General features: G+C 43.2%; 1 protein-coding gene across 5 annotated transcripts; it reads right to left on the bottom strand.

Annotated features, from left to right (window-relative positions):
• Window positions 1–4,228: 4,228 nt before the first annotated feature.
• On the bottom strand, window positions 4,229–73,567 carry PTCH1 (patched 1). 5 transcript variants are annotated; one of them, XM_045839796.1, is made up of 24 exons: window positions 73,545–73,567; window positions 63,335–63,527; window positions 44,286–44,475; window positions 41,419–41,488; window positions 41,226–41,317; window positions 39,652–39,850; window positions 39,239–39,360; window positions 38,298–38,445; window positions 37,334–37,465; window positions 36,772–36,927; window positions 36,000–36,098; window positions 35,388–35,513; window positions 29,482–29,600; window positions 28,456–28,858; window positions 27,737–28,046; window positions 22,794–22,936; window positions 20,498–20,681; window positions 18,769–19,049; window positions 17,038–17,175; window positions 13,807–13,949; window positions 10,451–10,550; window positions 9,687–9,941; window positions 7,574–8,123; window positions 4,229–7,060 (listed from the first exon to the last, which is right to left on the bottom strand). In XM_045839796.1, exons 1-23 carry the CDS (start codon window positions 73,545–73,547, stop codon window positions 7,575–7,577), a joined length of 4,155 nt encoding a protein of 1,384 aa, XP_045695752.1. In that variant the 5' UTR covers window positions 73,548–73,567; the 3' UTR covers window positions 4,229–7,060; window position 7,574. The 5 variants fall into 5 exon arrangements, with proteins under 5 accessions (XP_045695752.1, XP_045695750.1, XP_045695753.1 ...); XM_045839794.1 differs by lacking the exon at window positions 73,545–73,567 and adding an exon at window positions 65,178–65,508; XM_045839797.1 differs by lacking the exon at window positions 73,545–73,567 and adding an exon at window positions 64,222–64,422.
• Window positions 73,568–121,896: the final 48,329 nt, after the last annotated feature.

Genomic DNA, 121,896 nt, shown 5'->3' with positions numbered 1-121,896 from the left:
CATTGGGTTTGTTTGGCAAGATCACCTATCTACGACCTGACACAAATTGTGTAAAAAATGGTATGGTTATTTTTTTGTTTTTTGTTTATTTTTTTTTTTTACCAGTACTGTGGCTACCCAAGGAAGGACCCAGAGTAGGGCTCCACCATTAGACTCTGTATTTTGGATAGACTTCTGTTGGCATTGGTGCTGAGAGAGTCCTCTCAGAGAGAACAGGTCTTGAAAGAATGACAATAGAAAGAAGGAAATTCAGGAGGGGTCAAAGTTGACAGGTCAGGACTTCTCGTGCATGTGGGCATGTTTGGGCAAGCCTGCATGTTTTGCAGTCCAAGGTGGATGCAGGCTACATCCTTGGCAGTGGAAGGATACTTCATAAATTCAGTCATTCTCCCTTATATTTTGAAAATCCCATCTTAACTGTGTGTGCTATATGATTACAGGCCATTAGAGACCATTAGTAAATGAACTATGAGATTTTGATCATGAAATGCAAACTCTCTTGTGAAATGCAAACGCAGCTTCACATATTAATTGCTTCTAATTAAGGAGAAACATTTTAGCCAATTAGCTTTTGGAATATAAGTGTAATCAGAAGGCTGATTCAGAGATTCACTAATTGCTTCCCCCATTGCAGCTAGTCACCTTTAGAGCAGACATATAGTCTGTGGACACTTCATGGCCGAGAAGCCCAGACGCTATTTTGGTATTTTGCTATGGTAGTTGACTGTAGACAGCAGTACCCCATAGCTTTGAAGTTGACATGCCAAACAAATGAGATGGAGAGAAGGAGGGCAATGAGAGAGAATAACAGCAGACTAGACTAGATCCAGGTTCTAAACTGATTTCACTATTGAAGGTGTTGGCTAATGTTAGGCATGTCATATCACTTCTATAGATTTCTTGGATAAAAGATAGCAAACTCATACAGCTTCCAGGATTCACAACAAACTCCAATGATTGGTACAACCTTCCAGGACTCCATGTGAAGTGAGAACTGTATAGGAAAAGAAAAAAAGCACTCATTGATAGAAGGCTCAGGTATGCTTCTTGACACTTCAGCAGTCACAGTATTCAAATATTATGGGGCTGGCAACTGCTCTGGCAGCTATGGATGTTTTGAAGGAGGAAGTCTTTGTCTCTTGGCACTTTGTTCCACTCTTATTTTTCTTCATACATTTTCATCATTTTAATGGTCTTTTCCAGTGTCAGCCTCACTTTCTGGACACTAGACCATGTCTCCTCTAATGAATGGCTCTTCTCTCAATCCACAGCAGAGAGCATCCTGCTTTGCTCTGTTCTTGCCTCATCTTGCTACTCTTGCTGCAAGAAGCTTTCAAAAGGAGTCTACCTACTGCTGCTGCTGCTTGAACTTGGTAATTACCAAGATCTTTCTTTTGGCACCTTGACTTGGGCTTAATGCTGCAATTCTCATTATTATATAATAACTCACCAGTCAGAACTTGCTCATCAAATTCTCCACCATCTACATGATTATTTTCTTTATAAAAATAAAAAAGGCTCTTATCCACCTCCGCCCACCCCTCACCATAAGACTATAAGCTGTTGTCATTGTGTACAAAGATGGTGCTGTTGACATGCATCTCCTGGACTTCCATTAGTGTGAAGTCTTATCTGACTATTTTTTGCCTTGGTAGCTTACACTTCACACTCCTGCACCCTCACCCTCCAGGCCTGCGGACAGGAAGCAAATGAAGAGAACTCTCTAGGAAAAAGGATTGTAAATGGGTCACTTGACTTTTTGTTTTCCTCTTTTGGGTGGTACTGCTGGCCCGGGTGTCTCATTGTCAAGGCAAATGCTCTCTATAAGCTCCATTCCCTTCTCTGCACCTCAGTCGAAAGTCCCCAGTCTTTGCTTCAACAGAGGGAATCCCTACGGAGGATGTGTGCAAACCCTGCCTTTGACATCCTTGTGCCAGCAGTTGTAATTTCCTGGCAGGGAGAGACGGTGTCCAACACGCCCTCCATCACAAACAGTGTGAACAATTAAACACATTCCCGTTTGAGGTGTGTTCTCACTAGGTGCAACCTTCATTAAAAGTATTTAAAACTTGGCAAATATTCTTTTTAGATGATTAATAGGTCATCTCCACTTTTCCTTTTGGGAGGTCAGTTGCCAGTTACCAAAAATGAAACACCTGCTTTTACATCAACGTGGCTGCTGCCCGAAATTGAGCAGCATACAGCATTCCTGAAGCTGTTAAATATGTCCATTGTGCCAAAAAAAATGGGGCCTTATGTTTACATAAGTCCTGAATAAATATGGCAGATTTTGGGACACAGTTCTGATGAAAAACTTCTCCCTAGGCCAACATGAAAACTAAGTTAGCTTACTTAGGTATATGTAATTTATAAAGAACATAAGACTCGATGACAATAAATGGTCATTTTGGTGGAATAAAAAAGGAAAGCATCTTTCAATTTGAATTCCAATTAACACAATTAAGACTTTCCATGTTTAATTTCAGGGAGTACATATTCCTCCATGACTTTGAATGAACCCAAGTGAGCATTATATGTGAAAGTCACTGCTGAAGGGCTTAGGAACAGATTGATGATTATATCAGGAAGAGGCAGGAAGATGAGGCTGTAAGACAGAAAACACTGCTTAATATTTTATTTTGTCCAGGTAAAATATCCATTAACGAGGACACTATTACACGAGAATTTTACTCTGCTAATGTAATGTTTCCTGAATGTCCCGAGGGGCTAGGGAAACCTCCTCATAGTAACTTGCATGTTGCTGTGCAAGTGTCCTTGTCACCTTAGAGGTGGGGAATTCTCTAAGAGGCTGAGTGACTGACTGACCCAGAACTCAGCGTGGGAGCCTCAGAGGTTGTTCTGATTCTCATTTGACTCTTAATGTCTCCTCTTGTCTGGACCTCATCACAGCCATCACTGATTTCAACCTTCAGAAGTCAGTGAGGAACACACATCATCTGTAGTGTATATACAGATGAGGACACAGAGGTCCAAGGTTTCACGTGACTTGCCCAAGTCAGAGTGGGTCAATTGGGACCCTCTCAGTGGGGCAGTCAGAAGAGCCTCGGACTTGGTGTGGACCTCCCTTTCATGACCGTTAGGTCAGGGGCCCATACCCTCCAGTGAGGTCCTGCCCCACAGTGGTGGCAGAGCATTTTAAAGGGAATTCCTTTCTCTGGACCCAAATGCAGAATTCATGGATCTCTTCTCTTTCCTGCAGACAAACGTGTTTTTGTGGAAAGACCATAGAGAGGAGTTTGGATCCCTATGTTGTTTCCAGATCTAGCCTGCTTGGCCATACAGCCTGAGTCAAATTATAGAATCATGGCCACAATCAGCTGGAAGGAATTTAGGGATAGCCTCTGGTGGTGAATCAGGACCACAAGGACAGCTCATTAAATAAAGATTTCTAAAATTCTGATTCAGTTGGTCTGGGGTGGCCCTGGACACCCAGCTTTTATATCAAGTTTCCAAGGCAGGCCAGTGCTGCACACCCATGGACTTCGCAGTACCTGAACTTCATTGGCCTATCACAACCTTGTCATAAGTGGGTTGGAAAACTCTTTTAAGAGCCAGTTAGTAAATCTTTTAGGCTTCACAGGCCATACAGTCTTGTTGCAACTACTCAACTCTACCCGTGTACTTCGAAAGCGGACATGGACATCTATATGTGAATGAGTCTTCTGATAAATTTTTACAAAAACAAGAGGAGGCTCACGGGCTATAGTTTGTCGACTTCTTGCCACATACTTGTAGCAGTTTAGGTCTTCCCCATCACTCCGTGCTTCCAGCTGTCCAGTAGGGATATTCCTGGCCTGATTTTTCCCCATGGCTCTACTGAAGATAAGGTATGATAAATCACGAACACTCAGAAAATAACCTTTTGTATCTGGTCCATCAGCCCCATATTGTCAGCTATATTTTAAGTTCATTTAGTTTATAAATCATCAAATTTGTCTTTATAAATAGTCTATTAGGCATCACATAAAAAATAAGAATGTTAAGGAGATGACAGAAGGGACCATGTTGAACAGTAATTCAGGAACTTTCTTGGTGTCAGAAAACAGACACATGGAACTATTTTTCTATCAACAATGCTTCCATGATGTGGAACAAAAATGAGTATTTAACAAGGTTGGCAAGACAAAACCACAAGTTCAGGATGGCTTGACACACTAACTGCCTTCATAACATATTTAACTTAAAAAACATTCTAAAAACAAAGATATACCAACAATTTATATTATTTTTTATTCATGTTAGAATTTCTATCAGTGTTTGAACATTAATATTTAGAGAGTTTGTACATTTTTGACTTCCAAGGTTTAAAATGAGAACCACACTAGGTCACAAATGGTAACTAATACACATTTCACAATTGCATGGATATCCACTCAATTTCATTCTCTTAACACTGTTAAACATCTTCTTTTCCTCGCTGTACTTTACAATGAAAAGTGTGCCCCACTCATGTCTCAGTGAAGTTCCAGACATTATGGATTCATCACATATAAATTCTTTAAAAATATACTTCTGTCAAAAGACTTGATGACTACTATGTACACTACAAAAATAAATTTTCATATAAATAAATTATATGGCATACTTTTATCTTTGTAACTGAAATGACACAAACCCAGTTCTACCAAAATTGACAGACAATGAGACCCAGTTTGAATATTTCCTTTAAATTCCTTACACTAGAACCTACCATGAGACCTTAATGAAAATGTTATATACTCTGAACTATTTAACATTAGTAAGCACTCTATACAAATAAAAATTCTGTTCAAAAGTAAAACAGCTGTAATAGTGTTTCCAATAGAAATAAAAATCCCTGCATTTTTTGTTATAAACTGGCATGACAAATACTGTAGGAAAACATTTTTATGATACAAAATTATAAATATCAGCAAAGATTTCTTTAAAAAATTAAAACATACAAATGAACAAATAACACAGACAAAATAAAACTATTTAAGAGAGGGAAATTCTAGTTGCCAGCCAGCCCCAAGTTCTCCCTTTGCCAATGTGACTATGGGAGAAGGTTCTCCACTGTGCAGAAAGCAGGGGCTGGGTGAGCTGTCATACACCACACAGGTGGGCTCAGGAAAGGGGCAAGGGCACACCACAAGCCAGAGGGAAGCAGACCTCAGAATTTCACATCACTCTCTCCTGAACGCAGGGCATGTAAATCTTCTGAGTAGAGCTGGCTATTAGGTAGACAGACAGTGTGGCTAACAGAGGCACCAAACAGTAAGAGTGGGGCTGTCGGGGCCCCTGACATATTGACACACACACCTGGCACCCACAGGTGGCTTCCAATTGGTGTCTTACAGCTTTGTTACGAGTTTAGGGTCTGAGGTCCCTGCACTGCTGGGACTACTGGGGGCCCGCTGCCTTTCGATTAAGGGTTTCCATGTTAAATAGGAGGGTGTAACGGGAGCTGCCATTCGTGCACTCCTGTAGTAGCTTAGTCTGGGTGCCAACTGCTTCCCAACATACTGGTCTCTGGCTAAGAGCTGAGGAAGTCCAAGCCTTTCAGAGCAAGACAACAGAATTGATACAGAAGCAAACCTTCAAAAGTGATGCCTGGTTGAGAGATTTGCCTCCATATCCACTCTACAGAGGACTGTATGCACTTAGCATCTCCCTGCTTGTCAATAAATGTCACACTGAAAGAACACTAATAATGATGAGAGGAAGGAAATGATTTATTTAGGAAGTGTGCACCCATAATGTTAATACAAACACACAGAGAAGGATCCTTCCAAAGCTCATATCCTACACCACTTCTGACCCCATCTCACCATTCTAGATGCTCTCTACTTATTTTGTAAAATGCAAACACATCCAGAAAGCCCCAACCACCTGTGCAATTTAGGAAGAAAGGGAATTTAAATAGTAGGGACTCAAAACATCAACTCTGGGTTTATTGTGGGCCAAGAAGGAATAGGTTTTTCTATCTGTAGCAGGGTCATCATCTCCAAAACATTTTTTAACCCACTCTTACATTGTGTGTGTGTGTGTATGAGAGAGATGAGAGGTACAATGAAGGCCAATATGCTCACGGCCCAGCTGAGGTCCTTCACTAGGCCTGATCTCTAATTCTTGAACAATAATGAAGATGAACAGATGTTAGCTCTATACCCTGAGGTTCCAACATCTACCACAAAGATCCACTGAAAGACGTTATCTCCTCTGAGACACAAGTGGGGTGTCTGGATGGCAGCCAAAGATCTTAGGAGATGCCCTGGACTTGACCTGAGCCTGGTCAAAGGATAAGGTGATGTCTGGGGCAGCTAGCCTCCACCAGCACTAGGCCGTAACAGCATCCTGACTCTTCTAGCCTGACCAGGGCGGAACCCACTAAAGGTTATGGACAGTTAAAGAAATAAAAAAAGAAAAAAATCACAGTACAGTACATTGGGAAATCATACATATGTCACATACACAGCCCAACAGGAGCATCACATCCAACTACACCTAGAAGCCACCAGGATTAACGTGCTTTCTTCATATCTGCTCATTAAACAATAACAAAATTACCACGCATAGCGTGTTTGAAAGTTAACAGTAACATTTCATACTACCACAGGGTTGTGATATGCAAATTTAAAATACTTTAAACAGAAACCTTTACAAAATAATCCTATTATATAAGCAATATTTGCATAGAATTATACAGGTAAATTATACAATATTTAAGCAGCAGCAACATATGCTGAAATTTAAGAGTAAGGTAAGCTTGGTCGTGGCACGGAGGCCAATGTACAAACAGGGAGGGGCCTGCTGCAGCGGCCCCACTGCGCGCTCTGGGCAGCAGGGGAGAAGCCCCAGATCACACTACTTTACATCCATTTCTTCGTATTTACATATGTGTACACATCTTAAATATTTATAGAAATATTTCACAAAATAATACAATCGGTTACAGTAATAATGGACTGCAGTTCTGGTGCAGTACATCCTTCTAACTCCGAGCAGTTCTCTTCAAGCAGTTCTGGTGGGTAGTGGGGGATTCCAATCTTTGGCCTCTTTGCTTCAGATTTTACTCACCCTTTAAAAGAAAAAAGAGGAAGTCAAACTAAGTAATGGGTATATGAGTCCATATTTATGAAGCACACTAACAGGCAGAACAAACCTATATATACATAAGAACTCAGGATGGTGGGGGCTGAGTGAGGGCAGGTGGGGTTTTCAGGGGCTGGTCATTTTCTTTCCTTCGTCTAGGGGCTGGTGACATGGATGTATTCACTTTATAACCATTCACTGAGCTGTGTGCTTAGAATACATGCCTGTAGGGCACTTTCACAAAGATTGAAAAGTGGGTGAAAGGTGCAGCTGTTAGCATCTTTGTTAAGTTGCACTAACCCTCAACAGGTTAACCGTGTAGGGAGAGAACCAACTTGGGACAAGACTGGTTCCCAAAGATGACAGAACTTAGATATGGCAGCAGCGCCTTGAGGATCAGAGGTCACCGGCATTCAGTTCGGGACATGGTAAAGCCAGGGGGCTCCAGGTCCCAGAAAACCCAAGGAGCTTTGTTCTGTGTCCCTCTGGCCTCACACACCTCAGTTGGAGCTGCTGCCCCGGGGCTGCTCCTCGCATTCCACGTCCTGCAGCTCTATGACCTCCACCTTGGAATCCCTCCTCTCGCATCGGACATTAAAAGGCACATGAGGGTCCTCGAACAGCCTGGGCTCCGTCTGGGGGTAGTCCTCATAGTCTGGGCACAGCCCCCCACGGGGGTTGTGCCCGGGCCCGGGGACAGGTGGAGGGTGCACAGCAACAGTCACGGATGCTGAGGCTGTCACGGTGGTGATGGGCTGGCAGTAGCTAGGCATGGAGCTGCCCATGGCAGTGAACACCGGGTGCCGAGAGTTGTGAGAACGGACTCCCCGGGGGCCCACTCGGTCCCTATTGCTAGGGCCTGAGTGTCCTTCAGTAGACATTTCGAAAGCATCCCTGCGTGGTCTGTAGGGGGGTGGCCGCAAGCCTTCTCTGGGAGCTTCCCTCTGGGGCTGCTGGCCCAGTCGTCTGGGTGGCAGGGACCCTGAGTCCAGGTGGGTCTGCTGTCGAGAGTTCAAGGGTGGGTGATGTCTCACTTCGGGATGGACCACCTGCAGAGGGTGAGGGCAGGTTAAAGCAAGCTGGGTGCTGACTCCAGGGTGGGCATCACCCTGCTACTCCCAGCCCTCCCTTATTGGCTCCAGTTCCTGCCTGGCCACCCACACAAAGGTCTTAACCAAGAACCCAGTCAACCCCACAATAGCTGGGAGAGGCTGAGGGGAGCCAACAAGGGCCTTCCACTCACAAAAGAAAAAACCCATTATCTTAGAACCTCCACGACATGGCAGAGGAGCACCTTATTTGGGACTTATGTCCAGGCTTTCACCAACACAGCTGCCTGGACACATATGGCTGCTGCCCATGCATGCAGGGTGATGGTCAGAGAGTATCCAAGTGGCCTCCCTCCCAGAGTCCACTACCCTATCCTGCTCAGAAGGGTCAGATCCCAACTCCTCTCTTAAAATGGCCAAGTACCTGGCTGTGGTTCACCCAAACACCAGACGCTGGCAGAACTGTCTTTACCTATGCTATTGAATATGGTAGCCATTAGGGACATATACCTATTTACATTTAAATTAACTAAAATTCAGAGCTCAGCTTCTCAGTCTTACTAGCCACATTTCAAGTGCTCAACAGCTACATGTGACTATAGACAACATTTACTTCATCGCAGAAAGTTCTGTGGAGCAGCGCTCTCTGTCTGGTTGTTAGGAATCTGGTTTCTGGGTCTCTATACAAAGTATGGAGCAACACAGTGACCACATCAATCAAAAGGACCGTGACCAACTTCAAAGTCATTCAGCTTGTACCTATTTTAGGCTCCCGCTGAACAAAACCAGATTCACACTGCAGCTCAGCAGGCTTCACCCCAGGGTATAAGAGGAGGAAAATTTAGGTTATTTGGTTGGCCCTTCTCTCTTTCAAGGAAGTCCCATTTTGGCCTGGGCCTGGAATACCCATTTCCTAGAGGGACAGCAGGAGGCCTTTGGTTGGATGAATATGAGTCTTAGAACCTTCCCTGGGCTTTGTGGGTTGTGCTCTAGGACTGGGGGACTGAGGACAATGTGGGGAGCACAGAACAGAGGAGTCCGGGGCTCCCAGGCTCATAGCTTCCCCCAATTACTGAAGGCTAGTCTTCTTAAGCACCCAGAATATGTACTTGAAGCCACAAAAGCTTGTGGTAAAATCCTAAGCAATAATAACGGGAATAATTTTGTACTAAGGACAATTAAAGGTAACAGAAGGGGGAGAAAAAAAATATCACTTTTGCTAGCAATAAAAATCCCACTCCACTTTTTAAAGCATCATGCTAAAACAATATGCAGCTTAGAAAAAAAGAAAGAGGCAAGGCCTGCTTTACCACTGGCCCTTCAGCTCAAACTGTACTTAGCCCGAACAAGATACAAGCCCCTGCTTCGTGTATTTACTGTTCCTGGCCTCTGCCCTTTTTGATCCATATGGGATCCAACTACATGAAACAGCCACTTTTACGGTTTAAGACGAGTCAAATACTAGTAATTTCAAATGATCCCACCTAATCTCTATTATTGTCTTTGTATCCTGTCAGATTTGCTGCCCAGAGCAGGGAGGGGTAGCCCCTGAGGGTGACTTACAGTGGAGCGGGCGAAGACAGGGTTTTCTGTGGCTTCCACAATCACCTGGTGGGCAGGGCCCCTGGTGCCCTGCTGCATCTCATACTGCCGAAGCTCCTCGCTGATGCCTGACACCGTTGTCTGAGAACTGTACTCTGAGTCAGAGGAATCTGACCCGTTGTTCGCATGACTGGGGGGCACAGTGAACCGGACCACACTGGGTGGAGGCTCAGGGGAAGGGGTGGGTAGCCGATTCAGACCATTGGCTGGAGATACCTATTTAAGAGGATTCCATATTAAAAGTGCCATCATCCATTTACCTGTTGGCTACACTCAAAGTTCAAAGAACAGTACTGTTTGGGGGCCTCTGCCCTCCCCCCACAACTAATTTGTATTCCCCCCCTGCCACTTGAGGAAAACTCGGAGATTGGACAGCAGCAGCAAAAGAAGTGCCCTCTGCTCTTGCACACTGGAAAGGCAGGCAGGGCCCTTACTCTTGTTCAAGCCTACATAGTCCACTTGAGTGGAAAAGGCTTCATTGACATAGACCTACAGGACATAGGCTGCCAATCATTTGGTTTTAAAAAACACAACAGAAAAACCAATACTGCAACCCCAAAACTATTACACTGAGGAGAAAAAAATGCCAGTTATTGAGATGTTTACTGAAAAAGTAAATTATCAGCAGTGCGATACACCTAAATATCTACATGAAGAGTGACACCAGGAAAAATAGCATTCAGGCAGCCAGTAGATTGCACACTGTGCCCGGTACAGTAACTGACCTCAGGATATGGTCCGAAGAAGGACAAAAGGACTGGAAGCAAAACCAGCCCATTGAGAACACCCAGGATTGTTAGGATTGCCAGGACAGCAAAGAAATACCTTGAAGATAAAAGGGGAACAAATATTTACTGTGGCAAAGATGAATTAAGCTATCATTCAAGTGCCCAAACATTACAGCACATCATAAGCCAAAAATTAGCAAGACCCACACAGGTGAAAAGGTTGTTACAAAATTATAGTTCAAATTCAGCAACAGATTTTTTTTTTATCTTAAGATTTTGAGGGCTATATTCCACAACCCAAAGTTGGGAGGGAGGAGAAAAAATTAGTTTGTTAATTTGCTGAAATCTCATGGCATGTAATGTAATTTATGAATGTGTTAAACAAACACAAAAATATGGAATGCAAACTGAATGGCTGAGCAGACCGAAAGCACAAATACAATGCAGAGGGGCCCTGTCCATGAAAACTCAGCAGAAGCAAACAAATGAAGTGAAGGGTGTAGAATTTAAACAATTTAGCACAGGAGGAAAAGCAGCCCACTTGTGCAACAGCTAATCCACTGTGAAATGCTTCTGCATCTAAGATCAGAATCTCCACGTCTCCAGTGTATCAGGTAAGGTTTTCCCTGTGCTTTCATTAATCATGGCTTTCTGTCTAGAATTCTGTGAGTTCCAGTTTAACCAAACAGCTCCAAATGCAACCGTTCTTAGAACAGGGGAACCAGCTTTCTGCAAAGAAAACACTGCCCATTCTGTGGTTGCTGGGGCATTGGTGGGGGGAGGGTGGTCCACAGTGATGGGGCTGCTCTGTGGCCAATCTTTTGTTGAACAATTTAGCATCTCTGAATACTCTTGATTTGCGTCAGCCAATTCAAACATAAAGGCTGCAGCACCATGAAGAAGAGGAGAGTGCACAAGTGGCCTTGCTTTCCCACCACTGGGGGCTAAGGTCTGGGATCGTTCATGAATACCAAGGTAAACCTGTCAGCCAGGGACAGCCACTGGCGGACACTCCACAAGGGGAGAGGGAGGGGGAGGGACAGATTCCACGCAAGTGTGTGTTTCTGTAACTAATGATTTCTAGGGCAATTTTGGTGGAAGTGGACTGGGGGAGGGGCAGAGCTCAGGATATTCTGGGAAGAGGGAAGGCAAGATATCTATCTGTTAATGGCCCTCTTGATCATAAAACAGAACAGGCTCAAAACTTTGCCATTTCTATATGTGTTTTGACATCAGATGAAAGGAGAGAGAATCCCTATAAAAATACAAATACCTCGCAGCTATTGTAAACACTAGAAACTTCTGAGCTGCATTAGTAAGAGCCAAGCAGCCAACAGTCTTGCTCTAATGTAAACTGCGGGAACTTTAGGCAGAGGCATATATCAGCAGCAGGCATTAAGACATTTGCATCCCATCCATCTAACTGTAGAATAAACAGACCAATTAGATTTCTGACGCTTAGTGTATACAATGTCTGCTCATCTAGTCGACCCCAGTGAGGGCTTTATCAGGTTAATCCATCCAGTTCTAGAAAATGGGAAGCCCTTTTAAGTGCTTGAAATAAGAACTCTGATATCTCTGGGACAGAACAAGAAGCCAGGGGTTGGATGAGAGAGCTGGGATTCTGCCCTCCATCCAGGTGCTAGCTGGTTGCTCAGGTTCAGGCTAAGTCTCCTCTGCATGGCTCCCTTGGCTCTGGGATCCCGTCACACCTTGCATTTCCCATGATTTTGAATGGCCTGTGAACTCCTCCCTTGTAAGTTACATGGAAGGGATGGGGCCCATATTACTTGCTGTTGTGTGAAATGCACTTATGAAGTGCTTTTCATATTGTGTTGAATGAGAAGTTATACAAAAGAAACTCTTTTGATGTAGGACTTTTTATACCATAAAGAAACAACTACTAATGCATGAATAAATAAATGTATGCAAAAGAAGTAAAGGAAAGTCAAATTAAGAGGTTAAAACCCAAATCAAAACCTTATTCTAGTTAAGGGATAGATCTATTTGGTAATGGCAGACAAGAAACACTAAGTGGATTGTTAACTGATCAACACTCTGTGTTGGCACCAGTGGTCTGGGTATCACCTGGGATCTGGCTAGAAATGCAGTCTTCTCCCCATACTCCCACCCGAAACGAGATCCGGTCTGCACTTCCAAAGAGCCGTGGATGAAGATAAGCACATTACAATTTGAGAAGTGTGGTCTACACTGGAATAGGCATCTCACCTCTTTACTCACCCTACACCAAAATGACAGTGAGCAAACTGGCTCTCATTCTAGGAATGCTAGAACTCCAAGATGCTGAACTATCCAATGGGTTATGCCAGCAGACTGATGTTTTTTTCATAACAAACTAGCTAAACCTGAAAACCCTCATTTTCATACTTGAAAATGAAAGGCCTATTAAGATAGAAACACACACATGTGCCAGGAAAGTCTTTTTGGACTCTCCCTCCAGATTACTGAACAGAGCAAACAATCCAGCCACGGCTCACATTGGGTTCTAACCCTGGACTACCGTTTCCACAGCGATGCTCCTGTTGCCCACTCCACAAACAGCAGTGCTCTCTCCAAGCGCAGCTGCTTCACAAAAGAGCAGAGGCCCTTCAGAGAAGCAAACTCTCGCCCTGCTGTTCTCAAATTCTTTTCAAAAGGAAAACTTGCTCTCTTTTTATACTTAACCAAGTCCTATTCTTCATTAAATCCACCAGAAACTCCTTGCCTTTAGATACAAAGAGAAATATCCAAAATAGGTTTGGATTTCCAGAATTTGACACCAAAGTCAAGTATTAAATGCATCCTAAATCTTACTGGGTACTCAAATCTGAAATCTGGGCACATTATCTTTAGTTCTTAAACGGAAAAAATCTAGGTAACAATTTAAGGTATTTGTATATTTTCCTTGATACAGTTTTGAAAAAGTGAAAGTCAAATTCAGTTAGTGGGAACTACCATCATCTCTTTCTGTAGATACTTCTAACCTGCAATACCAATAAATGGAGTGTTGGGTGACCTTTGGCCTGGAGCTGATATGTCTCTGCCGCTGGCCCTGAACCCTCTATCTTCTCTCTCCAAGATGGCCCTAGCAGAGAGCTATCTTCATACCTCTCAGCATATATCCGAGTTAACAAACTCAAAAGAAAGTGGCATCACAGATGGTGGTAATCAAAACATGTTGTACACCTTAAATATACATGATTTTTATTTGTCAATTATGTTATACCTCAGTGAAGATGGGGGGAGGTTGAGCCATAAGGAAGAAGAAATGGTTTCACCTATCACATACAGAAGGAAATAAGCAACAGAGATCACATGAGTAAGTAAGAATGATTTACCCTACTGCTGCTTACCTGACAATAAAATCAAACTCCGATCCTGCAAGCATGAGCACTCCCAGCAGAGTGGAAACAGCCCCGTCAAGGACAGGTGCAAACATGTGCTCCAGGGCAAGCACAGCCCTGCGGTTCTTGTCACCAATGGCCGTGAGAAAGGCCTGTGCAATGAGAAGAGTTGAGATGATCAGAGCCCTGGACTTGACTTTGTCTTCAATCCTGCAAACTGATTTAATCTGCCTCTACAGAACTTCTCGGACCTTCCTGCTTCATCAGGGTTACTCAACTGGCTCAATCTGGGCTTACATTAAAATGACCTGTTCATGATATTGGGTCGTATTTGGTATTGATGTAAATCATGAATAATAACAATAGAACAGGATGGAAAGCATACATACTTACCTGAAATTAAAAACCAAACCAAAAATTACACAAAAGTGAGCAAAATGTTTTCTTTCACTGCTACTCACTCTTGAGTTCTTTCACTCGAATTCTGTCACACCATTCACACAGGAGACCTCCAGTTGTAAAAGCGATGGCATTTTTGTCGAATTTTTAGATGGTCAAACTCTTACTTCTGAATAGGCTTAACTTGGTGTCAAGTACAACTAGGTGCTAGATGTTTATTTTCTTATGATTATGCTTCGGTTAGGATTTCTGTCACTGTGTTCAAATTAATGTGCTTGTGGTACATCTAAACACCACAGAGGTATTACAGAAAAACACAGACTACATGTGGACACATCCTGTCCCCTTCGTGTTCTCTAAAACTCTTCTAGGTTAAGAATACTGTTTTACTAAATGGCAACTTTACAAAGTCACAGTGTTATCAGGCTGTCAAGTTTCAGACTTTTAGCTTGAGAGAGTGACTGAGGACAGATTTAATGTGAGTCAGTCATGTTACACCCTGCCTGGTCCTGTAGCAGGAACCCAACTGGGAGGTCTGGGTCTGCATGCAACAAGTTCTCTCTGCTTGAAAGTTCAGGCTATTCTGAGATGTGCTGAGAAGAGAGGATTAGCAGCAGCTCCTTAAATACCCAGGGCCACAACACACTGCAGGGTGCATTCCCATCGCTTATGCACCCTGTGGAGGGACAGGAAGGTTCTTTTCCTTAACAGACCAAAGAAACAAAATAAACAAGGTATGCTATGAATCACAAACTTTTCTCTTAAGTGGGTTCTACATATGCATAGTTAGGAGACTTCAGGATCAATCTACATGCCTTTTTCTCTTGGGAGGAAAGCACCAAGACGTTTGAAACCATGTAACTTTGTGTTGTACTTGGGCCATGAGGCCAAAAGGTCAAGTTGCTTTATCCTTTCACATTCAATGTGCATTACCAAAACAGTGAGCTGAATGGAACCCTGATTGCTTGAAGACATTCATGGAAGACTGCATTTCACCACCAGCAGTAACCAACCACTTTAAATAGATGTTCATGCACAGGCCAGGGTAAAAACACTGTGTCCTGCGTGTGATAGTCTCCTGATGAAGATTTGGGCTTGAAGCACTGAACAGGGGCTGCTGGTCACTAAGCCAAGTTGGCTCCTGATAATCCTTTAAATTCTTTTTTTTTTAAGATTTTATTTATTTATTTTTAGAGAGGGAAGGGGGGAGAGAGAGAGAGAGAGAGAGAGAGAGAGAGAGAGAGAGAGAGAGAGAGAGAGAGAGAAACATCAATGTGCAGTTGCTGGGGGTCATGGCCTACAACCCAGGCATGTACCCTGACTGGGAATCGAACCTGCGACACTATAATCCTTAAATTCTTACAGTTCCCACTGTGAGAGTCTGTTCCGGGACAGACCTGCCAATGTTCACAATGTAAGCCACCAAAATTTCATTCGCATCACAATAAAAGGACTTGTGAATTCTTAATTCACACACAGTGTTTCCCCCTTTTTGAAAAAATGGTATTAGAATTATGTGTTTCTAAGTTCTAGGCCAGGGGCGTTAAACTCATTTTCACTGGGGGCCACATCAACTTCGCAGTTGCCTTCAAAGAGCCAAATGTCATTTTAGGACTGTATAAATGTAACCACTCCTTAACTAGGGGTAAGGAGTTCTACATTTGGCCCTTTGAAGGCAACTGTGAGGCTGATGAGGCCCCTGGTGAAAACAAGTTTGACACCCCTGTAAGCTGCTGGGCTTTTCTTCTCTCCCTCCTCCCAGTTCAATGGAGGAAAGTAATTTGGTCAGGCTCAAAATTTATAGAATGCTGTTTCTACATTATCAGCTTTTTTCATTATATACACTGGGATAAAAATGGGTCATCTTCAACAAATATTCCTGCTGAAACACGAAAGTGCACAAACTCTAAGTTGCACAAAAGTGGCCCCGAGCAATGTGTGTGGGCTACAGAGGGTACAAGGTAGAAGTACATGCATAGATGTGCACATGGAGTGTGTTGAGCCCAAAGAAATCAATGCTAGAGACTACAAACATAGTTAAATTCCCGTGCTCGGCTTCCTAGCTAGGCCATTCCAAACATCAGTATTTATTCCGTCATTAAAAATTCACTGAATGCCTACCAATAATCCACAACTTACATACTACTATGAGGCATTTGAATAATTCTCAGATAAATATAGATGATGGCCTTGTCACTTGGATTTAGGACTCTTTCTTAACTTTAGTTTCTTCTAACAAAGCATTCACAGGACTGTGCACAGGAAGTGAGAGGAAAAATCCTCCCGTGGAGAGCAAACCTAGTTCTCAAACTTGGAGGCCAGAAGGTGAATGAGCTGAGTGGGAGAGCGGCCCCTCCACACTGAGCACCCACACCTTTGCTCACCAGCCCCAGGGTGTCTCTGCGGCTGCCAACTTGTCTCACCTTCAATTATGCCATTCCCAATAAACCTTTGAGTGTGGTCTCATTTTACCCCTGCTTTATTACTGTGGTTTTTAACACTGTGTGTAGTTGTGTACACACACACTCACCACCTGTCTTGGGAACTTTAGGACCTGTGGTGATACTAATGACAGCACCAAACAAACAGGATCCTTCCTGGCTCAATACAAGTTCACCTTTGATGAACTTCTTAGATTCCCTAAGAGGGAAAGGAGTCTAGCCACATTCCAGCCACTCCTAGGAACACATGTGCCACTCAGAAGTCTGTTCACAGTGTGTGTATTGGGTGTATTCCTTAATGTTGAAGGAAAATGAAAAGGTTCCTAACTTGCAGACTATGAGAGATAGAGGAAATACATTGCTTTCTCATAGAGTTGTAAGTCGGCAACAGCTCCCATACCAGAGCAACGTGCACGGTGAATTCCACGCCTATGCCGACAGACGCGATCAGGATAACCACAGGCACAGCACTTAGCTTGATTCCGATGAGGCCCATCATGCCAAAGAGCTCGACTGTCATCAAAGCCAGGACTGTCACCTATAAGAAGGCACAGAAGTGAGTGGGTGGGCAAAAATACACTCTAGGTATGAAAAACAACAGAAGTATGAAAGTCCTGATGTGGCCTCAACTTCAGATCAAGAGCACTGACTTGCTGTAGCTTCTAACAACTGTTATCTAATTCAGCATCTCCCTGTTGGGAAGGGAGACTTTGAGACAAAATTTGTGGACAGCAGGAAAATTTTAGTGTGCTACTGCAAATTGTTTTTCCAATATACCTGCTCTAGAAAGCATAAAATTTTCCAAACTCCACCAGAGAATCTAGGAAGATTTATACAAATTGAGAATTTATCACTAGCTACAAATATAATTTAAAACAAGGTATTTCTTTCTGTTTTGATCTTAATCATCAGAGACCACCCATCGACTATGTAAATGAGCTGATATTTTAGAGTTTTTGGTTGCCTCACCCTCCATCCTAAAGACTGCTGATAGGGTGGGGTGAAAAAAAGTTCTTCCACCTAAAAGTAGCTTTGCTTTTGTTTGGAGCTCATGGACTAAGTGAGGATGACTCAGGAGCTAGTTAAGCAGGAGAAAGGAGACTTGTGGTCCGCTTATGCGGGTCAGATTACAATCCCCTTCACTTTGAAGAAATGTAGAGCAACTGGGGTGGACAAGACAAATGGTTATATCCAAGGAAAAGCTTCATTTGCATTTCATCTGCCTTATAAATGTTTGCGAGGGGATGGAAAGAAAATCTGTGAAGTAGATCGTGGAGTTTCTTGGGCCAAAAGGGAGAAAATACAAATAAAATAAACTTTACAATGTTTAGAAGAGGAAAGATCTTCCCTTCTTGGGGGAATGGCAGTGGGCAGTAGTGATAGGGCAAGGACGGTATAGTGAAAAACCCCTTTGCTTTCTTTCAATCAGCTAATGAAAGATGGACAACATCAATTGCTTAAGTACCATGAAAAGTCCTACAGACTAAACATTTACCTTTTAACAAAACTGCTGCGCAGACTTCTGGTGCAGAAATGAGACCTGGTCTCTGTTTTTATAATTTTGGCATTTTGAAGTCTATACCACAGTTCATGGAATTTAAACACTGCTGTGATTTTATTAAACTCTAAATAAAACTTTTTTCAAATGTGAGAGTATTATATGTGGAGAAAGGATGCCAAAAAAATAGGTGAGGAATACTAGTGCACCGTTTTCTCCCAATAATTAAAATACACTTAACACACACAAGCATTTTGTTCTAACTTCTCTGATTATATCCCTCTATTTAGCAGAACCTTATCTATATTAGGTCTGTGATTATCCCAAAACGATACGAATTAAACAAATTAGCAATGCTTTGAGTGCCTGTATTTCATAAATGCTAGGAGCTGTTATGGAAAATGTGCTTAAACAAAAAGTTTAAAGCTGTAGGGAAAGGGGGACACAGGATTAAGGCCATTAAAGGCTCTACCTAACCATGAACCTCACCACCTCCCGCAGAATAAATATAGTATGGATGATGCAATCTATACCCTCCTCCAGAGGCCCAGACATAAACAAAACTTCCCGGCTACAGAAAGAGCTATACTGAAAGGAATTTGACTTCCACAAAGACCCTTAGAATAAACTCACAATGATCCCGGCCGTCCAGGGGTTCAGGAGGAAGACGGCACAAACGAGAAACGTGCAGGCCAGCACCACGCTGATGGACAGTAGGAGCCAGTGGCGGAGGCCAATGTACTGCTCCCAGAAGAGGAAGGGGTAACCATTGGGGTAGCTGGAGAGGCCCAGGCTTGTGTAGTTGTTGCAGATGGTTCTGACTTTTTCGATTGCTTCCACGAAGTCTGAAGTGTCATGCAAGCCGTTGAGGTAGAAAGGAAACTGAGCATACTCGATGGGCTCTGCTGCTGGGACTGGACAGAGAGGGTGGAAGAGAGCAAGCCGTGGGTAAGGGGCTCCTGGCATACTGCGAAAGGCAAACAGATGTGTTCCAGGCATGGAAGAGATGTGACAAATTCTTACTGTTGACCATGCCAGATGTGTATCCCCAAATTCTCCATAATTACGACGAACAGAGAAAGAACTGTGTAAGAAAAGTTCTACTTACTGCACATCTTTCAACATCAAGAGCAAGCAATACCAATGATAGCCTTCAGCTCTATAGAATTTTAGTGTTCAGCTTAAAGTTTTTAAAGCAATAATCAACCTTTGACCGTTTTTTTTGGAGGGAGCCTGTGATCTGTATGTGTATTTACTTAACCTTTGATTTCAATGTTTTAGAAGCAGTCACTTTTGTAATGGGTCTAAACAACTTAAGAATTCAACTGTAGGGACGTTTTTTGTTCAACTGACACCAGTGAATATATTAAGTTCAAACTGTTTCTCTCAATCACTTAGGAGAAAAAAATAACTTGAAAGTCATGCTTTACAGAGAAAAACGCTTAACTTTCTGATCCTTTTAGTGATCTAAAACACTTAAACCCTCCATGTTTCTTTTCTAATGCAATGCTAAGTCTTCAGCAGTGGGGGAAGAAATCCTTACACAACAAGCATTTAGTTACTGCCGTTGTGTGTTCCAGACCCTTTGGGGTCAGTCAGTTGACTTGCTAAACATGATTTGCCCTATTATAATCTCAACTATAAATTTTCATTAAGACAAGCCTTGGCTGCTTGCCACAGGGCTCTGGGGTTTAGATGCAGGGACGTACAACCCACTCACTCCCCAGCCATGTCTGCCAAGGAACCTGTCTTCTTTCTCACGTCCTCCCTCAGCTTCATATCCAAGGTATACACTACTAAATATATCTCTAACACAAATGCAAATTAAATCCATACAGAACCACTTCCCAAAGACAGAGTGGAGAGGGGGAAGGAAGAGGATGCTGCTGTATACAGACTTTCCTGCTCTGGTTTAAACAGCTTTGACAGAGTACAGGTGCTTGGTGGCTTATAAGAATGACCCACCATGCCAAAAATCCCTCCACCACCAGAGTTGACAAAGTTAAGATAAACACATAATCCCTAGTGATAAAACCTTGCAATAGTAAAATAACACTCAACCTGGAGGCGTCCCCAACTTTCACAGGGAACAGCTGGTATTAAAGAGCTCTGCCTGGTAGATGTCTTCGAGTTAAAGCTACAAACAGAGATTAGAGACTTATTTCTCAATGTGAAAGAGCACGGGTTGTATTCTATTACGCATCCCCATCTGTCTTCTAGAGTTTTAAACTAAAAGCAATAGATTGTCCTGTTTACACTTTTGAACCCTGGGCAGCAGCAGAGGATGAAGGCTATGACTGAACTGAGAAGAACAAGCTAAGGCGGCTCCATAAGCTCGCAGGCCCTGGGTGAGGCTACTTACTTCTCAGCCTGGTTTCTGGCATGTAGTCAGCTTTATCGTGGACCCACTCTGGACGGTGAGGCCGGATGTTGGCCTGGGAGGCGGCGTAAGCCACTGGGTCGTTGCTGACCCAAGCGGTCAGGTAGATGTAGAAAGCGCTGGGATTAATGATGCCATCTGCATCCACCAGGCGCCGTTTAGTCAGCTGCAAAATGGGAAGAGCAGAGGCCTTTTAGGAGGGGGTTGGGGGTCAACACACTCCTGCCTAGTGCAAGAAGAGGCAGAGCCCTGCCCATAATTTGTAGCAAAGGCTGGAATACCCACTGTTTGCAAGTGTAAAAAAAAATCCCACCTGAACACCTTGGGTTTCTTTCAAAATGCACTGAACAGAGGATGCAAAAATTGGAGTGTTTATAACACACACACACACACACACACACACACACACACACACACACACAGTTCTGCAGATGGTTCAGGAATCAACTGAACCAATTAAATCTGAATGCTAAAAGACTGTCTGCAGCCAAGACGGAGAATGAACAATCTGGAGAAACATATTTATAGGAGGGGAAGGGGGGAAACCTGGCAAGAATCCCTATACACGTCTGTGTGCAGTTAACCTCTGCTGTTAACACTGAAGGAAATGCCACCCAGTAAATGGAGGAGAGCTATAAAAATAAAACAACATCTGTATAAATTTTGCTAACACTAGCCTCCTATGACCTGCGTATTCAAAAAATGCCCATCGCCAGAAAGTGGAGGGAACTGGCGCACAGCCACGGTCTCTCTGGGCAATCTTATTTCTGAGAGGTGGTCACAAGCAGGATGCCACATCCTATGCTGGACAAATACTATGCTCCCTCTAAGGTAGTCTTGTGGGCTTTGCTTAGGTGGAAATGCCATGAGAGAGATACGTACACACATACAAGTATATTTTTTCTTGTTTACTTTCGATTCAGGCCACGTTCCAATGCTTTTGGTCTTTTAGCAAAATAAAAACACCAGTGACAGCAGTTAACAGACAAAGAGTGAAGGAAGAAAGAGAGTGGAGAAGAATGAGAGAACTAAATTTCAGAGATCTGGATTCAATTAATCCACAGGATATGTAACAACTGTATGTCTTCAAGCCGTCTCTGGAATTACATAGTACAGCTCATGGCCTCCGTGCATGCAGCACCCTTTCTCCCTCCCAGGCAGAGGAAATGGTGTGTGTGTGTAGGGGGGAGGACAGCTGGCCCAATCACTTTTGTCCCACCAGTGTCCCTAGTCTCTAAAGCCCAGCCCAGCCACCAGCTATTCCTTCTCTCTCAGACAGGTTCCTATGCCCACATCCTTGTCAAACCTGACAGCACACGGCATGCGGCCATAAAGAACCGAGTTCACACTCCATAATAACTCTGAACAATGTACTTTGTAAATCTGTCACCTTTAATGCCAGCAAAAAAAGGGAGACAATAAACAGAGCTGCTGGGAAGATCATTAGCATGACGTTTTTCTGCCTGAAGGTGAAGCAAGTAAGCTACAAAGAGCAGAGGAAACAGGATCCAGGAAAGCCCATAGTGTTGGAGCCATTTGAAATCTGAAGGGTCTGAACACACTCCCCAACAAGCCTGAGGAATCAACAGGGATACACTGGAGTCAAAGTGTCGCAGTGAAGGTACAAACACAGTTGGAATACGATTACCAAACAGCAACAGCTCTTGTTACTAAGAGGCTGAATCCAATTATTTTCCAAGGGGTTGTATTTCTGTATGTCTTGCTCCTTACAGAGCAATCTGTCTGTCCTCCTCTATGCCTAGGGCCAGGGTGCCCCAAGGGAGTCAAATGCAACAAATCCTCCCATCCTTCTAGTAACCTTTCTGATCTCCTAACCCATTCCACCCTTCCTCCTAAATTCTGCCCATTCAAGTGACCACTATGCACCCATTTCATCTTTCCAAATTTGATGACAATCAAGACCAGTAAGGTAATAAACTAGAACTCAAAGCAAACAATGCAACACAGCATTTCTAACATGGAAGAGTGCCTGCACAGCCTCGACTGTACTTTGTTCTGTTGTTCTGACAGCTGCTCTGGAGGAGGTAAACACAGTGTCCCTGCTTGCAGAATGAGTCTCTCTGGCTTGCCTGTGGCCACACAATTAGCTGGTGGGATGAAGTGAATTAGAGCCAACTCAATGTTCTTCCAGCCCCTTATGCCTCAAGTCCCCAGAAATCACAGGCTGGGATCCCAGGCTATGAACCATAGCTGTCTCACCTGTGCCCTCCAACCCCCGACCCCTGACCCCCAGCTGGGTGTCAGGCAGTGAGAGTACCTGACTGACATCAATGGGTTTATCACGGCTGCCGGTCTGCACCAGGAGTTTATAGGCAAGGACCCCATCTTCTGATCCGTTTTTGTAATTGTTTGGCAGGATTTTCCCAGTTTCCCAATCACTGTCAAATGCATCCTGAAGTCCTAGAAAAGGCAAGTGCGAAATATGTTAGAACCCTTCAGCAAAAGGACCCTGGTCCTAATGGGGTGGCTGAGGACTAAGAGCAGGGTAGGGTGTTGTGGGACATCAGCAGCACATTCTTTGTTATACTTATATTTGTCTTCAAGTCAAATGACAACTAGATTTTTCCTGAGTGAACTTCAGGATGCTAATAATCACTGCTTTAAAGGTGGGAATAATTATTCCTAGGAAAGAAATAAATGTTTTACTTTTTTAAAAAGTAACTTCTTTTCCTCCATGACTATTCTAAAAGAAAGTGTGAGAGTGAGAGAGGGGAAAGGGAGAGAGAGAAGGGAGGGAAGGGGGGGTAGAGAGAGAGAGAAAGAGAGAGCGACAGAGAGAGAATGAGGTAGACACACCAGGCTTATTAACTGTTTCATGCCACTGTCTGTCTGGTGCTGAGCCATGGGTTCTTCAATACAACCAGAAATTCCACTAGGAGGGGAAAAACACATTCAAACGCCCAGCTTCAAACAGCAACTCAGCTGCTTCTAGCTCAGGGTGAGTGAACACGATTCTGTCAATTTGTTCCATCTGTTCAACTTGTGCAGCTAATACAAGCTGTGGGATCTGCTGCCAGGTTGTGTAAAGATCACAGCCAACACCTATTCACTCTTGACTGTTCTCTTCCTCTTTGCCACCCTTCCTTAGGAGAGGGGGTGTGGAGGAGAGAGTAGGCAGGGAGCCTGTGTGCGTGTGTATGTGCCGGGAAATACCTCACAGGGTAAATTTGGATCAGATTGAGAACAGGAAGCCACAGGCCAATACAAGGGGGCTCTGTGAGAACAGATGACAAACCGCAAGTCCAGGGAGGGGAAAGAAAGAGCACATTGGGTTTGGGGGATGGGCAAGCCCACCAGCCCACCACACACAGCTGCGCTTGGCCTCTGTAATCAAAACCATCATTACAGACCTGATGGTTTGGCTACAGCTGTAAAGAGATAAGCGTGTTGGAAGAGAAAACAGGGCCTTGGTGACCTGGCCTTGAGGTCTGAGCCATCCCAGTGTGCACACACTCTCCTCTGACACCCCCACCCCCTTTCCACTGCCCTGCTCCCCTCAAATCACCTCCCAAGTAGAGTTCTATGCCCAGCAGCTCAGGAAACCACATCTTGAACAAGCTGTACATGCATGGGTTAGACGTGGCCAGTGAGAAGGAGAAGGGTTTATTTCATTTCACGACATGCCTAGAGGGACTTCAAAGACACCCCCCAAAAAGTGGGTCCTGTTAGTGCTCAAAATGGTTAAAATCCTGGGATTCAAAATGGGGGGAGAGGGGAGCACAGGATCCTGCTTCTGTGTCTGTCTCTCTTTAAACTAAGCCTTCCTTCCGACATTGCTGTGGGCATTGTTTTTATATGAACAATTTGGGGATGAGGACTATGGGCTCAGTGGTGAAAGAAGGCCCTGTTAGGGGGAGTGTGGAGGAGCGGCAACAGTGAGACCACCGGGTCGGCGGGCTCCCAGCGCTCACAGAGGCTGGTTTTCATAGCAAGGCAGGCACACAACAGCCTGTATTAAACAGATGTCATTTTATTACCTAAAGCCGGTTTTTTTGGGGGGGGGTTTTGAAAAAAAATAAACAGGAGAGGAAAATCAACCCCGCCCTCCTAAAAAGAGAGGCCTGATCTGTTTTCCTCACAACAGAATTTTCATCACTTCAAGGCTTGTATGGTCCTTTAACCCTTTCCCTCTTGACCTGTTAATCCTAAGGAGCAGCTCATGCTTAGTGAGACCTGGGCTGTCTAGGCATTTCACGTGGATTAGCTCTAGTTTAATTCCTACAACAGCCTTGTGAGATGGCCTTGTGAGACTTGGAAAGGTAAAACTACATGAGGGAGGCACCCAGCAGGCATGTGTTGGAGCTAAGCTCTGGACCCAGGCAGCCTGACTCCACAGCTGGCTTGAGCCACTGATGCTCTAAATTACTCTGAACACAATAAAGTGCCCAGGAAGGATTTGCTGAAAATGCACGGAAGATTAGTAGAGCTAACACAGGCACCAATAACGTCTGGTGGCACACAGGGGGCATCCGAACTCTGATTATAGTTTAAAGGTAGTGAACATGCTAAAAATTTTGGCATGCCATAGAGTGAAACAAAGGAAGAAAGATCCGGTTTGGGGAGGCCCATCCTGCTGGCAATACGGTTCCACTCATCATCCATGCTGGTGGCCCCCACGTGGCATTTACTCTCCTTGGAATGAGAAACAGTCACTGACTTAATGGAAAAGTTAAGTCCTTATAATTAGTGTATTATTTTCTGACTAATCACCAAAAGCTCAAGTAACAATGGGCTGGCCTAAGTGCACGTACCACCCGTGACTCTGGGCAAGAAACAAGGGCAAGGATTTGCTTCTCCTGCCCCTTGGTCAACATTTTATATTCTAACATATGCACACTGCAGAAAACACTGTGACATTTTACTTATTTTACAGCAGCAAAATATGAAAAGTTTTAGGTAAAACTCTCATTTTATACTAATTATTTCCTGGTGAAAAGTTCTGAGCTAATTATCCCAACTGCCAATGGGACTTTGATATGGGACCCTGAAAAGAAAATATTAACTTAAATTTTATTTGCATAAGTCAGTGTGAAATATAAACAAATACCATTTGCATATATGACACACAATGTGGTTTTTATCCCCAACTTTATTTGCATGTGTGTTTAAGGATAACACATGGGATAATTTCTGTATTGCCATTTTGTATTTTTATGAGTTTAACCCTCACAACTATTGAAATATTGATCAAGACCAGGGCGATAATATGGTTTTCAATGATAAGTCCATTGACAACCCACAAGGGCTCCACCACTGAACAGCCACACAAACTGTTTTGAAGGAGAGATGATTCAAGGACAGCTGCTTCCTTGCAGGAAATGTTCAAAGACCAAATCAACCACTGGATGGGCCCAAAGTACCTCTAGGTGGCCAAGGGTCCTAGTATCTGGCCATTCTGTATCCAGTGCTCTGCCGACCTCCTGACAGTCAGATGAAGTTGGTTCTAAGGCTGACTGGGACCCTGACTTAGGAGCATTCAATGGATCTCACTTGGTCTAGGTGGGTATGGCTCACTTAGCAATCAAAACATGATTTAAATGCACTTTTATAAAGAAAGGATTCTCAAGTCCAACTGCTTTAGGTCTTTAAAGGTCTGAAGGCACAGATATAATTTACAATACACTATAAAAAGGTTAACCCTCTGTACTGCCTGGAGACAATACCACTCAGCCCCTTTCCCAGACTCCACCAAACATGCCATACTGAGCATCCACAGGAATGGCTAGAGACACTGAAATCAATTCTACAGCAACCCTTCTTTGCTCAAATCCTGGCAGTGCACTGCAGATCTCTTTGTCATGTGTGGCAAGTTATTTGCATGTCTTTGGCCCATGGAGGGAAAAAAATGAAAAGCAGGGAATCTCTCAACTGTCTGATCCTCTTTTGACTCATTATTCCAAAAATACTCCTTCTCAATAAGACTAGAAACAAATTCAAATTAATCGTATGAGCATGTTAAAAATATTTGTATCATGTAGTTTTCTTTGTTTTCCTCAAAAAAAGGGGTCAAATCTGACATAAATGTAATGAACAAGTCAAAGCCAGAAACTGTATTGAACAATTTTCAATCGATGTTTACCATTTCATGCAGGGAAACTGGCTGCTTAATCTTTACATGCAAATATATTGACTTAAGACCAAAAAACAGGCACTTAAATTTGTGTTTAAACAAGTCTAATTAAGTGGGAAATTAAGACAATCATTTGGATAACTTAAGCCAAAAAAATGTTGGGGGCCATAATTATTTGGGTATTTCAGTAATAGCATTTTTGCTTGAATTGTGTGGATAATTATCTTGATTCTCCACTTCACTTTCCATGTGTCAACACAGAATAAATGAACAGATGTTCTTGGAATCACTGAGTACATTCATATTCAGTCAGCAGTTAGGACCAAGTTTAGGTCTTTTTTTTTTTCTCCAGCTAACAACTATTCCCTAGAGATGTTTCCAAGAGCAAGGTAAGAAGCTATAAAAGGCATTTTCTTTAAATTTTAATTGAATTTATTAAGGTGACATTGGTTCACCAAGACCATGCAGGTTTAAAGTCTACAACTCAATGAAACATCTGCCCACTGCGTCAGGCACCCATTGCCCCAAGCGAAGTCTCTTTCCATCCCCTTTCTCCTCCATGTTGCTCTCCTCTACCTACCCCATTTTTATGAAATCCTGTGAAATGTGATTAAGAATTTTTAAGTTTACCTCATAGCATTTTATGCCAAATCAAAAGAGAGTCAAAATATGGAATGTTAAATTGTATTCACCGATGATGCAAAACCTACTGGTGTAGTAGTAGCTATAATTTGGCAGGGAGTCAGCCTAGAAATTCCATCAACACTCTGTTTTCACTTGGTCACCCAAACTAGCAATCATCCCCCCTCAAAAGAACTCTAGAAGTATCCAGCTCCATAGTTTATAATGTACGTTCCCATCTCCTAATGCACACTCATAAATTCTCACAGAAGTTCCCGAGTCAACCAGAGAACTGTTTGCATTGTTTTATAGGTAAAAGCCAGTTTTGGGAGGCTGCCCCAGAAACAGTCTATTTAAGAACTTCAAGCAACACTTAGAAGTCAATGAAATGTGTCAGTGTTACATTATAATCTAACCCTTTAAGGAAGGGAACAAAAGGAAGTAGTGGGACCTGAACACACCATAGACCAAGCACTGACAAAGGACGATGCCCTCCAGCAGCATCTTACCTTGAAGCCAGTCTCGGAAGTAGTGCAGCCACATTTTGGGAAGCTGTTTATTTTCTTCCAACATGACATACTTCACATTACTGAAACTCTCATGAAGGTCGTAGAGTAAGTGCTGGATATTTGGGTAGTCTGCTTTCTGTGTGACTATATACATGTTGTAGAAAGAAAAGTATTTAAATTGTGCTGCAATAAAGTCATATTCTCTGGTTTCCCGAGGCACAATGTCTGTGAGGTCCAGTCCATCGCGCACTCGGGTGGTCCCATAGAGGCTGACGCCCAGCAAGCCCAGGAAAAGAAAGATCACCACAACCTGCAACAAAGTACAGAGCCACAATGTCAGACCCTGAAGGATGTTGCTGACTCTCCCTGAACAAAGAAGCTGTTTGGTTTATGCCTCACTTTTGCCATCATGCTGGCCCAGCCCTGGCATGCAAATGTCATTCTCCCAGGGGGGAAAACATAAAATCATAAATCATCACATTTTTAAACAACCTCATGAAGAATTAAATGTTTAAAATGTTAAGGAGTTGACCTACATTCACAGAAACACTTACTACCTAGACAGTCACTCCTGCAGAAGATGAGCTCATTAAAATGGCTCTATGCCATCTCTGGACTGGTCCCTTAGGAGGGCTGAACTACCTTACATCCAGTGAATTCCCAAGGAACCTGTCTGTTGCTTCCTCAAGACAGGAAGAGACTTCTATTTGGGAGATTACCTTGGCTTTTGGTTTCAAGAGGAAAGGAGCATAGTGTTTCTCAGCAAAAGATGAGAGTGTCCACTTGGTACAAGGGGGCTCCAGGCAGTGGAGGCCAGAGTCAGAGAACTGGGAGAGCAAGTCCCTTGTGGAGCTTGTGCTTTCGGGGCTCTGGCAGCTGAGGGTGTCCTGCGTCACAGTGACAGGCTGCACAGAGATCTCGGAGAGTGGCTCGGCGGTTGTGTAGTACACATGCGTGTGGGGGTCGTACTCTGTGCGGAGCTGCACCGTGGACTGCATGGTGATCTGCGTCTCGTGGGCAAAGCTGTGGCTGCTGTATGGGGGCGGAGGGCTGGAGCGGGTGCCGTCATGAGTCTCTGTGTAGGCCTGAGGTTCAACCTGAATCACTCTGCTGACACAGGGGCTGAAAAGGGGGGAAATGTGTTGTAAAGGTCACTGAAACAAGGGAAATGCTTGCATTTCTGCCAATGACTAACAATATCCATGTCACACAGCTCTGATTAAGGAGAGAAACAGCAGACTGGTTAACTCCACAAACATCACCTGATTTCTCTATCTGGATGCAGACGCAAGCAAACCAAAGGAGGCCAAATGGATAGCTGATCCCGAATTTGGCTCATGAAATCAAGTTATATGCTGATGAACCCTTGAAGGCATAATTCCTTTAAAAAACAGCTAAAAGGCTCTATTTTTTCCAGATCGGTGGTTTTCAACCTTTGTTCTGCCCTGCTCCATAGAGACATAACACACTCCTAACAATGAGCAATATTAGTTTATGATAGAAGTAAGTAATTATGAGTATCACAACCTTGAGGCTATGAGAATGTTTGGTCTGAGGGGTAGAGAACCCCAGTGATTCTGCTATGCCCCCAAGGAAGGGTCCTCTGTCCATTATCTCTGCTGCCTCCATTGCACTGGTACAAGCCCTGTGAGGTGTGCTTCCTTCCAAGTCTACAGACTAAAGTGTTCTCTAAATGTTACCACTTTGTACCCAAGAAATGAGGCTGCTGCAGCTAGAAAATATACCTTGTGAAACAGCAGAAAATATCCAATCTCCTGTCCTCACGTCGATACAAATCCATGCTGAGAATTGCGGGAAAAATGAGTAGAACCATAGCAAAATTGAAGACCACCACTACAGCCGCCTGGGGGCAGAAAAAAAAATGTAGAGGTCACCAGTACATCTCCTCCCAGTCAGAGGACTGCTTTGAAAATAAAGGTGCTTTAAACATCCTTCTCTCACTTTCCTATTCAAGTGTTTAAACCTGAAATAGATGTTAAAAGTTTCTCATCACTTTGCTTTTCCTTCACCATTAAAAGATCATCTGAGTGGACTAGGCCCCATCATCCTGGTCCTTTCCATGGACCCAGATGATTCCATGAACCTGTAAGGTAAAATGCAGGAATGAAACTAGCATCTTGCTAGCAACTGAACTAGACCAAATCTGCAAAGGCAGAACAGAGAAGATATTTGACATGCTTTAATTTAAAATGAAAAGGAACATTTCCCTTTCACAATATTTCTGAGACTTCATGCAGCCCTGATTTTACACTTAGAAAGTTTATATATAAGATGGATTGAGTATATTAAAATGTCACCTTTAAAACATGAATAAAATTTCAAACACGTCCCCTGAGGTTTTTAATAGGCACATTCCAAATAGCCCCTGGAGCAGCCTGTGGGGCATGTGAGTGCAGTAACATAAAAGGTCAAGGAGAGTTAAGCAGAAAGAAATTCCTGTGTGTGATCATAGTATGCAGAATAAATAAGTACAGATTCAAAAGTCACTCTATAACCTAGAATAAACATGGGGCAGATTCTGTAGTGCTTTGGCAAATCTCCTGCTGACCTAGTAAAAATCACACAATTGGGCTGTTAATACAAGAAAGTCAGCAGAGGACAGTTGAAAGGCTCCCCAGTTCAGAAAGGCGCAGTGAGAAACAGCACAATGAAGAAATGCAACTGCAATGCTAAGCAACCAAGAAATCATCAGAAATTTTCTTTCTTTTTGACAATTTAACCTCTTGGAAGGTTTTTCAAAGAACTGCTTAGTTCTAAAACCTTCTCAAGACTGGGCACACATCTTGAGCTGAGAGAAGAAATCTGACACCCTACCAAAAATCCTAAGAACTTTGCAAAGAACTTTGAATGGTAAGTGAGAATTTATGCTCAAAGTGAAATTGCAAGCCCAAGTTCTAGAGATGCCTTTCAATAATCAGTTCCCTGTCAAGTGTACAAAACCAAAAAATAACCAGGAAGCTCCTACTAAAAATGACCTGACCCTTATCTTCTTAGACTGTGAGGATTCCTCATCAATTCAAAATATATGAACACACATAAGGTACTTTAAAGACCTGCAAGATAGGCTGATATTAACAAGCATATTACTATTTTGCCAAAAAGAGTCACCTAACAGATAAGTACTTTAAAAAGAAAAGCCAGGGCACTATGCTGGGTACTGGAGACCCAAAGATAAGTAAGACAAAATCCTGCTTTCAGGGACTTACATAGCCAGACCTATAAACAAATTACAATTTAGGCTGATTAATGTAGTTAAAGTACGTACAGGGTTCCACTGCAGCTCAGAAAAGGGAGGGAGCACGTGCAGGTGGGGGTGCATGTGGGGTGGGGTGGGTAGTCAAGGAAGATTTTTCAGGGAGATGCAGAAGGCAAAAGAGGACTCTGGCAAGACCCCGAGGGAGAAATGTGCAATGTAGAGGGAATCCGAAAGGTGAAGTCTAAGAGGGACACACCTGGCACAAGCTATTGAGCACTGGTGGGTTTAAAACTGCTAGGGAAAGAGAAAGGGGAAAGGAGAAGCCATGGCAGATTAGGTAGCTATACATGATGCATTAGATTCCTGCAGCAACCAGGAGGCAGACATTCACGTTGCTTCTGACGCTATTATCTAATAAAGACCTGCTGGTGCAGAGGAAGGTCACCTGCCTGAGGTTACCCAGTAAATCAGGTTCAAATGTGGGCTTGATGCCTGTGCACTCAGCCCAACCGAGAACTGGGATTTTTTGTTAGATCTGGTCACCCACGCAGGGGAGGGGGACGTGGGTTGGGGGAGGACTCCTGACCAATCAGACAATAGGATTCTGGGAAGAATGGGGGTGGAATCCTTTCAGCTTTTTTTACAGTCATTTTTGGAATTAAGGAATACAACATAGATAAGAAACTGGGTATCTCAGTTTGAACAGAGGATGAGGGCAGAGACTATGAAGACCAACCATGCAGACACACACACAGGGCCCAAGTGTGCGGCCCTGGCAGCCACGATGACACGAAGGCATTCCACGGGGCCCAGGAATGAACTGGATACCAGCCTCATGCATCGAAGAAATGTGATGAGCATCCTGCTCTGTCTCTTGGTGGACATGAAGCAATGAGAGAAGAAACCCAAAGCAGTATCCCATCTAAACTCACTTCTCAAATGTTATTTTCTCATTGTCTGAAGACAAATAATAAGTTCAGCATTCCGTAAAGTACACCAAAACAATAAAAACAAACAGCAAAGATTTCTCAGTAAAGAAAAAAGAAGTGTCCTCCTGGAGCAAAGGCAAGTTTAAGAAATTATACGTAATTCTAAAAAGATGACAGGGAAGATTGTACACTGTCAATCAATTCTAATTGTGCTTAAAATCAATGTCCCTGCAAGCATCTATAGTGGCCCTGCTGAGACACTTGCAGAGCACAGAGACAAAGTGGCTCTGCCTAGAGAGGCCCTCATCTAAACCCTCTGACCATCTGGAACAATAAGGCATTCTTTTCTGGGAGTTTCACTGAAGAACACATACCATTCAGTTACCAGCAGAGCCCCAGTACAAGGCACTGGTCCTCAAAAGAGTTACAGCTGTTGCCACTGCTTTCTAGTGCAGACATGGCATTTGGACATATGGATGAAGATTGACAAGAAGGTGTGAAATGGCTTTCTTGGGGGGAAAAATCTATATGTTTTGGAAAGGCCACAAAATTAGGAAAGTTCCATAGGGAAAATTCCTAAGTTAACATAGGTTTATTATTGGACAGAACCACTTTGGGTTTCTCCCCCTTTTGATGCTTAATATGTAGCACTCTAAAAATATAAATACAGATGAATGCCCACAGTCACAACTTAACACCGGGCACGAAAGGAAAGAAAATCTGCATGATGGTTCATTTCAAATGTCAATACATTTAAAAGGGAACCAGAATTACAGTTTCTGATGATCACTGCAAAACTCATGGTACAGTGTCTTGTTTTTTTTTTCTTATATTTTCTTCTTTTTTAAACATTTGTTTGTTTGACAGAGAATGAGCTGGTGTCACGAGAAGACACTCTTTAATATATGAGGACTCCTGGAAGCTGCTGATGCAATTTTCTAAAGTGATACTCCAACTGTCTTGGGATAGAAATACAAAACCCAGAGTACTCATTTTGCCTCAGTCAGGTGCTTACCTTGGAAGAACTTAGTGTACTGGATTTTCTAAAAGGCGTTAGGGAAACTCATGTAGCGTTTCAGACCACCACACCATAGGAAACCATGAAAGGAGAGTATGCCTTGATGAATCACCAGTGTATACTGAGAGAGAAGAGAAAATGAGAGAGAGAACAAGACGACAAGCAGGAGCATGAGGCAGAGCAGACAAAGAACAGCGAGGGAGAGGGCAAGCAGGAAGGAGAGGTGGGAGAGAGGGTCCCACTACTAAAGACTCTAGAACAATTTCTTGGTTCCAGAACCTGCTGCATTTGAAACAATAATGGGATGTCAAATGGAGTTGCTCAGATGCACATCTATGCAAAAAGGCATTCTAAAGCTTCAGTTGCACCAATAACTCAGAGGGCATCTTTTAGTCATCTTTACTGATCTTCCTTAATTACTAAGCAGTCAGATGTATTTTCTTTTCCCTGAGCTTTGGTCCCAATTTCAGATTTAACTTTACCCATTTATTCACCTACCATTTCTATTTTTATATATATTTATAACAAAAATAAACCTTTTCCTATTGGTTTAAATATTTTTCTTTTAGGAGCTGGTGGTCATAGTGATTGGTCCAACCAAACACTAAATATTAAACAAGTCTAGTGTTCCAAACACAGTAGGGTCTTTAGTTGCTTTATCAGTAATTGGAAAAATGAAATTCAAATATGATAACTACACAAGAGCTAATCATGTTGACAAAATTATAAGTGGAAACCTAATTTATGATTTGTCAATTTCTCTTCTTGGTCACACTCCTTAGCACCTTTGGTGATTAAAGAGATGAGAAGAGCATGAATGAGCTGGGTGTAGTAACAGCTTAAAAAGTAACATCAAAAGTGGTTTCCTTTAAACACCTGACCATCTTATGAATTACACATCACATTGTAAGGGAAAAGGAAATAAAGAAAGAAAAGGAAAGCTGTTGCTCTTTTCACCATTTTTGGAAAACAGTTGAAGGTTTAAAATTTAAATGTAGCCATGACCAGTGTGGCTCAGTTGGTTGGGCATTGTTTCACAAAGTGAAAGGTCATGGGTTTGATTCCCAGTCAGGGCATGTGCTTAGGTAGTGGGTTCAGTCCCAGGTCAGGGTGCATACAAAAGGCAACCAACTGATGTTTCTCCCCCTCTCTTTCTCCCTTCAGCTCTAAGAATAAATAAAATCTTTTTAAAAAGTTAAATGTAGTTCACAAACTTTAACAATACCAGTGAGATAGCAAAACCCTGAACCATTTCGGGCTTAGGAAGACCTAAGTGGTCAGCAGCAGTCTTTATCTGCTGTACCATGCACATCAAGACTCCTGGGAGTTCCCACAAATGCAGAGAAATGCCAGTACTTGAGGCTGAGCTTGGAGCCAACCACAGTTGCAGCCCTGTCAGTACAACACTCCACACTCACGATTCACATAAGCCGGCTCTTTGTTAAAAATCTCTCTCGCCCTGTCTGATCTAGCTCAGTGGATTGAGTACAGGCCTGTGAACCAAAGGGTTGCTGGTTCAATTCCTAGTCAGGGCACATGCCTGGGTTGCAGGCTAGGTTCCCAGTAGGCAGTAGGCAAGAGGCAACCATACATTGATGTTTTTCTCCCTCTCTTTCTCCTTTCTTTCTTCTCTCTCTAAAAATGAATAAACAAAATCTAAAAAAAAAAATCTCGATGGCCTCTGAGTATGAGAGGGCTGCTCTGGAAGGACAGAGCAGAAAAATGTGGAAGCCAAACTACTCTGCATAAAAAAGGAGAGGAATTTTGAGTTTTCTTTGGTAGCCTATGAGGGGAGTCAGGGACCAAAAGGAAAGAGTAAAGGGGACAGGACAGTTTGTGGAAGCTAACCAAGGAAAGGAGGTAGCAAGGGCCCATTAATGAACCCTCCTGCAGGCAGACAATGGTAACATATTCTCATATAGTGGCATCTAATAACTCAGTTTTAAGTTATCACCTAGCCTGGGCTACACTGCAACCTCCTCTTTATTGTCAACCTCCTATTTGTTGTAAGCTGCCTTGTGTTGGGCTGCTTTAGGGAAATCGGGGAGAGGGTGGCATGCATGGAGAGTGATTGTGGAAACTCAGAGGGGCCTTTAGAAGTGGGGATGGCTGAGAAGTAGGGCTGTACCACAGACAAATGCAGAGGACTCCTGCCTGTCTGAAGTAGGGTCTTACTGGCATCCCACATGGAGTGGCCCTGGTACCATTTTAGTTTAAGTATAAAAGAAAGGGACATTCCTAAGGCACCAGGCCTTGAAGATAACCTGGCTGCAGGCATCTGGGCCATAGGACTTAAAAGGAAGCAAAGAACCCTAGGACTCTTTTTATAGGGACTGTCAGATTCATTGCTGAAAGAAGTGTCTGCCCAGGAGAAAGGACCCCAGATGCCAGCATGCTACTTCATTCATGGCAATAGTACCGTCAGCACAGTGGTGGAGGTGCTCAGTATCAGTGTGGCACTCACAGGTTTAATCACTGGAAACTCACCTGGAGGGAGAAGGCCCGCAGAGCAGGGATGGGGATCAACGCGGCCATAAAGAAGGCTGTGACATTGCTGATGGATGTGAGGGCCACACTGGCTCCCGTGCGCTTGAGGCACTCCCCAGTCCTATCCTGAGGACGAGAAGCCACAGTGCTGAGAGCTGCACAGGGCAGGGTTTCCTCAGAGCACAGATTGTGTGAACAAGCCAAACACACAGCAAAATAAGACAGGTGGGAGCTTATAATGCTGACGTCAGGGAGTAAGAAAGGGGTATCCCCACTTCTGCCCCTAACATGTGCATTGGAAGCGTTTTCAGTGCTATCTACATAGTCATGTGCTTTTCCAAAACACAAAGCTGCTAAATAACATGAATTAAAAGATGGTGAGGACAAAGTGACCCCATGCCCCCGCCAAAAACCCTCAGAGAAACAAGTGTGCACTTGAAATACACTTGCTAAGATTCTTCTAACTTTACTTATTTACAGCCAGTAACATGTCATCTGACTTGAAACTCAATTATTTATTGGGACAGATTGTGGAAAATGAAAGGACAAATACTCAGGAACAGAGGGGGCTTTGGCTGTCCTCAAAGCTTTATTTTTTTGTGTTTCTATTACCTCAAAAGGGATTCTTTTATTCTGTCCTGTTTCACTAAATGCATGTGCCAGAAGGAAAACATCATCCACACCAACACCAAGAGCAAGAAATGGCAAAACCTACAGTGAAAACAGAGGACAGTGAATTAGATGTGTGAGCTTTGATTCTGCTCATTCTAGGGCTATTTAAAACATTACCACCAGCACCCCTAATAGCTAACCAAAGAACAGCTTACATTTTACTCATGGTAAAGCATTTGGTTTTATCTGATAGTTAAATCCCTAAAGTACAGCAGTTTTATTAGCTCCCAGTAGATCTCACATGCTTCTGTTTCTAAGTGCCATGTTCAATGATTATTTTTTAATAAATGAGAAGGAATGTAACTCATTTGAAGCAGTGGTTCTCAGAGCACAATCCCTGGACCAGCATCATCAGGAACTGGTCAGAAATGCAAATTCTCCAATCCTATCCCTCCAAAAATTGAACCAGAAACTCTGAAGTGGGGCCCAGCCATTGAGTTTTCACCAGCCCTCCAATGGGGCACAATGAAGTTTGAGAACCACTGCTCTAACAATTGATCTAAATGTCACTGATAAGGGAAGCATGCCTACTAATCATCAAGCCCATTCAGATCTGATGAGTGGGAGTGGTTCACTTAGAGATGGCACTCCCCTGAGAAACGTAGCTCCTAGCAGGAAAAGTTGAAGACCCTTTAAGTGACATGGACACATAGGAGGTCAGAGCCTGGGGAGGGGCATTGGTCAACAAAGCAATGGACGGCTCCTTTAGTACCTGAGTTGTTGCAGCATTAAAGGAAATCCCGATCAATGAGCACAGGCCCAATCCTGCAGCCACTGACAGTGCAACCAACAGGACGCCAGCCAGCCCCACGGCACCCTGGGACTTGGAGCAGTCCCAGCGCAGCATGGTTAAACAGGCATAGGCAAGCTGCAAGCAGAACCGTGGTGGGGGTGGGGGGGAGGGGCATGGAGGAATGAAGGGGAAAGGGAGGAAGAGAGAGGATGGAGGGGAGACACAAAACAAAAGCCAAACATTAGAATGTGTAAGGATTCTAATGTTTTCCCCCACCCATCACCCCAAATCAAAAGGTAAAACTTATGAAATACAACAACAAAAATTTACATCAAAGACATCACACGAAATGATACAAATCAGAGATGGGCAAACTGCTTTACACGACCACTTCTCTAACTGTTACGAAGCCCGAGCTCTCTTTCTTAAACGCATGTGTGTTAAAAGCAGTTAAAAGCAGGAGCCATCATGGAAAGGTAAAAACCAAAACCCAAAGAAACCCAAACACACATGGGTTTTGGGGGACTGAATTGATTGTTACCATCAGTAAGTAGCCACTGGCCACTCGGATGACGCTGACATCGGAGAAAGACTTGAGGATGTCGTCAAGGGTCGTTGTGGTAAAGGAAAGCACCTTCTGAGTGGAATTCTGGGCAACGCTTTGATGAACTACCTGTGGTCACAACAGAAGACTAAGTCCCAGATGAAATGAAAGCTTCAACAAGCTTCAATTGCACAGATGTCAGGGGCACATCATCTCAACCCACCCCTACTCTTTTCTTTATTTATGATAGAGTTCTACATAATTCAGGTTTGAACTTGGACTAACATTAAATGACCCTGGGCCTGGGACAGTGAGGGTGACCACTAATCGAGTGAGAATGTGGAACTATGGTGAGCTGGTGTCATTGAAGTTCACTCCCAGAGCTTTATTTACTCGACATGGAGGACTGCCATTCCCCTCTCCATAACTCTACAACTGATTTTCAGTCCCATCAGTTCCCCCTAATCCAAAACAACTCATTCTTATGGGCACTCCTCCCCCGTTCATTTGCTGGCCACCTTTAAAAGGTCACATGCAGTTTGGTAGAGGTCACTGCTTGGGAAACAAAGGCCAGCTCCTGTCACATGACCTAACCAAGGGAACTGCAGCTGTGAACAGATTCTATGCCTTGCTAATGTTTTCCAGACACCTTTTCTTGCTAACCAAGTACTTTTTTAAACACCATCATGCCTAAACTCTGGAGTTCACAACTAGTTATTCAAAATGTTTCAGTGCACCCTAATCAGCATTAGTGTCACCCAGATATTAAGATTTTCAGTATCGAGAAGAGGGAAAAAAGTTTTCCAAAGTTTTCACCCCAAAAGTTCCCAGAATTACAGTCTGTTTTGAAAATAAATTCTAATGAAAAAAAAAGTTTTAAAATGTCATTCAGATGAAGTATTTAGGAACTGAAGGGCTTAACTCAGATTCCAAGGTGCCTGTAGGAAGTCTGGCGATTTACCTCCACATAGGTCCTCTGCCAAGCCTCCAGGATGGCTGCTGCTTTGTCCTCATTCCAGTTGATGTGTGAGACATACTCATACCCCTTGAAGTGTTCATACATCTGCTTGGGAGTCATTAACTGAAACATGGTCTGCAAGGCGTGGGCACTGGGACGAGGTAGGGGAGAGGGCACAGGTCAGCACCCCCGGGAAGCAGCTCTCACTGCATAAACTCCCAAATGAGTGCCTCAGCTCACTCCCAGCCATTCTATCCTTCCACATGAGCACATGTTTCCATTAAAACTGGACCTGGATGGTTCCTTTATTTAATAGATTGATGTACCATATTAAAGGTGTAACCTTACAAACCTTTTACAGATAGACCCCAAAATTAAATTAATAGGCAATTTCCTTTCGCAGTTTCTACTCAATGAAACAGGAAAGGTAGAGGAGCAGACAGCTGATAGCTTGACCAGATATGCTGGGCTCACTACTCCTGCATGCTCGCTTGTGCAGAAATCCCAGATGACAACTTTCCCGAGGGACAAATCTCAGACGGAGTGCCTGACACTTGATGGAATGGAGTGCACAAGTGCGCAGAGGATAATTCTTGAGTAGCCATCATTTCTTGGTCTTTCTGTTTAATAGGCTACAATGGAGTTTAACTCCTACTCCTTGCAAACTTTGCTGTGACCAATGTTTGTTGCCTGCTTTTATTTATATATACAAAATGGACAGATCTAAAATCCTATAGTCAGTCACTAACTATAGTCTCAATGAAAATGACAAAAATGTTATAAAAAAATTCCCCACAATTTAGGCTGGTCTGGTATGCTATTATTTCCTAGCTAGGGTAAGTGTTAAGTATTAATAGAAATACACTTGCAGATGTCAGGAGGGAAGTGGTTTTCAGTACAGGACAAAAATGAGAAGTCTTGAATTTCCCCGTGTATTGGATTACCTGACGAGCTTCCCAGTGCTGTTCTTGACTGTGCCACCAACAATCAGCTCCTCTTGCCAGTGCATGTACTTCCTGGATAACCCATGACATCCGCCATTCAAAACAAGCGCCATATCAAGAGGCTAAAACAGAAAGACAGCCACATAATTGTGGGAATTAGCAGGCAGGTCACATGCCTTGTTAAAATCTAGTGCATTCAGGGCTTGTTTGTTTCAGAGAGAACATTAAAAACAAGGCTAATGAGAGGCGTATAGTAAATCTTACACAACATTTTGCTCTATGAACAAATTTAGTTCCACAAATAAAGTTATTGAGAATGAAATCTTAAAAATGAAAATAGTAAAATGAAAAATGAAGGAAAAAATCAATATTTTTTTCTTGCCCGTCCCAAGAAGAATCACTGATGTACTCACTTTGGTTGCATTTTTGTTAGGGGCAGTGGCAGGGCAATCTGGATCAGCTGGATTGAGGCAGGGCCGGTCCATGTAACCATGACCAACTTCCGCCTTATTCAGCATTTCCTCCCAGCTCTCCACTTGATAGTTTATTTTCTTTAACTCTTCTAGGAATTCCAAAGGGTCAAAGTTTGTCCACTGCAAAGGAGGCTTACCTCTGTGAAAGAAATTAGGAAGCAAGACAATGAAAAGAGGCTTCCAAACCCTTAGTAAAATAACAAGATTGCACACAGTGTATGTACTACTTGCAACTGCATGAGGCTTTTTTGGTAATGCTGCCATTCTGGGACCCCGCCATAAAAAAACCAATGCTCCTTTTGGGTCTATCTGTATGCAAACCTAAGTCAGGAAAATAATTCCTGAATGAAGGTGGCAAGCAGAGAGCTAATAAATGAGTGAAGGCACAAAGAATCTTTCATTGTCAATATATTGTATTTTAATACCTAAAAACAAAGTTAGCCAGTGGTGCTTCTAAACAAAAGACTGAGATTCAAAATTAAGAGGGGGAAAAAAGAGGGAATCACAAGATCAAATTAGCACTTGCTGGCCTAATAACTGCTTTGTAAATGTCATCAATCAAAATATTTGATCTCCATTACCTGTAATAATCCCATACTTATGAGCTCCCTCTGACAGCCTGGCAGTCAACCCTGTAACCCCACTGCTGCCTCTGCCATCACCACCATCAAGGCCACTTCCCCCCACACTCACTTTTGAATTTGTTCTGTTGACAGACCAGAAAGGCTTTTGGCTGCCTGTTATGTGGTTCAAACCACACTGTAGCTGCTTAACCAGGCTGAAGTCATTATTCAGAATCTCCCAACCAGAAAACACAAAACCCCTTATTTCCCATCTAAAACTGCACACTGAAGGTCAGGGTATGGCCACTGCAAATTGCTTCTGCAGATACGTGCAAGCTAGGACAGAAACAATAACCCAAGCACTAACTCTTACATAATTAACTGAAAATGCCAACATTGATTAATAATTATTCTTTAAATGATGCGGTATATATAATATCCAACTGGTAAACTGAAACATCCACTCCCAGGGCCTTGAAAGATAGCAGATTTCCCCCTTAAATGTTATTAATATGATCCAAAGAAAGGTTAGCCTTTTACTCCATGGGAAGATCTTGAACTTCAACTCAAAATATTTAGCTCGGACATGTGCCCACTAGTAAATTCCCTCTTTAAAGTTAAGCTTGAGCGTAGTCTGCAAAACTGCAAACATTTTAAAGAGTTAAAAATCACACATACTCTGGAATCATTTGCATTTTATTTGCATATAAATAGGCTGGTAAAAGTGAATGAAATTTAATGATGCCTACAGAACTTTTTTTGAAAAGAGGAAAAATATTCTGCTGAAGTCCCCTTTTCCCCTCAACTATTCACTCAAAAAATGCACAAAGAATTTCAATGTTTTTATTTCTTGTTCAAAACTGAAACAGAATAAACAATGATAAAGTAACATCAGAAACATTCTAGAGCTTAGAAATCAAAGACATCAGAAATCAAGACCGTAGCACTTACAGGAGGTATGCTGTCCCAGACTGCAGCTTAGCCCCTTCCCAGAAGCAGTCCAAAGGTGTGATGATTAAACAAGGGTAGAGATATTCTATTATCTGTCAAAGTTAAAAAAAGTAGACCATGCATTAGGCTAGTGCATACCACTGGAGTGTTTCTGGGGATTTTTTTTTTTTTGGTAAGCAGAGAGAAAATCTACCTGGTCCATATAACCTGTTTCTGTGATAAGTTCTCCGGATTTGTAACACAAATGTTCCAATTTCCACTGCCTAGTAAAGAGCAGAGACAAAAATTTCTCATTGTAATAAAGTAAGGAAATCAGTGCAAAATTAGAAACATAGAACATATAAAAACAACCACAATTTCAATCACTTTTAAGTATGTCAAAATGAGCAGAGCTTTTGGCAAGTAGAGTCCCAACAAGCTTCCTTTAATGAGTAGATAATACTCAACTGTAATTAACATGTGGGTGTTTATGCAAATGAATGCTACCAAAGTACTTGAGAAGTCTTGATTTTTTAAGCATTCTCCCAATAATCTTGTTTACACCATTAACCTGCTTTTCCACATACATTAAACAGCTTCAGGGCAAATAATTCAGAGTTGAATTATCACAAATTCCAAATAACTGGGGACTAAATCAGTAAGGCTTATACTAACATATATCCAGGTGAGAAAATATTACTGACTTTTTTAACGGGCAGATAACGGCCTTATTAACAGTGTTCAAAATGAACCTTCCCACTTTTAACCATGAGTCAATGCTGTAAACGACAATGCCAGGTAGGTCCATTTCCCACTGTACAGTCTTCCCTTCCTGCCTTACAGAAGTGATATTAAATATGCTGACCTACAGTTACCTTTTAGCTATCATGTAAGTATTATTATAGAGTTCTGGTATGCCCTGAAGAGGGCTATATAGGTCCATGCCTTTAGGGAGATAAGCCTAACTAGAAAAAAGAAAATTTGGAAATGGTAAAGGAGGGAAATCCAAGAGAAGATAAAACAGAAACAAAAAACTTCTCTATTTTACTGACCACCCCAAGGGGTCTGTCTCCTAGACTTGGCCTTTTTCCCCCGTGGAGCCTGCCTACACATTGCTCAGGACCCCACTAAAATGCCACCTTCCTGCTAAGCTTTCTTTGACCAGCACTAGTAAGAACGACCCCCTTTCTCTTGAGTATTGGCTGCTCAGATCTCCTGCACAACACCTGGAGCACCTGCTGGGGAGACTGCCTGTGTTTGACTTTGTACATGCTTATCTACACTAGTATCTTTCTTCTCCCTAGTGAAACTGCCAGCTGCTGAGAGCAGGGCCCAAGTTATCAATCCATTCATCCATCTCTCCATCCTCAACCACCCATCTACACAAATGTTTGTATTTTAATTCCACACAGCATCAAAACAGACTAGGACAAGTAGGTTCTCATTTAATATCACTTGACCAATTAACGCTTATTTATGCTCGCTCAAGAAGGATCTGGCTATGTTTAGAAAACACACTGGGCTTGGACACATAAGAAAGGGGATGAAATCTGGCTGTACTATTTGACAACTGTAGGAACCTGGACGCAAGATTTAATTGATCTAATTCCCAATTTTCTCACCTAAAAACGAGATGGGTTGAATTAGGTGTTCTTTAAAGTTAATGCATAAAAGTTCTCTGGTTCCATCAGCTTAAGAGTGTTATTTCATTGTACAGAGGCTTTCACCTTCTCCGCAAGTGAATGACAAACCCCTCTACCTCGCAAGGCAGGTTCTGGATACAAAGGTGTCCGGCACGCTCACAGTGGCCTGGGACACCACTTCTGCTTGTAAATGTTACAAAATTGCACTGGGTAGTTGCTTTCCCTACAAAGCTCCCAATGGATTGGGAGGGCTGTGCTGGTAAGAACCTGGATGCGCTCTCCACCCAAGTCTGCCCGACAAAGGTGCTAAATACATCCCCTTACGTTTCCCAAAACCCTTTCATGCACACATGTACCTGATCTTGTTCTGGGAACTGCCAGAGGATAATACAGCAAACGTGATCATAACTTAGTTTACAGATGAGGAAACAAGACTATGCTACAGATATGTGACATGTCCCAGGTCATATTGGGCCCCAGAACCCTGCCTCCAGCTAAATGGGTCTTAGAGCCATTCCAGTCAAGTCCATGCCGAGTTGAGGTGACAACAGAGACAAGTATAGATTTTCCCTTTGTTCTCCCTAGCCACTGAATATGTCTATGCTGTCACTTTCTCACCTCCTCTGTGAAAAATAAATCATACTTGCCAACCACTCAGTCAAGAGAGTTGAAAGCCTATGAGGACAGGATAGAGTTCTACCAGTGTCAACTCAGTGGTCCCATGGAAATGGGGTTTAGTGGCAGTCTTCTCAGCAGTTCAGGGACAAGATCCAGTTAAATTCTCCAAGTCATGTAAGCAGTCAATTGACAAATTCCAAGTGCCTACCCTGACCCAAATGCTGTACAAGAATGGACAAGATGTGAACCTTGCCTCAATATCTAAGTTTAGACAGATAAGAAAAGGTGCTATTAGTTTTATTCCAGAACTCTTTCTGTGCTTTCACTATACCCACAACATAATGTTAAGTTAGCTATGAAGCTAAAGGGTAATATTTTGTAAAGCTATGCCTGTGTCCACCTTACTCCATCAACCTGTCAGCAGAAATTCACCATAGTAGCTCGATTTCTTCCCTGCTTTGTGACACAAACCAACAACCGTCAGTATTTATTCTTATTCCTTGCAAGCTGACCAAAGGCAATTCAAAATCTGTTCTAGAAGTATCTTAAGTAATGAAACATCTTCAGAGCAGGTATATAGTTTACCCAGGGGCTGCTTGAAAGACCACATGCACTTGGGTATAGTGCCAAAATACTTACTGAAAATATATTATAAAGTCATGAATTTGATTGGTTACCAAACTCTAGAAACAAACCAAGATTTTAAAAAAATCATTTCATTAAAAAACTATTTGAACTAACACCCCACATGTATTTCCAGGGTAATCTTATTTACTAAAATGAAGGGGCCTAGGCCAGCAGTCTCTTCCCACCACCTTACCTGTTATACATATACACGTGGACCCGGCTGGCCTGGAGTGCTGAGTCCAGGTGTTGGCGGAGTGCTTCTGTGGTCAGGACATTAGCACCTTCTTCTTTCGGGGTCTGTATCATGAGTTGAGGATTAAACATAGCCTCTTCTCCAATCTTCTGGCGAGTATAATTTAATTCACGACTTACTCGGCCACCAACTGACAAACATATACAGGTTTCAATTAGAACAGCAAAATCTTGAAATTCACATTTTACCTGCTACCTCACAGAGCAGCAGAGGACACATGATAAATAAACAGTCATAAAATGTGTGGGTGACGTTTGAGGATAAAGTCCTGTTATTGTTACTAGCAATGTTTAATTTTACCAATAACAAACATTAAAAAATACTCACTGAAACCCTGAGGGACTGTCCTGTCACATGCAAACCTAATCTAATGCGTGTGGCATGCACACCTATGCCTGAGTGCCTTGTGTACCTTCTAATCAAGGTGCTGTATGTGCAAAAGGGGCAAGGGCCTGGAAAACTTGAGACACCTTTTCCTTGCAAACCAGACCAGATACTGCTGTTACCATTTCTTTCACTTGTATAAACAATGTGCCCTCACAGCACATTTCCAGATAAATGGCTTCAATTTACACTCTTCTCCTAAATAATCTGGCAAAGGTAACAAGGAAATGTTTCTCCTTGTAGAAAAAGAAACAAGGAAAGGTGACAAACCTGTATTCAGCAAAAACTTGCCAGGAGAAGATGAATAATGGGACCCATGTCAGACGCACTCAGGGAAATCCCACTGGAGAGGAACCAAATGTATCAGCCATAGCTGTCCCAGGAAGGCCCTGGAACCTGGTTTTATCAGCCTCACCTGGTCAGCATCCAGAAAACACAGGTGCCAGGTTGAGCTGCCTGTGTTCTGGGAGCTCCCCAGGTAATTCTGAGCCTACTGATGAAGCCAGATCCTATACCTCAACAACAACCCTACACCCCAGCAGGCCAGCCAAGCCAGGTGTGCGAGAGGCCAACACCACTGGACACAGTGATATTGCTGCAAATTACTTTTGTCTTCTTCCTCAGGTTCTAGATTGTATTTCAGTTATGGTTTTAAAACAAGCCAAGCTCAGCATGCTACACCTGGCTAGGAGGTATGGCGGTGAGTTTCATTGCTGAATGGGGCATATGTGTGGGGAGGGGAGTGGTGAGGTGAAGCTCTGATCCCAAGGGGCTGGTGAGGGAAGGGGCTGGGAGCAGCAGCAAACAGAGAATCCCAGAGCCCCCTCCACACACACACTCCAGGGCCCAGAAAGTGCCTAAAGGCACTGATAGTGAACCTTTGCCTAGCCACAGGCCTTCAGCTCTATTGTTCAGAAGGAGCCTTCAGTGATCACTGCAGCTTTCCCACAAGGAATCCTTTTTCTTTAGGTGTAGTATTGAAGGACATAAACATTTGGTTTGGGCAAGTAAATAAATAAGTACTGGGAAGTACGGGTTATTTAATTCTCTTGGCATCTTTTATATACAAGAGGGTAGGCTAAAAAGCAAATAATGCCCTCATTAGGAAAATGAGTGAGTACAGATTCACAGACCAGCAAGGTCATCTGGGCAGGTTCCTGCAGATGGCTCAGTTGGCACCTCCGGACTCTGTGAGGTGAGGTGGAGTGTGTCAGTCAGAGAGAGGGAGGGGGTGGGGAAGGGGAGATAGACGAAAGGGGAATTATCAATTGATTACCCAAAGTATTAAGACTCCTCCAGCAGATCTTTGACAAATGCCCTAGGGAATTAGGGAGGAGTGTGCAATCAATTTGAAGCTCAAGAAAGACTGAAAGAAAACGCAGGAAACAACTTGCAATGCAGGACAAATTTACATAAGGCCACGAAGGCCCTTTACAAGGAGCTTCTCTAAAGCTGCCTGTGGTATGGGCCTGGCTGGTTCAGGCCTGGCTGGTTCCTTGGGCAGAAATCACAATGCATTATTATAACCAATTAACTAGTGAGCTGAATTACACTCAATCCCACCTTCTCAAAAGACAGAAAAGTAGTTTGAGGCTAAAAAGTCAATTATTAGCCCAGAGGTCACTGCTGAAAAGCTACAGCACACCAAGGAGCTCCAAATAGCCTTTCTGAAGAAAAGCTCAGCCTCTTCCTTTTTTTCTGGCTCTGTGACATCAACGCCCCGCACCTATAAATCATTTATATTTGCACTGGCCTCCTCAAACATTGGCTAGCACAGGATTTCTTATTCTGCTTATAAAAGTTGCACTTCCTTTTACCTTTGATGAAGCTTAGAACTTTAGGTGACTTAAGACCTTGAGGTAAAAAACAAACAGAACAGGCCTGCAGGCCCCTCACCCAGACTTTAGCAGAGCCACAGCCTGAAACTATAACCAAGATGATGACCCCAGGGAAGAGTGAGTGCACATGAGAAAAATCAGATGCAAAGTTCCTGAAACTGAGAACTTGGACGACACTCTTTGAGACCAAATCTCATAATAGATCAATTACTTTATTACAGGGGTTTTCAGGAATGCTATTTCTGCAAGATATAAAATCTTGATGCTATTTCCTGAAAGATATAAAATGTACCTCAGGGGCTCATAATGTCACCTTTTTAGATGTTTCAAGATATATATTTTAATAAATGCATGCATTTTAATAAAGGTGTACATTTTCAGGTCTCTGGGATTGAAAATGTTTTTGCTCTTCCATCTCTTTGCTCATAATAAATATGAGTATTTTTGCTAATGTGACAACCAGTTTCAACCAAGATAAGACTACTATCTAGGTGGACTGAACAAGAGTTGAAAGACCCTGAAATCTAAAGCTTCCTCAACCACCTATGCTGTCTCTCACTTTAAATTCCATTTACTTTTACATATTATATAGCCATATTTTACTTAACATTTCACCTTATATTTAACCAAACAGGAATTATTTTTGCAAAACTAGTCAGTAATTTTTCAAACTCTAGTTGACATCCACTTTACTTGACAAATGGTTGTAACACCATTTGTTCACCTGTTGCACATTTGCGGTTGCATGCTGTGTGCTACGCCATGGGTGCTGTGGTGGGTGGGACCAGGGTGTTCTTCGCTCCAAATGCTCACTGGCCAGTGAGGCAGACAGGCCACAGACAAGCAAAGCAATGAAATACACTCATGGCATGACAAATGCCATGGAGGAAATGAAGATGGTGATGCCTTTTGAGTTACTGTGTGGTGGGGTAAGGGCAGGCCAGTTCCATTGAAGTAGCAAGGGAAGACTTAAAAGGAAGTTAACTTCCAGGAGCTGGGAGAAGAGTGTTTTGGGCAGAGGAACTGGCAACTGCAAGCCCTTAGGTTTGGCTTTTGCAGAGAAAGAATGGAGGCGAGTGTGCCTGGAGTTTTGGCAACACCGTGATAACGTCATTCACTTGGTTGCAATGGTAGGTTCGCTGAGCTCCTTCTCCGGTGTACCTGTGCATCAACTACACAGCATTCATGTGATGTCACATCAGTATTCACCCAAGGTGCTCTGGAACAAGCTACCAGAAATGGAAAACCCTCTGGACTGAGCAGTTTTATGGACTCACCTGACTTGCTATCCTAGCTCATGCCCCTATCCTAAATCACAGCTGAGTGACAACCAAAGCTGTTCCTTACCTCGCTGGCTTCTTTATCACGCACCAGCATGAAGGCTGGCTCTTAGAAAGCCCCACAAAACCCATTTCAAGTGAATGAAATTACAGGTGTGATCTGGGGAAAGTGATTTTCATCTCTTTTCATTTTCAAGATTGAAGTGCCCCTCTATTATTTTTTAAATAATTGAATGTGCATAAAATACTGCATAGTCACTTTTGACCACTGAGCAGAATGAACCACAAGATCTCGTATTTATGATACAGATGTAGGAATACTCATGGCTATGTGAACAGCCACGATTATGATTACTGTGTAGTGGTTTTTTATGTGTAATATTCACCCGCTTCCCATTTTAGAGTTTATCTCTATTTTTTAATTTTTCTGCAGTAAGCATGTATAATGAAAGATTTCTATGTGATAAGAGAGAAAGAAATATAAAGGCTACTTGGTCGGAATCTGAATGAAACATAAGCTCAATGCAAAAATAACATGCATCTCTATCATATTCTGAGTCCTCACATTCTTTTCCTTCTCTAAGAAAATAACAACCACCCTCTTTGAAAAAGGCTCAGAAAAAAAGTTATCTTAGGATCCTGGGACACAAAATAACCTTTATACACGTGTGGTGCTTCCGACTTGCAAAAAGCCCTTTCACATTCATTATGGATTTATTTGAAAATATTTTGCTCACAGCCACTCTCTCATCAAATTGGGAAAAACTGGACTAGACAGGTGATGAGAACCAGGATCAGAAGACCAGGGGGTTCTGAGTGTAGCCCTGCCACCTTTGGCACCGAGATTTGAGATGAGTCCATGATACAGTTAAGCCTCGACAATAATGTGAAATTTCCCAAATCTTTAACCAGTGAGCAAGCATCCATTCAGTTATTAATTTATCGCAGGGTATGTATCAGCATATTATAGAAGAGAAAGCGTAGCTGCAGAGTTTGGGGGAATTACAGAGTTGGCTACCCAGCTAAGAGGAGGCAGAACCAACATTTTAACCCTGAGTCCTTTGAGTCTTGTGGCTTCTGAGCACCAGCTGAGGATACAAGTCTAGGAGCACCAAATCCACATCCCAGCCTATAGCAGGCTCATAGAAAGAGCTCTTAGAATACATGAAATTGAAAGTATTACAGAGGGCAAAGTTGCACCCAGATTTTTCACCATCACTGAGGAAACAGTTTTGCCAGTAGGTCCCCATGGGTGGCAATGGACAGGCCCCATTTTTTTTCTGGTCCCAGATGGGCACAGACGAGGATGCTCAGAGAAGAAGTAGCGCTAAGCCTCTTTATCTGCAAATTCCAACCATCTTGTTCTCCAGAAATCTGAGGCTTAAACCAATTCTTTGAAAGAGGTTGGTTAAAGAGCATCACTTCTGCAAAGCTATTCTTGATCAAGCTCTGCTGACCCTTTCCTCCCAAAGCCAAACGTATGGTTTCCAGGTTGAAGACAGGCCAGCTCAGGTGAACAACCATTCCACTCTAGGGTCCACAGCTGGGCCCATGCCATTCCAACCCATGGTGGACCAGAGACGCCCTCTTCATAATGTTCTCGGCGACATTATTCCTTAGCACAGCCTTCTGCAGAGAGCTCAACATTGCCTGTGGCATTCATGCAAAAAAAGCTTTTTGCAAAAGCTCATTGTGATCCACAAAAAGATAATCTGGGCGACCAACCAAAGTATTTTTCCCAATAAATTCCAAGTCCTTTCAGGGAGGCACTGTCTGCTGCCCACTCACCTCGGTGCACCAGGCTCATGGGGTTGGGGAGGGTACACTTAATGTGTTGGGAGAATAACTGAATGAACAGCTTCAATACAGAACCTTGGGAACAGGCAGTCATCTGAATAAGATATTAATTCTCCCCAAAGCCTCAAAAAGTCAATCAGTCAAAACAAATGACTCTTTCAGCCTGAAAAGTACCCACTCAGAGTCCAATTAGGAAAATGGGGTCTGTGTATATGCAAGCGTAGCATTTGCATTTGATTAATCCCATGAATTATCTGACAGATGCTAGAGATTTTTTTCCCCCTTTAGTTACTTTGGGTCCCTCTTTCAATGTTGCGATTAGTTACTGTGAAGGTGAAAAAAGTACAAATCTCTAAAAGGGTGTAACTGCAAAATTATGAACACCAGCTCATTTTCAACCTTGAAAAAATGAAGATTCAGTAATTTGGGCAATTGGCTGAAACCTCCTAGACTGTGAGTTTTAGTCCCTCTTCCACCCATCTCTTATTCGTGACTAGCCAACTGCTGCTTAAGCTTCTGGGCTGTTTTTCTCCTTGTGAAATTGTGCCCTTGGGTGCTGCCATGGGAAAATGCTAGACTCAGATAGCCCCAAAGGAACCTGCCTCCACGAAGGGAGTCCAGTGAGATAAAAACAAGGAAAACAAGACAAGAGCAGGACACATCTCCCCTCCCCCTCAGGGGGAGGGAGAGTGCAGGGGAGTTGTGGGAGGACTGTTTAGAGCATGAGTCTGCTGCAAGCCCCCACAACAGCTGTTTGTGGTGCCATCTGTTACAGCACAGGCTGCTTCCTCTGAATGGCCTTCCCTGAAGCCAATCGCTCGCCCTGTCGGACACGATCAGGTCACCCCAGCATTCTGTCCGTACTGGACCTGCTGCCTGCAACAGTCCCCCTCACCTCCCAATATTTCTTACAGGGTCACCAGCTCCTGAGATGACACTGCATCTGTCAGGAGGCCCATTCTTCACTGGTGACTTGCTGTGCAAATGAGGGCTGTAGTGGACACCACCTAAGAGAGGCCCAATGAAGTCACAGCCTGCAGACCTGAGGATGTCCCTGGGTGCTGGCAGGACACAGGAAAGTAGAGCTCTGCTTCATCCCTAATTGCCTACCTGCCTAGCTGTGAACTGTCCCAGGTCCTACTATGATTTCACCTGAATGCTCAAGTGCTACAAACAAGCAGATGTAAACCCAAGCCTGTCTTTCTGCAGGAGCTGAGCATGCCCAAGAGGGTCCAACACATAGCATGTTCACTCAGGGGGAATGCTGAACCAGGATGCAACACCCAGGGACTAAAGACTGCATGCTATTATCGAGTTCTAAGTTTTTAGTTAAGGCCTACTAAAGTCTTCATTTAAAAAAACCAACAACAAACAAACAAACAAACAAACACAGAAAACAAGCCAATAACAACAAAATCCAAATGTTTGCAGGGAAATGGGCTCTCTACAGAGCATTCAGGCTATTGCATAACATTAACCCCAGTTCCCTCCTCCTAGCTTCTATGGGGCTGACATCACCTCTCCTCTCTGTTCTCAACAGTCTTCTTGCCATTGTCCTGCTTGGGCTCTTTCACTGGCCTCCTACTTAAGCACGCATGGGGGGAGGAGACAGTGCAAGTCCCCATCATCCCCACCTCTGAATGCGGACCCAGGTTCCTGCCCTTGTGAAAGCACCCAATTTATGTCCCACAACTGGTCTTTCCCTTTGCATCAGTGCAGGGAGATGCCTGTCATTGGGGGCCACTTCCATAATTTTGTTGCCATTGGGATTAGCTAGATTAGGGGCTGATGCATAAGGACCCCCTGGTGCAGTGAGGAATTTTCATCACCAGGTCAGCAGTGGTGTGAACTATATTCTGTCACCACCACTCCTTACAGCCATTGAGCAAAGGGTGGTGAAGAGTATTGATGGGGATGTGGAAGGAAAAAATGCTTCAAGTGCAAAAATGTACAAACTCACCATAGCAATAAGTTCCCCCATTATGCATTTCCAACGGTGTGCACCATTCAAGACTGTCCTCCTTTCAAACCAGAAACTTATGGGATTCTTTTCTCATCTAATGGGTCCAATGGTGGTAGGCAGAATGGTGAGCATGGCTGCCACAAAGCAGAGAGAAACTCTAGCCCTTTGCAAAAAAACAGTTAAGCAGTTTGGGAAGAGTCTCACAGTTGCAACCTTAAATTATGTTCAAGGTGAACCAATACCTCCTCCGATAGTTGTCCCCATTCTTCTAAAGGACAAATACTATCCCATCCAGTGGGGATCCCTCTCCCCTTCAATCTGAAGGAAAACAATGTGGGCAGGAGCAGTGAAGGGAATGGGGGAGGGAGGCAGGAGGATGGGGAAAAAAACAGAAGCACAACTCTCAAGTCGTGCTCCCAGGAAACCATTTGACCCATTCACCTACCCAAAGTCCCCATCCCATCAATGCTCCTGTGGGCCCTGCATGAAGTAAACACAATTTGTAGTTAAAGTAATGGGATTTCTGCAAGGGTGTGCGTGTGTGTGCGCGTGTGTTTTACAGAACAGGCCCTCTTGCACAGAACTGGGCTGTTCCATCAAAGCCGTATCTGTTATATTTCTGTCTTTCTCTTCTGTTTGGCGTATTCACCAACAAGAGAAAAGGAGGTAAGCTTTGGCGGCCCTGACCTGCAGCTGGAACACAATACTTTCGCACAGCCCTGCCGACCCCTGACATAAATTTTACACCGCAGCTGGCATTTACACACTCAGCATTACCATATGTATAGCTGCTCAGTGCTAATTATGCTAATCACCTGTCTAACTCGCTGCTGCGAAAAATGGTTGTATTTAGCAGTCCAGTGCCTACCAATGCAGCTTACTGTGTGGCTGAAATGTACATTCAGACGGCCCTGAATGGCAAGATTTTTCCACGTTGCTGGCTACATTCAGTCCTCAGAAAAATTTATTCAAGTCAACTGGTTTCGGTCCACAACAAAAAAGTTACGAGAAAAAAGTGAGTGTGTTCTTGCCCTAACATTCTGGATCTGCTTGCAAGCAAAATGATAAATCAATTGGTGTGGGAAACAAAAAGGGAGCGAGATTTCTTTTGGGAGCCATGTGAAACTGTAGCCTATTTTTTTTAAAAAAGGGGGGGAGGAAGGGTCATCCTATTCCCCAAATCTCTAGAAAGAACAGTTAATAGATATTTAGTCCTAATCCAAATTCTCTCAAGTTGTAAGCTCTGTTTGCAATTAAGCAAGGTATTAAATATGTGCAATTTTTTTTCTGGATCACGTGTAGACTGCAATGATGGTTCATATTTGTCATTTTTAAAACTCCTTACAACAATGTGTAAACCTCATGGGGAAAAATCAGGTAAGAGGAAAGAATTTCTTAGGCAGTTGGGAAAATTCTTTTGTTATTCTCTCTCTTAGAAAGCCTCTATTTCCAACTATGCTGTTTGATATCGACATCTATTTTGTGAAGTTTTCTGGTTTCCCCACTAAAGGAGCAAAGGAAATCAGGGAAATTGGGTGGGGAAGATGGGAGAATTCAAATAGGAAAACAAAGTGATGGCTGGGAAAAGAGAGACATTTTCCTTAATCTCAAAATTCCTATTTTTATCATTAGTGTTTTTTAAAGCAATTTTCTTGGATCACTCTACAGAATTGATTTCTTCAATCAGGATAATGTTGTTATAGATTGTTTCAATAATTTCCCAAATTCACACTGAAACTCCACTTCCTCCTAACTCACAAAATACTTTTATATTAACTTCTAAAAACTCTGAATTTAGTCTGTCTAAAAATTGCTTAGTATTAGATAATTTAGATGTACAGATAATGTCTAGTAACCCAATCTCCTTGAACTGGTTCTGCCAGAGGGGTGGTCTTAAGTGTCGTTACTTTCTCACCTCCAAATGGTCATTATTAGTAGATTCTTTACTTGAATTTAGAAACTGAAAGGCCATTTATTTAGCAACATACCTTGGGCAATGCCCCAGTGCTACAAAACAGCAGAGTAGCTATGTGATACATCTTGGGTTTACACGCAGAAGGTACACCAACCCAATAGGCTTTCTCAGACACAGGAGGTGGTTGTGAAGGAAGCTGGCCTCTCCTCCACTTGCTTTGCTCAACTCTCAATTTAATTCACAACAGATGAAAAGGGTGATGTTCATGGATGCTTCTATAAAGTCAATAGCTTTCTTACTATCAGAACCCCCACATTCTGTTCAACATTTGATATACTTATCTGACCCAATGAAAAAATGTTATCCAAGCCACATCTTGCTGTCTTTGACATCCCTATTCAAGCTGATTTTCTTTGCCAGTCCAAAGCACTAATTCATCTGTAGTTCCAGATCTTGACTATGCAGCCAAAAACACAAACAACAGGACCACTACTGTACCCACTGCAGAGCAGAGGGCATACCCCTCATCCCCTCCCAATCTCTCCCTCTTCTCAAATAGGAGATGGACCACCCTGCCTCATGCCACAGAGCAGTGTTTACATTGCAGCACTTGACTGTGTAATACATCTGGCATTTTTTGGGCAGGATTCCGGAGCTAGGGGCCAGAAGCCCTTAAGCAATGATTTAAGGGGAAAAAAATTATGCACACTGATTTAACAAAGCCCACTTCCAGCTCCTTTTGCTTACTTTTGTAACACGTTTCATCAGTAACTGAAAACTCTTGCTTGTTAATTTATCCTAACTAACAATAGCCAATGAAGCTTGTGCTGTGGCATGGAGACCTGCCCCTTACTAGCTCCACCATCACAGCCAGTTGGTGTTTTGGGACCCACACACAGTATGGACTATTTGGGCCACCTCACACCTGGGTTTCTGGATTAGAAATAAGGTCCTGACTCCACATTGTAGATCTCTCCAACAACAAACTTGTCATTCATTAGCAGATATCTGACTGCCCACCAGTGATGCAGTTTCCCTAAGACATGACCACCGTTTTTTCAACTATGCTCTAAATCCAAATATAACAAAGAAGTCTTAGTCTTTAAAAGTGACAGAGGACTGGATGCATCTCCACAATAGTTGAGCAGTTTCTTAATGGCAGCAGTCTACTGTTTTGGAAGGCTAATGAGCTCAGTGAAACTTAAGATACTTATAGAAAAACAGAGACTGCAGCGCAAAGAAAAAAACAACCCTAAATCCAATTTACGAGGAAAAAAAATCTAGTATTACCATAAAGTACCCAATTTCAGAGTTTGGAAGCAAAGAACCAGTAAATAAAGTATTTCTATTTTTTTAAGATTTTATTTATTTATTTTTAGAGAGGGAAGGGAAGGAGAGAGAGAGAGAGAGAGAGAGAGAGAGAGAGAGAGAGAGAGAGAGAGGGAGAGAGAGGGAGGGAGGGAGGGAGAGAAACATCAATGTGTGGTTGCTGGTGGCCATGGCCTGCAACCCAGGCATATACCCTGACTGGGAATTGAACCTGTGACACTTTGGTTCGCAGCCTGAGCTCAATCCACTGAGCTATGTCAGCCAGGGCGAGTATTTCTATTTTGATAACCCTAGTAATATCTGTGTACAGTCAAGGTAGGTTTTCAACAAGGGAAAAACAAAACAAAACAAAACAAAACAAAACAAAACACCAAGGAGCTTCCTCTTTCTGAGCTGCTTGCCAGAAGTACCTTCATGAGCAAACCCTCTGCCCTCTAGGACTTCACGTGGATGGACTATCTAATGCTGTGGAGTCAGCCAAAATTAGGATATGGAAATCTGTCCTCTTTCATCTCTGTCCATGCTCCAGGTTCCCTGTGGCTTTGGTGTCAGTGCCATCCAGGAAAGCCTGAAGTGGTCGACCTGGGTCAGAACGTTGTGTTTACATTTCAGTCACCATCTCAGAACTGCCACAGGGGGCCCAGTTCTTCCATGTTTCATAGGACATATAAACCACAGGGGACCAAGACTTATTTCACACTCCACTTGCCAGCAGATTCTAAATTTACTGCAAAATTTCATAAAAATGTTATGTCTCTCCAAAAGAGACATGTGCCCAATAGAGGAAGCACATATGCTTACAGGAGCCCATCAAAGACTATGGGGTTTTAGAACCAACCTTCACCAATGTAAGAACCACAAAGATGCAGATGGTAGCTCTGCATTGAGTAGGTTCAAAATAATACATCATTCCCTGTCAGTTTGTGATCTACCAGCTTTTCTACCATTTCAGATTTTACACTAGTCACTCCAGAAATCTACTGGGAGGAAATGAGTTGGGCAGTTTAAAAACAGGTGGGTAGAAGGGAGGAGAGAGGTGAAGATGCACAAAGGGATAGAGGGCGTGGAATAAGGAAGAAGGCAGGAAGCAGAGGGGGTTCTAGGAGCCAGTGAGGGGCAAAGGAGATGACATGATAGTAATAAAATCACATGGGCATGATGATTATTTAGGGATATCATACAGAGCTGGGACTTCTTCAACATTTTTTTTTCAAAATACTGTCAAAATAATGCTGAGTTAAAATACTTTATTTCTGAAAAGTGTCCTCTATTAAAATCTGGTCCTTTTAAAAATAATTTAAAGATATTTCCATACTTGCTTTAAAAGCCAAAAAACCTTTTGAAATCTCTCACACACACAAACCCACACACTCACCCTGCCTCTGAGCAGACAGCTGGCAGGGACAAAGTGGGGGTAGCCACAGAAGCAGCCCCTTCTGCTGGAGAACTGATAACCCCCACAACACAAGAAGAAGGGTGGACAAGTTACAGCTCAGCCTGAGTGGACAGAGCTCTGGGGTCATGGAGAGGTCAGCTTTGAAGGAGAAATCCCAATGAAATATAAACATGGCATTGTGGAAACCAGACAAATCTCCCATAGCTTGTCCAGCCAGCGTTAATCTCACCATCAGCTGTGGCACATAATCCAAACAAACGGATCCCGCAGTTCGTACATCTGGAAGCTGTCATCTTCTGGGGCCTCCCAGTGGTGCTGTGTGCATCTGAAACACCCCATCACCCAATGTGGCTTCTAAACTTGGAGGTTATGAATGGCGGGCAGCAGAGAGACAGGGAGCACTCACAGGGTCAGCTGCCTTGGGGCGAAGGCACCTGAAGCTATTTGATATTTTTAAAGCAATTACTGTTTTAATCATTTTTTCCCAAATACAAAAGAAATACCACAACTCCTTCTACCAGTACATGAGTGCATGCTATTGGAACTTGATCAATACCCATCAAAGGAACACATTCTTAATTTTTGAAAGTACAGAGGGAACCAAGGAAAAGAAAGGAGCTGCACTGCCTTGCCTTTTTGTTCCTTGTGTAATTCACCAAAACTGACAGCCCCAGAGAACAGAAACTGGGTATTAACCTTGGAAAGGGCAGTGAAACCAAAACCCATCCCACCTTTTCCTGACTGACATGCCTCAGTCCCTTTGGCTGTGCTGTGTAAGCTCACCTGGGGAAAAGTGGTTTGGGACAGGAGCATCTGGAGAGCTAGACCACCAAAGAGCTTTGTGGACTTCCAAAGGCGTTATTTCAATACGAACAAAGTCCAGTGGTGTCTTTTATTGTTTTTTTGCAAAGTCTCCTTTATGCTAAAAACCTTTAGCCTATTGTAACTAAAATGCAACAAAGTCTATCTGGTAAAATTAAATCACCTGAGGAAAAAGTAAAGTTTTTTTTCTTTCTTCCATGGCCTGCCCCCTCTCAATGTGCCATGATGTTTATTTGATTTTTAATGTAATTTTAAGAAAAACCAAAAATTTAAATTAGTAATATAAAAAATTAGTTACTGGGTCAGTGAATATGGGATTGAACGAATTACCTTAAAGAACAAAACTTTTGGCTCTGGCTGGTGTGGCTCAGTGGACTGAGCACAGGCCTTCGAACCAAAGAGTCACTGGTTCAATTCCCAGTCACAGCACATGCCTGGGTTGCAGGCCAGGTCCCCAGTAGGTGGTGGGCAAGAGGCAACCATACATTGATGTTTCTCTCCCTCTCTTTCTCCTTCCCTTCCCCTGTGTCTAAAAATAAGTATATAAATTAAAAAAAAAATAAAACTTTTGCATTCAAGGCAATGCATTTGCAGTCACAACTCTATCATAATAAAAGCCTTCCATCTGCACTGCATGGGGTCTTCCAATCGGAATCTATCTTCTAAACCGATGGTTCTAAATTGGAGCAATTTGTGAATTATCACCACTCCACACACACCCACATTTGGCAATGACTAGAAACAATTTTGGTTATCACAACTAAGAGGATGCTACTGGCATCTAGTGGGTGGGGGCCAGGGGTGCTGTTAAACATTCTGCAATGTGCAGGACAGCCCTATAAGAGAGAATTACACAGCCCAGAATATCAATAGTGAGAAAACTTGCTCTAAGCAGAAAATAGGGTGAAGGTCAGTTATCTCCTACCACTGCCAAGAACACTGAGGGCTTGAGAGACTCTTATAAACCTCAAGCGGGTATTTTTTAAAAATTCTATTTCACTTTTTAAAAAACATCAGAGTTGCTCCTTCCTTGACACCCTCCTCTCTTCATGCTGACCTCCAGAGATGCTAATAAACAAACACAAGGCAATATGGACTCATTTCAAGACGGTTTCCTTTTGCAGAAGGCCAGGGCTGGGCAAGCTTTGAGGAAAAAACAAAAAGCTCCAAGATATAAATGAACATTCTGTCACTGGGACAGTGTGACAACTTGTGTCTAAGAGAGGCTGGAGTGTGAGGGGGCTAGATATTAAGGGAGATAGGAAGATAAAATTGCTAAGCAAAAACGAAAGCCAACAGAGAAATGGGCAAGACCCAAAAGAAAGTATTTCTTTTCTGTGCCGGGAAAGATGAGGTCCAGGCAAAGCACTCTGGTACCAGGAGGGCACCAGAGGGCAGAAACGCTGGTGGTAAATCATGAGACAGGCATAGCTTGGCTTAAAAAAAAAAGAGAGAGAGAGAGCTGGCAGCCCCCCAACAAAGCCCTACACATTGGAGACCTGTCATGCGGCTGGGCCTTCAAGCCTTAATAAGTCAGGCTCTCACCTCAAACTTGATGTTCCCACCAAAAGCAAGCACTGGGAGTTCTCTTGGGGGTCACACCCCTGTCCTCTGAGGCTTTGCTCCTGATGTTCCTTCAGCCTACAATGCCCGTGACCCCCAACCCTCCAGTGCCTGTGCTTGGCTTAGCCATTCCACACCCCCCCGCCACTGCCCCAGCTTTCCTTGGGGCTGTCCTGTCATTGGTCTGTATGTCTGCTGGGTGGAGGCACCCTGAGGGCAGGGGTTGTGGTCTTTCACGGTCTCTCTGGAGCTTTGTGTGGTGCTTGGGACAGAGCAGGCACTGAGAATATGTGCTGAATGAATATTTTTACTTTGAAATAACAATTAGTCTGTCCCTGACCTTGCCAGTGCTGGTACATGTTTTGGTAACAGCAGATGTCCACGGCATCACTCTTTTACCAAACTTCAGGGCTCCAATTGCAAGTGAGCTACATTTGACATTTTTTACTTCACCTAAGACTCAAGATGACATCTAATGTATATTAGTCAATCACTGAACATTTTAACAATGGAATAAAAAAATTCTTATCATCAATGCCATAAAAAAATGAGACTATCCTCCTTATCAAGCTTATATTGGTCAGCATACTGTAGCATGTTAAAGCATTAAAGTTAAATCAAAGAATACCTTTAATTTGATGGTTATATTAAAAAGATAATATTTTGGCAGATAGGATGCATATAGTTAGTCTATGTATATACATAAACAACAGCAAGTGGAGATCTAGTTATCCACCTATCTGCCTGTCTGTCTGTCTATCTATCTATCTATCTATCTATTATCTATCTGTCTACAGCAGTGGGCAAAAGTAAGTGTGAATTCAACTACCTCAGGAAGCTAACTCAAGCAGGTCACTGAAATTCAGGTTTATTGATTTTTAAAGACTTACAAGAATGTGTAAATAATGAAGTCCAGCAACTTGAGCACTTATAAGATTTGTATAAAAGTGTACTGTGGCAGTGTGACATTCTTTTGAGTTAAGAAAGCTACTGTAATAATTATAACCTGCATGTCTTTTTCCATATGGATAACCTACTTTTGCCCACCCCTGTACATATACATGCATGTAGACATATACATATCTCCAGTTCCTTGTGGGTATGTATACATCTGTGTATGTATACACGGAATTTTAAGTACACAGAAAAATAGCATTTTCCAAACTCCCTCAGCATTCCTCTCCCTGTAAAATCTCTTATGCTTTCCTTTCTTCTGTTGCTTTTTAACTAGGGAAAACATGCTACCTCTACCACTTGGTTTATTTAGTGCAGTAGCAAGTACCCTGTTTGTACCTAGAACATTTACAGTCCCTATTAAGAAAAAACCATCTAATAAGACTACTTTGCTGATAGTGATAAGGAATTTAAGAGATTAAACTTCAAAATTAACCTAAATTCTGAGTTTGCTACTCATTTTACTCTAACACAGTATAAGACAGCAGAGAATTCTTATTCCTGAAAGCAAATGCTCAAGCTACTTACTGCCGACATGAATAGTATGCTCACTGCATCATAAACAAGACCTCTACTTTGAATTTAAATTAAAATTATAAAATGGTATGGTGGCCTCTCTGGTTGAGTTTACTTGCATTTATCAAACTGTTGCTTCTTCTATAGGGAAAAATCACAGCACACAGGGAATGAGTGACTGGACGACAAACTGAGGTCAAGGCAGCAGGAGACCAAGCTGACATAAATCAACGATTTTCAACCTGTGTGCCATAAGAATTTTTAAAACATGCAATTCTTGACTATTTAGTCAGGGGCACTGACCTCTTCTTCTCCCTTAGATTGTCAAATAAAAAAAAAAGACAACAGACAACACAGCAATAGCTGTTGGTGTGAATGGCCTGTCTTAAACCATAAATATATAGGTTATATAACAGTTGCATCTTATTGGTCATGTCGCATAATAAGATCACATCTGACTGGTTAGTTCTTGGTGCCAGAAATCCTTATATATTGTACTACAAGTATGGGCACATGATTTTTTAAAATGTCACTTTGGAGCAAAAAGAGTAGGTAATTACAATTATTATTTTTTTGTAAATCAAAATTATACCTATTTTTTGTCAGATTGGCAAAAGATATATTTTTTGGTGTGCTGCAGAATTTTCGTATGTGTACCATTAGATGAAAAAGGTTGAAAATCACTGACTTAAGTCATTAGTAGGCAAAGTGAACATGTTGACATGGAGGATCCACAGTTTCTCATATAAAGAAGACAATAATAGAGTTACTATATATAAAAATATTACACAAGCTATCATGTTACAAATATAAAGATAATAACAGTAGCTATTTTATTGAGTTGTAAGGCATATGATAATAATAAATGGTAAAGGTAGTTACTCAACAGGTGATAGTATTGAGTAGATAATATTTGGCTGAAAAACTAGTGAGCCACAAGAAATCAAAACAGAAAGGTAAGGGAAAACAGCTTAGAAGCCAAAAGTAGGTAAAATGAGTCTCATCTCAGATGTCAGCCCCTAACACTCTCTGACTAAGGTGGAACCTGGTGAGACCCTACTTAGCAGTTACTCCTCCTTGGAGGAACTAAAATGTATTGCTTAATGCAGAAACATAGTTGCTTCTAGAAATACACAATGTTAAAATAAAGTTACATTACTTCTCTTTAAACCTATTTAAAGGTCTACCTAAAAGTCTTCCTCAAAACAACAAAAAACAATCTTTTGTCACCAATGACCAACTCACTTTTTGGCTCACATGGTGGAAAGTGAACATGTGGACAGAGCTGGGGGTCCCTCTGCTCATTACATCCCTTGCTCTGTCCTAGAACATATGATAGGTCCCACAGTCTAGCCAATCCCACATTCAAACTACAGCCCTGCTGTCGAGGGCCCGCCTATTCCCCCTTCCCCAAAGGGGTCCCCACTGCCAACTGTCCGCTGAGTTTGGGCCTTTGCCTGACACTTTTCTGAGCTACTGCATCGAGTCTCTTCTTCCTCCTTTCTCTCTCCCCTCCCCCTGCCCCAATTTAACTTTCACCACCCTACTAAAACTACTACTTCGGTAGTTTTAAAGCCATGAATTTGTGCTCAGGAGTGTTTCACATGCTTCAGTGTCCCTGACAATGCCTAGCACAGTGCTATGGATATTACAGGTACTCAGTAAACTTGTTGCTAGAACATTATAGATGGTCAATAAAACCCTTCTTTTATCTACCAATGACAATGAAGTGTTGCACTGAGATAAATTACCCGATGGATTCAATCCAAATAACACTTTTGTATCAATTACCAAGCTACTTAAGGCAAGAATGTTTTCTGGTCTTAATTATTTGGACTATTATTTTAATTGTCACTTCTTAACTAAAGACTTCACCATACGCTTGCAAATCACTGAAGGCTGAATCTCTTTGCAAACAAGGCAAAATTAACAAAATATTCTCTAAAGGTTAGTTTTCCAACAGCATTATGAAAAGGAGCAATTATGCATTTAACTCAGGCTTCCAAATTTTGCTTTAGATAGATTTCACTAGGAATGCTCCACATATTCTGGTTTGAAATATCTACATAATTACCTCAATCCCTCCCTCCCATCCCATTGTGAGAGAGCCAAGGCTGTGTTTAGGGGTTAAAATGTTTCCAAATAGCAATTTTTGTCACTTTCTAAAAAGAACTAAAAAACAACCAACAGAAAACAAAAAATCTGTATCACCAAAAGAATGTAAAATGTTTTGATGGGGAAGAGAGGGAGTCTATTTTAAATTTACAACTGCTTAAAAAGGCTTCAAGCGCCCCCCCACCCCCAGCCCCCAACTGAGGAATGCAGTTAAAAGACTGGCAGAACCCCTTGGAGAGCTGCTGTGGCCCCCGCTCCAAACCCGAGTTCTTAGAACACATTTCTTTCAGCCTGTAAAACGCAGCCTTCCCCTTAGAATAATTCCATTTTAAAAGCTCCACCCCCGAGGAAACATTAATCTACTTCGCGAACATGCGTTCCACTCTGTGCTTTACAGGGGTTTTTTCCAACTCCTTCCCCCTACCTCCTCGATTTTTTTTTTTTTTTTTTTTTGTACCTTGAGACAAATGTTTTTTTCCCCCAGAGCTGAAAGCTGTCCAAAAACAGGACCACACACGCCGCCGCCTCCGCAGGCCCGCGCAGCTCCCGCCCCCCACCCTCCCCAGAGCGGCTGCTGCGGCCGCAGCCGCCGGGGGCGCGCACACTCCATCGAGCCGGAGGGGTGGCCTTTCTCGGTGCCCCCCCCTTTCTCTTTGGACTTGGTGGGTGGGGTGGTGGGGAGGACAGAAGCCAAGGACCAGAGCCAGGAGCGGAGAAGCCTGCCTCCTGATGCCTCGCGGGGCGCGGCGGAGGTGGGCAGCAGCAGCGACTGCAGGCCTCGCGGCCCCCGGCGGCGCAGTGGTCCGTCCCGCGGAGGGGCCCCCGCGCCCCCGCCGGCGCGCCCCCGCCGCGCTCTCCCACAACACCTAGCACTGCGCGGCGCCCCGAGTAGATTACAGCGCGGCCTTTGTCAGGCGGGCCTGGCTCCGGGTCTGGCAGGCCTGGCTCCCGGCCAGGCGCCCAAACAATAAACAATTCCCTGGAGCGGGCAAGGGGTTTCGCTCGCCACTGAAATGCTCTAGGTGTATGCTGGCAAATATCTTTATCAATTGGGAGGAAGGGAAGGGGTCCTGGGCGGGGGACAGGAGGGCGCGGGGCCGGGCGCTCGGTCTCTTACCTTCCACCCACAGCTCTTCCACGTTGGTCTCCAGATTAGCTGCCTTTAATCCCACAGCGAAGGCCCCAAATATGAGGAGGCCCACAACCAAGAATTTGCCGCAGTTTTTTTGAATGTAACAACCCAGTTTAAATAAGAGTCTCTGAAACTTCGCTCTCAGCCACAGCGGCGCTTTCCGGCCAGTAGCTTTCCCCTGAGGACGAAGCAGAAAGGAGGAGTGGTGAGCGCTGGGGAGTCGCGGCACGCGCGCCCACGCCCGCTTGCGCGCACCCGCCAGCGGATCCGGCGAAAGCCGTGGGGGATGTCGGCGAGGTTGGAACCCCCGCCCGCACGAGAGAACGCGAGCAGCGTGGGGGGGGGGAGGCGGGGAGTCGGGCATAAATCAAAGTCCGGCTGCCGCAAGGGAGTTAAACCACACTACAGCAGGGGCGCCCCCACACGTGGCCTGCGTAGCACCCCCGAGTGCGACGAGGGGTGTGCGGGGGTCGGGGAGGGGGGTGGCTACTAGGGGAAGGGAAGCTGAGGCAGAGACGAGAGAAATCACTCAACAGGCAACAGTCTCGCCGGACCTGGTAGGGGAGGGGCTGCGTAACCTCTGCGAAGGAGCCCAACATTTAAGAACCAGCACGGCTCGGTTCCCTTCCGCGCGAATCCTGCCCCGCCCTTCACCTTTCTTGGGGTTCTCCTACGAGGACGGGCTGCGGGGGGTTAGCGCTCTCGGGGAACAATGTCGTGCGGGATCCCTTATTCTGACCCCTGCCCGGCGTGGTAGTAAGGGGATCTACGTGGTGAGCGCGGCCCACGGACTCACTCGGGACGCCTTTTCAAAGCGTTGGGAGATGCTCTGTGAGCTGAACTAGGAAGCGGGACAGCCATCTGCAACTTACGACAATATCTGTGATCGGAAGAGGGCAGCCACATGGATTTTTTCCCTCCTCTCCCTTCCCTTCTGGTTAAACGTAAAAAGCTGCGGAGTGCACCGGGGAAGGGCCCAGGCCGGCGCGGGCGGGTGTCGCGACTGGGCGCTGGCTGCTCCCGGCGGCGGCGTTTTCCCGGCCCTGGCGCGTCCCCGTTAGGCCCCTGTCTGGGTGCTCGCCTTCTCCGGATTCCACACATTTCAGCGAGCCTCGTAAACACAATGAGCCCGGCCGCTCCGCAGACTCGGACCGCGGATTTAAGGTGGCAATTTGTTTACAACTTTCCCTTTCCCCCCAGGCTCTGAGAAGAGGTGGACCAAAAACTGGAAGAGAAGAGGGGAGATGCCCTCCTCCGAGGATAATTTTTAAGGGAGCAGAGATTTCATACTTAACAAAAGCAAAACCGGCTGCCAAAAAAGGAAACCACCTTTATTTCGGCTCCCTCCCCCCCCTTCTCTCCGCCTCTCAGTACTCCGCCTCCCCCTCGAAGAGGTGAAGAAATGTGGCAGCATTACAGGGGTTTGGGCTGAAAATAGGGGCAGGGGGCGGGAGGAGGGGGCTCCAAGGCAGGGGGCGCCCGGCAGTGCCTCGCTGAGGCTGCCCTGGAGGTGGTCCACTGTGGACCGCTCTCCAGTGCTCCGGAAAAGGCACGCCGGGAGGGCGCGTGTACACACACGCGCGCGCGCGCGCACATGCACAGACACACACACACACCCTCCACCCCCTGCAGACCTCAGACAGTCTTTTCCTCCCAGGACCGGAGGAGGGAGGGTTTGAAACTTTCAATTCCCTCTTGTCTGTTTCTTTTCCTGGAGGGGTGGGTGTGTGTGTGTGTGTGTGTGTGTGTGTGTGTGTGTGGCCCCCGCGATCCCCAAGAGGAAGAGGAGGGAAAACAGAGTGGGAGGGGAGAAGAGTCTGAAATGCACCTTGGAAATCTGCTCCAGAGCGAAGGCAGCGTCACAGTAGCTGGGCCGGTGCAGATAGTCCCGGTCCGGCGCGGCGTGGCGGCGCAGACCCCCGGTCCGTCTGCGCCTCCCGCCTCCCGCTGGCTGGCCGGAGGCTCCGCCGCAGCTGCCGCGGCCGCCACGATCCTGGGGCTCCGCGGTGTTACCAGCCGAGGCCATGTTGCCGCCGCCGCCGCCGCCGCGGGAACCAAGGCTTCCCGGGCCGCCCGGCGCGCTGCCGCCGCCGCCGCCGCTGCAGGCTCCTGGCTCGCCCCGGCGCTGGGCTCGCGAGGACGCTGCTCGCCACCGGCTGTTCGGGTTGGGGCTCTGGTTGACAGACCTGGTGCTTCTGCTGCCGCTGGTGCTGCTCACACGGCGGGCGCTGCTGCCGCTGCAGCCGCGGCCGCTGCCGGGGAGTCAGACCCTGCGCCTTCCATTGCCACATTGCGCGGGAGTCCCGAGGTCTCTACGGCCGCCGCTGCCCACATCCAGTTCTCGGGAGGGCGAGAGCCGGTTCGCGGAGCCAGCCTGTCCTTCGAGCGCTCGCGCGGCGCTTCTCGCGGTCCCCAACTCCCCCTACCTGCCCCCCGCCCCGCGCCGCGACCCCTTCACTGCAGAAAACGCCAGCAAATCCCCGCCGCTCCTGCCGGCCTCGCTGGCTCCTTAGGCACCTCCCGGGAAGCCCGAGCGGTCGCGGAGGGCAAACGCAAAGTCGCCGCCGCAGCGTCCCTGGGTGCCCGGCGTGTCTCAGCGCTGCCGGGCCGGGGCAGCCGCCGCCGCCGATGCTCCCGCAGCAGCTGCTGCTGGCGGTGGCGGCTCCTGAAGCTGCTGCTCGGGCTCTGGCTGCTGGGTTCGCGGTGGCTGCTCGATCCTGGACTCTGCTTTCTTGTGTTCCTCACCGACCCGCTGGACCATTCTGCCCCCGTGCAGCGCGCCTCTTTCGCTCCCGGGACCTGGGGACTCCGCTCTGTGTGTGTGCAGCGGGCAGCGGCCGCAGCAGCTCCTTGATTCAATAGATGAGATGGAAGAAGAAAAAAAAGAACTCTCTCCATTTGGAGAAAGAGGAGGAGGAGGGGAGGGGGTGGAGGGGGAGAGAGCGAGCGAAAGAGAAAAAGGCTGGAGCTCCCGCCCCTGGGGCTGTCAGATGGCTTGGGTTTCTGCGACGCGATTGGCTCACGGAGGGCAGAAATTACTCAGCAAACATGACTATTATTAGCTGCTTAGCAACAGCTCACCAAAGTAGAGAGACCACCCAGGTAGGCAACCCCAGTGTGTGCATCCCCGGCTTCGGGGGGAGCCTGCGAGAGCGCCAACCTTCTCGCATGCAATACTTCCATTAAGGAATGTTCCCCCCTCCCTTTCTTTTTTATTCCTTTTCTTTTCAACAGTATCTTCTTTTTGTAGGCGCCTTTTGAGCGCGCGCGCGCGCGCGCACACACACACACACACACACACACACACACAAACACCCACAAACATTTGCTTCGCGATAGACACGGGGGGAAATGTAATATTTTTTTAAGCGCTTAAACAATTTCTGAAATTCCTCAAAGAAAACCCTTTCAGAGGCACCTTGGCCTCAAGCTACAGCAAATACTGGGAGGTCCGGCTTGAATTCCCAGGCCTGCACCAATAATGACAGGGTGGTGGATAGTGCTCCAGTACGTGCCAGATTTTTTTTTCCCCTCCTCTTTTTTCTTTTATAACTAAAGGGAAGACTTAGGTTCTCGCAGTGAACAACGCCTAGCATTAAGATAAACAAAATGGAAAGTTAAAGAGGAAAGTAAGGCCGTTGGAAAAAGAAACCCTCTGTTAAAATCTATTCCTACCCCACACCCCCACAAAAAAAAAATCCACGGCAACAAAGTCCTGGTTTGAAGGAGGACGTGTATTATAAACGTGGAATCCAGACACCAAAGCATTCTCATGGAGGCAGAGGCATTTTATTTGAATCTTTAATGTGTCATATGTAACAGAGAAACAGCAGAATCCTTTTAACAACCCGGAGAAAAGGAACTGTTTCCTTAAGAAAAATTTTTCCTAACTATTTTGACTTTATTTGGACTTGGACGCCCTCTTTTTAAAAATTAACCAGATGTCCTTATTTATTTAAAGTCTGTTATATAAACTTTTCAAAAACTGGTATACATCCTGTTATATTTAATAATAGCGTGACGTAGGGGAGAATAAAGGGTTTGATGTTGGATTCATTCGAAACAAATTGTGGGCTGATTGCGAGGACTTGTCCGGACGCTGTGGCCGGTGTCACGGAGACGTCCCGGGGCTTCGCTTCCCGTTGAGAGAGAAAACACGCAACTCTTGGAGGTGGATCCTGGGGCCTGAGTCAAATTAAACTGTACACATAGCACCGCTTATTATTTAAAAATAATGTTTTGGAAAGTGGAATTTGTTTTTCTTACGTTTGCAAGTTAATTTCCTGCCAGAGATAGGGTTCAGACCCACAAACCCTCGATTCTGCCTCATTTTAGTATTTGCTCTTTCTTTTTAAGAACATTGTTGAACTGCAAAGGGATCCGTGACAGCAAGAAGCCGACTGTAGCCGTGAAATAGAGTCGTGTGGCTTTAAGATGCACACGGTGTATGTTCATTGAAAAAAAAAAAAGAAGAAGAAAGAAAGGAAAGAAAGAAACCCAGATGGAGAGAAAGGAGGAGGAGCAGGAGGGAGGGCGGAGTCCACCCGGCCACGTGACCCAGGGCCCGGCGGCGCGCGCCCGGCGGCCGGGAGGCCTATTGGAAGCGCGCGCGCCCGAGCTCCGGGCCCCCCTACGCCCGCGTGTCCCTGGTCAAACAGGTAGGGAAGTCAGCGCACTTTGCTCGCGCCCGGCGTGCTCCTCAACTCTAGAGCTGCCTCCCAAGAACCCGGGAGAGGCGCGCGCCCCGCGGGCGCGGACGGACGTGCCGGACGCGCCGTAGTACATTCCTGAAGGCGGTCCAGCCCCCTTACGTTGTCCAATGCCGGCGCGGTCTCCCCGCGGCCGGCCAATGGCTGAGCGCACGGGCCTTTCCCATTCACTCGCCCGGCGGCTCCGGCCGGGGCAGGAGAAGGGCTGCTGCGCTGCCGCCGGCCACAAGGTCGGCCCACGCGGCTCCCGTGGGGGGCCTGCCGGCCAGCCCTCCCCGCCCTCTTCCTTCCTTTTCCGCCGTCTCCCCTCCCCTCTGTCCCTCTCCCTTTCCTCTCTCTCCTTTTTCACCGCTTTCTCCTCTCCGGATCTCTGCTCCCTACCAAGCCTCGCCACATTCCCTCTAGCTTTTTCTGCTTCGCGATCTCGCCGGGAGACCCTGCCTCCTGAATCTGGTACCGGCGAAGTGTGTGCGGTACCCCGGGCGGGGTGGGGTGTCTTGTAGAATAAAGACACAAAGAGAGAAGCGTCTGGGGTGTTCACGAGATCAGGAGGAGGACTGGAGTACCCGGCCAGCGCGGAAATTTAAAACTCCGAGCTCCGAGAGAGCACGTGACTGTGTGCTGTTAAAATCCTAAAAGGCAAGACGAGCTCTGTCCAATGAAAATGATACTACGTGCATTGACAAATAAGATCGCAGGAGAATTGGGCTCGGTAACAGCAAGTAATTTAATCTTTGAGCAAAATTCTTTAATATGGTTGATAAATAGCAAAAAACAGGAATGGTGATTTAATAGTCTAGCTTTTTTTTTCCTGAATGGTTCTGCAGACGTTTCAAGTCAAACCATTTTGTGCTTATCGCTGAAAATGATTTCTTTAAAAACTTGGAAGTGGTACCCCTAGTTTCCCATGTCAGTTTTTATACTTGAGGTGTGCTGTATGACAAGGGAACCATATAGCCAGAAGGTTGCTATGTTTGTCTTTTCAAATTTCTTTGCAATGTGTTAGACCCAAATATTAGTTTTTTTCGGCCCATCTTTTATTTACAGCAGTTTTAGTATAGGTACTTGGCTTGTGGCATTCTAAAATGAAATTATAGGCTATATACACATCACGGTTCCCATTACTCTTCACACGCAGTTGCATATCCTCCTTCCCGCTGCAGCTGCCAGTGTACCATTTCAACGGCAAAGCGTCTTGCATTCGGTCTCATTTCCCTCAGTTTGACTTAATTCCTAAACGTTTTAAACACTGATCTCTGGGGTTTTGAGCGCCCTGAGCCCCCTCACCCGCTGTTTGATAGGTTAACTTTTCAGCATCTCAGACAATGGTCCCGGCCTGTAAATTCTACCCATCCGTTCCAAGACTCAATCCCCAGCTTGGGCTCTAACAAGCGCTATCTTAATCTCCCCAGCCCCCACCCGCCGCTTTCCCTGTGGTCTGCTTCTTTCATACACAGAGATGAATTACTTTGAGGATCTAATTGGCCTTGTTTCTGTAACGTTTTAAGAAAGGGAAGAGGAGCCAGTGTAAAAGCCTGCTCGACTTGGGTGGTCAGGGCTGAGGCTGCCCCCAATTTGCCTCATTGCTGATGCATGCGAGTGCGACATTCCCAGCGATAATGTTGTTCCTAACCAATCTGCCCTTATTTACATTTGTAAGCATTGTCGCCTTTAATATGCATGCCCTGTGCAGGGGACTGCTGCGCCGTACTGGGTTTGTTAACTTCAACTAACCACGAGGATTCCCCAGCCCTGGCTAGCTGGAGGAGCCAGGCCTGCAAAGGTGTCTGCTGGCTCCCCTCCTGAGTTACCAAATAAGTGAGAGCTCTGCACCTTTTCAACCAGCTGGAGCTGCTGGCCCTCTTTGGAGCAACAGTTACTTGGAAACTCCCCTTTCCAAGTAAAGTTCCTCTCAATGCATCAATTGTCGATTTGGTCTCCCCATCACCATCCAAGACTTTATTGGAATCTATCGTTTTCAAAACAGATTCCTTAAACTCTTAAAATATTATTCACTCATATCTTCTTTTTCTGCTCTAATACTTCAAATATCCATAGCCATGCCACACACATCTCAAAAATGACATCTGATTATCCCAATCATGAGACTGAAATAAAACATCTGCCCTTTGTGTTTGGACATTCCAGTGATAAGCAATTTTGGTAGCTAGACTTGGTGGAGTAATGAGAAACCACATTGAGATTTATCTTTTCACTGGCTGCTCGTTTCTCACCAAATGCATCTTTAAAATCAAATATAATTTAACTCATTTTTGCCAAGTACAAATGGATAAAAGTGTAAGTGTATTCTAGTAATTTGACCCTTGGGTGATATTATAATTTTGTCTCCTAATTATAATACTGCTCCACAAATGCAAAAAATTGCACACATTACATTAAGTCCCACAGTATTCCTGTTGAGAGAATGAAATAGGGAGTGGAATGGGGGAGGGTGCTGATGTAATATTCTATTTATAGATGGAGACCCCAGGACTGGCCAGGGCCTGAGCGGTCAAAGTAGGCACCTTTGTAAGAGCTGAGTCTTGACTCAACTCAAGCTGGTATGCCACCGCCACCATACACCACGCTTTTTGGCTCCCTAAGAATGGCATTGTTTTCACGTTGTCAGTTTTTATGTTTACTTAAAAGGTGATGGTAGAAAATGAGTCTAAAAGGTATGGGGTGAAGGGGGGCTACATTCAGCAGCCACAAAATGTAAAACCAGTAAGCATGGCTCCCCTCCCTTTCTCCCATCCACCTTCTGTTTCCTCCCCTGTATCCCCTTCCCCAGAACTGGAGGAAAGGGAATAGCTCTAGCCAACTTGTCAAAATAATGCTGCTAATTACCCCTGATCTCCTTTAATGGGAAGCTGCTCCCAATTCCACAAAGGAGTAAATGAGGGGTCTACAGCATAAACCCAGGAGCACTGGCATTTTTTGAGCTTATAGTGAGCTAGGGGTGGAGGACAGCTGGCAGAGGGGAGATGTCCTGAGAAGGTCCCAGAAATCTTCACATTTATTACTCCAGGTTCAAATACTAGCTTGAAAAGAGGAATTAGACTTTATATAATGCCGAAGTTATTGGTATTCTCTTGCTGGGAATGTCACCAAGTGCAGAGAAAATGCTCAGAGCTTACAATGAACTTGAAAGAAAACATAGCATGGACTCTTACATTGATTTCTTCCCTTGTCTAAATTTCTTCTTAGCCACATTACTTTACTCTAATGGATAGAAATACATTTTGGAAAGACACACGCTTTGAACATTTCTTTCTGCATCTCTCTCTTGCCTCATCTCTATTTCTGCATGTAATATATCTATATCAAGCCTTATATTTGGCAGAAGGCACACCATTCATTTCAGTGATCTCTGCCATTGGGTCTTGCATGAATTAGAAGCTGAGCAACATGATCCCTTTGACCTACTGCTGGAGCAACAAATTTATTAGAAATATAGGCATGAGAAATAAAAGGGAAGTAAAACAATTCCAGCTTATTGTGTGTCTTTCTTTCATACTGCTAATCCGGTTTACACATCACGCCTACATGTCTCAATAGGGCTTTATACACTGTGGCAGAGGCGGGAGAAAATAAAAGGTGTGTGTGTGTGTGTGTGTGTGTGTGAGAGAGAGAGAGAGAGAGAGAGAGAGAGAGAGAGGGAGAGAGAGAGAGAAGAGAAATAAGGGTAAAAAGGGAAAACATTTTAATGCACATTGATTTGGCTTGTCAGTTTTTCTATCTGTAGAAAGTTGAAGGCAATTGGTAAAAAAAAAAAAAAACCTTTTTTTCTCAGCACAAAATAGTTTCAAATGGTGCTACCTCCCATTCAAATACCTTGTTAGATTATGACTAGAGTAACCAGAAATTAGATACACTTCTTAGGTGAGTTTGAAATGAATGTAATACCCAAAGGGAGAATGGGTCTATTGATGTTTACCTTGAATCAACATTTTAATATAAAAAGATCTTGGACTCAAAGGTGTTTTACAGTCTGTGGAAGGAAGCTGGGTGACAACTAGAACACACACAAATTCTCGATTGAAAGCTCCATGTTTTACAACATGAGTACATGATGCACCTGAGGCAACAATTTATCCTGAGGTGCCACCCAGAAATAATAAGTTACAGTAACAAAGGATAATAACAAAAAGCATTGTCTTTCTTTGTGGAGACAATTAATTGCATGTTGAACTACTGAAGCCACCCCTGCCCCCACCCCTTCAAATAATAATAAAGAAGAAGAAGGAGGAGGAGAAGGAGGAAAAGGAGGAGGAGGAGGAAAAGAAGGAGGAGGAGAACACAGAATACTGACAAGGGACTATTGTAGTAGTTCAAGACCTCAGTTATCCAATTATTAAATATTTAGAACCACCCATGTGGGTCTTTATTATTTATATATTTCCCCTCCCCAGAGAGGAAGGAAGGATGAAAGGGAAAAAGATGCTTTTCTCTCCCAAGTCCAGGAAAGTAGAGGTCTCTGGGTGTCTTCCATTCACAACAATCCATATGGTTTTTCTTAGACAGAAATTGAGATCTGAAAACTTTGGACTTAATGATCATCCACACACTAGGAGTCATTTTAAACATAAACTTAAATGCCTGGAGACATAGCACAGGAGGTCCTGTGGACCCAGTGTTAGCACAAGGTCTAAAGGAGTTTGGGTCAGTCCAGCCACCTCAGGGCGTCTCTCAGCCCTCTTAGCACAGGTCTAGCGGTCCTCCTCTTTAAAGAGTGGCAGGCATCAGAACACCCGATTCTATGGGTGAAAAAGTCAGCACATACCCATCTCCTACCCGTGGCCCCTTCGTGAACTCTGAAAAGCTCCTCTGGCTCTTTTTCCCACCAATGGCGGCGGAGAGAGCGATGCTTGAGATCCAGGTTTTGGGAAGGTGCCTCTCTTTCCTAGCCCTGGGGTCCAGGCCCACGTTCCAAGAGCGTGCGCCCATCTTCTCCAGCAGCTCTCTAGCAGGTCTCCACCAGCTCCCCTGAGACCACAGCACTAGCCCGGATGCACGCGCGCTGAGCCGGCGCCCTCCCCCAGACGCTGTCACTCTCTTCCCACTAGCCCTTCCATCCCAGTTCTGCCTCCACTGGCGACTCCGTAGCCACCACTAGGCTGAGGAGCGGAAGCCAAGGTGGCGACCCTTTCAAGCGTGCAAATGGGATCCCAGGCGACCCCCTCCGTGAGAATTCCCCCAGAAGCCGTTCCCCGGCCTACCGCTAGCAGCCCCCTCCCCGCCCCACGGGGCCGGCCGCGTCGGGGGAGGGGGGGGGCGGGGGCCCGGAGCGTGCAAACCAGCGAGCGAGCGCGGAGATGCCGGGCGACTACTGCAGCCCCGAGGCGCAGCCCACCCAGCCCATCGGACCCGGCACGCCGCCCGCTGGGCCCTCTTTCCGCCACGCGGGGCGCCGGGTCCCGCAGCACCGCGTCCCCAGGGCGCGCGCCGCGCCAGGGCGAGGTGGTGGCGGCAGCAGCTGCACTCACCATAGCGGGCCGTCAAGCCCAGCCCAGAACGCGGTGCCGATGGCGAGGACTCGGGGCTTGTATTTCACATCAATTCCTTTTTGCCCGGTGCCCCCTTTTCTGGACTGCCGTTCCTCCGTCTGCTCTCCGTCCTCCTTCGTCTTTCCCTAGCCTGGTCCCCGAGGGTCTCTTTGTCTTCCTCGTTGGGGTTTTCTTCTCTTGGTCTTCGTCTTCTCCACCTCCTCCGTCTTCACAAAAAGAACGGAAAGTGTAAAAGCCCCCGCGCGCTGGGCCGCCGGAGGCTTTCGGCGGAGTGCAGCGCGGACTCACAATTACGAGCCTGTTTCTATTAAGCAGTTCCATGGCCCTCGGCGTGGGTGGTCTGCCGCGCCATAGGCAGGACCTGTCAGGGTCACGTGACAGACCCGAAAACTTTACCCCTTTACAATAAACTCAAGGAAAGCAAAGTAAACTCGAGGAACGTGCTATCAGCACAGCCCTCCTGGGTAAACAGGCGCTCCCCTCTCCGCCTTCCTGGGAGGCGCCCAGCCCGGCGAGCTCTGGAGAGCCCCGACAGCCCCCTCCCGGCCCCCCGCGGCTGCGTCTGCGGAGGGCCCACTGGATCTAGGGTCTCCGCCCACCACCTCGCCTTCCCACCTTGTGTTCCCCCACCCCCACACCTTCTTGGGTAGCATTTAGCCATTTACCTGACCCCCTGGAGTGAGGGTGTTGGGACCAGGGAAGTTCATTTCAGATCGCCTGCACCCTGGGAAATGGGGGGTGCCCAGGATCCTGCAGAGGGACACCATCGTTCCTGTCAATTCTCAAGCCCTTTCCTTCTCGTGTTCCCACGGAAGCCCTGAGAAGCTGGGAGCATTCTGGTTGACAGGCCCACAGGCTGACAGGAAGGCAGAGAGCCAGGGAAGCCGGGCAGATAACAAGAGCCTCCCCGGGGAAATGTTCAATGCACCAAGAAATAAGTGCATTCGTGTCGTTTCTGTCGGAGGTTCCCAGGAAGCCGCTACCCCTGAAGAGATCTAGGTGGAGTCCTGTGGAAACTAAGATTGGTAGCTGGCCGAGGAGTCACTAATTGATATTTGCTCTTTTTTCCCCCCTTCCAATTACTGCGGTTTTGGGGGTATGCCACCCAAATGCTCCCACCCACGTTGCCTTCCCAAATGAAGAAAGATTGGGTGATTGGGTTAGTTGGAAGTGCTGTGGGTCAGTGCGCACCGGCGCTCAGCCACTTGCCTTCAATGGAAAAGACCCAGTTTAACAGCGTTTCTGCTTAGACCTGCAGGGCAAACTGTTTCACACTGATAGGTGCTGTTTTAAATGGACCGCATTATGAATAAAGATGAATTACTGCTCCGGAGGAGAGGTAAGGTAATGTATTGAAACTATCAAGAGTTAACTAGCTGGTGTTCAAGTAAAGCCAACCTTGTCTCACCTTATTCAGGGCTGACAGTGTGATTAGGTGTGTGTGTTTTGCTTGTTTGTGTGTGTGTGTACACATGTTATTAAAAACAACCACCACCGCCCTAGGTGTCACAGTTTATCTTCCTCCCCCAAAGATGACGGGCCGTTTTTTAATGGGGTCATTTGAGTTTCCAAAGTGTTTGTGTTGAGACAAATTAAATGATTAAACATTGGAATTCTGGGCAGCCCTGTAAATTAGGCTGGTCCAGAAAATCATTTCATACCAAGTTAGTTTAGTGAAAAATAGTCACAAGTGGATATTAGCTGAGCATGGATTCTAAGAGTCATAATAATTGGAAAAACAAACCCAGTAATATTTCCCTCAGAAGTACTACATTTGGTGTCAGATCAAAGGACTCAATTCATACCCTGCTATGAGCTTGGGTGGGGTAAGGAAGAAGGTATAAATACATCTCCAAATAGAGTAGTCTAGAATATGAAAGAGAAGTAGGGTAAGACAGAAGAGAAACAGCTCAGCAAAGAGCATTTAAATGGCCCACACTATAAAGTGGCTAGTGTCTGAAAGGAAAAGTTATCCTCTACTCTTCAAGGTTCTTCTGGCTGGATTAATAATCAAATTAATGAGACAGATTAGTAGAAGAAAAACAAGTTAAAGTTTAATACTTGTTTATCATGTATCCATGCGAGAGACTCAGGAACACTGAGTAACTTGTCACAATGGTGGAAGCCATCACCTTAAATGCCTCCTTCAACTAAAGACAAAAGATGCTGGAGATGGAGAGTCCATTATGGAAGGTTAACAGGAAAAGCCCTGTGAACAAAGGTAAGAGCGTTATGCAGATTTAAGTCCATGTCTTCTCCACTGATAGTGAAAGTAGGCCAGGTAGAGCAAGGGAGATGCCCTTACTCTCCCTAGATGGAGATTTCCCTTAGAAAAGTAAATGTCTTTACAAAGGGGAACTTCTACTTGGTTTTTACAGCTTCTCCCAGGAATGCTGCTTCTTGAAATTAAGCAGCAAAAAATAATCCTTATTCCAAAGTGACATATTTTGTGGTGGCAAACTCTCCTTCACTAGTTTTGTGGGCATTTGCTTTCCTATAAAAGGAAGACTTCATTCAAGCACACTTGGTTCCATGCTCCTTGAGAGTGGTCAAGGCTGATAATCAGGGATGGACCATGTTCTGTGGCACCAGAGGCTTAATGCAGTTTGGGAGGGGGAGGCTTCTTTAGGAACTCAAAATTACAAACACAAAATCAGGTATAGGACCTTGGGAGGGAGCTGGGCAGTGAGGGGCCCTGAAGCTGCAAGGGTCTCCTGTCAAGTCAGCCTCTTTATAGTGCAGAACAAAGGGATTACAGAGCCATTTAGATTTGAGGTCTTGCATCCATTGGTTAAGACTGGGTGTGTTCACATTACATCATGTTTCATTCAAATGCTTTACAGTTGGGAGCAAAGATGGAAATATTCTCTCCAAGAGCTACTTATGCTTCTTTACCTTTGAAATCAGTCTTTGAAAATGATAGTGCTGCACCTCTTTTCCTCCACTCTTAGATGCTAGAGATGTTAAATTGTCAAATGGGAGATGTTCTCTCACGCCCAGAGCACCATATGTTGTTACCTTCTGGTATTTCTGAGACTCCCCAACCAGGGTGGGCTCCTTCTCATCAAACAACTGCCTTCACCCTTCTAGAACTGCTTATGCCTCATCCTTTCCTGCAAAATGGTAACCAAGCAAACCAGGGCTTAGCCATGTGGCACCTTGACACATGACCCAACAATTAGTGTTAAAGGACATAGATTTTTATTAATAATGTTCCAATCTCAGGGGTGGCAGGAGGGCTGAGACCTCCAACCTCAGGGGAGAGTTCCTACTCAGAGCCTTCTTCTCCCACAAGAACCAGTACTTCCCTTGTTCCCCAAAAGACTACAAGTCAAAACCATGGCCAGAAGTCCCCCATATCTTTATCTGTTTCTAAGTTGGCCGCACAAACACATCTCTATTCTCTCTGGAATGTGCACTTATGGGTTCAGAGTTGCACCCTCTCGTAGCAGCTCTCTCCTTCAGAATCTGGGGTGCATTGTCCTCAGCCTCCATGTAGTGGTTCAGGAAAGCAGGTGCTATGTTGTAGTGGATCATGGTAGAGTCCAGGGAGGCACATGTCCCAGGAGTGTGGCTTCTCTGGACATCCTTTAGAGAAGCCTAAATACACAACTCAGCTTTCCTGGTCACAGTTCAGCTCCAAGCATCGCTCATGAACCTGTGCTTGGCTAGGCAGGTCCCTGCACAGCTCTGTCAGCTCTGCCATGGTCTTCTGTAGTCTGGCTTCCCAGTGGGCCTCCTCTTTCTTACTCCAGACATCATGGCATGCTCTTACTCCAAACCATGTGCCTTTCCCCTTATGCACCAGACCTCATGACAGACCTCCTCCCCTAGCAGCCCACCTTCATTTTAAAGGCTCAGCCCCAAACTTCCTGTGTGACCTCATATCTGTCCCCTCCTATGGTGTGTTAGTGTCCACCAGTTTTGTCAGTCCCCCCATATCTTTTACCTTCTTTTGGCTGCCAGTGTTGGTCAAGACAAGAGTTTCCAGGGACATAGGGGCATCTGGGGCAAGCCTCCACCTCCTCTGGCTATGTCATGAGTCAATATGTACTCTTGAAGTCACATACACCTTTCACCCTGGGTAGCAGTCCTCTTCCCTTCAGGAAAAGCAAGGCTATTTATTAACTTGTCATTGTTATGCAAGGTATCTTAACCAGCATATCATCCATTTCTCCCTTCCCCCAGTCAAGGGTTGTGGGGGATAAACTCTGCTATTTTCAGGAGACCCATATTCTGTACCCCATTACAAAACCAGCTCCAGTGTTGTCCAGTCTGGTTACCCACATGACATGAAGGTGTCAGTGACTAATGAGGCTTCCAAGCAACAGCTCAGCTCTAGCCTACCCAGTCTGATAAGCCAATTGGCATCAGGTGTTAATGGCTGAGGAGGCTACTAGACCATACATTTGTGAGTTTACTTGGATGTTTAGAGCCACACTCAGAGGAATAATTACAAAGCTGGAGATTTCAGGGCCCTAAGGAGGACCAGATGGAAACACTTGGGGCATTGGAGACAATAGAAAGACTTTTTAAAAGAGGTCTGAAAATAGACCACATGAGCATGATCAAATCTGTTGATGGGCAAGGTCATCCCTCGCTCTGTCTTTCTGAATATCTGTGGTTACTTGAGGTACATTTGTTACCCTTGTTACACACATATTCTTCATTCTAGGGTTCCCTCTTCCCTGGCTCCACTAAAGGTAGGTGCTTAAGCATTTTCCTCCAGCAACAGGAATGCTTCAAATGAATAGTTGAGAGTTCAGAAGAAACATTTGTCCACATTTGAGAAGCCTTCCACCTCCAGATGAATGCTGCTCTTACACACAGTTCGTTGATAATAGATCAAGATTTCGTGAAAAGCAATGTTGCTCAATGCAGGGACTTCAATTCTAAAATGACAACCCACCTTCACCTTCTGCCTTCTTTCTGTCAGAAACAGAACCACAAGCCAAACCAACTTGTAGAATTAGGGCTTGGAGGACCAGTAGGGGTAAGAAATATTTAAAGGTGGTAGGTTGGAATTAGGTGACTGAGTGAATAATTGAATTACAATGGTAACACACTGAAATCATAAAAGGAGAATTGTTTAAGCAAGAAGAAGGAAAACAGGATTGCAGAACAGAAAAACATGAACAAAAAGCTTGTGAAATAAAAGGGTGAAGTGCCTAAACCAAAGGCTCCAGGGAAGGGAACCCCAATACCAAGTGTGGAGGCCCATTGAGGCACTGTAACATTCAAAGATGGTATGTCAATCTTAGGACAAGAAGGCAGCAGGGAGAGAGGGAGGGACTTGTGGAATTTCCTGCTTCAAAAAATGAGGTTTACCCAAGTTGCTCGCTCTTGCAACTGGTGTCCACATAAGACCCCTCAGAGGAGATGATCTCTCTATGTGGGAAACTTGCAGGGCAGTCTTGCCAGTGAAGCACATCATAAGAAAATGCTGAAGGAGACTGAAACTGTGGGATGCAGGTGTCGCTGGGCTGGCTGGTGCTAATGGTGATGTGGTGGGGTCACAGCCAGGAGAAACAGCTTATTGCCATCAAGCAGGTCAGAAAAATCACCACAAAGTCCTAACTGTACTTAAGAGGACTGACAAAACTATTAAGTGTAGTAAATAGGAAAAAAAAACAGTCTATCTGACAAAAAAAAATGCTGTTTTACACAATTGGCATTGGCTCAGGATTTATCATTTGTCTTTGTTAAGATCAGTGGAAAAGGTGCAGAACTGAACTTCACTCACTTTAGCTGTGTGATTACAAATTTTGATAAGTGAGTTAAATTTCATATCCACTCTCAGTGAAAGAGGCTGTGAAGCAAAGGCTCCATGTGAGTGAGATTTGGGGGAGGGGGGATTGAGGTGTGAGGGGGGAGCTGAAGCATCCTTGAGCCCTGTCATTATGCTGTGTTCTGGGCCACTCAGCAGCAGGCAGGGCCTGTGGGTGGCTCTGAAACCCCCCATGTATGCACCCAGTGCCACTCTTATTTGTGAGGCATACCCTTCTGAAGAGATTGGGCCAGGAAAGGATGTGTGCTTTTGTTTTCTAGCAGCAGCCCCCACTGTGGGGTGAGGGGAGGAGGGAAAAAGGGAGAGGGGAAGAGAGAGGGGAGAGAGAGAGAGATTAATCAGTTGCCCCTTGCCTCTGGGGATAGATCCTGAAGCCTAGGTATGTACCCTGCCTGGGGATTGAACTTGTAACATTTTGGTGTACAGGCCAATGCTCCAACCATCTGAGCCACCTGGCCAGAGCCAAATTTCCTTTTTGTCAGGACACTAGTCATATTAGATTAGAGCCCACCATATGACCTCATTTTTACTTAATACCTCTTTAAGGACCTAATCTACAAATATTGTCACATTCTGAGGTACTCAGGGTTAGGGCTTCAACATATGAATTTAGGGGGATACAGTTCATCCCACAAAAACATGCAAATGTTGAAAGGGGCCAGCTTGGGTTTGGATGGCAAGTTCCTCTCTATGCCTGTGATGCCCAGAGGGAGCAATCACGTCGGACTGGAGCTGGTCCTGCTTGGCTTTTTAAGCTGACAGGACCTGATCTGCTACACCCAGAAGCTTGCCCATAGCACTGCCACAAAACTGACGATGGGTGACACATTTCCTACGGATGCTGGTAGTCCAAGCAAATGGTTGTAGGCACTCAGTAGAACATTTTTTTTTGTCTGCAAAGTGAGCATTGGTGGGCTAATTATAATTCTGCCTCCTTTATTTATTGCAATGAGTTCCTTCAGGGAATGGTTTCCAAGGCTGGCTGCTCATCAGGATCACCTGGGGAGTTTAGAAACAAAAATTGAGAAAATAAAAATAGATTCTCTGCTCCCATCCTAGAGCTACAGAATCAGAATTTCAGCCCTGAAGAATTGAGGGTTTTTTTTTTCCCAAAAGAATCCTCCTAAAGCAGGTACAGTAAAATGCTAATGGTAGGATCTAGGTGTGGGTCTTCATGTAAAAAGTTTTCCAACTTTGTTGTATATTCATTTTTTTGTAATAAAATGAGAAAAAATGGATACCCTGGTGATTCTGATGTTCAACCAGATATGGAGACCTAAGGGACATGTGGTTAATTTATGAATCTGTTCTTAACACTCTCCTCTAACGGAGCTTGTCATATTGCATCACTGCTCTTCACTCATCAGATAACAGATCTGTGAGCTTTACTATGTGTATAGTCCTCTGTCCGGTGCTGAGAATTGAGGAATGAAAAAGCCATCTTCTTTAAAAATATCATGAAATACCATTTCACACCTATCAGATTGGCAAACTGTAAAAGTTTGACCATGGCAAGTGTAAGACCCTGAGACAATGGGAACTTTGAGCACTGCTGGTTAGAATGTAGGTTGGGTTAATCACTTTAGGAAAATAATTTGGCATTATCTAAAAAGGTTGAATGCTGTGCCTAGATATATCTCTAAGAGAAACACAAGGCTCAGGAGGTGCATTCAAGAATGTTCACAGCAGCATTGTGTGTAATAGCAGAAAACTGGGCATGACCAAAATGTCCATCGAAGCAGAACAGATCAGTGAAGAGCGGAGAATTTACATGATAAAATTCTACCAAGAGGTGAAAATAAATGAGCTATAGCTATGTTACGGCAACATAGATGAATCTCACAAACATTATCTTGAGTGAAATACCTAGGTCAAAATGAACTCATAAGAATGCACACGTAAACTCCATTTATGTATGTACTTATAAAGAAAAGCAAGACCATGAATAACTCATTCAGAGAAGCAGCTACCTCTAGGGATGTGGAAGCAAAAGGATTAGGGAGCTTCAAAAATAATTCATTTTACTATAGTTTTTTTAATGTCCATACAGATGTTAACTGGAAAAAAAAGGCCAAAGTGAGAGGTAACAAGTACTTATTAGAGATCCAAAAGTATAGCTATCTGTGGAGCACTGATTCAGGCAGAAACCTAAATATTGTTCCTCTAAGGAGGCAAAGGCAGAGGGTATTTATGAGAAAGGGAAGAAGTACAATGACATAATAGAAGGAAGGTGTCTTTTCTATTGGTGCAGATAAGCTAACATAGTAATGCTACTTAAATTTTCAGTCCAATAGACATATGAGCAGTTGTTCTGGATACAGCACTGCTTTAGGACCAGTCCAGAGATCATTTTGCCCAGTTTCAACATTCCAAAGGTTTGAGAAGTAAGAAGTACAAGGTGTTCCTCTGGAATGGCTGCTCTGACTCCATTTTAAAGTGGCTCTGTTTATATTATTTTTCACACAAGTGATAAATACACTTTTGAATGTATACTTTACTTCATAGTAAAAATGTTTTATTAAAGGTATCCTAGTCCTAGAGACACTTGTAGCTTAGTAAGGTGTGAAGAACAAATAACTGAAGGTTATGTGATGGATGGAGGAGCCATGGAGCATAGGGAGTATATGCCTGATCCCTGTCTCCTGAGAGGGTAAGGGGTGGGGGATGCTGAGGAAAGGAAGAGGGGCTGTAGACCAGGTCGAGGAGAGAGAAGGGCATTCCTGGGGAAGGGGGAAGGGGAGAGCCAGAGGCACCCATGAGGAAATCCTGTTCTTAGAATTCAGGCTTCTACTTCTGGATCCCAGAGTAAGACTTCAATAATGAAATCCTCAAGGTGTTTAAATGATGCTCTCTTAAAATTCTGTCTAGTTACCATGATTTAAAACATTGCATGAGCTGGTAATAAACATTTAAAGCCATTCTCCAATCATCCAAAATTTATACCTGTTGACATGTAAATAAAAATCATAATAAGAGATCACTTCATATCTATTAGGATGGCTGTTACCAAAAAGGAAAGAGATAACAAATGTGAAGGAAAGGGAACCCTTTGGGAACTGTTGTTGGGAAGGTTAATTTGGTGCAGCCACTATGGAACACATTATGGAGGTCCCTTAGGACATAAAAACAGAACTATGATATGACCCAGCAGTTCCATTTTGGGGTATATATCCAAAGGAAATGAAACCATTATCTCAAAGAGATATCTGCACTCCCATGTTGATTACAGCATTATCACAAGGGCTAAAATATGGAAACAACCTAAGTGCCTGCCAGTGAATGAATGGATGAAGAAAACGTGTCGTATGTGCACACAATGGAATATTACTTAGCCTTTAGAAAGAAGGAAATCCCACCATTTACAACAACATGGATGGAACTTGAATGCTTTATGCTAAGTGAAATAAGCCAGACAGAGAAAGACAAATACTGCATAGTATCATTTACATGTTAAATTAAAAAGAAGTCAAACTCTTAGAAACAGAGAGTAGGAAAGTGGTTGCCAGGGTCTGCTTGGGGGGAATAGGGAGAGGTTGATAAAAGAATATAAAGTTTCAATTATACATAAGATGAATGATGTCTGAGCATCTAATGTTTAAGATAGTGAATATAGTTGATAACACTGTGTTATATAACTTAAATTTTTTAAGAGAGTGGAACTTAAATGTTCTCACCAAAAAGAAGAAAAAAGTAAACATGTGAAGTGAGAGAAGTCGTAATAAACTTGATGGGGTTACATTTACAATGTATATATATATATATATATATATAAAATCATTATGTGGTACACTTTAAATACCTAACAGTTTTGTTGGTAATACCTCAGTGAAGTTGAAAAACACCAAAATTTACACCTGTTGAAATTATATTTAAAAAATCTAACATATTCTTTGTTAAATAAATTTTCCTTTCTTGCTTGACAAATATCATATTGAAATGTCTTATGATAATACAAATGTATTTCTGGTTTTCCATGTGTACTTGTTTCCTAGGGCTGTCATAAAAAAGTACCACACAAAAGTTGGCTTAAAATAACAGAAATGCATTCTTTCATAGTTCTAGAGGCTAGAAGTAAAACCAGGGTATTGGTAGGGTTGGTTCCTTCTGAGAATTTTGAGGGAGAGTCTGCTTCAGGCCCCTCTCCCAGCTTTAGGTGGTGGCTGGCAATCCTTGGTGTCCCTTGGTTTGTAGCTTCTTCACTCCCATCTCTGCCTCCATCTCCCCAGTGTTCTCCCTGTTCATCTGCCTCTGCATCCCCTCTCTTATTATAAGGACATCATATAAGATTAGGGGCTCGCCCTATTCCAGTATGACCTCATCTGAACTAACTACATCAGCAATGACCCTATTTCCAAATGTCACATTCTGATGTACTGAGGGTTAGGAATTAAACATACTTTGTGGGGAACACAATTCAACCCATAACACCATGGAATTTTTTTCAAAAGCAAGCACTTCAAAATAGCAAGGAAGCTCTAATTTGTGGAGTATGCACACATGGGTAGAGCAGTTACCTTGAGCCCGCTTAGGCACCATTAAAATAGTGCACCAGTTGCAAAAAGGAGAGACACATTCCATGTCTGATATCTGTGAAGACAGAGATTTGAGATTCTTGGAGTCTGTTTTCTGCCTCCCACCTTCAATACCAACCAGTTACACTTTGAGCCCCTGAAACATGACCTCCCTCAGCTGACTCATGAGCCTTATTCACCACATGCACTGCAGCTGGCCACTGCTGTAGGGCACCCTGAGGCTGTGCTGCACTGTCGCCATGGAGCAGCAGGTGCTGGAGGCCTGTGGGAGCACAGTGGTCTGACCCCACTAAACTCCATTCTCCGAGTTCCTGCTACAGCTGCTTTGTGGCTGGAGAGACTGCCCTGGGGCTCCAGACTCTTTATCCCTCAGGGCTGCCTCAGGACTGATGGATTGCTGTGCTGACATACCTATGACCACACACTATTGATGCTTCTTTGTGGCATGTTCACACAACCATATTGCAGCACCTGGTGGCAAAGTTCTGTTCTGCTTCTACTTTTCTGACTGTTCCTGCCCAGCTTCTCTTGCTAGTTCCTGCTTTTCCATCTACTCCTGAAAGGTTTGTGTTCACCAGGGCCCATTGCTGACCTCAGTTCCTTTTGCTAGCTTACACTTTTACTGCTGTGGATTGGACTGTGAGCTGCATGGGCATCTAAATTTCCTCCTTGGCCATTTACCCTGTGCTTCAGACTACCTCCATGAGCATGGATGCTTCACAGGTGCCCCAAAGTGAACATGTTTCCCCCCATCTCCTCCAGCTGAGTTCCTTGTTCCCTATAATCCCATACCTGCTCTTGTCACTCAATGACTTTTCTATTCACAAGTTGACCAGCCAAAAATTAAGCAACACCTGTGATAGCTCCCTTTCTATTGCCCAAAGTAGTTCATCAGGCACCGTATCCACATTCTTTGGTGTGGTTTTCAAAGGCCCTGGTGAACTTGTCCATTTCCTTCCTCTCCAGCCATATCTCCACCCCGCCCCCGCCCCCCCCCCCCCCCGCCGCTGCTCTTCCTTAGCCGAGAACAATTATGTGCAGCTTTCTGATTTTCTCACTTCTCTATGCCTGTGCATTCCCACTTCCCCCTGTATTCTACACCTTCTACCTCTACACACAGCCTCCAAGATGCAACTCAAATGTCACTTCTTTGGTACAAATGGCATCGACTCTGCATCAGGGGAACAGAGGGGGTCACACATAAGGTTTTCTCTTACACAATTTAAATCTCTCAAATATTTTTTGCCATTTTGATGTTATTAGTCATTAGTATAATTATTAGTCACTTTGGTATTAAAGTCTAGAGAAGTGGTTCTCAAAGCAGGGTCCCTGCATCAGTATCACATGGGAATTTGTTAGACATGCCAATTCTCAGCCCTCTCCTCCCACCACCCCACCTGCTGAATCAGAAGCTGTGGGGATGTGGCTCAGCAATATGTGTTTTAACAAGTCTTCCAGGTGATTCTAGTGTCTGCTGAACTCTGAGAGCCATTAGTCTAGATCTGGCCTCAAGGGAAAAGGAAAATGGAATTGCATTGTGAATTTGGCCTCCATCAGTAGACAATGGGGCTTCCCCTGGCCAAAACTTGCACCTTCTGTCTCTCTCCCAGGTACAGTCATTCATCTAACTGATTCACACGTATGCTGAGACTGGGTTCTCACCCAGCAGAAAGAATATAAAATACTTTTCAAATGGGACAAACATTGGTCTTAGTATCAGAAAGGTGGTATTTATAGCTCAGGCTCTTTTTTTTTCCATTTCAATGGCAAGGCTTTCCTTGTTTCAAATTATTGGCCCAATGTTTGATCAATTGCCTTTCCTAATCTCTCATTCAATGGCAAACTAGCCAGCATCATATAGTTGTTTCCCAAGGATACAAAAACTTAATGCCACAGAACTGCCTGTATTTTCCTACCTCCACACTACTCACATTTGTCAGGTCCTTCTTTGTCCTACTTATCTTCTTGAAAAGGACCTAAAGACATATTCTCCAAAAAGAGACTGCTTTTAGAGCTTTATCTCAATTCTCCTAGTTATGAGGAAAGTCAAATGGTTTAGTAAAATGGAACAGAGAACAGAGGATTAGATCCTAGTAAATATAGGAATTTCATATCAGACAAAGGAGGTAATTTAATTCAATGGGAAATTGGATGGCGCTGATCCAAGTGAGTATCTCCTGGAAAAAAATATAGCTGTACCCCTATCTCAAACATTTGCAAAAATAAGTTGTAAAAGGAGTATTTTCATGAAAAAAAGTAAAACAATAAAAATCATATAATTGAGAAGACATAAAACATGACCTAGGGACTGGGGAAACCTTTTTAACAGAGGTAGGAAATTCATAGTCTACAAGAGAAAAGAAAGATATATTTTAACCATAAAATATAATAAATTATGTTACTAGACAAATAAAAGCTCATTAAATACCTGTTGAAAAACTGGGAGCAGTGGACAGTGTGGCAAACTACAGAGCCCTATACAGAGGGGACAGCAATGCCTTAGCTCCAGCAGATGAACTGTTGACATGCAGGGTTGTGGGCACAGTGTGGCCAGGTATTGGTCCTTAAATTTTCTCATAACTCAGAAATTTTATAATTTTTATCTGATCTGTCTACTGATACTCCAAACTCAAAATGTTGGATGGAAATTATCATCATCTTGTCACAATATCATTTCTCTCTCTCTCCGGCATCAATATCCACCCAAATCTGATACTTTATGTATATGTGTATTTTTTTATTCTATTCTCTTGCCCAGCTCTATCTCTGCCCCCATTCAAGAAGTCACCACCCTGTCTCCATTCCATCTCTTTTCCCACAGTCATTTCTTTCATGTTCATTCACTCCCATCATTTTCTCAGGTGCCCTGGCCCCAAGTACTTAGACTATTTTAATAGGCTTCAAACTGGTTTCCTGCTTCCCACCTCACCCATCCCAATCCATCCCCTACTCATGACAAAGTCCCATTCCTAAGGTACAACTTTTTCCAACACACTCCTAGGCCAGAAAACTTCGATGCTGTCTCATCATTTGTTGAATGAAGGGTGAATGCCTAGCCGGGCAACCAACACTCTCCCATCAATGTCCTCAGTCTTCTCTACTATGGCTCCTCTTCATTCATTGTGAAGTACCAAGCTGAGGTGCCCTCCATCTCCTCAGGTGACCTACTTTCTCACCTTTGCTTGCATTGTTCCTTTATGTGGAACATCCTATTGCCCCACCTCCACCTCCTGCTACTCAGTTCATGTGTCAATTGCCCCAAGATGTCCCTGGTTCCCCATTTGAAATAAGCTTTTTTATTTCTTACCTCCCACAATACTTACCTTTCCTAACTCTCTGTTCTCTTCTACACAGGCCATAGTGGACAGCTGTTATTTTGTATAGAGTCTCACTTTGCTCTTTCTTCTGTTTGCATCACTTCATTTTCCTCCTGGAGGATCTTGGCTCCCAACTAGATGCTTCAGGACAAACTGACTTTACCCCACACTCCTGCACAGGTTCTAAGATTGGCCTGGCTAACCGGAGCATCTCCCTCTCCTTGGCACAGTGATTGGTTCAGTAAAGGATATGTGAGCCAATCAGTGGTAATGAAACACAGTGAGACATTCTCTGGGATGATGGAGAAAGGGATAATCTTTCTTTCCCATTGAGATTCCCTAATTATAAAAATGACTAAAGCTGGAGCTTCTTGAAATACCAACTGCAGTCTGAGAATAAAGTAAGGCCGATATTATGGATGACAGAGTATAAATGAAGAGAAATCAGTTTCTTTCCTGCTGAGTTTTAGGCACTGATTTTGATTTTACACAGCCCTATACATTTTCATTTTTGTTAAATCACTTAGAAGTGGGCTTCTTCATATTTGCAATATTAAGACTTGAATAATGTGTTATTAGCTTATAAGTTACTTAAATATATGGACCACCTTATTTATCTATATACAACTAATTATAAAATACTTTGTTCAAAAGTATGCTGAATAAGGTATTGTGATCCCTCCTGCTTTGTTTTCCTTTCTCAAAATTGCTGCAGCTATTCAGGGTCATTTATGTCTCCATAAAAATTTCTGAAATGCTTGTTCTATATCTGTGAAATATGTCATGGATACTTCAATGGGGATTGCATTGAATCTATAAATTGCTTTGGGTAGTATGGCCATTTTGATTATGTTAATTCTTCCAATCCATGAGCATGATACATGTTTCAATTTGTTTGTGTCTTCCTTAATTTCTTTCTTCAGTGTCGTATAGTTTTCTGAGTACAGGTCTTTTACCTCCTTGGTTAGGTTTATTCCTAGGTACTTTACTTTTCTTGTTGCTATGTCAAATGGGATTTTTTTTCCTGATTTCTGTTTCTGATGTTTCATTGTTGGTGTACAAAAAATGCCTTTGATTTCTGAGTATTGACTTTGTAACTGGCTGTTTTGCCAAATTCATTTATTAGGTTGAGTAGTTTTTTGGTGGAGTCCATAGGATTTTCTATGTACACTCTCATGTCATCTGCAAACAGTGACAGTTTTGTTTCTTCCTTTCCAATTTGATACCTGATATCAAACTGTGTTACAAGGCCACTGTAACCAAAACATAAATAAACCCAAGTCTCTATGGCCAATTAATATTCGACAAAGGGGGCAGCAGCATAAGATGGAGCAAACATGGCCTCTTCAACAAATGGTGTTGGGAGATCTGGACAGCTACATGCAAAACAATGAAACTCGATCACCAACTTACACCGTACACAAAAATAAATTCAAGGAGGATAAAAAGACTTAAATATAAGTTGTAACACCATAAAAGTCCTAGAGGAGAACATTGGCAGAAAAATCTCAGACATTCAATGCAGCAACATCTTCATAGATATGTCCCCTAAAGCAAGGGATATAAAGGAAAGAATAAACAAACAAGACCTCATCAAATTAAAAAGCTTCTGCATGGCTAAAGAAAATGGCATTAAAATGAAAAGAGAGCCAACCATATTGGAAAACACATTTGCCAATGATACCTCGGACAAGGACTTGATCTCCAAAATACATAAAGAACTCACATGACTCCACTCCAGGAAGACAAAAAAAAAACAAACAAAAAAAACAATTAGAAAATGGGCAAAAGACTTGAACAGACACTTCTCCAAGGAGGACATACAGAGGGCCTAGAGACAAGTGAAAGGATGCTCAGCATCACTAGCCATCAGACAGATGCAAATTAAAACCACAATGAGATACCACCTCACACTGGTCAAAATGGCCCACATAAACAAATCAACAAGCAAGTGTTGGAGAGGATGTGGAGAAAAGAGAACCCTAGTGGACTGTTGGTGGGAATACAGACTGGTGCATCCATTGTGGAAAACAGTATGGAATTTCCTCAGAAAACTAACAATGGAACTGCCTTTTGACCCAGCAATTCTGCTGCTGGGATTATACCCTAAGAGCCCTAAAACACTAATCCAAAAGAACCTATGCACCCCAATGTTCATAGCAGCACAATTTACAATAGCCAAGTGCTGGAAGCAACCTAAATGCTCATCAACAATTGAGTGGATCAAAAAACTGTGGTACATTTGTACCATGGAATTCTACCCAGCAGAGAGAAAGAAGGAGCCTATACTTTTTGTGATAGCATAGATGGAACTGGAGAGCATTATGTTAAGTGAAATAAGCCAGGCAGTGAGGGACAAATACCATATGATCTCACCTTTAACTGGAACATAATCAACAAAAGATAAAAGCAAACAAAATATAACCAGAGTCACTGAAAATAAGAACAATCTAACAATAGCCAGAGGGGAGGCAGGATGGGACAGAGAGAGGGGAGAAAGGTTTTCAGGAACTACTATTAAGGACACAGGGACAAAACCAAGGGGGAGGGTGGAAAAAAATAGTATGCTCAATAAATACAGGGCCTGGCAGAAGTAATTTCTGGCCATTCTGAGTAAAAACATGACAAATAATTGACATTTTGAGAGGTACTTGTGATAGCCTGAGAGTGGCTGCCAGTATCTGATGTTGAAGAGGATTTTGCCAGTTCAGGTCAAAGATGGAAGTGACATGACTGAGTAGGAGTGTCTGCTGTGAGTGGGGTGATAGTACATGGAAGTTGGGCTTGCCACTTCTGTTCTGGCCTCATTCTTCCCCCTCTTTTCTTTTTCTTTTTTTAAGATTTTATTTATGTATTTTTAGACAAAGGGGAAGGGAAGGAGAAAGAGGGAGAGAAATATCAATGTGTGGTTGCTTCTTGCATGCCCTCTACTGGGGACCTGGCCTGCAATTCAGGCATGTGCCCTAACTGGAATCTAACTGGTGACCCTTTGGTTCGCAGCCCACACTCAATGCACTGAGCTACACCAGCCAGTGCCTTCCCCCTCTATTCTAATCCTTTCTTTTCCTTCATTGCTTTCCATTGAGCTCTCTGGAACAACTTGTAAAAGTAGAAGAATTTCCAGTCAAGATGATGGCATAGGTAACCATGGCTCACCTCTTCGTACAACCATATCAAAATTACAACTAAACTATAGAACAACTATCACTCAGAACTGTCAGATATCAAGAATAGAAGTCTGAAAACTACAGACTTAAGGAAAGCACATCTATTCAGACTGGTAGGAGAGGCAGAGATGTGGAGACTTGGAATGGGCTGGTCGCACATCACGTGAGGGAGATAAAATTTTGGGAAGGATATTTTGGGAGCAAGGAGTCCCAGCCTCACACCAGACCCCCAGTGGAGGGTTCCAGTGCCAGGAAGATAAGTCCCCATAACTTCTGACTGCAAAAATCAGATGGGATTGAGTTGGTAAAAGAAACTTCTGGAGTCCCAAGCAGTTCTTAAAGAAACCACATTATGACTTACTCAGATTCAGTCCCTCTGTGCTCCAGCACTGGGGTAGCAACTTGAAAGACACCAGTGACATACAGGGAGGAACTGAAGTGTCTGGCTTCAAGGCAAGAGCTGGGAGGCAGCTTTCTCCCAGACAGAAAGGTGGGCAGAGGCCATTGTTCATTTTCTGAGCCTTCCCGCAACAGAGCCACAGAACTGGCAGGTGGATGCCATATCTGAGCCTCCATCAACCTGACTAACACTGCTTGATCCACCCTGTAGATCCCCTGAAACTCTGTCCAACCCAGCTTATTGGCCCACCCAAGCTGTTAACAGTGGCTTTTTCATGAGTGGCTGGTTCTGTCTCATGCTTCACAACTTCCTAAATCCTTTCAAACAAGTAACAGCTAGTGAGTCCCAGCCCCTGTACATTTTGTTAAGTGGCCCCAGGCCAAGCACTAGGAGCAGCCAGCCTAGATTCACAGCTTGGATTTGCCTGGGAATCTCCAAGCCCAGCACAAGTAGCAGCCATCTCAGGTTACTTTATAACTCAGACAGGGTAGCCCCAGGTGGAACACATGTGGGGACTGACCTTGGCTTGCACTACTCAGGAAAATCCGGAGCCTGTGCACCAGTGGACAGCTACAGACCACATTAGAGCACCATCACCCTGCCCCTGCACAGCTCATCCTCCACGGATGGCAGAGGTTGGTGGTTAGTGGTCATAGCCAGTCCTTGCAACTGACTGACTTGGCTAAATCTTTCCCATTGATCCACCAATAGCAGTTGAGGCTCAACTGCAAGAAGAAGATGTACTCAGCCCACACAAAGGGCACACATCAAGGACACAGCTTGAATAATAAGGGAGGCTGTGCTGCTGGATCCAATAGGATGCCTATTACATTAGGCCACACTACCAAGACAGGGAGTCAAAGCAGCTCTACCTAATACATAGAAACAAACACAGGGAGACTACCAAAATGAGGAGACAAAGAAACATGTCCCAAATGAAAGAACAGAACAAAACTTCAGAAAAAGAGTTAAATAAAATGGAGATAAGTGATCTATCAGATGCAGAGTTCAAAACACTGGTTATAAGATTGCTCAAGGAACTTATTGAGGACTTCAACAGCATAAAAAAGACCCAGTCAGAAAGGAAGGACATACTAATTGTAATAAAGAATAATTTACAGGAAAATAACAGTAGAGTAGATGAAGCTGAGAATAAAATTAGTGATTTGGAACATAAGGAAGCAAAAACCAACCAATTAGAACAATAAGAAGAAAAGAGAATCCAAATAAATAAATAAATAAATAAATAAATAAATAAATAAGTAGAATGCAAGTAGCCTCAGGGACAACTTCAAGTATTCCAACATTCACATCATATGAGTGCCAGAAGAAGAGACAGAGCAAGAATGTGAAAAATTATTTGAAAAAATAATGAAAGTAAACTTACATAATTTGGTAAAGGAACTAGACATGCAAGTCCAGGAAGCACAGAGAGTCCCAGGTAAGATGGATCCAAAGAGGACCACGCCAAGACACATCATAATCAAAATGCCAAACGTTAAAGGTAAAGAGAAAAATTTAAAAATAGCAAGAGAAAAGCTGTTAGTTAGGGGAGTGCACATAAGACTGTCAGCTTATTTCTCAAAGGAATGTTTGCAGGCTAGAATGAGTTGGCAAGAAATATTTGGTTATGAAAAGGGGGGACCTACAGCCAAGATTGCTGTACCCAGCAAATATATCATTTAGAATCAAAGGGCAGACAAAGATCTTACAAGACAAGAAAACAACTAAAGGAGTTTATCATTACCAAATCATTGTTGTATGAAATGTTAAAACAAGCAACAGCTAGTGAGTCTCCAGCCCCTGTACATGCTTATTTAATAAAAAGAAGATCAAAACTATGAACAATAAAGTGGCAATACATACATATCTATCAACAACTGAATCTAAACTACAAACTAAGTAAACAAAAGAACAGAGATGGAATCATGGATATGGAGAGCATTTTGATGGTTGCCAAATGGGAGGATGCAATAGGGGAATAGATGAAGAGGTGAGGGGATTAAGGAAGTATAAATAGGTAGTTACAGAATAGCCACGAGGATGTAAAGTACAGCATATGGAATAGAGTAGCCAAAGAACTTATACACATGACTCATGGACATGGACAATGGTGTGGGGATTGCCTGAGGGAGTTGGGGGTGCTGGGTGAAGGTGTGCAAAATAGGAAAAATTGGGAAAACTGCAATAGCATAATCAATAAAATATAATTCAGGAAATAAAAGCAGAACCAGAGCTCTACCTGGTCAGATTGAAGCCCAAGGACATGTTCCAAGGGTATTATCTAGAAACACTCAGTGATAGTTGGTAGGTCACTATATTGACTTCAAAAGGTGAGGCCTACAGTGGGTACAGTCAGCGCTCCACCTCACATCTCAGACTTACCAGTGTGCTCTTCAGGTGTCTAGATACTTGACTGCATCCCTGTGTGTGATATTGTGATATAATAAATAGTATATATTTGGTCTTTGTCCTTGGTTTCTCATACAAGAGCTTCTAACTCTTGGAATTTCCTGAATGATGGGGTGAGAGGAATGTTTTACAATTAGCCCCTTTCCATCAAACCTGAGTTTATGCTAATGAGGTGAATCTTGGTGGACTGCTAGAGAGCTTTAGTGTGGAGGCTGGTTGCCAGAGGAACTAACCATGTGATTAGAAAGTTTGAACTTTCTCCCCCTTTTCCACCATCTCCAGGGAGGGAAGAAGGGCTGGGGATTGAGTTCAATCATCAATTGCCAAAAATTTAGTCAAACATGTCTACATAATGGGACTTTCATAAGATCCCTAAATGCCAGGGTTTGGGGAGGATCTGGGTTGCTGAATACATCCATGTGCCAGGAGTGTGGTGTACCCCAACTCCATGGGATGTAAGGTTCTGCACTCAGGACACTTGTGGACCTCTACTTATGTACTTCTTCTTCTGGCTGTTCACCTGTATTCTTTACTATAAGGGGAACAAGCAAGTAAAGCAGTTTTCTGCATCTTGGCTCAAATTCACTTTAAGCCATTATAACAAACTATTATACCTGAGATGGCTCATGGAGACCCTCAATTTGTAATCAGTTGCACAGAGGTGTAGGTAACCTGTAGAATCACTATTTGTGGTTTACCTTGGAAGTGAGGGAGAGGCACAATCTTATGGGTCTCAGCACTTAACCTGTGGAGCCTGTGCTGGGTAGTTAGTGTCAGAATTGAATTGAATTTCTTGGTGTAGAAACCAACACATTTGGTGTCAGAAGTATTGTGGGTAGAAAGAGATCGTAATGCTGTGCCTGAGGATTCTTCTCCCTTTCAACAGCCAAATCCCCACTTCCCTGCAGTGTCCAGACATCAGCAACCCTTCCCACCCCAGCAGCAGAAGCTCACAGCAGAGTCTAAATGTTGCAGACTCTCAGAGGCTCGAGCATGGATACCCCAGCTCCCTTGGCCTGTGTGGGATAATTCTGAGCCTTGTGTTTTGTGTCTGGAAAACTTCCAGAGTTTTCCTGAAGAGTTAAGCTTCATTCTCCTGTTAATGTCATTCCTCACCACCCATGACTATGTATTTGAATTTTCTGTTTCTCTGCTCCTGCTTTCTAAATGAGCTATATATTTCCAAATACTCAGTATTTAAAAAGAAGAAATACATGTACATGATATAAAGCCTAGCATTTCAAAGAGTATAGCATTTCAAAGAATAAGTGTCTTTGTTCTACCCTTGACTTCAAGTCCTCCATTACATTCTCCAGAGGCAACCATCATTATGGGATTTTGTTTATCTCTCAATATTATTTTACATAACATTAAGCCTATATGTATAAATGTCCCTTTCTTTATATAAAAGATAGCATATCAAACTATTGTTCTATCTTCTACTTGTAATTTTTAAAATATATATACCTTTCTATATCAATATACATAGTTTCTAATTTTTTGTATTATCTTTTATCTGCTGAGATTGAAAATAGAGAGTTCCTGTTTCTTTAGGTCTGAGATAAAACACAGCATATTCATCTCCCCATTTTTTAAACATCAGACCTCTTCCTTCTTAACATTTTTTTAGCATAGCCTAGTGCTTTTGTAACAGGGTGCAACCAAGAGGGGAGCCCCAAATAGGGATTTGAATAGGATCCAGAAGAGCTTGGAGATAATTGGCTCCACACCACAGGGCACACCGGCCCAGAATGCTGGCAGCTGTAGCCAATTGTGGGAGGAGCCGGAAATGGGGCTGCAGAAGAAGATTGGCGCTGGGATTTAAACCCAGCGAGGCAGCCATTTGGTGTCTCTCTCTTTGGGACTGGACGTCTCTCTTTTTGAGACCACCCGTCTCTTCTTGGGACCGGGTCTCTCCTTTTGGGACCACATCTCTCTTTTGGGACCATGCCTCTCTTTTGGGACTATGTCTCTCTTTTTGGGACCATGTGTCTGTTTAGGACCATACAGCTTTGGTGTCTAGGTTGGGACCATTTGGCTTGGGTGAGAGTCAGGACCACGAGGCTTTGGAAGTGCTCCCTTTTGCCACATGGAGGGTGCTGGGAGGATTGTGTGCATTTGTGGGGAACTTTAGTTTTTGTTATTTCGAATGAATAATAAATTCCTTTACTTTTCACTGAATCTCTGGTATTAAGAGACGTCCTTCCTCTGGCAGTGGACATAATGAACCTGGGGGATTTTCTTTTGGGTAATAGTATATTGCCTTTGAGGTTCCCCCTTGTTGCTCTGTAACACTTTTATCACCAAATATGTGCTGGTCTGAGCAGGTGATGTCATTTTGTAGGCACAATTCACAATCAAGATGGTCACATGGATAATGGCAGTGACAACACCAGGTTTTTCTTACAGCACAAATTCTTCCAGCACATTCATTCATCTATTCTGATTTAGTCTTTATGAGTAAGAAGTTATTATTTAATGTAAACTCTATCTAGTTCATCTCATGAATATAGCTATCCCATTGTTTTATGGATGGAAATATTTTAATAGAGACAAAGCATCCTTTAAAAATACACAAGAAATCACAGCACATTCAAGTCAGTCTTCAGAAGAGCATGTCACTAAGGAAAGTCCCCTGAGATCTGGAGAAAAGGTGATGGCGGTTGTTTAAATGGGGGAGGACACTGTGGAAACCTCAGAAGTTCCTGTCCCTGGATTTAGAGAACCATCACTCCCAGGGCCACATTTTGGTCACTTCCTCTCAGGGGCACCTTCAAAGTTCTTTCATTATACTATGTAAAATGGGCTTTTTACAATGTGTGTGGATAAAGAACAAGAAACCAAATTCCTTCTAGAAGAGGGGATGTCAAGGAACTCATCAGCTGGAATACCGAAGACCCTAGTGTTTCATGCTCTAATTTGATTGTCAGGTTGTTCCAGATGCCTTTCTGCAGCAGCTCTTCTTTAAATTAATTGTTGCGGGTGGTGGAGGCTGGTCATACTTTTCTTCCTCCAAAGAATGCAAATCATCATAGGTAACTTTGCATGATAGAGGTTAATTAACCAGCAGAACCTGGAAGATTTGTGGCAACTGAATTCCTAGTTTCTGCTTCTCCTCCTAAACATTTGACCTTATATTTGGTACAGTTGTCTCTTGAATATCTTTTAATATTTTTATACTTTTAAAAATGATTATGGGACAATTTTTTTCTTAGCAGTGAGGTTTCCATAAAATCAAAGAACTTAGAAAGATTCTTTGGACAATTATACAAGAAAATATGAGGACCCGAGAAGTTAGAAATGTAATCTTCAAAGAAAGTTTTCAAGAAGAAATGCTATGATTTTAATGCATGTGTACATAGAAGGTTATTACTCTACTTAAGGATGGGAATTTGGTTGGTTCAAATTCACTTTGAGTATACACAGCAAGTTCCATCAAATAAACCCCTTTATTACTGCAACAGTGTATTAAAGAGAGGTTATTTTAGGTAAGTGGATTTTGTTCTGTTGGAGGGAAAGTCTCTGAAAATAATTTGATGGTCTAGATCAATGTCCTAACAGGCTCAATTTTGTCCTTGTGATCAGGCACTGAGAGATAGCTGTCTTTTATGATGTGCTTCATTGTACAATTACCAGCTATTTCAGGAAATTCCTTTGCAATTCCAGATAACAGTTACTTTGTACCCCAGAGCACTGGAACAATCCCCTTATAATTGTATTCAAGCTTGGGTGGTTCAGGCTCTGCTTTTAGGCCTACAACATGGAGATTCATTAGACCTTTTTCACTGACAACTTGTCCACACAGAATGTTCATTTGGAAGTTTCAGTCAAAGGCCCTTACAGCCCTGCTATCCTGCACAAAGTTGTCCTGTATTTGGTCAACTGACTGTTGAATAATTGGCACAACTTTTGATGCCAATGTGAAAGCACCAGTAAAGGCAAAGAGTGCGATGCCTGACAGGAAGGAACCCTGGCCAGGCGTGAATTCCACTGGGTATGGAATGGGTGGTGTGTATGTATTTATGGAGGTGCAAGGATAGTCTTTCCCATATAGGGTAGTGAGTACTTCAGAACTTTGACTCTGGAGCCAGATATATTGTGTTATACATTAGAGCATGACTTTGGAGACAATAACTATGCTCTCTCTTTAGTTGTATAATTGTAATAATAATGCCTACCTCCCAGGGCTGTTGTGAGTTGGAAAATGAAATCATCAATATAAAGGGCTCTGCAGAGAGCAAGCACTCAATAAGTGGTAATGATTTCTCTATAGTTCATCACTGTGACAGATGCTATTGGTGCCCTAGCTATTGTCCCTAACACATGCCAGTCCAGCTTTCAACTGTTAGTGGCTGCCTTGCTTTGCCCCAGGACTTTCTGGCCACCAAACCTGCTCTGTTGGCCTCACACAACAGGTTGGGGGAGCTGAGGAAAGAATTCTGGGAGCAGCCTTCAAGCAAGGACTGACTTGTATAAAATACCCCAGCTCTCCTGCCTCTTGATTAGAATAACTCTGAATCTTGTGCTTTACACCACTGGGGCTCCAGAGTTTCTCAGTGGAATTGAGCCAGTTATTCACAGGGGTGATTTTCATGTTAATGGACCTTTTACTGGCTACCTTCCCTTCCTCTCTTCCTCCCATTTTTACTGTACCACTCCCAAATAAACTACTTGTACTCAAATCCTTTTTCAGGGTTGCTTCTGGGAAACCTATAGGAAGACAATCTTCATTATGAATAGTGGACTCAGTCATGCCTATTTGTATGGGTTCAGGTCCTGAAATTTCTACAAGGAGTTTCTCTGCAAGCAAAATATGAGGTATTTTAAGTATTTGAGTCATAAATGTTTTTTTCTTTTAATCAGCACAATGGATCAACTCTCTGGGAGCTGCCTCTGTAGCAAGACGTCTTTCACACAGATTTGTTTCTCTTGCAGCAGTAATTCCTGACGTTTCATTGGCCATTCTTTTCACCTTTCAACAGAGGTATCTGTTGTCATGCAGATTCAATCTTAGAAAGTTGGGAAAAAGTTCAAAACTTGCTTTTTGGCTAAACATAGGTACCTTTTTTTTGAGGCAAAAGTAACAATAATACCCATAAACATAAACACTGGAGACTCACTCTCTGGACAGTATTGAACTGGGTGCCTTCTAGTTGTTTTTCAAAAAAAAAAAAAAGAGGAAAAGTCAATAAAAGTTTTGAAGCTGGCACTTACTTGTTTCAGGAACATTTATTGCTACAGGGTGGTAAGCATATAGGCCTTAGCCCGACATTAAAAAACCAGTCAAGTGCTGCTCCTGCTATGCTTGAGAAAACAGCCATGTGAAACACTAACTGAAATATAGGTATCAGTTATTTAAAATATATTTATAAAGTTTGTCTAACACTTCTGAAATTCTATTTTATTTAATCAGCAAAATCCTGATCAACTTTTCATAAAACTATATGGTTGTTTGAAGTAATGTTTAAGAAATATTGTTTTATTTTCATTTCAAAAAGTGTTCATGTTACATGTTATGGTAAAGGATAGATTGAAAGAGCTTTTGATTTGTCATTTTTAGTAGCTTCCTTTCTTTTAGTGGAATTATATCTAAGGGAAGGGACAATGGGTTTTTACATGATAATTGTTCCAGTTTTTCAGTTCAACTTGAAAAGTTAGGTCAGGTGAATTAGCAATAAACATTTTGTCAGGGAGTATGTATGGGCATATATTGTTTAATCTTGTATAATAACTGTGAAGTGGGAACTTATGTTTTGGGTGATATTTTTTGTTAATTCCAAAGCCTTCCAAATATTCTATGTAGAGAAACACACACACACACACACACACACACACACACACACACACACACTCATTATTGCATTCATTATTTCAGCAGATATTTATTGAGTACCTACTATGTGATAGGCACAGATCTAGGAGCTGGGGATATAATAATAATCAAAAATAGATATGGGACATATGACGCAGGCAACAAATATTCTTTATTTAGTTACATAAATGAATGTATAATTATACAGTGAAGAATGTGTGTAATTATAAAGTGAGATAAATGCTCTGAGGGATAGCAGTGGAGTACCATGAATATCAGCCAATATTAGAATCTGATCTTAGCTGGAAGAATGAGTGGGGTTACTTAAGCCAAATGGGTAGGGTTGGAGAGTAAGGGGCTGATGATAAATACATACATGTCCTGGTGGAGGGATTAGCAAGTGCTGGGATGGGAGGAAGAGACAGCTTATATGAGGATCTGAAGGAAGGTTTGAGCAGACAGAAAGCAGGGGACAGTGGGCCAGATGAGACTAGAAATAAGTTGAGGCCATGTCATGAAGACTTTTTAGGTCACTTAAGGAGATCTGTCTCTATTCTGTGAACCACAGGAAGCCAGTCACCTAGGAGGGAAATGTGATCAGGTTTGTGTTTTAAAAAAGCAAAAACACTCAGGTTAGCATTAAATAAATACACTGCGGGGACGTCTCGAGAGGATAACAGGAGGGATGGATAATTAGGCTGTAGCAGAACCCTAAGGGACTGATGGCAATTTCTTGGAGGAGAGTGGGATGATGGGGAGAGAAAATGACCAGATCCTAGAGGTAGTAGGATATGAAATTGACAGGACTTAGGACCAGTGTAGCTATGGAAACAAGGGAGAGGGAGGTGTCAGAGGTGACTCCTCATTTTTTTCTACCATTCACCAAGGGTTGGGGGAGATCATAAGTTTGCTCTTCAACATGATTTTGACGTGCCTTTGAATCCTTTAAACGGAGATAGATGTTGAGTCAGCACTAGTTAATGCATCTGGAGACCAAAATATTCTCTTTTATTATTACATAATTTGTTCTTTCCAAATTTTAAAAAATTAGATGAAATATTCTGGGTTTGTGGTTGTAAGTCCATGAGTGTATTTCTCAACCATTTAAAATAGTCACATTAACACATAAAAATCAATGGAACTTCCTCAGAAAACTAAAAATGGATCTGCCTTTTGACCCTGCAATTCCACTGCTGGGACTATATCCTAAGAACACTAAAACACCAATACAAAAGAACCTTTGCACCCCGATGTTCATAGCAGCACAATTTACAATAGCTAGGTGCTGGAAGCAACCTAGATGCCCATCAGTAAATGAATGTATCAAAAAACTATGGTACATTTACACAATGGAATTCTATGCAGCAGAAAGAAAGAAGGAGCTCCTACCCTTTGCAACAGCATGGATGGAGCTGGAAAGCATTATGCTAAGTGAAACAAGCCAGACAGTGAAAGACAAATACCATATGATCTCACCTTTAACAGGAACCTAAACAAAACAAAGAAACAAGCAAAATATAACCAAAGACACTGAAATAGGGGACAGACTGACAGTGACCAGAGGGGAGAGAAGAGGGAATTTCAGGGGAGAATGGGAAGGGTTTACAGGAACAAACTTAAAGAACACATGGACAAAAGCTAGGGGGAGGGTGGTAATGGGAGGGAAGTAGGGATGGTTGGGTGGGTGGGCTGGAATGGGAGTAAAAGGGAGAAAACTGTACTTGAACAATGATTAAAATAAAAAAAACACATAAAAATCTGTTGAAAAATATATAAAATGGACTTTTATCCCCACCATAGGAAATTTAAAAAATCTCTTCTTATCTACTATTACTTTGGAGACAATTGTATGAAGGTAAGTACTGAATTCTTTTGTAATTTCTGTTAAACTTGAAATACAGAGTTTGGTGTTTGGTGTTGACAGTGAGGGCAATGGAGATGCCCAACAAGTTATCTGTTTCTATGCTATTGTGTGTCTTCTGGTCACTTCCTATTTAGCATTTCTACTTGGAAAATTCCTTCACTCCCATGAGTTTAACTACTCTTCACCTAACAGACATTTATGATGTATACTGTCCTAGATTCTGGATATACAATAATGAATAAAAGACATAAAAACAAACACAAATCCATTCCTTCATAATGCTTGGTTATGCTAATAACTTCCAAGTCTGTGTTTAACTCACACCTCTCTTCAGAGATTTAGACGCACACATCTACATTGAACTGTTCCTTGGATCTCTCTAGCTCAAAGTATCTAAACTCAAACTCCTAACCTTTTGCTCTATACTTGCTTTCCTGAATTCTCTGTTTGTCTAACAGTCTGTGCATCTATCCTAGTCAATCATCCCATCCAGAGACCTGGGAACCACATTTCATTTCTCACTCTCCCACACTCCTAAATCCCATCAGTTACCCAGTCCTGTTACTTATCAAATATCCTCATACTTGTTCCCTCATCTAGCTCATCCTATTTCCTTTAAATCCCCTTTCCATGCTGCTGACAGAACAACTGGTCTAACAGCAAATCTGGCCATATTCCTCTTTAATAACTCTATACTCCTTAAAGCCACCCAAAACCTTCCTTGATTGTCTTCTGTCTGCCTTTCCAAGTCATCTCCTCCTCTTCTGCCTTTCTTTCATATGCAACACAGAGTGACCTGTTGTTACCATTCCCCAAGCCCAGAAGGTCTTTCCCAGGACTCTTCACCCATTTAACTCCTGCTTATTTAATAAGACTTGGCTCATGAGCCATTTCTTCTATGAAACTTCCCTCATTCCTCTCAATTCCTCCCCACAAATAGGTAGGTGGTTTCCAAGGTATCTGTGATCACTCCTTTACATGATATCTTGAAATTTCCTGCTTAACACTGGAATTGCCTGTCTTTCTCACACTTTGAAAGTAGGAACTACATCTTAGCTATGTGTGTTGCCTCAGGGCCTGCCACAGTATCTGACAACAAGAGGCCAACAATCAGTATGCGTTGACAGTGTTGCTGAACATGTACTATTTAGAATACTTTTCTATTGGTGAAACTTCAAGAACATAGTGTGATTTTTATTTTCTTAGAAACTCTAGAATGATGTAGCAGTTTAATCTAAACTGTACTTGAAGTAGAATTGGAAATAGGACTTACTGCAGAAGAGAACTCTCTTGTATGCAGGAAAACAATGTGACACTTCACTGTGAAACTGCTTTGGTATCTATAAGTCTCAATCCACTATAGTTTTTCTTTAAAAGAAGATTGTTCTTTACTATACTTCAAATGTAGTAACAACACTGATTAGCTTAAATTCTAAAAACTTCAGCTCACAGACAAGCTTTCATTGTGTTGAATTTGCCATCCTCTCTTGACAATGATATGTACACAATTGATTCTATCACCTAGTTTTTTCCTGTCTTCAACTTATTTTCCTGCAACAAAAGATGGAAAATATTCACAACTGAGAACATATGTATATTTGGAATAGTTAGTTCTTTCTGATTTTTCCTCCTTTGAAAAAATGTGCTTTGATCTTCAATGCACCACATGAAGGTCCTTTGAATGCAGTACCTAATGGGGAAAATAAATAAGCCAAGAGCTGCTGTAACTTAAGATGTTTGCCTTGAGAACTATTGGCCTTTTTGTCAGTCTGTCAGCCTGCCTGTCTGTGTGTATGAGACGTTCCATTATGAACGCCAGTGTTTTGTGTTAAGTACCTTAGAGATTTTGTTTTAATATCCAAACACTAGCTTCTCAGTGTTCTTGCCAGTTGCTGTAGAAGTCTTTCATCACTTTGCAAGGGAAAATTTTCTTTTTTGTTCCTTACCCAGCTTTGTTTGCTAAAGTTCTTAAATAACTGAAGAAGACCTTCCCACAGACTGCAAAGGATGATTTTGTCTCCTGATTGAGTCAATGAAAAAAAATCCCCTAATTTCAAATTGATCTGGGAGGAATGGAAACATCCAAGGTGTAGGGGATGTGTAGAGTGTTGCCCAGATTCCCCTTCAAGACCAGGGCACTTGTTCTCCAAGCTGACAGGAATGTTGGCTGAGAACTTACAGCTAAGCCCCTCTTTGGAAACTGACCTCAGTCCAAGAAAGCTGCCCAACACAAGGCTCTATTGCAGGGGGCGGAGCTGGCCTACTAGCCTGAATTGGGAATAACTCTGAAGGGCCATCTCAGCTCCAGAACTTCCCACAGTCCAACTTCTCTTTCTGCCTTATTCACTTGGGTGTTTCTCTGATGAGCATTCCTCCATAAATCTCTTGCCCGTCTTTCAGAGTCCCACAAATCCTCCCAGGAAATCCAGCCTAAGACATAAGGAATTTGACAATTAGTTTAGAGGAAATACTGGTATATTAGGGTTTTTCAGCAAAACAGAACCAATAGGATGAATATATATCTAATATCTACCCATCCATCCACCCATCCTACATGCTCAGAACAGGGGATGATAAGCAGGAACAAGGAAGACTGCTAATGTGTATAGGGTTTCTTTGGGGAACATTGAAAGGGTTCTAAAATTAGATTGTGTGTCTTTGAAGCAGTTTAAGTGTCATGTCAAATACAATTACTTTTTTCACCTTAGATTTTTATAATGTTTGAACACAGATGTTGCCTTGGAGGTCATCTGGTAGGTTCCTGCCTGGGAGAGCATGGATTGAGGCAACTCTGTTGAGGGTCTGAGAAGATGAAGACTGAGAAGTGAGAACTGGAGGCTGAAGAGTCCTTAGTTTTTAGGTTGTTTACTCATGAAAGCCCTTTCAATTTGGAATTTCCTCTAGCTCCTTCACCTCTCTTTGCAGGTAAATGGAACAGAGGTAGATAAAGACTGTGGGGACAGACACATAGCATGGTGAATAGCTCATAGCCTGTTGGTATATTAGTAATATGCTATGTTTGCTCTGGTTCCCAGTATCATTCTAGATCAAACATGTGAACTTGTTGGTCCTTATAACTGTAACAACATATTGGACTAATATGTTTAAGGAGTAGTCTACTATAACAAATATTTATTGAGTGCCTATAATGTGCCAGGTATTATTCTGAGTGCTGAGGATTGTGATGAACTAGTTTGATAATGAAGTTTAGATTCAACATTCACTCATCCGAAAATCATGCATTGAGCACCCACAGTTTTTCATGGATTGTGCTAGCTTTCAACTAAGGATGAAAACTGAAACATATAATCGCAAGATAGAGGAATTCTTTTCATTGAATTGTGGAGTCAAATAAGTTCACATAGGCAATTCCAGCTTCACTCCCTGCTAATCGTGTAACTTTGGGCAAAATCATTTAAGCCAAGGAATTTCAGTTTTCTCAGCTGTAAAAGGGGTAAAATTTTGTTGAGGATAAAAACATATCTCATTGACTACCCAGCTCAATGTCTGGTCCTTGTTATGTGAAAATAAATATTGGTTTCTTTTTCATATTAAGCTCACTTCCATATATTTGGATTATGGTTTATACAGAAAGCCATTTTAATAACCCTATAATTCAACCTCCTTATTGGTAGGTGAGAAAACTTGGACCCTGGAAATGGTGTGTATCTTATTCAAGGTCACATAACTAGTTAGTGAGAATGTCAGCACTGAAAGCCAGCTAGCTCAAGTCCTGGTTCAATGCTTTTGTACCGCATCACAGTAATTTATGAGATTTTTTTGTTTTCTGTCTCTATTTCTTGCATTCCCAGGAGAGTTTATCATTATCTTTAAACCCGAAGATTTCACTATGGAGTGTCAGAACATTTAAAAAAAAATGAAATGTCACTCAAATCTTTTGCCAATACCTATCCAAGGAGACCCTTACCTCTACTATTTCTCTATCCTAAGAAATGTTCATTTGTTCCTTGTTTTTAGTCTTAAGTCAATTCTCCATTCCTGACAGATTATTCATCCCAAAGTAGCTCAGTGTTTCAGTGCAAGTTTGGTGTTTCAAATGTCTAAACAAGAAGGTAAGGACACTTCCCACTAGACCTCTTTGGCTGTACTCAGTGGGTCACCTCAAAGCTGAGGATGCTGAGTGTCTCTCATTGTGCTTGCTTCCTGTGGGGAACAGAGGACATGCTTAATACTACATCTTATTTGAGTTGCCCTCTGAGAAGCCAGGGCAAGACTGTGATGATGAACTTGAGGGGAGTAAGAGAATAAAAACATGCACTTAATTTAGTATCTCAATATATTATATACAGCCATCCATAACACTTTTAGGCAAGTAATAAAACTCTAAGGCCTAGGGGTGAGTAACTACTGCAACACACAAAGTGTGATTGGGTTTGGGTCTTTTTCCTTTCAAAAAACTAGAAAAGAATAAAAGAGTTTCTCTCACTGCAGCCATGTTCAGGCCCTAGGGGAGAGAATGCTCAGAGTAGAGGGATCAAGTTGAAAACCATAGCACTGGTCATGGTGGGCCTTCAAAAACTGTAGCAGACATTTGGAGAATGCTCAGAAATAACACAAGTCTCCTTAGATATGCATATCAAATGACTCTGTGCCTCTGCTGAGGACTCAACACAAGTTGCTTGAATTGTTATCCTTGTAATAATTTGAACAACTAGTCATGCCTGAGTGCGGAGGATCCCACAATTCCTTACATGGTACAGAAGCAGTTGGAAAGCAAAAATCAGAACAATGTGCATTCACAGAAGACCTCAAAAATGGCTGGCAGCAGCAGCAAAGCTCAGAGGATCATGCAAAGGGGATGCTTAACTAGCTCAATGAAAAGAAATCTTGGCTATCGTCTCTGAGCCCACACCCACATTGCCACAAGAGATGGGAATTTACTTGTCCAATGTAGGCTTTAGAGCCTGGAGGAGAACCCAGCTCTCTGACTACTCCCCCCAGTGTTCTTCCAGCTACTGGTGTTTCTTCACCTTACCTGTGCATTAGAATCCCCTGGGGGCCTTTAAAAAAATACTAATGGCCTGGCATCAACCCAACCCCATTAAATCAGAATCTCTGAGAGAGGAGACTTGGTGTTAATATATATTTTTTAAAGCTCCCAAATGATTCTAATGTGCAGCCAGGTTTACGAACGTCTGTGCTATACTGAGTTGTCACCTCCCCACTGTCTGCTATGTCTTTAACCAGGTGGTCGTGTCATATCTATTCCCATGGCTTCATGACCCCCAGTCTGGATGCTTGCTTTCTGGCTTGGTGCCCCTTCCTGTTTCTGAATGGCTGCATCCCTGCTTCTCTCCAGTGGTGGAGGCCCATTTACTGTTTCCAGAAGTGTCCTTTGGAATGATGGATTGAATGATGGCTTCCCCCACAAAAAATGTCATGTCCCAGAATGTTACCTTATTTGTAAAGAGAGTCTTTGGGGATCTAATTACATGAATCTCCTTCAGAGGAGATTATCCTAGATTTAGGGTGAGCCCTACATCTAATGACATTATTCTTAGAAAAGACACACAGGAGAGACACAGGAGGAAGGAGGAGAAGGTGAGTCAAAGTGCAAGCAGACCCTGGAACCACAAACCAAGGACTGTCCAGAGCTACCAAAAGTTGGAAGAGGCAAGGAAGGATTTTCCCCTCAAGCTTTTGGAGGGAGCATGGCCCTAAAGATACCTTGGTTTCAGGCCTCTAGCCTCCAGGACTGTGACAGAATACATCTCTGTTGCTTTCATCCACCAAGTTTGAAGCAATTTGTTATGGTGGCCCAAGGAAACTAATAGATACACCATCTCCATACCCTGGATTTTGGCTTGTCTGTGACAGACAAACATTCAGTTCAACATGCTTCCTCTGGATTCACTTAATAAACTCACCAAGGTTTGCCTTTTCTTATATCTAGAAAGTTTTGGAGTATACACTAGGGCGAAATACCCCTTTTCCTTTCTCTTTTTCAGCCTTCTCCTCTCTATCCAGACTAAATGGCACCCACTGAAAACCACCTCAGAATGGTCATATCCTAGCATCTCCCAGTAATTGTATAGGTTTTATGTTTTATTTTTATTAAATATACTTCACTGATTATGCTGTTACAGTTGTCTCAATTTTTCTCCAGTTTTATTCTCCTCTGTCCTGCACCTCCCCTCCCACCAGCATTCCCCCAACTTAGTTCATGTCCATGGGTTGTACATATAAGTTCTTTGGCTTTTCTATTTCCTATGCTATTCTTAACCTCCCCCTGTTTATTTTCTACCTACCATTTATGCTTCTTATTCCCTGTACCTTTTTTCCCATTTTTCTCTCTCCCCCTCCCTGCTGGTAACCTTTCATGTGATAGCATTTTTGTGATTCTGTTCCTGTTCTAGTTGCTTGCTTAGTTTTTTTTTTTTAAGTTCAATTGTTGATAGTTGTGAGTTTGTTGTCATTTTACTGTTCATAGTTTTGATCATCTTCTTTTTGTTAGATAAGTCTTTTTAACATTTCATATAATAAGGACTTGGCAATGATGAACTCCTTTAACTTGACCTTATTTGGGAAGCACTTTATCTGCCCTTCCATTCTAAATGAATGCTTTTCTGGATAGAGCAATCTTGGATGTAGGTCCTTGTCTTTCATGACTTCAAATGCTTCTTTCCAGCCCCTTCTTGCCTGCAGGGTTTCTTTGGGAAATCAGCTGAGCGTTTTATGGGAACTCCTTGGTAGGTAACTGTTTCCTTTTCTTTTGCTGCTTTTAAGATTCTGCCCTTATTTTTAATCTTGGGTAATGTTATTATGATGTACCTTGGTGTGTTCTTCCTTGGGTTCAACTTCTTTGGGACTCTCTGAGCTTCTTGGACTTCCTGGAAGTCTGTTTCCCTTGCCAGACTGGGGAAGTTCTCCTTCATTATATTTTCAAATAAGTTTTCAATTTCTTGCTCTTCCTTTTCTTCTTCCGGTACCCCTATGATTCAGATGTTAGAACATTTAAAGTTACCCTGGAGGTTCCTAAGCCTCTCCTCATTGTTTTGAATTCTTGTTTCTTTACTTTGTTCTGGTTGAACGTTTATTTCTTCCTTCTGTTCCAAATCGCTGATTTGATTCCTAGTTTCCTTCTCTTCACTGTTAGTTCCCTGTGTATTTTTCTTTATTTCACTTTGCATAGCCTTCATTTCTTCCTCTATTTTGTGACCTTACTCCTCTCCCATTCTGTGAGCACTCTTATATCCAGTGTTTTGGATTCTGCATCTGGTAGGTTGGCTATCTTCATCACTTAGTTCTATTTTTGGAGTTTTGATCTGTTCTTTTATTTGGGCCATATTTCTTTGTCTGGGTGCTCCTGTTACATTGTAAGGAGAGGAGCCTTAGGTATTCACCAGGGTAGGGCAACCCATGTTGCTGGGTTGTGGCATTGTATATGGAGGAGGGGTCTGAGAGGGAACAATGGCGCTTGCTTGGCTCTTGGCTGGCTTTCAGTCACTTCCTCCACTACCCAGAAGCAAATTGGGCCCTTCTGGTGCTGATTCCAGGGTGGGTGGGTTTGTACATGTTTGAGAACCCTGTGGGCCTTTCAATGAACCCTCCTGTGAGGCTGGGAGTTTCTCCCGCTACCGCAACCCCCTCAGGTGATTTCAGTCAGAGGTTTTGAGATATTATTTCCCCATGCTGGAATCCTGGTTTTCATAATTTCTCTTGCTCCCTAGTTGTTCCTCTTGGTTTTTCCACATGTGAATGTGTGACCGCCCAGTCCTCTAGCTGCTTGGTTGTTGGACTCCCATATAGTTTGATTTTCTGGCAGTTCTGATTATTTATTATTTTTAAATTTGTTGTTGTCATCCTTCTTTTTGTTGTGCAAGGAGGCAAAGTGTACCTACCTATTCTTCCATCTTGGCTGGAAGTCCTTATTGTACAGGTTTTAATTTTTTTTTCATATCACTTTCTTTTAAAATGATCAAAATGTGTGCGTGATTATTGTACACAATTGGAACAACTTGGAAGACTAAGTTCTGCCCTTATTGAATGGTTTCCTCCATCCCACTTCCACTGTTTACCTACCATCACCTGAAAGCCCAGAAGAGTGTGGTGAATAGCCCCGCCATCCTTTTGTCCAGGCAGATACCTTTCAAGCAATAATGGACTCAGGAAATAGAAGCTATGGCACAGGTGGAAACAGAACCATCCTCGAAGCAAGAATGTTTGAAAGCTGAGAGCCCACTGACTATATCTCCTAGGATCTCTGAAGGATCTACAGGATATGAGGAACAAAGATATATCTGAGGAACAGAGATATACCTACTATCTCTGACCCCTTGGGGTTCTGGCCTTGGGGGCCAAGACCAGGACTGGGGGAGGCAAAAGTGGAGAAATTTAAAGCAGTGCTCACTTTCAGGGCTGTGCATGCTTTAAGAAACCTTCAGGTTAGTGATGACCATTCCATTATCGGCAGAGGAGTGGTCCTGGCTCTTATTGTGGTTTCTGGTTATTTCAGAAGAAAGAAGAAACCATGGGGGTTATTCTCAGCTACATATATCAGTCAAGTTCTGCACGAAAGCCTCTAATGTTTTCCCATTTTACCCGTAGTGAAAGCAAAAGTCCTGGCAGGCCACATGCCATCAGCCCTCTACCCTTCCCTGGAGACTGTTCCTATCTTATCCCATTTCCCTTTCACAATTCCCTGTGCTTACTCGACTCCAGTCATGCTGGCCTCCTTATTTTTTTCTGTAAACGTACCAAGCCTTGCCTATCTCAGGGCCCTTGTACCTTCTGTTCTATCTGCCTGTGATATTCTTTACCTAGGGATCCAGCATGCTCACTCTCTTCCTTCCTCCAGATCTCAGCTCAGGTGGCACCTAAGCAGACAGAACTTCCCTAACTAGTCTATACAAACAGCACCCCAACCAACCCCACTGCTAGCTGTCTCCCTCACACTGCTTTCTTTTCCTCTATAACACTGACTTGCCTGCCTTTGTAGCCACAGACAGACTACTGCAGGTTTTTGCAAGAAATGGTCCAAAGATAAGCCAGATTCTTTGTTTCATTGACTTCACTGCGAGATGGCTGCTGAGAGCAGGCTCTACTCTATAGTGTTTGTTCCCATGTGAAGAGTGTCATTGTACACATCTGTTGGAAACTGGGCTTAGGGAAGCTGTGCATCCTTCACTGGTTTTACCTTTGTGAACCTTCTGTTCCAAGGTGCAAATTGTGTATGTGCATGGCTCTCTTTTTCTCTTAGGCTTCCAGGAAGTTTGAGAGCAAACTATAATGAGTCTGTGGGACATGAATGTCTTTCTCTGTGGTTGAGATTTTCCAGATGGATTTATAATTTCCAACTTTGATTGTTTGTTTAAGTTATGTTATACTGTATGGTTTGTTCTTTTTGTTATCCAGGGATGAGGTGAATGAGAATTGAGCTAATTATTGAGGGTACAAATAAATATACACATATGATGATGGGGAGATGCCTGAGCTGATAGCACCACTGGGATAAGTGGTTGGGACTTTTCTAATATTTAATATTGCCTGAAAAAGAGGAGAAAAGAATAGGTGAAGACAAATAGCACAGTTGAGTCCTGAGGTCAAGTTTTTGTTCACATAGTCCTTACATATAATATAAGATGAATAAAAGGTATTCACAAGTTTATAGCCTTTTTAAGCTGAAAGAAATTGTTGGTAAATCCAAATACTTCCTAGTAGAAATGAGAAAACTGAAGGCCAAGTAATTTGTTTAAGGTCCCAAACTATTTATTGGCAGAGCAAGATGAAAATCTTTTTTTCCCTCCTTTTGGCCCAAAGCTTTTTCCACGATACCACCCACAAAGTTACGGTTCTTCCCATTTTGTGTATTAAAATTGTTTCACTTGAGATCCTTGGAAAATGTGTTAAGATGTTATGCCTGCATATATATAATTCCTTTTCCTTCAGAGACTTTTCAAGTTCAATAAAGTAAGTGCCCCCTGATCATTTTCCCCAAAGTCCACCCTGATTTTAATGCTCAAGCATAGCAACATACTTGTTCCAGCAGCTTCTCTGATGCTTAAGGGGTTATGGATGGGAGGGTGAAAGTTAAAATGCAGGAGACACTTGTCAAAACAATAGTAGAAATAGTAGTGGAAACTAGAGGGCTTGGGCAGCTTGAGGCTGGGGACTGACTGGCCACAGGTGAATTCCAGGTGGCAGGTGTTATCATCAGGGTTTTCAGGGAAAGCTGCCTGCAGGGTCCAGAAAAACAAAAAGATTGGGATTCCAGGAGTGCTCCAAACATGTCTAGTTTTAGACAACATTGGCGGAATCCTTAGTGTAGGTTCTCAAAAACCCATTGAATCCAAAAGGAGGAAAACAGCCTGAAAAGAGAGAAAGTGAAGATCCCACTGCATGCAGATATTGTGGTTTCCAGGAGGGTTTGAACACACACAACACAATGCAGGCTTCCTTTGGTGAAAGTAGCATCGGGGATTGGGACCTGACTTGAGGAGGAAAGTCATCCTGATGAATGGGTATATTTGGCTAGTTCTGGCTGAGTGGTTTTCAATGGTGACTTCAGCCTAGAGTGCTGCAAAGCAAGCTGAAGCCTTTTTCACCAGTCAGCCAAGCACGGAGCCCTGGGGGTAGTGGGGGTGGGGAGGGCACCTGGGAAGCTTTTAGGGCCCAGAAACTGCTGCCCTGAAAACTATGCAAAGTTTACTGTTGGAAAAGCAAGAAAATATTGGGTCTCCTCATCCATCTTTTTGCATTTTGCAGGTATGTCTTCCTAGAAAACAAGAGCCTTTATAGCAGGGCACAGGTGTACTGGACACAAGCGCTTACTGATACAATGGAATGCTTGTGTCAGGACTGGGCCTGGTTACCATATTGCACATTGCAAAACAGTAGGCCTTGGCACATGACAAATAACCAACAATGATCCCAATGATGATCAGTGATGAATAATGTAGATCAGTGATGATCTACAGCATTTCATTTAAAGGCCAAGAAAAGTGATTAAATGAACTTGAGAAACTTTGCATGGTCAATTTTCTCATGAGACAGATAAACAGCTTAAGGTTAAGTTTACTTAAACCATTTCTGAGTTTTGACCTTTCTTTATGTTCCTGTCCCCTACTAACAGACTGCATGCCTGGATCAAAGGAGGGCTTGAAGGAATCAACCTGAAGCCCCTGAGCTGTTCATGCCAGGGCATTAAATTGGGAATCAGAGTAAACTTTCTGACTGTCCCTTAAAACTCTTTCCAGTGATGAGGTAGGTGGTCAGTCTTTAGCTCCCCAAGCCTGAGGACCACCTACATTAGAATCCCTCAAATTCTTTGTTAAAAGTGTAGCTCCTGGGCCTGAGCAACACCCACTGGATCAGATTCTTCAGAATATGAGGCCAAGAATTGGTATTTTCAATCCTTAAGCATATATAGTTGTTTGAAAAACAGTTCAATATTTACCTGACTGAATACTCATGTAGTTGTCACCTTGGTCAAGAATTAGAAATTTACTCACAAGGCAGAGACCCCCTCATGTTCCTTCCTCTCTCCAAAGCTAACTATTATCCTGATTTTATGGTAATCACATTCTTGTTCTTCCTTAGGATGGATGCATTTACTTTATTAATACATTAGTTTTGTCTGATTTTTGAGTACTATATATATTGAATCACACAGTTTGTAGCTTTGGCATCTGATTTTTTTTTTTTTGCATCCTCACTATTTTGTTCATGAAATTTATCCATGTTGCTGTCTGAAGTTGTAGTTCTTCTATGTTGCATAACTAAACAACAATTTATTTATCTAGCCCACTCTTGGTGGACACTGTGTTTTTTTTCCCCAGTTTGGGACTGTTATGAATAACAGTTATGTGCCCTGAACATTCTTGCACACATTTCTGTTGGTGATACCATAAGAGTGAGGTTGCTGGTATTCTTATCTTGATTATGAGTGCATAAGGAAAGTTTTTTACAAACTGGTTACTGAAAGTCCAATTTTAAGAATCTTTATCTATATTTTTGCAAACTGGTAGGTAGAAAAGCCACAGAGTGAACTTTATACATAATTAGCTGTCATTCCCTCCTCACAGTTCTAGGATGTACTGGCTATATTTGTTTTAAATTGAAATTTTAAATTTAATTTCCCCTTTCTTGGTTACTGCTAAATCTCCTGCAACTAGGCAACTTTTTAAAAATATATAGTTTATTGATTATGCTGTTACAGTTGTCCCATTTTCCCCCCTTCACTCCCCTCCTCCCTGCATATCCCCTTCCACCTGCATTGCCCCCCTTTAGTTCATGTCCATGTGTCATACTTACAAGTTCTTTAGCTTTTACATTTTCTATACTATTCTTACCCTCCCCCTGTCTATTTTCTACCTATCATCTATACTACTTATTCTCTGTACCCTTTTCCCCTCTCTCCTCCTCCCACTCCCCTGTTGCTAACCCTCCATGTAATCTCCATTTCTGCGGGTCTATTCCTGTTCTAGTTGTTTGCTTAGTTTGTTTCTGTTTTTGTTTTTGTTTTAGGTGTGGTTGTTAATAATTGTGAGTTTGCTGTCACTTTACTATACATATTTTTATCTTCTTTTTCTTAGATAAGTCCCTTTAATATTTCATATAGTAAGGGCTTGGTGATGATGAACTCCTTGAACTTGACCTTATCTGAGAAGCACTTCATCTGCCCTTCCATTCTAAATGAAAGCTTTGCTGAATAGAACAATTTTGGATGTAGGTCCTTGCCTTTCATGACTTGGAATACTTCTTTCTAACCTCTTCTTGCCTGCAAGGTTTCCCTTGAAAAATCAGCTGACAGTCTGATGGGAACTCCTTTGTAGGATACTGTCTCCTTATCTTTTGCTGCTTCTAGAATTCTCACCTTCATTTTTATCTTGGCTAATGCAATTATGATGTGCCTTGGTGTGTTCCTCCTTGGGTCCAACTTCTCTGGGACTCTCTGAGCTTCCTGGATCTCCTGGAAGTCTATTTCCTTCACCAGATTGGGGAAGTTCTCCTTTGTTATTTGTTCAAATAACTTTTCCACTTGTTGCTCTTCCTCTTCCCCTTCTGATACCCCTATAATTCGGATGTTGGAACGTTTAAAGATGTCCTGGAGGTTCCTAAGCCTCTCCTCATTTTTTTGAATTCTTGTTTCTTCATTCTTTTCTGGTTGGATGTTTCTTTCTTCCTTCTGGTCCATTCCATTGACTGAGTCCCAGTTTCCTTCCCATCACTATTGGTTGCCTGTATATTTTCCTTTATTTCAGTTAGCATAGACTTCATTTTTTCATCTAATTTGCGACCAAATTTAACCAATTCTGTGAGCATCCTGATCACCACTGTTTTGAACTGTGCATCTGATAGGTTGGCTGTCTCTTCGTCACTTAGTTGTCTGTTTTCTGGAGCTTTGCTCTGATCTTTCATTTGGGCCATTTTTTTTTGGTCTTGACATGCCTGTTATGTATGAGGGGTGGAGCCTTAGGTGATGACTGGGGCCAGGCAACTCACCTGGCTGTGTTGTGATGCTGTATGTAGGGGTGGGGTCTGAGAGGAAACAATGGTGCTTGCTCCACTCTCTGCCAGATTTCAGTCCCTTCTGCCTCTTCCCCTAAGCAAACTGGGTCCTTCTGGTGCTGATACCCACGTAGGTGGGTTTGTGTACATTCTGGGACCCTGTGGGTCTCTCCAACGAACTCTGTTGTGAGTCTGAGAGTCTCTCCTGGCACTTCAACCCCCACTGGTGTGTTCAATCAGTGTTTTGAGGCTCTATTTCCCCGAGCTGGGACCTTGGGTTATGTGGTCTGTCTCGCTACCCAGTTTTGCCTTGTTTATCTGAGTGCGAATGTGGGACTGCCTAGTCTGTCAGCTGCCGGTGCGCTGCACCCCTCCAAAATCTGCCCACTGCTGCGTTGCCGCACCTAGGATCTACCAGCCACCACTTCACCTGGAGCACTCTCCACCTGGCTGCCTGATCTTGCCCCTGCCGGTCTGGATGAATGTGTCTATTTTAACTCCTTGGTTGTCAGACTTCCATACAGATCAATTTTCTGTCAGTACTGGTTTTTTTTTTTGTTTCTAAATTTTTGTTGTCCTTATTTTGGTTCTGCAAGGAGGCACAGCGTGCCTACCTATGCCTCCATCTTGGCTGGAAGTTCCTAGGCAACTTCTTAATCTGTCCAGAAATTAAAATACACACATGTAAGAACCTGCTATGTGCCAGGCACAGTGCTAGGTCCCAGGAACACAATGGTGAGCAACACAGCAAAGAGTTTGGCCTTCAAGAAGCTTAAAGTCTAGTAGAGGAAAGACATATACAAGAGAAGACACAAGTAAACACATAATTACAAATTGTGAGATATTTGTAAGAAAAGAACAGGGTGGTGGGAGAGGAGTGGCCACAGGGAAGGGTGGCACCTTTCAGACATGAAGTTAAGGCGAGGGAATGGGAGAGAGCCTGGCTTGAAAGTGGCAGCTCAGACCTAAGGGAACCTTGTGAAGGGTCAGTGAAGGATATTCCAAGAAGATAAGGTTCTCTTGTGTGGGTTTGGAGGGAGGCTGGAGATGGGCGCACTGACAAACTGAAAGGAGGACTTGGTGGAGCATGATGGAAAGTGAGTCTGGCCAGCCAGGCAGGACCCAGGCATGGGTGTGGTCTGCTGTCACATTTTAAAAGATGGCTCTGGCTACTGTAACAAGCTGGGTGGTAGGAGGCTAGGTGAGGAAGCAGAGAGGCCAGTTAGCTGGCTACTGCTGTCATCCAGGCCAGAGATGATGTTCAGTTGGACTAGAATGCTTCTAGGAGACTGGGAAAGACATGGATGAATTCAAGAAACATGCTGGAGCTGGAACCAAAAAGTCTCATGATGGATCAGCTCTGAGGACTGAGGGAGGTAGAAGTATGAAGAATGACTCCCAGATTTCTGGCTTGCATAGCTGGATGAGAGGAGTTGTCATTTACTAAGATGGGGAAATCTACTCTCTAGATTAAGTACCACAAATTCTTTTTGGGGTACTTAAAACCTACTCCACTTTCATCCTCCTATAGTCTCAATATCTTTAAACATTCAATCTCAAAATAAATCTCCTAGTCTTTGTTAACAAACTTTCTTCTATTCTCTTCCACCATCATTACTTATTTATTGACTATTTGTATGCTCATTGTGTCCAAAACTTCTGGTCATGGTTTTAATGTGTGAATTAATGAATGAGTTCTTCTTATTATATTCACCTCTGGAGCCAGATTGACCTCCAGATCTTAAATAAGGATAGGCTGCCCTGGTATGGAAGATAACAGATCTAGACATGGTTCTCAGAACAAATAAAATTGCTTAAAAATGATCTTTTGAGGAGAACAGTTAGAAACATTATGTTAAAACCTAATTAAAAGTTCTTTTTAAAATATTTCTAAAGTTTTATTTTTTATTTTTGTTTTTTAAGTATTTTTTTGATTATGCTATTACAGTTCTCCCAATTTTCCCCCTTTATTCCCCCTCTGCCCTGGCCCCCCAACCTGCCAGCATTCCCCCCAACCCCTAAGTTCATGTCCATGGGTTGTACATATAAGTTCTTTGAGTCCTCTGTTCCCTATACCATTTTTATCTCTCCCCATCTGTTTCATGCCTACTAATTATGCTTCTTCTTCCCTGTACATTCCCCCCCTATTTCTCCCTTCCCACTCCCCACTGAACTCCCTTGATGTGATGTCCATTTCTCTGATTCTGTTCCTGTTCTAGTTGTTTGCTTAGTTTTTGTTTTTGTTGTTTTTCTTTTCTTTTGGTTTCTTTTGTTGATAGTTGTGAATTTGTTGTCATTTTACTGTTCATAGTTTTTATCTTCTTTTTCTTAGATGACTTCCTCTAATGTTTCATATAATAATGGCTTGGTGATGAACTCTTTTAACTTGACCTTATCTGGGAGCACTTTATCTGTCCTCCCATTCTAAATGAAGGCTTGGCTGGATAGAGTAATCTTGGATGTAGGTCCTTGCCTTTCAAGACTTGGAATGCTTCTTTCCAGCCCCTTCTTGCCTGCAAGGTTTCTTTTGAGAATTGGCTGATAGTCTAATGAGAACCCCTTTGTAGGTGACTCTCTCCTTTCCTCTTGCTTCTTTTAGGGTTTTCTCTTTGTCTTTAATTTTGGGTAATGTAATTATGATGTGCCTTGGAGTGTGCTTCCTTGGCTCCAACTTCCTTGGGACTCTCTGAGCTTCCTGGACTTCCTGGAAGTCTATTTCCTTTGCCAGATTGGGGAAGTTTTCCTTCATTATTTGTTCAAATAAGTTTTTTAAAATAAGGTTTGTAAGACTCTCTTCACTTCTTTGAATTCTTATTTCTTCCTTCTGTTCCTATTGGACATTTATTTTTTCTTTTTGTTCCAAATCATTGCTTTGAATCCTGGATTCCTTCCTTTCACTGTTTGTTCCCTGGATATTTTGCTTTATTTCATTTTGGGTATCTTTCATTTGTTCTTTCATTTTTTGACCAATCGCAATCAGATCTGTGAGCATTTTGATTACCAGGGCTTTAAATTCTCCATCATATAGGTTGGCTCTCTCCTTATCACTTAGTTCTCTTTCTGAGGTTTTGCTCTGTTCTTTCTTGGGCCTTATTTCTTTGTCTCCACTCATCTGATAAGTTGTAAATGGGCAGGGCCTTAGGTATTCACCTGGGCAGGACACCCCTCCTTGCTGTGCTGCAATGCTTTCTGTGGGGAAGGGGCCAGAGAGGGAACAATGCAGCTTGCCTGCCCCTCCCTAGAGCACTTTCCAACAGAGTCTCGTGTGAGACTGAGAGTTTCTCCCACTGTGGCAACCCTCACTATAGTCCACTTTCCCCTTACGTCAGCTCAACCCACCCAATCTGCCGCCTGACTGCCATTTTTCTCATCTGGCCATTCTGTTCGGTCCGTGGTCTGCTGCCTTACCAGTCTGGTTGTTCTGATTGATTTTTTCTTTAATTCCTTGGTTGTCAGAGTTCCATGGAGTTTGATTTTCTGGTGCTTCTGGTTGTTTATTGATTTTAGATTGGTTGTTATCTTCCTTTTGGTTGTGCAAGGAAACGAAGGATTTCTATCTATACCTCCATCTTGGCTGGAACTCCTAATTAAAAGTTCTGAATTCAAAAATGTAAAAGAAGTGACAGAAAAAACAACAACTTCCTTCAACTTTGTTTCACTAATGATTTCATTACACAACATTTTCAATTCGAATTTCAACTATTTTGAGGCCATTTGAAATGAGTTTCCTGAATAAAACAGACAACCTAATCAATTTCTTCAATATATGCTCCTAGGAATATAAAAATATCAGAAGTGTTCTGAGGATAGTTTTTGAGGAAATTCCTAACTTTTCAGATTGGTCCAAGTAGTGTATTTAAAAAATTAGATTCAAGTCTCTTAGCTGGTTCATCAGAATTATCTTTTAGTTCCCTGGAGTCTCATCTTGTTGTTTGGGAGTAGCAGAGAAGGAAGAAAAGTATGAACTGACCATATGGCTATCCACCTGCCCCTGCATCACCTGGAAGCCACGAAAGGCCAGGATTCTCCATTGCAGCCAACAGAATCAACCCATTCATATAAACAGAGTTAGTACAGGATTTCCAGAAGGACCAGGGAACTAAGCTTGATACTGCACACTCAGGAATAAGCAACCAGAAGAAACACCAACCACACAGTGAGACTTTTCTAGCAGAAACCTCACTGCCCCCACTGCCACATACTCAGGTCATATGCTTCTGGGACCACAGAGGAGAGCCTTGGACATAGCTGTCACAAAGCAAGGGCCTCCATCTCCACATGTGCCAGAAGATCCCACTTCCCCTCCTTTGTATCACTTTCCATTGCTCACTGCTGTCTTCTAAGTCTCTCAGGGATGCATGGGTTTGGTATAATCTAGAACACTTGCCTATTCCCATAAGAATGCAGACTATGATTGGTTCCAACAAGAGTCCAACAAGTGCTCCTTAGAGAAGTCTGGGCAGAGTGGTTTTCCCTTTTAGCCTTAGAGATAAGGAACATATGCTAGACAATGTTAGAAATGATTTTGAAATAATTTGCAGTACCTGTCACAGACAATTAACTAGAATCACCAAAAAAAAAAAAAAACAAACCCAAGAAAATGATCTTCCCAAATCACTGGTCTCTTCCCAACTAATTCCACTCAGAAGAAACATTTACTGGGTCTTGCCTACATTTCCCAAACATTGTCCTTTCAGGCACTTCCTCTTTGAGAACCAGTTCAATGTCATTATGCACAGAGCACCTAAGTAAGCATCCATCTAAAGCCAGTAGCCTTGGAGGACCCTTACTTTCCCATGGAAGGCCCTTGGACACCAAACAGTTAAGCAGTCACTTGTAGGTCAGTGGCCTTGCCTTCCCTGATTTCTTGAGATCTCTTTGATTTAAGGCAGATCATGGCTCAGAGGATATTTCTTATTTTTAGAGTATACTATAAGATAACATGAAATGTCAATAATGGTAATGTCATCCATGGCCTTGTTTCATGGGATGGTGATAGGGACAAAGGTGGTTTTAAAAAAAGTTCTTAGGACTTTCTGTTTCTGGTTCCTCATGTAAGGAGCTTGGAAATCACCAATCTATAAGCAAGAAAAAGCTGATCAGACCAAAAAAAAATCAATGACTCTTTTTGGATCTGTGAGAGAGGTGAGGGCACAGGGCACAATTGCCCCTTGACTGGAGAAACAGGTGGTTATAGGAGTCCTGGTCCACCAGAGCTGAGCAGAGACTGCTGTGGGAACCAGGGTGGGGAGTACTGAAATTGAATTTAATCAAATTCAATTGATTAAAACTGAATTGTAATGTACAATTCACTAAAACTGAAATTGTCATTTAATTTCTGGAGGCTCTGTGCAGACAAATTTGAGAGTGGAACATTCCAGACGGACCTAGCCACTGGGTGGGGGTCCCACAATTCTATAAGATTTACCTCCAGAGGCTTGATCAGGTCTTCAAAGTAAATAAGAAGAAAAATCCCCTGGTGTTTCTGGCAGGGGTAGGGAAAAAAGAAACATTTTGAAATATACCAGAACACTCTGATGTTTTAAAAAGAAAATTTACAGATTGATTTGAGAGAGAGAGAAAGAGAAACATCAATTTCTTACTGCCACTTACTTGTGTGTTCATTGGTTTCTTCTTGTACATGCCCTGATGGGGTAACGAACCTACAACCTTAGCATATCAGGACAATGCTCTAACCAGTTGAGCTACCTGGCCAGGGCTGGAGCACTCTACTCTTAACAAGGCCTGCTCTCAGGGAAAGCTAGTTCACTACAGCCTAACCTGCTGGGGTCTTATCAGAGCCTAATTGATCAGGGAAAAGGGAAATACCCAACTCCAGCCAGCTCTAGGCAATCTGTCCCACCTAAGGGAAAGAAAACTGAGAAACTCATGTGACTGTCACAGTCTAGGGGCACAGTCTTACTGAAGACTAATCACAGGACTATATAGTACTTTCCATTCCCCACACCACATTATTAAAGGCCTATTTACACAGTTCCTTTTACTTGGTACATTATGTCCAGCTATCAAGAAAAAAAATGACAAGGCATACCAAAATGCAAAAATCACAATTTGCAGAGACTGGGGAAAAATGAGAAAAAGATGACAGAGATGGTGGAATTATCAGACCAGAACTTTAAAATACCTATGATTAATCCACTAAGGGCCCTAATGGATAAAGTAGACAGCATGCAAGAGCAGATGAGCAATGTAAGGAGAGAGATGGAAGTCTTAAGAACCAAAAAGAGATTCTAGAAATCAAAAGTATTGTAACAGATAACAAAGAAATTCTTGGATTCTAGATGGTGGCTGAGGGCGCAGTCCACTGTTTCAGAGATTCCAGTGCCGCAGCTGGGGAAGGAGGGGTTTGAGGAAAACCAGCATTCTCTTATCTGGCTTGGAGAACACAACTTGACAGGGAAGTTGGCTATCTGGTTTCGATTGGAATCTAACCAGGAAAGGCTCTGATGGTAGAAAATAATACTTCAATGACCTCAGGGATAAATCTGACATCTAGTATGATAATCTTACCATACATCCCAATGCTACTTCAGGAACTGCATTCCCTGAGATAGATGGGATGATAGCAAATGTCTAATCACTTCAACTTTTGAACCAGGAATCTGCTCAGGTTTATTGGTTTATCTCATAGTTGTGGAGCTGGGCCACAGCTGGTAGCGGAAATCCTGTGTCTGATTTAGAAGAATGAAGACCAGTGAAACCAGGTAAGATCCAAGCTACTGAGATAAAGAAGAGAGGCCTTTGGTAGTTCCAGTCCCTGCCTTCCTGTGTCTTCCTTGCCCTTTAGCTTCTAATAAGGCCTGAGCTCTTCCACACCTAGTGCCACCCTAAACCAGTTTTCACTACAAAGCTGCAGCAGGCATTGATGCAAAACCCAGAACTGCTGTTGGGTATCACCCTTTGGGTTGTCCCTGGAGGACAGAGACAGGGCAGGTCCTCTTGAAAACAATGACAACTTATAGCCTCTCCCTGCTTGTGGGAGTGGAGAATTCTGGGGATAGAAGGTAGTTGAAAGTTGATATATAGAATTTTTTTGCTTCTGGAAAGAAACTATTAAAAAAAAGCTGCCTTCTATTGAAAAAGAAGAAAAAGGAGGAGTAAAAGGAAGCATAGAAAACAGAAAATAATCTTAGCAAACAGCTAATACAATTGTGGCTATTTGAGAGAAACATTTGGTTTATTCTCTTTCTAACAAAAAGTAGTGGTCATTTGGCAGACAAATCATATATTATCATTGGAGAAAGTCAAGCTTGAAGGAAGAAATGCTTAAGGACTGAGAAGATATATTGCATAGTGCCTATTTCACCATCTTTAAGAATGTGTTTGATTTTGAAGTCTGTATATTGAAGAATGACTTTCACGTTGAGGCAAAGGTGAAGAAAAGTCAACTCTTATAAAAACATATTCTGACAGAACCTGAATTTCCATGATACTTTTAGAAAATGTGCTTAATCAGACACAAATGATTCTTCATAAGCCATTTCTAGCTCTTATGACCACCTCCTTAGTCTGATGTTTCTGTCCTAGAATCTTGCACAATATAGATTC

The sequence above is a fragment of the Phyllostomus hastatus genome, unplaced genomic scaffold, assembly GCF_019186645.2.
Source record: "Phyllostomus hastatus isolate PE091 unplaced genomic scaffold, TTU_PhHast_1.1 phas_contig_312, whole genome shotgun sequence".
NCBI lineage: Eukaryota > Metazoa > Chordata > Mammalia > Chiroptera > Phyllostomidae > Phyllostomus > Phyllostomus hastatus.
The sequence above is the reverse complement of the archived record's forward strand: the minus strand, read 5'-3'. Positions and strand labels throughout refer to the sequence as shown.

Excerpts from the sequence above, each read along its gene's own strand:
- PTCH1 (XM_045839794.1), bottom strand. The coding sequence starts at position 65,375 with ATGGCCTCGGCTGGTAACACCGCGGAGCCCCAGGATCGTGGCGGCCGC. Across the intron at positions 36,928-37,333 it reads CCAGTGGCTACTTACTGATG|CTTGCCTATGCCTGTTTAAC; the intron begins GTAACAATCAAT and ends TTCTGCTTGCAG. Across the intron at positions 28,047-28,455 it reads TCTTGAAACCAAAAGCCAAG|GTTGTGGTGATCTTTCTTTT; the intron begins GTAATCTCCCAA and ends ACTTTGTTGCAG.